Raw genomic sequence first — 120,979 nt, forward strand, 5'->3', positions numbered from 1 at the left:
CAGAGTCTCTTTTAGCATAATCGTTGGTATGTCTCCTACTTGTTGGTAATGTGCAGGTTGCCAGCTCAGATCATGAGTCCATTTACTGCCCCCTGGAACAACCAATCCCATGCAGGCACACCAAGCCAAGACAGTTATGTAAAGCACCATGTGTTTATATTGGCTGGATTTATATTTATTTAATTTTGTTTTGCTATCACATTTTCTCTTTTTACGCAAGCCGTGCTTTTCTGGAGATAACCATGAGAGGAGTAGAAACGTGAGGATAACTGAGCTTCCCCCCACCCCAGTTAAATTACGGTATTAGAAAGGCTTTTGAATCTGTCTTCTAGTTGGGTTATTTCTGTGCTTCCCTTAGTTTCTATTTTTTTAGGCTGAATTCTCACTTTGGTGCAAACCTTTTTCTGGACTATACCACTTTGAATGGCAAGGGAGGGTGGCTCCCTTGAAGATTCTGTAAAAACACCCCAGTCATTCAATCATAAAAATACCATGCCACTGAGGTGTGGCTAGGACAGAAACTTTATTCCTGACATAAGGGCCCTGTCTGCACTATACACTGATAGCAGTATTAAACCAATTTTAACAGTCAAGAATATTGGGAAGCATACTGGTAGTTTGTTATGGAAGTTAGGAGTTGTTTGGAAGTACAGTACATTATCTCTGCTCCCTCCCTGCGCCCTGCTTCAATTCAAAGAGGACCTTGGGAAAAGGGATTAATTGCTAAACCACTTTGGGAAATATAGCTCTCTTTGGGGAATGGGATCATCCTAACAACTCTCAGCACCCTTAGCAAACTACATTTCCAGGATTCTTTTGGGGAAGCCATGGCTCATTGATCACTGCACTGTGACCGTAAAATAATCTCTGTTTGTTCCTTTTAACCCTCTTCTGTACAAAGCTCTGTCTTACAACCAAGAATCACAGGGCCATGAGAGATCCCTCAGATGGCATCTAGAGTATTCCCTTCCATCCCAGTTTATAACAATATCCACACTTACCTGCTCAATTTAATGGTTGCTTCTTACAAACATAATTTCCTAAGCAGAGAGACAAGTGCGAGCCTTGTGCTATTCTGCTCACAGATAATCTATACATTAATAGCAGGTGGATAGGGCTTGATTGACATCAGGGCGACAGCTAATGGGGAGAGAGCATTTGCCATTTTCTTCTCTGCTGCAATCCCAATGAAATCCCCCCTCCCACATTTGCTGCTATTAGCTTCAGAAGGAAAGTTCTCATGGAGGTTTGGCAGGGAGGCAATTGGCATCAGGATTACAGTGGGTGAGGAAAAGAATTAAACTTCCCACCCTGCATGTTGCAGCCTTCAGAGCCACCTTTCCCAGCACCCATAACAAACTACAGTTTCCTTGCAGGAAGTCATGTGCTTTAAATATGCATTGAGTCTTTTAGATGTATAGCATGGATCTGCCCATGTTCTTCATAAAGTTGTTTTCAGCATTATACATTGTTTGCTCCTGAGTCTGTTATGTGTTGGCATATAAATGGAACTCCCCAGCAGAGGGCAGGTATGATATGTTCTATAACCTTGGGAAAGAAAAGTTGCCTTTCAGTTGGATAATAACTTTCTTTTGATTAATTTCTAGAGAAAAATAATGTGATAGAACCACATCTAATGCACTGTGGTAATAGTATCCCTACCCCCCAGAACATACAATCAAAAGACAGTTTCTGTTACAAGTACAGTTTTGATAGTGAATAATTCTTAAAATGTTAAGCACATTTCACTTTTAGAATTTGTAGTTTGTAAATATGTGGGATCAGTAAACTGGCCTATGACAGAATAAAAAGGCAAAGTATTGCCGGTTCAGTTGGACTAATGTACCGTTTATAAATCAGCAGCAGCCACTGAACTAGCAATATACTGTTTTTTTATTCTGGGTATAATCTGTATAATTGGGTTAAACTTTGGAAAATCTATAAAAATAATTGACAGAAAAACACCCCATATTGAATAATAGCCTTACGGCCAAAGTCCCATAAGAACTGGAGTTGCTGGAATGATGTGTATAAACATAGTTGTTAATTATTCTAGAAGCATGGATAATTAAGCCAATGGTGCGAGACATGGCTCTGTACCTTCTGTTATCTATTCACATGAGTGTGTGGTGATGTGGGCTTTCAAAAAGATGAGACAGAGAGGAAAAAAACGATTCCTATTCTACCACCCCCACTCCTGCACTTCTAAATTTGCATCCTCTTTCTCACCCTATATTAATGCTCAAAGGGGACTTATTCTTCTTAGCACTGCTGAAGGTACAGGGTTGAGATGAAAGAAATGAGTATCTTATATCAGCAGTAAGGCAGTCCCTGCTCTCAGGTTCACAATAAAAAAGACACAACATTGGAGGAAAGAAAGCTCTGCACTGGAATTTCAAGTGGTTATTAAATAAAAAGTATTAAGCAGGAGGATGTGCAGGCTAGACAGAAGCCAGAATACTGTTAAGACCAGATGGTACATTGACCATGGCATAGATCGTCTCTGGTCTAAGTAAGCCTAAAACATCCTAGGCTGGGGGAATGATCATGATGAAATTAACAATGTGGTCCACAGGCATCCATAAAATTGGAGGTCTGCACATTTCTGGCTTCCCAAAATTTGTGGTCACCATTCTTCTTTTTTGGTAGTCCTCTGCACATGCCACAGAACATGGAGGATGACAAGGAAGCATGTTCAAGCATCTGCCATTGACCAGGGGACCAAGGACCACTGGGAGGCTGCACACCTTTCCAATAAGTATACATCACATCATGGCAAAGGGGAGAGCAATCTGGCCCCATCCATCAACCAGAGAAGGAACAATTGCAGGAACAATTGCAGGGACCTTGCTTGCCTACCCGACAGAAAGGATACTCTCTGCCAACTTCCAGTTGACCTAGGGCTGGAAAGCCTAAAGGAAAGCACATTTTGGTCTCTGCCATCAGAAAGGAAGCTAATGTGGTAAGAATGTCAGATGAGGTGAGGACCTGGGAGACCAGGCTTCCAATGAAGCTCAGTGCATGACCATGGGTCCATCATGTGAGAATAAAATGGAGAGGGAAGAATAATGTATGCTGTCTTGAGCTCCTTGGAGGAAAATGGAATATAAATGTAGACAATTAATAAAAATGGGCTTCTGAGTTGTGTGGGTTTGTGTGTGTGTGTGTGTGTGTGTGTGTGTGAGATTACAATCTATTGCAAGCTGCCTTGAGGATCATTTCATCAAAAGGAAGGGGAAAATATTTTGAAATAATTAGATGGATGGTTTATCCTAGGAAAGTTCAGGTCTCAATCTCACTTTGGAAATGTGTATATATGTGTGTGTATTACTTATATTGCTTCAGGATGGAGTGATTCTGAATCTCCTGAAGCTCAGCAGCATGCCATAGAGGACCCACCTTCTCTCTTCTCCCAACTAGGAATCAGAAATGAGCAGTTTCTCATTGCTGAGATCTCCAAAGCTCAGAAGGGCAATATGAGAAATCCCTCTTCTCCTTTCCTTGAGAGAGGAAGGAGGTTCTCTCATGTGGACTTGGATTAGGGCCTTTGCCAAATGAATTGGTTGCAGTGATGTACAGTCAGTAGACTGGGGGACCAGGCTAGACCTTTAAATGCTCCTGGTAAATTAGAATACAGTGGTACCTCTAGTTATGAACTTAATTCATTCCGGAGGTCCGTTCTTAACCTGAAAGTGTTCTTAACTAGAGGCGTGCTTTCGCTAATGGGGTCTCTTGCTGCCGCTGTGCCACCGGCACACGATTTCCGTTCTCATCCTGGGGCAAAGTTCTCAACTTGAGGTAACTCTTCCAGGTTAGCGGAGTTTGTAACCTGAAGCATTTGTAACTCGAGGTACCACTGTATTAAAGCCTGGTGCTTCCTTCCCAAAGCCCAGGAAGTTTCTGCTCGGCTTAGGGAAGGAGGCGCAATGCTCACATGTGCAGTGTCAGGCCGTCATGCTATCATGTGTGTAGTGCCCCCCCCATTGGCCTCATAAGCTGATGTCTGGCCCTAACTGTTCCCCTATGAAAAAATTCTCCGCACACCACTAATTGGTTGAGGCCTCTAAAAGCAACATAGATTCTAGATGGTGTAATTTTCCCTCCTAGATACCTCAGATTTTTTTGTTGTTGTTCATCTTCCAAATTGTGCATCGGAGAGCTGATCATTGCTGACATATTTATAATAACCAGATCAATCTAATTACCTATGTTTTCAATTCACCTTACTTGTTCTTCAGGAAATGATAATCACCTCTATCCTGAATACACAGCTTTACTATGTATCGGAAGGCCTATTATTTTCTCTTTTGACTCATCTGATAGCAGGAATAGCTAAAATGGAATTTAAAATGTGAGAGTTAATAAGCATCTGCCCACTCTTTTGGGTGGCAGAATGTTCTCAAACGTGGCTATAAGTCAAACATGTTTGGACTAAGACAAAGAAGACAATCAACCTTTTAGTATTGAAAGTGCTTTGCAGTCATTACTTCTTTTAATTTTATAGCAACTCTAGATCAGGGGTAGCCAACTCCCAAGAGACTGATCTACTCACAGAGTTAAAAACTGGCAGTGATCTACCCCCTTTTGGGGGGTTCAGGTCAAAGTTGTTGAAGGATGTTGAGCTTTTTTTTAAGGGAGCCACAGTTGTTCAGCTTCTTTGTGGGGAGCCAGTGATCTACCAGTGATCTACCACAGACATCCAGTGATCTACCATGTAGATCACGATCTACCTGTTGGACATGCCTGCTCTAGATCATTTATTGAATTATGATAAGTTCTACAAAACAAACTTACCCAAAACCACCTGCAAAAATAATTGACTGAGTGAAAATATGAACCTGACATTCCTGGGTTCAAAGCCAATATTTTAGCCATTTGCTTCAGTTCCTGGTTCTTCAGGAAGCGCTTAAGAAGCATAATATTAAATCTGCCAGACTGAAATCTTGCTATTCAAGTCTAATCATCAAGAAATTGCACAAGAACATCTGGCAACTTCGGGAACATGTGGAAGTGCAAATTCAGTCACAGCTACAGAGGTTACTCCTTTAGATCAAGGATGAAGTATAATTATGTTTCATATTGTGTGGGAAGGTTGCACACTTCACCCATCTCACAACTGGTAAAGAAGATGATTGCAGCAGTCTTCGTGCATTGTTGGTACAGCACCACTCAAAGTACCAATCTGACAGAGGTGCGATACTTAATGCTTTTATTTTATTTGACTATATTATGATGTAGAGTTACTGTGGTTTTTATACTCAAGTTATGTTAAAAATGTTAGCATCACATCATAATAGCAAAGTAAAAAAGAGAATATTTGTGCATGTGAGAAGTGTTTGTCTTACTGTGTGGTGTAAGTACAACCAGTGGTTTTTTCCTAGAAAAATAGGTGCTGGTACTCACCATGAAGTTGTTACAGTAAGTGTCATACTTTTTAACAAAAAAGGGGGGCAGTACTGCGTGCCCTTGAGTACCCACTGGGGAAAAAAGCACTGAGAAAACAACACATTGTCAAAAAAGAGGGAAAGCATCATAAGAAAAAGAGGGCAATTATTTGCTTAAGTTTGCATGTGCTAATTTATATGCATAAATGGAAACTCGGAATTACTGTTATTTAAATAGAAACTCAATACATCTTACTATAGTGAGAAAGTCTGTGCTGAGGTGACCTGTGTGACTACTCAATCTGCTATCCAGGTGCTAACAGATGATGGATAATTTCAAGGTCTCTGCTCTTCCTTATTATGTCTGCTGGAAAAAAGCAGGAAAGAAAAACATGAAGGTACAACAGGAACACCATGGTAAAGAACAAAAGCAAAACTCTTTGTCATGCAGAAATAACACATCTTCAGAGAAAAAGTCCCAAGTCTGCTCTGATCTGCTTGTACAAATCTTTTTATTAGAGAATGTTTCATTTTAAATCAATGTACAGGCAGTGAAGCAGCATATAAAATTCCCTAGAAATCTGAGTGTATGCAGAAGAGGTTTTAGTATGCAACAATATCAAGCAGCATATAATAAGGCATTTAAGTTCTGTTACTAAATCACGAAAAATCCCAAACCAGCAATGTGACTGCTTTTCATCATCACTATTCATTTATTAATCACCTTCTAAACAACCATTTCAAGGTGATTTATACATATTATTAAAAATAGTTGAAAACATAAATACGCAGCAACTACATTTAAAACAAAACTAAAAGCCCAATGAAGTATATACTTCTGGTAAAGAAACATTTATCCAGCTGGCAAAGCCTGTTGGGACAAAAATGTCTTTAATTTATATCCAGAAAGCGAAGATAATGAGTGCCTGTCATATAGGAATGCTGTTCCACAGAACAGGACAGCCACACTAAAGCCCCTGCTCAGCATTAGCAAGGCGTCAGAGATGTTTGGAACTTGCAGGAGGAACTGTCACACAGACTGTAGGGATATAGATGTTGCTGTTATCTTTAAGATGAATACAATATTAAGAGCAAGTCTGTCACTTAGGATTATCAGAGAATGTTAAGGTCAGTTGATTGATGTTGTACATATATGTGGAGCCTGCTTACTAATAAAATATCACTACATTCAATTTGTCTTCATATAAAAGACAACACATGGACAGTTTTAAAGTTACTACTGAGGTAGTACATATAAGAGATCTGGAGAATGGCAGGTGCAGGGCTTGATCAAAGGAGGAGTATTGTTGCTACTTTGTGATGTGGTGTTTGTTGCGTATCGAGGACCTCAATCCACCCCCCATTGACTTGACACAGGAGACAGATTTTTGGTTTGGGTTTTTGGCAAATAATTTAGGGCCACAACTTTATTTAAATACAAATTCGGTGAGTGGTTGCGTAGGCATTGGTTCAGACTACTGTCACACCGGGACAGAGGCTGGCCTAAAACCAGCGATTGGGAGAATGCGACTGAGGAGAGTTAAGGACGGGGGGGCAGCAACGCGTCCCTCTTCCTCAATGGTCCCGGGGACTCGGCTTATGGCCCTAACCCCTACCGGGGGCATCGGACAAAGCATAAGAGTCGCCGGATTCCTTTAACGGAATTCCCAGCATCAACATGATTCTGGATGGGCAGCGCCCAATCCAGCAATCCACACAGGAACCAATGCCTAACCGCCACCAGAGCCAACTGGCTCCCGCCAAAACCACTCACCCTGCAAGCCAAACCCTAATACCACGAGCTATCGCCCCCAGCCATAAGTCATTCCCATCAGGGGACAAGTGAACTCCATCCCTTCGAAACAGGGAGGTGGCAAGGAAGGTGATGCCGGGGTGCGGAATATCAGTACCCCCCAAGGCTCGTACTGTATTCACTGCAACGCCATTAATTCGTCTCCTCACATTATTGACCGCTGCCATGGATCGAGCTCCCCGCCAGGAAGCTCGCTGCAGCAAATGTGACCAGATAAGCATTGTGTTGGGCAGGCTGGCCCCCCAAAATTTTCAATTCTCTACGAATCCAGAAGCGCAAAGCGCGACAACCAGTTCGGGGCAAGTCATTCTCCCCCAATTGAATCACAAGATATCCGGGGGACCCACCCAAAAACCCGGTTTTTTAACCAGAGGGACAAGCTCATCCCACAGCATGCCCCGTTTGCCCAACCAAGGAACTCTCAAATTTGGGAAAAGTCCAAGAGTAGCACCAAGCCCCAATTCCCATGCCTTGGCGCTGGCCCAGTGCACGATGCTGTGCCCGACAATCCAAATGCAGCTGGGCTCGGGACCTGAAAGCAGAAAACAGGCAGTATCAATTCAGGAATCAAGACCGAAGTCTCACAAACCCCTTATGAGCCGCGGGCTTCCACCTTCCCAGTCCCAACATTCCATCTGCCGGCAAACCCCAAAGCGCCACCGTCCTGGCGGGCCAATTGGGAAGTGTGAGGGGGGTAATTACCAGCCGAAGAGCCATAGGCCACTATGGCCTTGCTCATGACCCTGGCAAACTGACACTGGGCAAGGAAGGGCATTTACATGCACTAAAGTGTGCCCTATCCTAGCGTTCTCAAAGCCCAAATCTTAAACAGTGTCCTTCAACGGGCCAGGGCCTGGCTTCCCCGCTGCCTACGGCCGGATATAGGGCCCCCATTCCAAGAGAGCTGTAATAGAAATTGCAGTGGACTGAGTCTGGATGATATTAGGGCCCGTCCGAACCAGAGCAGGCGAGCCAAGGACTGCAACGCCTGCTCAGAGAATGGGGGCAAGTCCCTCCAAATAGGCAAGACTGCCAGCGAAAGGTTAAGAAGTCACTCCGGAGCTGCTCAAAGCCTAAAGTGGCAGAGGGAATGGAAGCTACTCCTCATAATAAATAATTGTCGCTAAATTGCCACAAGAGTTCCAGAAAATTCCGGCTCCAACTAGGCGACCAGAGCCTGGGACCTGGAGGTCCCCGTCTGAAATATGGGAGAGGGCAACATCGAAACCTCAGATGAACCCGTAAGAACATGAGCAGCAAACACCATTTAAACCTTAAGCAGTGCAGCTGACAATGTGTAAAAAAGAGGGCAAAACTCTACAGTAATGTGAGGGCCATTTGCCAGGTCCCCACTGCCTGGTCGCCATACCAAGTACAATTCCAACTGTCGCTGGACTCCTCAATCCAGATGGGCACAGTTACTGCAAAGGGGAAAACTCAAGCAGGTTAAATCACACGATTGCCTTGCTACAGCGGACTCGGGGCCATGGCATTGAACAGCTGCCACCCCTGCATTAAAACCCTAAGCAATTCCAGTAGCATCAGAATGCCCGTAAGACAATGTGCAGGTTCACGACTCCTGCCATGGCGAACACTAATGCAGTCGCTTGGAGGTTGTAACCTCCGCCTAAAATCCGTCTGCGGCTTACTTGGAAGCGGGACAGGGAAATGCCTGTGCAACTGCTTTGCCTGCAAAAGTAATTAGATGACCTGTCAACAGGACACACGGTTCCTCCATGAAGGAATAAAGGTGCCCAATAACTAAGCCATGTTGTCCCATGATCCCGCGATAATAAGAATCATGATAACAGGTTACCCGGGTGCACGAGGTTAACCAGACTCAATCTCCAAGACCAATCAAAGAAGGTGCTAAAGGTCTCAAATGCTGCACAGGCTAACTGCGGCCCAAGGTGACTCCTTATCAATAAGATAGGCTCCTTCCGCATAGCTTTGCAAGCATGCCAGCACCTATACTGCTGCCCCACCAAAAGGTGCTCCCGTCATGGCGAATCGCCCCTTGGGCCGAGGTACCTGGAAGAGGCCGTTGAAGGAGAAGAAGAGACTCCCTAGCTCCTTTTGGCTGGCTTTCTGGAACGTCTTTTGTGGCAGCGCTTCCCGCCTGAAGATGCTTGTAACGGCACTGGCAGGCTGACCTCAGCAGAGGACTCAGGCGCAGGATCCTGCAGCAAAGTACCTGGGAGAGACTGAGGAAAGGAAACGGGTGAGATACCAACCCCAGAAGAAGGCCCAGGAAAGGACTGAGAAGACCTCCCAGCCCGGGAGGGGGCCTTTTGCTGCCCCTTCCTCCTAGCTGCTCGCTGAGCTGATAGATAGATGTTTATTCGGCATTTGCGCCCATCTTACAATACAAAAACAGAACAAACAGAACAAACAAAGGAGAATCAAATAAAACAACGGCACCGTACAAGCCGCAAATAAAAACACAACTCACAAGGACCAATATTAACATTTCCATAAAAGCATATCTCGGAGAAATTTTTAAAAAGTTAAAAATTTAAGCATAAAACTAAAATCAGTGACTAATTTCGTTTTGGAAAACATATTTGTAATTTCATTAATCAGCTAACATCCCATTTCGTCTCTTATACGCAATAACAGCTGTTAGGAATCTAGCAACCTGTAGGGTTATGTAAGGGTCCACATCTTGAAGAACCCAAGCAAGACATAGGTCAACTGGCTTATCCGCAATAGACTGAATTATCGGATTTAATATACTGGCACGGATCGAACTGTACATAGGGCAATTGAACATTACATGCTGTAGAGATTCAATTGATTTATTTTCACAGGCACACATGGGGAAAACTTGGCCCTTAGTAAATCTGTGACTCAGCACGTTTGATGGAAAAGCATTATATGGCCCATAGCACAACTAAGATTGGGTGAAAAAGTGACTGGGACGGCCCCTTAATAGCCCTCTTTGCTGGGATAGGAAGCAAGCTGCATAGAAGCCTACTTTGGAGCCATTCCAGCAACAGGTTAAGGAAGAGTTTATTACCCATGGGCCGTGCGGCTGCTGAATGAAATACAGCAACATCGCAGCTGCCGTTAGGGGTTGGTAGTAATACGACAGCTCGAAATGTGACAAGGACTGTGAAATTGGGGGGAGCAGGCTCATTCAAACTCACTGTAAACATGTGGTATAGTGACAATAAATTATTCTTATTTTATTCTACCTACCCAGCAATAGAGTAATCCCCATAAGGAATGCTAAAGGATAGACATCTAAAATGGTGACTGACCTAACAGGGCAAAATATACTTGAAGAAAATAAACTTGCTCAGGAAACAGCAAAGCTAAAGAGCATACACAGAGTGCCCCAGTATAAGAGGCCCCAGGAGCAAACCGGCTCCACCATGTCTGCCTCAGAGATGCATCAGCAAGAACAGCACAAACATTCAGGCAGTCACACCCACACAGAGCTGCTAAGCCTGCAAGAAGACTGATACAATTGTATAGAGAGAGTCACATGTCACAGAGACTCAGCCATTTTCTGTTAACAGTAGAAGGCTTAGGCTTCAATGGTATGAGCAGGCCATATAGGCCTCAATGATTCTGCTCTTAAAGATCTGTGCCATGATGAGGCCCACACAAAATGAAAAAGAAGCAGCCCAAAGCAGTGCTCACATCAAAAGCTAGGAAAGCACGCTCACAATAGCAACAGCTGCAGTATTAAAAGAACCTCCCAATAGTGCTCCTGCCCATGGCTAGATTAAAAAACGGCCTACAGCACTGCACACCCCCAAATGAAGGCAGCCTGCAGGAATACTAATGAAAGTGATTCCAGCCAATCTAGGAAGAGCCCTGACTAACGCCACTATTATAAAGTGGAAGAAATGGGGGGGGGGAACCTTTTGTGCAAGGAAAGCCCCTAATGGGGGCTCTCACTATTGGGAAAGGCAAACCAGGAGGATTACGCATGGGCCGAGCTCATGGGCACCGGGAGAATCTTCCCAAGGAGCAGAGGGAAGAGCCCAAACAGGCCCCTGGTGTGGCGAAGCCCCCGCCAGGGGAGGGGTTGGGAATCAAACAAGAAAAAGCAACTGCTGTTATTATTATTATCTGTTATTATTATTATCCAACCTTTGTGAAAATACACACCAAAGCCCTGGGGCTACAGAGTGATTTGCCACCCTCTTAGGCTGCCTAGACACAGACCGGCTGGCAATAAAGATGCCCTATGCCAAAAGTAAATGTAGTTTATCCAACAACTGTACAAGAGGACCCCAACAGGCCACCCGAATGGTGGGAGGTGTGTGTGTGGAAAGGCAATCAGGGGGCCTCCTTGTGAGGAAGCGGCATGGGCCTGCAAAAGGGGGATCAGGGACCCCAAGAGGGGAAGGAGGAGGGGGGAAAGGGGGGTAGGGTAGAGGGAAGGGTATTATCACAAGGGAATTCTTAAAATGAGGGTGGTGGGTGTTAAAGTTAGCCGAGGTAATTAAGAATAAAAGGTACAAGGCCAAAGGTTCTACAAGGGATAAGTAAGGAATAAATAAGTTTAATACAACCGTGTTCACAGCCTGGTGATCTGATCAGCAGCCGAAGCCAAGAGAAAGGAACACCCTACGTGCGGAGGCTTAAATAGGACGCTAAGCTGTCCATCACAAGTTGCAACATTAACTTTTGCCCAGCAACTCCTAACTGACCATTAGCTACTAAGGCCGGCTACCGGCCCCACCCCCACAGGAAGGGAACGTGTCTTGCCAGGTCCCGATCGCAACACGTGCTCTTACTCATGGTAGAACCCGATTTAGCATTACAATACTGACATTCATCAATGTGTCATAACTGTTTTTCTGTGCACACCAGTACTTCTCAGGGTAGAGACTTCCTGGAAAAGTAGCGCTATTTGTAGAGCCAACTTTACTGGTGTAGCTGCACAACATAAGCCAGAGATATCACACCCTCTCTCCCAAATCCTTAAGATTTCCAGTTACAGTACAGTACTTCAGTTAGCCAATGATTTTCTCCTTTGCACTGTTTTTTTCTGTTGTATTATAACTAGATCATAGAATCATAGAATCATAGAGTTGGAAGAGACCACAAGGGCCATCCAGTCCAACCCCCAGCCAAGCAGGAAACACCATCAAAGCATTCCTGACAGATGGCTGTGAAGCCTCTGCTTAAAGACCTCCAAAGAAGGAGACTCCACCACACTCCTTGGTATCAAATTCCACTGCCGAACAGCTCTCACTGTCAGGAAGTTCTTCCTAATGTTTAGGTGGAATCTTCTTTCTTGTAGTTTGAATCCATTGCCCCGTGTCCGCTTCTCTGGAGCAGCAGAAAACAACCTTTCACCCTCCTCTATATGACATCCTTTTATATATTTGAACATGGCTATCATATCTCCCCTTAACCTTCTCTTCTCCAGGCGCTTTTGAAGATGTTCAAGGCTCCTCTATTTTTCACTCTTTCTATCAATGATGTAAACTTAAAGCTTAAAACGTGCTATTTTCCTGTTTGGTCCCATCAAATACCCATTCCATTGTATGGGGAACAACACAATCCTGCTTTCATCCATACAAACTGAGATGAAATAGTTACTGAAAGACTATGGGCCAGTATGTTGTAAGAAACACATTTAATGTAAATTTTATACATTTGCAATATACATTATACATTTGCATTACAGATGCAGTAGTTATGTTTGGATATCATCATGACAGATCCAAATAGTTAGAGATGGACAAGTAACTAAACAAGGAGAAAAGTCAAAACTATATTTTTATATTAGTTCACACAGATCACCTGAAACTGCCACTCAGCTTCTTCTTCTTCTGTGTTTCATTATACCAGAAAAGGGCAGGTTTTTCTGAGCCCCGGGGTGGTCTCACAAATCACTCCTGACACGAAGTTTTCAGAGCTGACCTTAGCAAACCAACTGGAAATTCTGTAAAATAAATTCCTTACAGTGTTACCTTCCACCTCAGCAACAAATAACTGGGCGAAGGTCAGCCTAATGCTTGCACAGTTTTCTATACTTGTAATTGTGTGTTTCTATAATTCTTAAAGAAACATTGACAGGGTCCTCTATAAATCAGAACATGATGCACGGACCGTGGTTCACAAAAACTCGTGCCATACTAAATGTGTTAAGTCCCCAGGACTCTTGCTGTTTTTTGCAAACGAGTCAGGGGCATATGTCAACCACAGCGGTTTCCCCCATAGTTCGAAACAGAAATTGGGTAAACTGCAGAGTTGACAACCTTCAGGCACCACCTTAAGAACAGGACGAAACCTGCAGAAGCCCTTTCCCCTGGATCAAACCCACCCCTTATTTTCGAGTACTGTAAACAGAAACAAAAGCGAGAGCCAATGATAAAGTCAGGCATTGGCGAGTGGAACTAAACCAGCCCTTTTCTCTCTCTGAGGAGCCAGTCGGAGCGCGCCAGGCTTCTCTCACGGCATGCTGGGAATTGTAGTCCCGCCTGTTTTTTCCCCCCTGCGTCTGCGTACGTCTCCGCCCTCCTCCTCTTCGCTCCCGGCTCCCGCCTTCTGCCTCGCGCCCGCTCGCTTCTCCTTCTCCTTCCGCCTTTGTTGTGCGCGTGCGTCTTTCGCGCGCCCGACTTTGGACAGAAGCCGCCTCAGGTTGGACTTGGACTGGCTGCCATCTTAGGCGAGGAGCCGTCGCCTTTCTGGCTGGTGAGGAGCGGGCTGTGTGCTCTGTAGAGAAGCTGGGCCCGCGGGGGCGGGGTGGGGGAAAGAAGGCTTTTCTTTCTGGGCCTACGGTGAGGCCGAGGCGGGTGGGGGGGTCCCTCCCTTGACTAGGTAGGCAGGGCGGGGAGCTCAAGGTAGGCCTGGCTTGCGAAGGGTGGGCGGCGAAAAGGGGAAGGATGGCAGCAGGTGCAGCAGCCTCGCTTTGGGGGAGGGAGGGGTCCTGTCCTGTATCCTTCGAACGGGAAGGGGATTCCGTTCTTCCCCCTCTCTCCCTCTCCCCCACCTCCAGCCCAGCCTGTGAGCTCAGTGCCTCTCCGCTTTACCTGTGGACTGAGAGGTATTCACAGCTTCAGTATGCGGATGATGTGCGTGTGAGAGGGAGACACCCCCCCCCCCAATTATGGCCTCTTCTCCCTTCCTCTCCTGCTATGCCGTCGGTAGGCGTTTTCTTTCCCCCTTCACTGAAGTTGTTCGGAGGGATTGTGCACTCAAGATGGCTTAATTTTCTTCTCGGTCCTCTTTCGCGACCTTGTGTTGTCAGGATGACAACGAGGCCCGGTGGGTGGGTGGGATGGATGGAGGTGTGCCGAGGTGGGTGGCCCTTTGGTGTGGGACGCAAAGGGGTGGTGGTGTATGTGTGACCCGAAGGTTCCCAGCCTCAGGGAAACACACCAATGCTGTTTGTGTAAGTCCATGTTGTAGTTATGTGTATCCTTTGCGGCTCTCCACACCTCTTGGCCCTTTTCACCCATTCCAGTTTTGTTAGCATTTTTCGGAATGTTGCTTCCTGGATTGTTCTTATTCTCGTTGGCTTCTGTATGCCTCTGTCATCTAGCGGCCATATCGGGACAGCACCAGTTGTTAAATACAGGGAATCAACTCTCTTCTCTGCCACCTGCTACTTTTTAAGGAACCCAAGCAAATCCTGCTGTTTATGTTATTGGGTTTGGATTGGTGGATGGGGGGGGGGAATGATGTTTTGGAACTCTTAGCTGTGAAAGTCTTGTACATTTCAAAAAGTGTAGTGCAGCCCTGACCAACTGAGACTCTCTTGGCTTGTGACCCCCCTTGACGCTTTAATGATGTTTGCCTTTGCAAATATACATGTTGCATCTATACCTGCGGCATAAAGGGTGGATTGGCTTTTGCTAGATGGCTTTAGGCAGCGGTCCCCAAACTAAGGCTCGGGGGCCGGATGCGGCCCAATCGCCTTCTAAATGTGGCCCGCAGACAGTCCGGGAATCAGCATGTTTTTACATGAGTAAAATGTGTCCTTTTATTTAAAATGCATCTCTGGGTTATTTGTGGGGCCTGCCTGGTGTTTTTACATGAGTAGAATGTGTGCTTTTATTTAAAATGCATCTCTGGGTTATTTGTGGGGCATAGGAATTTGTTCATATATTTTTTTCAAAATATAGTCCGGCTCCCCACAAGGTCTGAGGGACAGTGGACGGGGCCCCCTTGCTGAAAAAGTTTGCTGACCCCTGGCTTTAGGTCACCTTATGGGGTTATTGTGAGGCTAAAGTGCTACTCTTAAGTTTAGAACAGGCAAGAGATAAATATAACAAAATGCTGTACATAATTGATAATGAAAGTCATTAATCTAAAGTTGAGGATTGTTAGCAACTGTTGTGTCTGTTGTTCCATTTAAAAAGGCTGAACTGCTTTTAAATTCAGATGCAGTTTGTGAATATTAAACACTGAACAGCAGAGCCTTCATCTTACAGGATTTGGAATAGGTGGAGATGGTGCTAAACATTTTAAATTATTTCAAACGTTAATGGGAAGGTTTTGAAAGCTTTATACTACCAGTAATAGTCTCATTGCAGCAAATGTGTGGGAAGAGTTCCTTGGAATGCTTATTACAGTACACTGTAAGGAGGGAAATTGCTATATGGACGTAAAGCCTTTCTAATGGTTACTCTAATGTTAGCCCCTCTGATTCCAGTGTTTCATGTAACTGTTCATAAGTTTTCAGCCATTCAGCAAGATTCTGTGCAGAATTCGTTTCACCTAAGTCTCTTGAAATCAGGTGACTTGTTAGGCTCTACAATGACTAATTGAACGGGAAGGTTGCAATCCTGTACATATGGTACTTACTTAGGAATTGGCCTTATTGACCACAACAGATCGATTTACAACCTGTTTTGTTCTTTTCCTATTACTCTTTACTCAGTAATTTTGTAGTTGTGCTTGAAAGATTGCCTCACTCTCTAGGGACCTTGTGCTACATGTTGGACAAGAAATGTTAAAAGATGAATACAACAGAATCTTGAGACACCTTTGCTTGTAGCCACTTGAAATAAAGTTACAAATGTTTGAGAAACAGTACCAAAAGAGGGGAATACTGTATGTCTTAAAACAGAAATTGCTGTAGTCAATAGGACTTACTGTATCACTGGTGCAGTATAAGTCTAAACCAACTGCACTTGCATCCTGATCCTGTACATGCTTACTAAGAAGTTGGTCCCATTAAGGGTGACTTGTTTCTTTTTTTTGTATGCTTATGTTTGGGGCCTTACTTTCAGTGCGCTGTACTGAGTTGTACCGTACTGAGTTAGGTGGCTTTTACTCCTCAGTAAATGGCAAACTTTTATCTTGCAGCACTGCAAAATATTTTAAATACATAGGAAGTCTGACAAAAGCTTGCAAATTAATATTGAATATACATTTAAAAATGAATTTAAATTGTGGACAAGTCATATAAAAAGAAAGTTCTACTCATAAATCTTAGCTCCATGTAAAAGTATTTCATTCTGCAGTTTTAAGTTTAGCACCTTTTGTTATTACAACACATATGAATGATAAATTGATATTCATGTAAAAATAGCACCATAAAGCCTGAATTTGGAAACTGAAAACAGACATGGTTTTGTAGGTCTCACCAAAAATTATTTGTGTTCTGATTCATTTGGCAGCTAAAAGGCAAATATTTATAATGGATGAATGCCAATTACACACAATGATGCTGTTGCCAAAACAAAGTTGTTTTGTAAAAGAGGCCATTGAAATTGTGAACTAAATAATCTTGTTTTGCATATTGGGTGTACACAAATGTCTTGTACACACATTGCATTATACCACATTTTAAAGTGTTTTGATTACAGTGCACACTGCTCAAAGGTTCCTGTGCCTGACAGACAGGGCATGATGGCAATAACTAATAACAATTAGTACCGGTATTGAGGCATACTGCCTCTGAAACTGGAGGTTCTGATAGCTGTCATGGCTAATAGCTTTTGATAGACATAATTATCTTTGGATTTTAGAGACTTATCCTCCATGATTATCTAATTGTGCTGTAATGAATGGTTTTAAAGCCATTGGAACCAATGACTATTGCTTTTCTTCGTGGTTTTCACTTTGTGGAAATAGGCTATATAGAATAGATAAGGTGATGGTCTTTGTTGCATTAATATCTATTGATATAGGAGCAAAACATATTCTTTGGAATTCTGCATAGGGCAGATCTAAGGAATGCTGTTTGTGAAAACTATACTGATACACAACAAGGTGTCCTCAAATACATTTGTTAGGATGCTTGAAAACTTTTTGTTTTAAAAATGGTACATTCAGAAACAAATAAGAGAAGGTGGCTTATCTTTAAAAGGCATAATATCTCCCCCACTTAATAGATAGTAGATTACTTTGTTCAGTGGTATTTGGCACTGATTCTGAAACTGCCAGGCGATGCCACATATAATGATAGGCTTTGTCACTAGGAACTTGTCCAATGCAACCAGATAATTCCCAAGCTTGTTGTCCTTATGCTCATTATGGACCTACATATTGTGAAATTGGTTTGTAATTGTTAGAGATTTGCTGTACAGTACCTGTTTGTGCTTACATCAAATATGAAAAGCATTTATATAAAGGAACAGGAGCAGTTGTTTGAATGTTTCCACTGATCTTTATTGCAATGTCAATGTTTCTTTAAATATAAATGTTAATAAATAAAAAAACTCTTCCAGGCTACAGGCTCATTGTGAGCAGAGGTTTAAACTTGAAGACCTTCTGCATTCAGGTATTGTGATTCAGGGTCTGTTGATTACTATAAAGGATAAAGTATATGCAAACTCAAAGGCCAGATGAAAGAGGTTTATGAAACTATTTCCAGAAAAGTATTTCTGTCTAACTTGTTAATTCTGTCCTATAGTACATTGTTTTTAAAAATTGTCTGACTTCCCTTGTCTTCTGAGGCACAGTTTAAGAAAATAACATTAGAATTGTAACTTTATCCTCGAAAACTTTGTTTTTAGGATGTGTAAATAGTATCTGCCTCAAAGGACTCTACCCTCTAGTTCTGTGTGAACTATATTCTAGATGTACCGGTACATATTGATTAAAAGAGGCTAGCGCCAGAGCAACAACTAATGCAGAGATGCAGCATGGACATTCTCTGAGGGCATATAATTCCCACTGCATTGGGAGTGATTGGATAATCCAATTGCAGATTACAGAGAAGTGGCAGAATTACCTGACCCCAGTGGAAGCTGTTTTGAAGGAGGCAAGGCCAAAGCAAGCAAAGATGCACAGGTTGGTTGCCTTTATGGGTGGGCACTTCAGATTCTTGGTCTTCAGCTGCTTAATTTATATCCCATGATAAAGTAGCAAATTCATATATTTTCAGCTGTATGGCAAGGTTTTTTTCTTTCAGATGTTTGAATAGGGATGACAGCATCACAGTTGGAAGCAAAACTTGAGAACATCAGAGAAAAGTACTCTTGCAAGAGAAAACATTAACAGGATAGATTTCTGATGAATTCAGTTATTAGGAATTCTGGGTGTTTCGACAAGGCTGAGAAAAACATTATAAACTTTAAGCTCATACACCTATTTTTTATTATGAATAGCATCCACCAAGCCATATGTGGAGTAGATCTGTTGAAATTGATGGATTTCAATTAGTCACAACTTAAGTCCATTTAATTCCATGGCTCTATGAGTATGGCTTGACTGGAGATTTGTAGGGAAAAATAGATGAAATAAGTGGGCCAACCCCTTCCCCAACTGTCCAATGAATACTGACCATACATATAATTCTGAATACTGTGGGGAAATAATGGAAAAATAATGGGAGGAGGAATAGAATGGAGTTCATTTTATTGTTTTATTTTATTACATTTATACCACTTTTATCTTCAATGCTTGTATCCATGTAGAATCCTGTTGAAATTCCAGGTACTGCACAGGGTTCCACCTGTAAGCATTAGTTTGTAGAATGGAGTCTTGGTAAAGAATTTGGTCTGCTGTTGTTCACAAATTGCATATTTCTTGTGGGATATACATGCAAGTAAAACTAATCAAAATAAGTTATTCTGTGCTCTTCACTTTGAATTATAATAACCTCAAGTTACTCCGGAGTACAGTAAAAACTTGTTTTCCTATATTTTGGCTGCAATTGAATTTTTAAACCAAGGTTACATAATGCTTATTACGATCATGAGGAAAAATGCAGTTATACTTGCACAGTTGGATTTTCCAGTAGTGTTAAGTGTACAAAAGAAATGTTATCTTTTAAAAAATATCTAAATTTTAGAAAACAAGATAGCAGCAACCAACCCATTATTTGTTACAAAGAGCTCAGAACAGCATATATATTTCCAAGGCTATTTGTCATGGAGGCAATGCTTGGAACTCATCTACTTGATGTAGAGAAGAGCGCTATTGATAGCTACTAACCATTATGACTATGCTCTGTCTCCACAGTTGGAAGTAGTAATGGTTCTGAATGCCAGTTACTGGAAGCCATAGGCTCCTGTGCCCTAATTCTGTTTATGGGTTTCCCACTGGCATCTGGTAGGCCACTGTGATGCTGGACTAGATGGGCCATTGGCCTGATCCAGCAGGCTCTTCCTATGTTCTGATGGCAATGACAGTGGTGGGGGTAGCCAATGTGGTGCCCGTCAGATGTTTTGGTCTAAACTCTTATTATCATTGGCCATACTGTGTGGGATGTACGGCAGCTGGGAGTCCAACAATGTCTAAAGGGGACTATGTTAGCTATTCCAGCTGTATGTTATAGCTTCACTGCATTTATATGGCAATTTTATTCTCTTAATACACCATGAATGGAGATATGCCAATACTAGGTTGGCAAATGGCCACTATGTTCTATGTATGATCAGCTTCAGAGGGACAGGGAAGGTACAACAAGGAGAAAACACAACACCGTGTCAAAACAACATACATACACAGAGAATTGTGCTGACGACAACACACACATACCATCCCACTCAGAGGGATGAACACAAGATGGTGAGGATATGCCTCCAGCGCACACTACATGTAAGATAATACCAGAGTACAGTGGTACCTTGGGTTACAGACACTTCAGATTACAGACTCCGCTAACCCAGAAATAGAACCTTGGGTTAATAACTTTGCTTCAGGATGAGAACAGAAATTGTGCGGTGGTGGCGCGGCAGCAGCAGGAGGCCCCATTAGCTAAAGTGGTACCTCAGGTTAAGAACAGTTTCAGGTTAAGAAAGGACCTCCAGAATGAATTAAGTTCTTAACCCGAGGTACCACTGTATTTCCACTTCATCTGCCCTGGTTGCACAGCCACCAATATCTCTGCTGCTTCTGGCCCCATGCATCCTCATAGGCTGGAGTCTGAGTCCTTGTATGTCACTTACAACCACTTTTTTGGAAGAACAGCACATAGAAAAGAGAGGAAGGGCAGTCCACACAAAACAACATTGATGTAGTTTCCTGGGTCTCCAGAGAACAGCATACAGCCCTCCTTAGGACAAAGTTTCAAGACCAAATGAGGGGAAGTCACTGTTGCCAAGAATTCAAGCGAAGTGGCCAAAACATGCAGTAAGACAGGCACACACCAACTGCAGCAATAATTCTTCAGCAGCTCCCTGCATAAGGTTAGGAAGCACATAATGGGAGTTTGAGCCCCATCAGGAGGAAGGGGCAAATATGTTCCTACTGACCTTTTGCATGCCTGGCAAAATAACATAAAATCATAATCATGGCAAAAGAGGGAGCTCCTGGGATTCCCAACCCACAATGCGAGCTCTACAAAGTGTTTACACTCAACTTCAGCAGCAAGTCAGGCATCAGACACACCCATGGGTCATTGACATCATCCCACTGCAGCCCATGGCTCAAATGTTACGATCACTGGGACTGCAAGATAAACCCTAAACCCAAGCAGCTTGTTTTCTACATTAGCTGTGGAGAACCTATCATGCAGAGGTCTGATTAGCATGTCAATCCTCTGAATTTGGCCAATGTGGTCATTTTGTACAAATCAGGCCTATATGTCAGTCACATGAGGTCAGGTGTGGATATTTTTTATCTCCGATCTAAGCAGTAAGATTGGAGATAAGACATCTTGTTTCTAAATATCACAGCTCTAAGACTGGAGAATTTCGCCACTCCCACACCTTGAACTGTCTCTTATGGCATCCCACATGTCAACCATATGTCAAAATTAACTGAAGAGTGGGCCAGTTCTGGAGCCCATCCTCTGGGTGGATCCAGTTCCCTACTCCCTTTTTACATCCTCGAGGCCCCTTGTTTGAATCCAGGGGACAACTGCACACTCAAAAAGGGTTGGATTGCTATACCAGGCACACGAGCCGGTTAGGAGATGTGCTGCGTGGAGCAATAGCCTGCCTCCTATATGGGCCATTTAGCCCTTTTTGCTCATCCTTCTACCTGGTGACCTATGTGACACCACCTCTTCCTTACATTTTGCCTGATGGGGAAGGATCATAGGTTGGTGTACATCTGCTTTGTATGTTGAAGATCCCAGGTTCAATCTCTGGTATCTCCAGGTAGGATAAGAAATACCTTCTGTCTGAACCCCTAGGAACACTGCCTGTCAGAGTAGACAACACTGAATTAGATAAACCAATGGCTCCTGGACCCAATATAAGGCAGCTTTGTATACTCCTAGCCTTGCCAGGTAGCATCCCAGTAGACATAAATGCCCTTCCCAGCCCTCCAACCATGTAAAAAATCAAAACCCAAAACAGATGGCCTTGTGTCAGCCTGGCAGAGCAGGGCTCCCTCATATTCCTGGGAACCTAGTGAGCAGAGAGTTGGGCCTGCCAACCCTGAGACCATTCCTTATGATCCCATCCTAAGGCCCATTGAAGCCCCGTCCTATTATGCTCTAGAAGAGGAATTCTCTTACCACTCCCTGGCAACAAAGACACATGGCAAAACATGGCAATGCCAAAGCCTTGACTCAAAGGCAGTTTTAATTTCACTGTGGGGCCCACAGGACCTGGATGTTGGGTCTTTGGGTTAGGGCTAAGGCAGCAGTCCCAGGGAGTGACCTTCAATGGTTCAGGCCTTCTGCATGGACGCTATTACAGTTCTTCAAATAAAAAAATTAAATAAAAATTTTTCAGCAAGGGAGTGGCCACGTTGCGTTTATTTTTTCCTGGGGTGGTCTCTGGCGCACGGTTCCCCCCAGGCCCCAGCCTGCTCTTTTTGCACTAGCTGCCAGGGAGGTAAGCTCGGGGTCGGGCCTGGGCTAGTCTGTGCAATTCCTTGCGGCTTCCTTGACCCTCCCGGTACTCTCCTACCTCTCTCCCTTGGTGGTGGCTGCAGCAGTGGTGACAGTAAGCTGGTGCTCGGCTGGGGGGCGCTCCTTTTTGTGTTATTTTCTGTTTGGCTCTGGAGGCCTCTGAGCTCTACTGGGCCACCGTTGGTGTGCTCCCGGTCCTGGTGGGGTCAAGGCCGCAGGGGGGGGGCTGGAGGCTTAGCACAGCCTCCTTGGACATTAAATTGGGCACCCCTGGTTTCCCCCCCCCCCCCCGCTTGTGGCGGTGGTAGTGTTGGCGGCACAGGTACCAGCCATGCAGCACAGTTGGTGGTGGTGGTCTTCAGGAGCTCCATGCAGCCATGATGCTCCAGCAGAGCAGCAGAGTGAGTCTTGTATTTTCTCTGTGTTTATATGCTAATGTTAGAAGAGTCCTAGTCAGTGTGGGTTAACTGAGGTGGAATGGAGAGAGCCAATGAAACACTGTTACCTCTGCTGCAACCTGTAAGTGTTGTTAAGCCAACTGGGAGCAGAGATCATAGTGCTCTTAAATTAAATATACTGGGGTCAGCAACCTTTTTCAGCCGTGGACTGGTCCACCATCCCTCAGACCATGTGGTGGGCCGGACTATATTTTGAGGGGGGGGGGAATGAACGAATTCCTATGCCCCACAAATAACCCAGAGATGCATTTTAAATAAAAGCACACATTCTACTCATTGGAAAAACACCAGGCAGGCCCCACAAATAACCCAGAGATGCATTTTAAATAAAAGGACACATTCTACTCATGTAAAAACACTCTGATTCCCGGACCGCCTGTGGGCCGGATTGAGAAGGCGATTGGGCCCGCGGGCCTTAGGTTGCCTAGCCCTGCTACATATAAAGTTAATCACCACGAAAATCTGACACAATCACATTTGATTTAAAAAAATGAGACTTCCCCAAAATGAGTGGCTTGGTAAAATGGAAGTTGAAAGGCAAAGTCAAGAAGGTCAGATCAGATCAGATCACTCCAGAATGCTTGGGAGCTGTATAAAAATACAGTATTAGAAGCTCAAGTGGACTATATACCACAGAGCAGGAAAGATACCATGAGTGTGAAGAGAATGCCAACGTGGTTAACAAGTGGAGTCAGAGTAGCTATTAGAGGCAAGAAGGCTTCCTTCCAGCCAGACAGTCATGCTTTCTTCTGGTATATTCCATTAGCTCTCTTCTGCCCAATTTCCATTTTACCCCCCCCCCCCAATGTACTCAGTATTATCCGGCCTGTGACAAAGGGTCCTCAATGGACTAGGGTTTGGGATGGGGAGATTTTTTTGCTTGCTTTTCTCTACTTCTGCAAACATTGGGTTTCTCTCAAGCATGCTAATACTTCCTGTTCCAGTTATGGAACTGGATGTCAGTGGCGAAGTTTAAGAATATAGGATAGCAATGGTTAATATTTATTCTTTTATTAATATTTATTAAATTTCTATATTGCCCTTCATCTGAGGAATAGAGGGTGGTTTACAATATAAAAATACAAAAATACATACAATAATAACAAACAAAAACAATGCCCACCAGTTTAAAAGGCTATAGATTGTTTCATTAGCCAGAGTCCTAGGAGGAAAGGAATGTTTTTGCCTAAAGATATGTAACGAAGGTGCCAGGCAAACCTCCTTGAGGATAGCATTCCTTATGCGTGGAGCCATTGCAGAAAAGGCCTGTTCTCGCCTTCCAAAGCTCTGACAGGGAAGGCACATGAAGAAGGGCCTCTGATGATGATTGCATTTCATATTGGGAGAGGCAGTCCTTGAGCTATTGCAGCACTGAGCCATTTAAGGCTTTATAGATCGAAACCAGCACTTTGAATTGGACCAGGAAACTATTTAATAATAAATAAAATTCTAATTATTCTGGTGGAATGATCCTAATTTTTAGAGTTGTTCTGATTCCTGCCAGTAACAAATGTGTATGCTAGAGGCACTGTCAGGAAAAGCATTTTGCTTCCCCCCCCCCCCGCCCTAATCTAGTAATCACAGCCTCGAATATCACTTAGGAAGCAAAGGATATTTCAGAAATTTGCCTTCTTATGGCTCTTCACACATCAGCTGTACAAAGTTTGCTTTGCCCTTGGTCCCTTTGTGCTGATTGTTTACCTCTTACTAGAATGTTACTGAACATTCAGTTACATCACAGCACTTCAAGCAATGGTAGACAATTGAAATTTCTATAATATCAAACCCTTGGTCAGTAGTAAGGGCTTGTAAATTAAATTAGTAAAAGATAAAGATAAATAAATTAGTAGGTATCTTCTAGCCAATCAGTTGTGCTTTGAGAACAAGACACAGCAAGCCATAGGCTCTCATTCCCTCCTCCTCCTCCTGGAGTTGGATTGTTCAGACCATAGTTAAGATTAACCACAGTTTGTCTGGGATCAGACATTATAACATGTAAAGTTCATGCTTTAATGTAACACCTATTGTTATTCAAATATATGTGCTAAATATATTTTATACTGAGTAAAATTGACACACGTCTGCAGTTCATTCCTCACCTTCTGACATTCAATATAAAATGAAACAGGATATTAAGAGTAGAAGACACTTAAGTGCCAAGTAGTCTTTACTTCTGCCTTTAAAGAAGACACTTGCTGCATCTTCTGTTTTATATAGTGCATTTAAAAATAGACAAGTGTGACAGCCTTTAATCTGTTTGCTACTCACCTATTTCTTTGGCTAGAAAACGTTTGTTCAATTTAAACCTAATCTCCCAGTTTAAGCTTGTTAATTACCGGATAGTTTTCCATGACGATTGCATGTAGGGGAGATAAACTCATAAGCCTGCTTATTAAAAGTATTTTGCCTATTTGCAACTTTTTAAAAGAAATACCTTTCAACTAAGAATAATCAGTTCCTTTAATCTTTGACATCTTTTTATATTCCTTACAATTCCTCATGTCGAGTGAGGATGCTGAAATTTGGTGAACAGATGCGGCTGAAGCTTTCAGAATGGCCATATTATAGATGAAGTTAATAAATTCAACAATCAACTCAAAATGATTTATTTGCAACACTATTTGAGGTTATTTACTAACCTTAATCCCTCCCTTCAGTATGGCAGCCAGTTTGGGTACCCCCAGTCCATTTTATTTCCCCCTTTCCCTAGTCTCCATCCCCCAAACAGTAAGCCAGCACTGTCTGGGCACTCAGCCTGCATTGGCCTATTTTGGGTCCCCACCCCCAATGCTAGTGATCCCTTCCTTGTCTGTGTGGTTAGTGCTGTTTTGGCTACTTAAATACTGGCACTTAGAGAATGAGTTTTCCATTACTTGTATAGGTTGATGGTGATGTTTCAGGGCTCACTACTGTCTTGATTGCTAAACCTATCAATTGCAGTTGTGAAAGCTCTTAAAGATTCAAAATCTGCACTTGCATAATAGTGAACATCAGAAACTTCTCCTTACCTAATGTTTTAGGGTTATTGTATGCTTATATGAAGCATTTCCTTTTATAACTGTTTCAGATGACTAATCTCCTACCATGATGATCATGTGATATAAGTCATGGGCAAAGGAGGTCCCGATTAGTCGAATTACTGAGGCCCATGCACTTCAGAGGAGCATTTTTTTAACCAAGTGAAATGTGATGCCCTTGAACTGGTTCAGACAATTTTGCAACCAATGGGTTATGTTAAATGGAAAATCTAAATAGAGATCACTGCACAGAATAAAACTCAGCATCTGAATTTGTTAATAATAACAAATAGTAACTTTCTCTGTCTGTTGTATTCATTTCTGTTAAACATTCAGACAGGTCTCCTCTGTGGTGCTGTCACACAATATAGCTAGAACATTAACCTACAGTTCATTTTGACAAGTTGAAAGAAACTTCTAATTGTCTCTGTCTTTTCAGAGATAATCAAACAGGTTGTGTGTCTCTACTAAATAGGAATTACTTCATGTGACTAAAATAAGCCCAGAGGCTTTCCTCTTAACCATAGGGACAAATAAAGCTAGGTTGTAAAAATGCTTTTTTAGCCATCACAGAGTTTTCTTAAAGTAGGCAAATTAAAGCTGTGCATCCCAAGATAGGCTGGTTGTATTCCTGGCCCCCAGAAGTTTGATTCTTCTCCAGTCATGGAGTCCTGTGCTCCATAAAACAAATCCCCCACCTTTCTCATATGTGCATACAGCAAGCTAACTATTTGCAATAGTAATTATAGTAGGAAGAAATTTATATTAATTATGCTTAGCATTTATATAGTGCTTAAAGCAATTACCCTACGTTTTATTGTTGCAATTCACATAGCAATCCTATAAGGATGCACAGTATTATTTTTTACTCATCATTTATTTTTGCTTTGTATCTCACCTTTTATACAAGGAACACAAGGTGGCCTACATAGCTCTCCCCATCTCCATATTATCCTCCTGTAAGGTATGTTAGACTGAAAGATGGTGACTGGCCCAAGGTCACCCATGTTGCCCACAGGGAACTAAAGGTGAGAATGCCTAAGTCCACCTAGTATGTTCCTGGTAGAGGCAAGACCAGGAACCTGCTGAATATGTAAGCTGAATCTGATAATCATATTCAGCAGCACCACATAGAGTCCTGGTTCCTCTTAATCATGTATATAATTGTACCTCCCTGGGCTATAACTGGGGAGCTGCATGCATAGTCTGGGAAAGGAGACTGGGTCCTAAAGCATGATGCTTCCAGCAGCAGAGTCTTTCCCCTGTGCCACCAAAAGGATAGCAAAGGGAAGTAGGGATTTGGAATTGACTGAAGAGAGAAAGGAGGGGACACACACAAAGGAATCATAAGCTCTTTGTCTCCTTTCCCTTCCCTGCAATTCAGCTCACGCCATGTGAATTATTCATAGATTCCTATTTGTGTATAATGCCGTACATGTCAATGGGGCATTATGCTAGAGTGCTCAGCCTCTAAAATGAAAAGTCATATTAGTGAGAGAGACCCCCTAGTTCACTAAGCGAGGGAAAAAATAACCAAGATACTAACAGGCACTTCACACAAAAAGTACATATTCAATGCAAACACGAAGAGGTGGGTGTTAAAGAGTAACAGTGGCAGGATCCTCCCTGACCACCATGCATTCTGCTGCTGCTGTTGATGGCCCTGCAGCAGTTGAAGCACAAGGAAATGTTTTTGTTCATGAGGTGAGAGCAGCACATCATTAATACAGAAAATTCTAAAAGGTTCTTGATCATAAAGCATGCTTCCTATAGCTAAGGATTTCCAGGAAGAAAAAACCACCGCTAACATCAGCTAGGCAAATGTTATTAATTTTATTACCAGCCTGAAAGTGTTGGTTCCTTATTGATTAAAAGGTGATAACTGTAAAACACTAAGGTCTGCTTATCAAATTGCAAGGCATTTATTAAAGTAAACTTGAAAATAGGAATAATTGATTTCTTGAACTTTGAAACTAAAAAAACTGTTTTACATGAGACCTTATGGTCCCACATCTAAGATTCTGATATTCAATCCTACCAGATGGATGGGGTATTATTATTAATATTAAACAACTTCAGTCAAGTCTGGCAGGTACTCTCCAAATCTTAGTGGAAGTGTCCAGAACTATATGCTGAAATATATTGACACATGGGGTTTGCGGAAGCTGTTTATAATTATGTGCCATTTTGGAAACTCTTTGTGGGGTTATTAGATATCAGTATGTACATGAAGAAATATTTCAGTTATGTGGGGTTTTAACCTAGTGTGAGTAATTTGTTTCACAGTTTCATTTATGTATGTATATGTAGCTGTTTTCCAACTTCAATTTGCACTAGTTTATTAGCTGTGTTTTTATTGTGTCTAATCACAGAGTTTTCCTGAATATACAGATATTATACTAAATATTTTTATAGTTAGATCTAATCCAAGAAAACTTGAGTACAAACCATTTTGTTTTAATGAAAAAGAATATAAATACGAGAAAGGGATGGTGGGAGCAGGTGAGGCAGGGCAAATTGGGCAGCTCACCCTGGAAGTTGGTACTAGAATCAGCTGAGACCATGTCAATACTTTTCCTGTCTCTGTGTGGAGAATCAGTTAACAAGTTCCATTTGAAAGGGGTGAGGGATGTATCAGTGGTGATCGTGTTTGTTGAACGTTTATTTATCTTTGTAACCCTATAAATGAATGTTTGATTTAGCTCTGTCAGTGAAAGTAAATGGATGTGCTCCTGTGCAAGATGAAGACACAACCTTATTCCCAAGCCACTGGCTGCTTGCATCTGCTAATGAGTTGGGGTGGAGGAGAAGAGAAATACATATTTTGGCTCCTTCATTACAAATGATCACAACAGGCATTTCACCAGTATTTGTTTTGTTGTAGTTTGTTTTAAGAAACGTTGGTCTGTCCATCAAATATAAAATAATAGAATTGTAGAGTTGGAAGGGACCCTGAGGAATAGCTAGCTCAACACCCTGCAATGCAGGAATCTCAGCTAGATCATATATAATGGCCATCCGACCTCTGTTTAAAATCTTCCAAAGAAGGAGAGTCCACAACCACTTGTGGGAGTCTACCTAGATGTCCTATAGTGTAGGTGTCTACTATATTAATGTATATGGCAACTGAGCTTAATGTTATATTTATATTTTTTCAGTTGAACTCAATTTTTGTCTCGTTATCTCAAGAGTAAATTTATTTTTTCTTTGTTTCTTCATTCAGGTTCATGTACCTTCCTGTGGTATGGCTGGCAATGGGTCAAATTCAGAGCCTGTCAGTGGACTAACTATGAAATCACAGCTTCAGATCACTGGTAAGTGTCTCAAACAGGCCTGCTTTCTGGCTGTAGATCCTTTGCTTTTAAGGATAACTGAAGGAATTGCAGACTCCTATGTTTCCTTTCCCCACATTTTTATGGGAAAATCTAAAACAAATCTTATTGGAAGGCATATGAAGATCTCTCATCTCAAGTCATGCCATTTGCCCATCTAACTGTAAGTGCCCCACAGTCCTTAACATTGTCAGAACATCTTTCCCAGCCTTATCCACAATTTCTTTTGACTGGAGATGCTGAAGATTGAACATGTTCTCTGTCACTGTGACCACTGGAACAGAATTTTTCCGCTACTATGTTCACATTGCTCCTTCTCTTTGTGGATTCAGAGGTGTTTTAATGAAATTTTGTGCCAGAAGCCTTCAAATAATTTTTCTATTCTAGCTAGTGTTGTTGGTTTATCACTCTGCTTTGTTATTTCAGTGTCTTTTAAGCAGGTTTCTACAGACCTTTTACAAATTGGTTTTAACCCATTACAACTAGTGCATAGTGAGGAGCTTGTAGCCAGGGCTGCTGCAACAAACAGCTCCCCAAGCCTTTGTGACGCAGAGATGCAAGAGGGCAGCAGAGGAGAGAGGGAAGGAAAGAGGGATAGAGTCCAGTGTTGCCTGCAGTGCTCCTGACAATCATTCAAGGCACCCCAGGGTGCCAGGGCACACTGGTTGAAAACCACTGCCTAGGAAATAACCTTTTAGGAAAAGAATGCACATTGTCTCCTTTTTTTGATTCATTAATATTTCTTTGAAGGTAATAGGTATCAAGTAGCAGATAAGCAATACATTTGTATATACCAGTGGTCTTTGAATGAAACTTTATTTTGGCTCATCTGCACTATAACAGTTAAGGCCAAAAATATGTTATATGAATGAGTGATCAGTATAGACTCCTAGCTTGAAGAACCAGGTGATAGGTGATTTTTTATTTTTATGGCACTGGGGGCAGTGTCGCAACTTACTTTTAAAGTCCGTTTTGTTTTGAAAAATCTGTTTCATCTAGCATAACTGTGTTGTAAGTAGTTAACATAGAATATACTTCCTGCAAATTATTTATTATGTTAGACTTTAGCGTCTTCACCTTGTATATAACATCCATGAGTATTACTTTAGAAAAAATGTCCTAGTGTGGCCTCACTTGAGTCAAGAAAAATTGAGTGTTACCAAGGAAAGCTTGGCTTAGCTAGTCAATACTTGCAATGACCTAGGCACTTGTGCATCTACTGTAAAGACAGGAAGAGGACTGTGTAGGTCTGCAGCATTGTCAGTCAAGATAATGACATCATAAGAGACTGCCAACATTGTGGAGGCTGGATATGGAGACATCTTGGCCAGGAAATGGGGAGGTTGGGGGGGGAGGGGTTTAAGCAACCTCTGCTATCTATCAAGAGGCAGGCAGACTGGCCCAGGAGGCAACAGATAAGCTTGCCTTCATGATCATAAGCAATATGTAGAGAATTCAACTTATCTCCAAGCAACAGATTACATGTTCCATGATTGACCACTCACACAAGTGATAAGCCATATAGCCAAGTAGTTGCCACTTCTTAGCACTTCCACATACGCATTGTGTATTTGTTTACATGGAATTATCTGTTTACATGGCACTTAACAAAGAACAGGTTTGCCTTGCACCTACCTCAAGAGGTTTATAGGAAGGGAAGGGAACTGATGGCAGGGATGAACAAGGGAAGAATGTGCAATTATTTTAGTTACATGCACTTTAGTTGCAGGATATTGAGAACAGAGGGTTGTTTCAAAGGCTTCATGGAAAATGTGTGGAAGGGCTTGAAGCAAGTGGCTATAGGTAGTCACATGGAGAGATATTCTGGAAGGCCATTCCAATCATAAGGGAAAGCAAGGGAGAAAGAGTGGGTTTGTTTCAAGTAGCAGGAGATCTCCTCAAATAATTGAGTAGAGTGGGCCTGCGTAAATGAAAATCACAGGAAGCGGTGTGTTGGGATAGAACAACAGAAAAAAATAAATGGGGGGGGGAGAAACATCATGGAGGGTTTTGAAGATAAGGGCAAGAAGCTTATGTAACATTGTGGTGCAGGCAAAAAACCAATTCAGGGATTTAAAGAAGGGCTTGAAGTGGTCAGACTGACAAGATACGTGAGTAATTTTGGCAGTAAAAGTGTTAGGTAGATGTGAACTGTTGATGGTGAGGCAAGACCATAGAGAAATAAGCCACTTGCAATGGTGCGAGCAGAAATAAAATATATCTTGTCTGTGTGGTAAAACTGCCCCAGCTAAGTGGTACAATTTCTAAAGAGAAAGATTTTTGTTTGCTTGATGTTAATTTTGTCGAGTCAGGCTCACTTTCTCATTACTTAACTCACACACTGAAGAACACACTTCTGCTTTCTAAATAAAGCACAGTTGTTTAAAACTTACTACTTATTTCACTTTCGTAACTGCAGTGAGAGACTCAACACTTCTGGTGCTAAATCTGACTAGTGTAGCTATATAAATACCACCAAGACAACAAGAAGACATGCAAAATTAATTGGTCCACTTTTTGAAATGCTACATGCTGCAGCCAATAATGGTAACATAAAAGATTGGTTGTGGTTGGTATGGTACAGCATAAGAATAAGTGTGAGTGCAAATGGAGCACACAGAACTAAGATTGTTGCATGCATCTTTACGTCCAACTTAAAATGTGTGTATATGTTTGCTTTAAAAAGTGTCATGTAATTACTTTGCAAAAGGTGGGCATACTAGAAACAAGAGCTAAATGGATCAGAATTGGGGTGGTGAATGTAGTTTTGGAAAGGTTTAAGAAAATTAAATGGCTTGATATAGTGATGACTTGACAAATGTTTCATCTTAGGTTTTAAATTGACTAAATGGAAGGGGACATCTTTGGTCCAATGTAAATATTACATCCAAATGAAAGGACTTTGTGTCATGATGTCTTTTCTGTCAATGTGAAAGAGTTGTAATTTGGCTGTGGTTCCATAATCTACTTTGCTAGGTAATAGTAGAAACTTTAGAAGTTGCTGAAGCAAATAAAGCACTCATTCATTCTCTTTCAATAGTTATTTCTGCGAAGTTGAAAGAAAACAAAAACAAATGGTTTGGACCCAGCCCTTACGTGGAAGTCTCAGTTGACGGACAGTCAAAGAAAACAGAAAAGTGCAACAATACTAATAGTCCAAAATGGAAACAACATCTTACAGTGTAGGTTTGGAAATGTTCCTTATTTTGTTATTTTGTTATAAGAAACAGAAATGCAGTCACCGTATACTGTGGGATGGATATTGACAAGAGGAAAATGCAGGTCTTATCAGGGTGTGTGTTCATGGGAAACAGTATTCTGTTCTGAGCCATTCTAAGATCTGTAATTGGAGAATTCCAAATCTTTTTCCCTCAATCAGTTTTAATTCATTCACCTGATTTGTATAATATCTAAGTGGACATGATCACAGTGTGACCTTATAACCCTCGACAGCTTCACCCATGTCCTTTTAATTATCCCAGGGCCTTGCAATGTTTTATACTGTGATGCCAATAAAGGTATTTGATTTGATTTGATTTAACTGATTTAAATGTTTTAGAATTTTTTTGTTTTGTTTTCAATTAGGCACAGAGGCAGACCAGTAGCTCTGCAAACTAGGTTATATGGGCTTCAGCCCCTTACACTTTATAAGGTGTGGCAATAGGTGGGTTCCCTGTGCCTCATGAATGGCTATAGGGGGAGTACAGGGAGTTGTTCCATAGAAGGGAAGCCCAGAAAGTCCCAGTGTACATAGGTGTATCTGAACCAAGGTGTACAAGGAATGAAGAGGGAACTAAAGAAGCATACAGTTGCTAGAAGAAAGGATATTTCCCACTGAAACTTAGTGAAAGGTGTATATACTGTTCTTGCTTCTAAGACTTCAAAACCTGATTGTAAAAATCTGCCTGTAAGATTTACTGTGAAATAAATACACTTAGAGTACTGTATATATTTTTTATTGTGCACAAGGTTCCCCCTTTATGTGCTACTGAAATAAAACATATATTTGCAGGATTAATTTCTGTCGTAAAAAGCCACATTTTTCTATAAATGTTACTACTGTTTGGAATATGATAGCTCTTGGAAGATCAATTGATTTGTTTGTTTGTTTATTTATTGGGGGGGGGGGTCAATTTTGTAACTGTAAGTGACAGGTAAGAGCTGTTTGATAGTGGAACAGACTCCCATGAAAGGTGGTGGACTCTTCCGCCTTGGAGATTTTAAGCAGAGGTTAGGCAGCAATCTGTCATGTATAATCTAGTTGAGATTCTGTTAGAAGGGACCATGAAGGGTCATCTAGTCCCAGCAGGGGTCAGCTAACATTTTTAGCAGGGGGCCGGTCCAATGTCCCTCAGACCTTGTGGGTGGCCGGACTATATTTTTTTGGCGGGGGGGGGGGGAATGAACGAATTCCTGTGCCCCACAAATAACCCAGAGCTGCATTTTAAATAAAAGCACACATTCTACTCATGTAAAAACACCAGGCAGGCCCCACACATAACCCAGAGATGCATTTTAAATAAAAGGGCACATTCTACTCATGTAAAAACATGCTGATTCCCGGACTGTCTGCAGGCCGGATTTAGAAGGTGATTGGGCCGGATCCGGCCCGCGGTCCTTAGTTTGCCTACCCATGCCCTACAATGTAGGAATCTTTGCCCAACATGGGGCTCAAATTCATGACCCTGAAGTCATTGCAGGGTTTTAGACTAGATGACCCTTGGTGTCCGCTGCAACTCTACAGTTCTATAAATCTATGATTCTAAGCTACTCAGAAGTATTTTTAAATGGAACTTGCAAGTATGCATTACAGTATTTCTTGCTTCTTCTTTTTAGAATTGTCTCACCTGTCAGCAACCTGTGCTTCCGTGTATGGAGTCACCAAACATTGAAATCTGATGTCTTATTGGGAAGCGCCACTCTAGAAATTAAAGAGACTCTCAAAGCAAACAATATGAAACGTAAGTATACAAAAGCACATACCTTGAAATGATATAAACTTTGGGGGGGGGTGTAGGCAAATGTTAATATGAAAGATCTTAAGAAGTGTGATGCCCACCCCTGCAGTCTTCCATAGGATCCTAGGAACCAGAAATCATTCCACAAAGTCCCCACTAAAATTTGGTTCATTTAGAACATGTTTAGGTTCTGACTTATATGGTCCACTTTATGAACGGGTTCTACAACAGTAGGCCTGGCACAGAGAATATGCAACTATGCTTAACTCTTATTATTAATTGTACGGTTATGAGGGCTCTTTTGTTTGATGTTAAAGATATTCATGGATGAGTTTTGCTTCTGATGATTATTGAGAGAAGTGTGGTACAACCTGGGGATGACATAAAAAATAAATGAGAATTATACATTGTTCTGCTAGGGACATTTAGGGAAATCAGAACAATATACCATATAACATTAATTTATTGCTAAGAATCTGATGATACCTGTTCTGTGTTTATTGTGGGCTTTACCCACAAGAACAAATGCTCTAGATGAATTCTGCTCAGTGCAGCTGTTGAATATGGACTATAATCTTTGATTGCATGGGCTGAGCATGGATGTCAAATTTAAAACGAGTTAAAGCTTTAGAATCCTATTTTTCAGTAAGGGAATTACCCCCCATTTAGTAAAGTTTTCTGAGGATCACCATGTGCAGTGATCACTGAATGTGTAAAGTGAAATGGAACTGTGGTCATTTCTTAAAAGCTTTCCTCAGCTTTTTCATGAAATTGTATAAACCTTCATCAGTTCACTGCAATAAAAATACAAGGCAGTTAAGACAAAATAAAATAAAAATTTCCTTCCAGTAGCACCTTAGAGACCAACTAAGTTTGTTCTTGGTATGAGCTTTCTGTTTCAGTGAATCTGAAGAAGTGTGCATGCACACGAAAGCTCATACCAAGAACAAACTTAGTTGGTCTCTAAGGTGCTACTGGAAGGAAATTTTTATTTTGTTTTGTTTTGACTACGGCAGACCAACACGGCTACCTACCTGTAAAATGCAGTTAAGAACGTTGATTTTTCTGTATATTTTCAATAGTTGAACAAGTGGTGGTGAATATGATGCTTATTGGTGACAAAGAATCAACTGACGGGATTGGAGAGTTGTCTGTCTGTTTAGATGGCATGCAGGTAGATCCTGAGCTGCTGAGTAATGGTGATGCTCCAAGTAGAAGAAGTGAGTAATATTTACCTTCTATGTGTGCACACTGCTGTTGCATCATATAACTAGTTGTTAATATTAAATAACATTTGTTATTGCTGGTAGCATTTGGCTTTTGTTGAAGAATGCTTGGAACCCTGATAAGGACTGTAAGCCAAAGTGCTTTAGGTTACAAACCTATACATGCATGTTTGAGAGTAAATTATACTGAAGACAGTGACTTGGCTTACCCATAACACTAAGCCAAATCATGGCTAAGCATGAATGAGCATGCATACTGGTAGCCACAGTAGAAATTGCATCTGCTTTGCTGCTCCCCTGGTGCTTCTCCTGCCACACTACCTGGAGCTAAGCCACAATTTAGCTTTGTGTTATATCTGAAGCTGGGGTCATGGTTTGCCTCAATCCAGACAAGGTTTATTCTTGGTTAACGGTCTGTGGTCTGTCTGTGGGAGGCAAATTACCGAGATAGCCAGTAATTCCCAATCTACCTTCTGCTTACTCCAGCTCTAAAGTACCAAAAACTTTATCCATAATCTGTATTGGGGCTGTTGTGGGAACTCTGATCTCTTGCAATAATTAAAAGGCAAATGTCATATATTTTGACCAATAGTGAAAATCATGCTTATTGCTTATGTCACTTTATAAGACAACACAGATGTTAAAATAAGTTTCCATTTCCTTATTTTTAATATTAAAGGTCCCGTGCAGAATGATAGCTCCAGAGCACAAAATGAAACAAGGTAAGGTGGTTTTCCACATCTGCAGTGGAGTTGTGGAATGCTGATAGTTGTGATGTTTAAAGTGCTGAGATTTAGCAGTTTTGTAGATATTTCAGAGTATTGGAAATTGGTTGGAAGTGGTCATGGGGATACAAGTGTCCTTAGTAGTTTTAGTAGTTTAAAATATACATTTTGTTTGTTCAGGATATATCAAGAAACAAACTCATAACATATACACAAAACAATGTACATTTCAGTTGAAAAGTTACATATGGGTGTTTTTGTTAGCTATTACAAAAGTTCTTTGTGGTTATAATTGGCCACAATGTAATGATTATGACTAAAGTTTAATGATGATTTGTTTTTTGTTCAGAGTCCAAGCTACTCAGAGCATTAACACTTGGCTCAGTTGCCTGAGACAGCCTCAGTTCATTTTAAACATTTTTTTGTTCATTATGCCTGAAATTCTTAGGTCTCCTTTCACCATGTCAATCTTCCACAATAATAAAAATTTATTTTACAATTGGTAAGCTAATCTAATCAGAAGTTTTTATCAGGGTGGCTTTTCAAAAAATTGCAGATTTTCAAAGATTTCAGTAAGATGTCCTGCATTTCTCTGAATCTTATAAAAGGTTTGATACCGGGTATATAAGGGGCACATTTCTTGCAGTTTATGTTATGTAGCCCACTTGAAGTTTTTATAATTGAAATAAAATGATTGTCATTAGTTGGCTTGAGTATATGATGCAGCCCTAACCCTACATATTTTTTTTTGTTTATTTGAAACCTACCTACCTACCTATTTATTTATTTATTTATTTATTTGAGAGCTGTCAACACCTTATGGTCGCTATCAAGTTTTCAGTATTAGTTACGAATTCCAGTGTAGTTAGGAAGCTGTTGTAAAATTTGTGGCCTAAATCTAAGCTGGAGAAAAAAATAATTAGGCTACAGTGTTTGTTTTATCTTTAAGGTGAGCACTATTAGCCTCTGTGACTCATATTTCTTGTCTAGGAGCATATCCTTTGATGACATCACTATATATGATTATATATATGTTTCTGAACTTTTACAAGAACAGGGTTTCTAATTTGTTTATATGAATTGTGACAAGACTTCAATTAGGAAACTTCTTTTTCAAAATTGTTTTAACATTCAGTGAGATCTCTTGTGTTGTGCTTTCTCATAAAGGAACAATACAAATGGTCCTGAAAGCTGTGAGTCTCCTGGGTCTAGTGACAGCAGAGCATCTAATGGCAATGATTCTCCATTAATTGCAAATGGAGGTTGTAAGCCTGCTAGACTGCCTAGACCATCTCGGCCACCTCCACCTACTCCACGTAGACCCTCTGCTCCACCTGGTATGTCTGCAAGAGAAAAGTATCACTTTAAAAGCTCTTGAATTCAGTGTTTGTTTGAATTACGTTTGTTCAGTGTATTCTGCCCACTGCACTAGTGTATTGAAGCTGTGTCTAATATAATAAAAGATAATGCCACATGGTTCAGTTTTTAGAGTTCCTTTTTAGAACATCCCCCCCCCCCCCAAAAAAATTGTGGCTTAATTCACAATAAGCATGTTTTAGCATTTGTGAAGCCAGATATATTTCTGTCTGACCTTCAGCAAAGCATTCTTAAACTGCTGAAAGGAAAAGCTATACAGCTCAGAAGTGCATCATACGGTAATTCTGAGAACACACATTGTCCCATAGTTAAATTATGGAAGTTTTCTTCATACAAAATACTGAAGTAGCTTTATGTGACGCCTACTGAAGTTGCAGTCTGGAATTTTCTTTTCAAGGACTTCAGGCTTTCTGTGGTCAAGAGAAAGAGGCCAACTGCTGCAAAAAGAATCTCTTTCATAGTGTTCTCTTAATCAGAGTACAGATTTCCTGTAAATGAAATTGAAAAATGAGCCAAACTAAAATTCAAGTAGGCCTTTCCATTTAGAGTTGAATTGAGTTCTGATAGGTTAGTGGAAATGTTGTTGAAAGGATTTCTGCCATTGACTACTTTTACTTAGAAGTCTGGGAACTTAATAACTGCCGTGTACCAAGTAGTTAGGGGACGCGGGTGGCGCTGTGGGTTAAACCACAGAGCCTAGGGCTTGCCGATCAGAAGGTCGGCGGTTCGAATCCCCGCGACGGGGTGAGCTCCCATTGTTCAGTCCCAGCTCCTGCCCACCTAGCAGTCCGAAAGCACATCAAAGTGCAAGTAGATAAATAGGTACTGCTCCGACGGGAAGGTAAACGGTGTTTCCGTGCGCTGCTCTGGTTCGCCAGAAGTGGCTTAGTCATGCTGGCCACATGACCTGGAAGCTGTACGCCGGCTCCCTTGGCCAATAAAGTGAGATGAGCACTGCAACCCCAGAGTCGTCCGCGACTGGACCTAATGGTCAGGGGTCCCTTTACCTTTACCAAGTACTGTATATTCTGGCGTATAAGACTACTTTTTAATCCAGCAAAATCTTCTCAAAAGTTGGGGGTCGTCTTATACGCCGGGTGGAGAATCTGCAGTCAAGTATATCTCAAACTCTATATTTTAACTGGAAAATATACGCCCAGTCGTCTTATATGCCGGAAAATACGGTAGTTGCTTGAGGGCTTATCTGTTCTTGCTTTGCTGTACTGCTGTCTTGAGTCCATTTCAGGGGGAAAGGTGGAGTATAAATAAAATATACAATACTGGAATTAAAATAAACATAAATATTTGTCTTTTTCTTGCCTGTGTTCTTTGCAGCATGTGTCAATGGTACTTCCTCCACAGAATCAGAAGGGGCTAGTGCAGGATTGGTGCCAACTACAAGTTCAGCATCGGAACAAAACTCAGAAGGAGCAACAGCAGGAACGGGTGCTCCTGCAGTAACTGCTTTGGCCACACCACCTATATCCAGACAAGTTCAGCCAGTAACTCCAGCTTCACAGCCACATCACACAGTTAGCCAAGGTCCTCTTCCACCTGGGTAAGAGCTTGATGCTCTCAGGTTTTATGTTACGCACACGTCTCTAACACAAAATTTCCTGCAAGATACAAGTTTCCTCCGTCTCATCCATTTGATTTCTAAAAACACCAAAGATATACTATGCTTTATGCAGTACATTGCATTTGCAGGGTGGAACTAAAAAAAAGCCACAAAAGAGTTAAAGTAAAGCCTATGTAATAATTATAAAAAAATTGAACACCAACACAGAAATGCTTGAGACAAGATATGAGTTTTTAATTATTTAAAACTGATAGGTCAGCTAAATATTAAAGTGAAAGATACCATGAATTAACTGAGTTGAGAGAAATCACAGAGATGAGAAACAGCACAATGAGTGGAACTTTTTGTTCTAATTTTCATGAATTCACTCACTGTAGCTCCTTGTGCCATACACCTTTGCATTCTGTAGAGTCTGCAGACCACCAGGAATATCTTTTCAGGAAGGAAGATGCAGGGAAGCCCTATTCCTGCAAGTAGAACTTCACAGTTCTTGAAATCCAAGCTAATACAGAGAGACAATCAACAGACTTTATCTAGAGCAGTAATATGAGCCGAGAAAGGCAAGTATCAAAGATAATGATCATACTTTTCAGTCTTCTCAGCAAGTTTTGTTGCTTGAAGAAGTGAGCAAAGGCAAAAATGAACATGAGAGCATAAGATCTTTTTGTCTGTCTCGCTATCTAAGAACTACTAAGTTCAGCACTTGGTTTATGAAAAAAGATACATTTGTTTATATTGTGGTGGACTACCCCACAATACAATGGTAAAAGGTAATTGGCATGAGCACATAATTCCATAAGATCTGATAAATGACACACCCCAATAATAAGTTTTAGAAGCCTTTTCCCCCACCATGTCCATTCTCTGCAAAACACTTAAAAAACTATTGTATGTGCCCAAATACGATGATCAGAATTTCAAAACTTCCATAGTTTAATACCAATACAAGAAAGCCAGTATGTTTATAAATACAGTTGAATGGCTATAGTTTGAATATGCATAGTGAGAAATGGGTACAATTCTATGTGTGCAATATACGTGGTAGCATGTAGCCACAGTGGGCCAGTGTGGCTGTTGCTGCTTAGTGGGTTTGGAATCTTAATGTCCTGAATTTTTTGATTGTAAGTCAGTGTGATACGGTACAGGGTGGAGCTGAATATGTTTTCATGGAGTACGTTTTAAAGAAGCTCTGTGGTTCACTAAATTTCTACAGCAAGAGTACATCTTCAAAATCTCCAATAATGTTAGTCATGCCATAGCAGTTTAAAAGTATGCACTCTTCCTGAAAAATAGAAGTTTTGCTTTTCTGGATTAGATCAAGATTCATTCATTCAGTGTGCTTTCTTCCACAATGGCTAGCTAGATATCCATAGGAAGTCTGTAAGTAAATAGGCACTAAGAAAATAACTACTGATCCACTGGTGGATTGTGGTCTACCCTTCATCCACACCTTGTGAGATGGGTAGTGTCAGACCTCAACCACAGGGATGGGGGTTCAGATCCTAACTTGTTGACTTTGGAGCAGACTTCTGTCAGCCTAACATAGTTTACAAGATTCATATAAGATCACAACAGATAATTCCCATGTCTGCTACTCTCTGCAACTGTGAGAAAGTAGGGGAACACTACAAAGATGACAAATAAATCCTATTCCAATAAAATGTGTCCAAGGGAAGGAATCATAGAATGTCCCTCAGGAGTTTTATGGTACTAGTGTCATAAATACAAATGTAAAATTAAACCTGGGTCTTTGTCTTGTATAGAAACAAATGTGTTTGAAAATGTCATTTGATTAATTGTCACAATGAAGATTTAGTCCTATACAGTAAGCCCACAACTTACATGCATGGCAAAATAACAATTAAAAGGAACGGGAAGGGGGTGGGGTTCAAGGAAAAATGACTTTGGCATTTTGACTATATGTGATTTTAGACGCAATCTCTGGAACATAACCCCCGCATAAGTGGCAGGCTTACTGTATACAAAACAGATCAGGGGACCATTTGGAAATAAGAACTATGAGAAAGCAACAAGGTGAATAGGTTGTCACAATAGTACATATGAATTATTTGTGTATTTCCAGCTGGGAACAACGAGTGGATCAACATGGCCGAGTATATTATGTAGATCATGTTGAAAAAAGAACTACATGGGATAGGCCAGAACCTCTTCCCCCAGGGTGAGTCATTTGGTGATCTGTCAAACTGTACTTCATAACATTCTTGAAGATGTCATTCCAAGCTTGCCATCTTCATGTCCAGCTTAGGTCCAGTTAAAATATTGCACTTCTGGATAGCTAAGTCAAGGTTTTGTGAAAAGAAAATGGGTCTAATTTGCACTTTATTCTATGTATGTTGAATCTTAAGACTGGCTGTAGAAATGTCAGTTATATTAGGCCATGTGAAGCCAACAGTGGCACAGACCGCCAAAATCTGTGGCTTTCCTTGACAGGAACTGAAGTGCCTCTAGGCATGGGTATGGTATATTTAAGCCTGGTATGCTGCTCACTGTTTCAGTAGAGGAGAATCAAAACCAGCCAAAGAAATCAGATGTGTGTGGGGTCTGCATCATAATGTTGTTGCAAATGAAAGTGGTATTTTCTCATCCTTTGGACTTGTAGCACACTTCTAAAGGTTTCAAAAAAAAGTATGGACTGATAAATAGATATTGTTACCTCAAATTAGGAAGTTCAGAGCAAAGTGCAGAACCTTTAATCAAATGATAAACCCCTTGGAATTGAGTAATAAGGTGACATAAAGCAAAACTGAGGAATTATTGTGCTGACCCCCTTTGTCCTATTATGTTCAACAAGTGCTCCTGTATTCCATTTTGTTAGACTGTAGCCTACTGTGAAGTCAGTGCATTCATTTGATTGTCTCATCTGTGTTCTTTAGCTGGGAACGTCGAGTTGACAACATGGGGCGGATTTACTATGTTGATCATTTCACCAGAACAACAACCTGGCAGCGGCCAACTTTGGAATCTGTCCGGAATTATGAACAGTGGCAACTTCAGCGCAGCCAGCTTCAAGGAGCTATGCAACAATTTAACCAGAGGTTTATATATGGGGTGAGAACGCTGAGGATTGGGCTAGAATTCATATTGGCATAACATCAGCTAATGCAGATTAACTCAACAGCACTTGCTGTGTCCTCAGCCTAAAATTCCTAATAAGTAATCACTAATGTTTCACGAATGGCAAAAAATAGAGTAAAATCTAAATACAACAGGGTGATTGATTGCTAGACATAGAAGTTATTCATTTTCCTCCAAACATTTCAATGGAAATTTCTTTAGTATACAGAGTATAACCTGTTTATCGGATTTAGCTGTAGTTTAAATTGATCCCAGAGGGTTACGAATCAAATATATTTTGCCTATGGCTTCTTACTTTGCCATTTGCAAGCAGACTTTGTCATGTTAATTCAAGCAGCTGTAGGGAAGTGCAGAGTTACTGGCAAGTTTTGTTCAAGGCATAGTGAGAACATATTTTGATTGAACTTCACAGGATGCTATCAGGTCTCTGGCTTAACATTTTTATTTTCTGCAAAATTGGATGAAAGTAGGTTGCCTCTACTGAGGAGCGGAAGTCTGTCAGATTCCAGAAAGGTGGATGCAGTGGTTCTCCCACAAGGACAGACATATTACCATTTTGGGATGGTAAAATCCTATTCCTTTCCTAGTTTTTGTGGGCATTTGTTTGGAAAAGAGAGAGAGGTGCTGATGGGTAAGAAACTTGCCAAAGTTAAAACAAATAAGTCCAGGGACTGTCTTGTTAGGTGATTTTACCTTCATTACAAAAAGGTGGAAAGGTCTTTTAAAAAATAAACAGTTGTAAGTATAATGTATATGATTTATCCAAGCTTAGATTTTTCAGTCATTAGTTTACAGTATGCTTTCTTATGATTGCAGAATCAAGACTTCACACAGAACAAAGAATTTGATCCTCTTGGTCCCCTGCCACATGGATGGGGTAAGGTCTTTAAAAGTTCTGGTTCTCAACATCAGTGATATAATGGTCCAAGCCAACACTGAGTCTAGCTATTCCTCTGCCATCATGAGGTTTGTTTTTTTTATTGCACTCTGGTGACTCCAGAAACCTGATAAAAGTAGTAGAGTTTACTCGGGGATCACAAAAATGTCGCTTCAAATTCAGAGCTCTCTGGCCAGCCAGACTGCAAATCTCAGTAGGTGTTGGGCAGTCTTTGTAGATAAATTATGTTCATATCCCAAGAGAAATAGTGTAATATGTAGCACAGCTCATCTGAGAAGCATAAAGACCCATTGGTTGGCATCCATCTGTTTCAGGAGATAGTAGAAGTGTGTGCCTTCATGAGTGAAGACCTTTCATACATATTATAGTCTCTTGTCATTGAGTTGGTATACAAGTCTAGGGACCTGTATTAGTTTAGTAGCAGAATCATAAGTAACGGTGTTTTATCTAGGACAGGAATCTGAGCCCTACTCTCACAATCAATCATCTGTACTGCTATCTCACATACTATTGACCTGTGCAAGGTTCTCCCTGAAGTAGATGTTCTTGACTTGGATATAAAGTGCTGTGCCACTGAGGTTTCATGAACTAGGAAGTTAAGATGATGAAACACAATGTATTCATTAGTTGAGTGATATGTTCAAACAGCTGGTATGAAATGCTAAGTTTCCAGACTCGGCACAATTCAAGTCAAAGGGGGGAGCAGAACTGCCAAACACATGGGGTTCTATCTAAAGAAGTGCTTGCACAAGGTGAACTTCCTTTCCCTCCTGCCCTCTGCTTCCCCTTGTGTCCCTACAGAAAAATCACGCTTAGGCAAACTGCCCCTGCCAGATTTCCTGTTCCCACTGTTCTACATTCCAAGTCTTTCATGAGGGTCCCCAACCCTTAAGAAGTTTTTTGTTGGCAGGGAGTCCTGCAGAGGGGAGAAAGAAGTGAGATATTCCCCATAGGTCCTGGCTTATATAATTCACTGTCATTATCTTAACATTAAAACCATATGTCCATGATAACTAAGATGGTACTAATTTATATTCCCTCAGAAAAGAGAACAGACGCCAATGGCAGAGTATATTTTGTCAATCACAATACACGCATCACACAGTGGGAAGATCCCAGAAGCCAAGGGTAAGATTTTTCTCTTCTCTTACTAGTCTTCAAAACATAATCCAAAATCAAGCAAACATAGGTAACATTTTGGTTTACTACTATTTCTAATTACAGGTGGGTAGCCGTGTTGGTCTGCCATAGTCAAAACAAAATCGAAAATTCTTTCTAGTAGCACCTTAGAGACCAACTGAGTTTGTTCCTGGTATGAGCTTTCGTGTGCATGCACACTTCCCACCACCCTTCTGAGCAATACCCCTCCCCACTCCCTCACTATATTTAAGGATCCGGTGACTTCTGTTTCAGTGTATCTGAAGAAGTGTGCATGCACACGAAAGCTCATACCAGGAACAAACTCAGTTGGTCTCTAAGGTGCTACTAGAAAGAATTTACTATTTCTAAACTTTTCTTCAACCCAGAGAGATTCCCCAGCAAATAATAAATACATAGCTCAAGATATATTAAAACCAAAACCCATATATATTCTGATTAACAATCATGATGAACAAAATCATTCTTTGCTCATCTCCCCCAAAGAGCCTGATAGACAAAACTGTTTTTACCTGACTACAACAAGCTGGTACTGAGGGGAACAACTGTATTACTAATGGGAGAGTGTTCCAAAATGAAGGTGCCATAGCAGAGAAGGCCATATCCCGGGTCCCTGCATAATGTACCACAGGCATAGGTGGGATCATGAATAGGACCGGCTCTGCAGATTTTAAGTCTAAGAGTGAGATATATTGGCAGAAGTTCTTCTTCAAGTACTGGTACTTGGGGCCCAGGCAATATAGGGTTTGATAAACCAGAATCAAAACCTTGAGATATGGACCCACCTTGCAGTGCCACTCAGCTGATGGCTGCATTGTCACTAGCTCCAGCTTCTAGACCATCTTCAAGGACAGCCTCATTTAGAACTCATTGCAGTAGTGCTAAATGGGGAGGTTAACCTAGCCATAGTGGTCCATACTGTGGTATCTTGGTTCAGGAAGTACTATAGCTGGTGAACCAGCCCTAGCTGGAAATAGGCACTTCTTGCCCCAGAGCCACCTGAGCTTCCAGTTGAAAGTATTGGTTCCAGGAGCACCCCCAGACTACATACCTTGTCCTTCAGAAGGAGTGTGGTCCCAACTAACACAAGTCGCCTCAATTCCTGAATATAAGAACTATCAGCACCTGCATCATGTCCAGATTCAATCTAAGTTTAGAAGTCCTCACCCAGCCCATTATCACCTCCAGACACTAGTAAAGTGGTATGGAGAGAGCGAGAGCTGGATATTATCTGCATACTAGGTATGCAGGTCTCCAGATGACACTTCCTAGCAGCTTTACATAGATGTTAAAAAGTGTGGGGTACAGAATGGAACCCCATAGGACCCCACAGCACAAATGCCAAAAGACAAAGCAGCAGTCTGCTCTTGCTGGTACTCTGGTGGTCCTGCAGATAGGAGCAGTGCCTCCAACTCACAAAACCACTCCAGAACCATGCACTCCCCATGTTTCTTTCTCCATGCAGGTTATCAGTCAGAGCTGCTGGGGCTGTTTCAGTGCCCAAACCAGTCCCGAAGCTAGGTTGAAATGGATCTAAACGGAAATAAAAGCTAGATTTTAGACTACTAAAGCATGTTGCTTATCAAAAGTGTATTCCATGAAATTACGTCACTGTAGGTCCTAAGAGCCATTTTCCTAATTCACAATGTCTGGACAGTTTTATCCTAAAGTATTTCCTACTGTGTTCCATTATCTGTGTTGTGTTCTGATCCATGTATACGATGCACTTTTTCTATGCCAATAAAGGAGATTGATTGATTTTTTTAAAAGTGTATTGAGAACATAAGGGGAAAGTAGCAGATATGAGGAAGCGGTTTCTTAAGAGGAATATTTCTTGTTGAAACAAAACACAAGAAAATTATTACTAGAAGAACCAAAAGGGAAATCCTCATATTTACATCCAACACACAATAAAAACATTTCTTGTACTCAATATTATTAATTTTATTTCATATCCTGTTGTTTATGTCATATTTCATGGAGAGCCAGTGTGGTGTAGTGCTTAAGAGTTGTAGATTTGTAATCTGGTGAACCGGGTTCACGTCTCCGCTCCTCCACATGCAGCTGCTGGGTGACCTTGGGCTAGTCTCACTTCTTTGAAGTCTCTCAGCCCCATTCACCTCACAGAGTGTTCGTTGTGGGGGGGGGGGAGGAGAATGTTAGCCACTTTGAGACTCTTTTGGGTAGTGATAAAGCGGGATATCAAATCCAAACTCCTCCTCCTCTTCTTCTTCTTCTTCTTCTTCTTCTTCTTCTTCTTCTTCTTCATCATCATCATCATATCCAGTCAGTGAGTTTGTGAGTAAAAGAACATATTGCATCTAGTGCAGTGTTACAAATTACTTGCTGGCAACTCAGCATATTATACAACTTTTGACTCATTTTGCCATTCTTTTTATTAGCTAACCTAATAACATGATCAAAGGCGGAGATCTCAAAGGTCATGTGTCGTTATCTGCCTGGATGCAGGTGTTCTTAGCATCCCCTTTCTGCTGCACAAAGAATCCTCTGAAGCTGCATTCCCAAAGGCACAGGTGCTCGTTGCTGTAATAGAAAGTCAGAAATCTGCTTTGCACACATGGAAGAACTTTGCCTCCTTGGATCTCAGCCAGAGTCTTGCAGAGACTTGTTTTCAATAAGCATTCTACTCCTGTTCCTTATTTCATATCTTGCTAGAATTCTTCAAAAAAGGAGGAATGGAAAAATAGCTTAATATTTTAAAGGCATAGTAGATACTTTCTAGAATATCTCCGAGAAGGATTAGAAAGTAATACATATTAGAGGCCTTAAAAACAGGCATTGTGCTAAATAATCTTCAGGTGTATCCCAGACCTGCACTTCTGTAATCATGTGAGGATTTCTCCCCAAACACTTAAACACTCTGAATACACTGGAAAATGACCTGTTTATACACCTCTTACATGTAATAATCCCTGTTCTACATTTAGATAACATTAGCAGAGAGAGGAAATGAAGGATACACTCCCATGAATCTCTCCAAGTTCTTTTGTGACCAACAGATAACTAAGGCACGATCTAGACACACACACAAAAAAAGTTACAGGAAAACATGTTATAAAGCTCATAATGGAAAATCACATTGGTGAAAGATCAAACTCTACTGTGCCATCCGGTGTTTATAAAGTAGTTATAACAATATACAGTAATTGACTTGAGTATAGCTGAGGCCTAGGTAACAAGCAAACAGGGTGTAACCCACACATCAACCTACATTCTGTGAGCAGGATATAAAGTATTTCTGAGTAGACATTTAACTTGTTGACAAACTGTTTTCCATTTTGGATTTGTGGTGTTAGTTGTGCATTCCTTAGAGCTCAGTGTAACTAAGAGTTCGATTTACTATATTGGGTCTAATAAAGCTAAATGAAATACCTGGAATAAAAATTGAACAGTACCTTTTACTGTGTGTGAAAAATATGTATAATGAGATTTATGTGTTGTGTATATCTGTTTCTGCAGCCAGTTAAATGAGAAACCTTTGCCAGAGGGCTGGGAGATGAGATTCACTGTAGATGGAATTCCATATTTTGTGGATCACAATAGAAGAACAACTACCTATATCGATCCTCGTACTGGGAAATCAGCTCTGTAAGCTTTCTTACTACAATTTTGTATTACTGCTACTTCCTTTCTACTATTGGCATCTGTTATACGCACTGCTGGATAGCCGTACGATTAAACTTGGTTACCTTTGGTGGTGAAAACGAATGATGCTGTTCTTAAAATGTTAGCAGAGTATGTTCAACAACTCACCTAAGGTTTTTTTTATGTGCTATTAAATTGTTAAATACTTCCATTATTTATAAAATAATATACACCAATTTTTCCTTTAGTACTTATTTAACCTGCGCTTCAGCATTTTATCAGTTTTGCTTCAAAGACCACAAAGATTATATTTCAAATCAGAGAATTCCCAGTTTCCTCTTCACTCACCTAGCTCCCTCTATCCCTCTCCACCCTTCCCTTTTAATCACACCTACTTAGTGGAATGGTGAAAGTAGGAGAGGCAGTAGCAGTCAAGTTGAGGTAAGAGAAGGGGGGTGGGAATAGGATCAGTCTCTTGCATCCTTTCCTAATTGGCTGCTACCATGCTAGGAGGAAAGGCTACAGGGGCCCATGGAAAATTACAACTCCTCGGTGTACTAGTAGCATGCCACTGAGTAAAGGGAAGAAGGGAGATGATTTTGTTCCTAAGGAATAATTTACCTAGCTATATTGTAGCTATATGTGCTTCCACAAAACGAACCTTCCTTTTGTGAATCAGTTAACTAGGCAAGGAACTGAAATGAATGACAATTGCACAACTGTATTCCAGTGATTTTTTTACTTCTGTTTCCAGAGATAATGGACCCCAGATAGCATATGTTCGTGATTTCAAAGCAAAGGTCCAATATTTCAGGTTTTGGTGTCAGGTAAGTTATGTTTTATTTTGGGGAAGGAGTTTTACTGCAAGTTCATAGTGAGTCCGTTGTCATAATCAGTGTTACATGCCCTGTGGGATTTCATGAGGCTTGGTGAATTTGTGGTAGCAGTAACTCTGTTGGACACCCCAAAGAAGCGTGGAGAGAGAAGATACTCAGAATCTTCCGCTGCACTGTCTTCTACATTAATAATTGAATATTAATGAGAATAACTGTGATAATTTGCCATCAGATAAAAGCATTACCTTAGAATTTGTCTTATGTACAAAATCAAAAACATCCTTGGAAGTTTTTGGCCAAAGGGCAGTCATTAAATAATTAAACTTTGTCAGGTGAAAGCATTAGTAAACTAGTAGAATGCACGAAGGAGTAAACCTTTCTCAGCATAAGTTCGAATTGGAGTTGTTTTACAAAATAAAGTTTATAGAGCTTCTATTTTCACCGTGTATGTTTGGAATTATTCATGAACATCAATGGGAATACCATCCACATTATACAACAACTTTATTTTACTGGCAATATCTAGTGATGGTGTCAATGGCCCCTTTTCAAGGATACATGTATGCAACAATACATTGTAAGCAGCTAGTACCGCACATGGGAAAATAATTAACAGTTGCACCTATCTTGGTAAAACAGGGGTGGTGAACCTTTGGTCCTCTGGATATTGTAGGTCTACCACTCCCATCAGCCCCAGCCAGCATGGCCAATGGTCAAGGATGATGGGGATTGTAGTCAAGCAGCATCTAGAGGGCCACAGGTTCCCCACACCTGGTACAGATGGAAACACATCAATCTATTGCATTCTTTCATGGTAGATCTTCCCCATGTGTTAGATAATGACCTTCCTGTATTCAAATTCATAGTGACGTCCACATGTGGAAGGGATATCTTAGGATTCTATTTTTAACCATACACAGCTGCATCTGGCACACTTCCATATGTGTAAATACTATAATATACATGCAAACCAGTTCACATATGTGCAACCAGGGTTTCTTGAATTCAGTATTTTCATATATTTTTATCATATATTGTCCTATTATGTAGTTGGATTGTTTTTCAAATCTGTTTCTTACATTTTAGCAATTGGCCCTGCCTCAGCACATTAAAATCACAGTGAGCAGAAAAACATTGTTTGAAGATTCATTTCAGCAGGTAATTGAGCTGTGTTTCAGTACTTAAAGCATTGTAAAATGTGTGGAGTATGTGTATTTGATCTGAACTATGTTTCAGCCCTTTCTTAATCTGTTGAATGTCAACCTTCCTCTCTAAATGGCTTATTAAAAGTTTCAGGGATCTGCTGATCCAGAATAAATGAGTAAAACAGCAAAACCACCATATACCAGTGTTCATTTTAATGTGCATGACTGTGAACAATTATTAGAATGTTAATCTTCTAATACTTCTTCCACTAAGATAATGAGCCTCAGCCCTGCGGACCTACGAAGACGTTTGTGGGTCATTTTCCCTGGAGAAGAAGGATTAGATTATGGAGGTGTTGCACGGTAGGGATGTATTACTATGTAAAACAAATAGAACCATAGGCACTTGAAATTGTTTGGTAGGAAAGCTTTTTAGACAACTCTGAGAGGGTTACATTTTAAAAAAACAAAACTGTGACCCTTTTCTTTGGAGCTTTCTTTAAAAAAAAAAAGTTCTGTCTAATTTGGGGTTTAACTTGTCAGTATCCGGAAAAGGGAAACTTGCTGATTTAAAGCTTACGTGTGTGTTATAGACACAACTTTTCAATAAACAAATTTGGTCTCTAGTATCATGGATAACTTTTACATCATTGGTGAGAAAGCTTTAGCCTGTGTACCTAATTAGCCTTCCTAATTTGACTGCAAACCATTCCTATTCACCCTATGCATGACATCACATGGCTGCAAGGGAACAATAAGGAGCTTGAAGTGTGCTCTCAATTGTGTCTTGGCAAAACATGCCTGCAAATGGGCATTTTCCTTCAGTAGACTTCATTGGTTTGCAGGGGTAAATTGTCTCTTTACAGGCACAGTTTCAGTCCAATCAGTGCCTATAGGTGGACAAAGCAACGTTTGCTGTTGGCACCAATTAGCTGGTCACTGCCAACTAGGCCCCTTTGAAGTTGTCACCGATTTTGCCAAGTGGGTGGCACCACCCAGCTGTCAAAGTGGCCTTTGCAGGGAGGTCAGGTTCTGGCCTTTGGGCTGAATCCAGTTCCCTACCCCTGACTTACATATTCACGTGTCCTGGTAAGATTTGTATCAACTGAGTTGGGATAGATTCACAATACTTGGTTCTTTAGCTGATGTAGCAAAAAAAGTTTGATAACCACTAAAATTGATTCCTAGTTTTGTGTTTTTGCGACACTCAAAATAACCATACCTTTAGTGCTGGGTCAGTCCTTCATTATACATATAACTATCTTTAAAATGATTTTATCTACTCTGGCTATACTGATTGTAAGTGTCTATTCTAAAGCCAAATATCCCAGCATATCAGTCAATACACTCTTCAGCTTAAAAAAATGTAAAGTCAGCATCGCTGTTTATAAACTGAACATCTGATTCCACATCAGAAGTCACAGGGCTGCATCTTGGACATAATTAATTTCACTCAATATTGTGACATTGTTTAAGAGATGTACATGGGCATTGCAAGAATAGTGTTGGCCAGTTTATAAAGAGAACCCTGAGTTTCCACATGCAAAAGAAAAATGATAAGCCTCAAACAGTACCGCATGTAGGAGCAGAAGCCAGCATAAGTAAATTGCTAATTATCTGCATCTGAACCTTGAGTAATCCTAGTCTTTTTAGAAGCACCTGAATTTCTATAACTGAGAACTACTTTTGGTGTCCTATCCAAGCAATTGATATGCTCATTCCAACTAGCTGTGGGCAGGCTGAACATAATAGATTGCCCCAATAGTTATATGTTAGCTTTGGAGGTTAAATTAGCACTATGGAATCTGTACACAATGTCTAAACCTAATACTTGGTGCTTGTGGTGTTGACTGTGAGTTCTTTATGTGGTTTCAGGGAATGGTTCTTTCTGTTGTCGCATGAAGTGCTGAACCCAATGTATTGCCTGTTTGAATATGCAGGAAAGGATAACTACTGCCTACAGATAAATCCAGCTTCTTACATCAATCCAGACCACCTGAAATACTTCCACTTTATTGGCAGATTTATTGCCATGGTGAGTTCAGAGCACAAAATAGTAAATAGGGGAGTTTGTGGGAACATAGTAAGGACAAGCTGAAAGTTTCCTGGTAGAATGAGGATTTTTTTAAAAAATAATAATTATTAATGTGTAGCAGAAATTCTTAAGTCCACATGTGTGGCCAGGGGAACCTAGACTGAAAAAACCCACTCTTGACAAGAGGGATTACAATGTTGTTTGCATTGCATTGCATTGCACTCTTACACTCTAGTGTATTTTAAAACATACCAGGTGCTTAATTCTGTTTCTTTTCCTTAATGCTTGCGACAATGAAAACATGCTTTGTCATGCTTGTGCTGTGCTGTAAATTTGGTTCATTATTATTTGATTTTTTCAAATTGTTTTATTATGAATTATGTATTTTTAAGTTGCACCCTACTCTAGGGCTGGTTTTAATGAAGTACAGGTTATAAGCCAACTGAGTATAATAAATAATGACTTGAAACCATTGATTTCAATTGCTATACTGTGGAGTGTGGCTTTGCTAGATATCATCCGTATTAACCTACACCTCCAAAATGTATAGTATCTTATAGCAATTTTCAGGTAAAAGCACCACCTGAAAATTCTGCCTGAGTGGAGGGGGGGAAAGCCCTCTTGTGCAAGGGGTAATCCTTGCACAAGGGTTCCACAGATGGGATTCATTAGGTGAATCCCACCCATAATCTGTATCGTGGGGAATTATAGCCTATTCCACCCAGGGAGGGATTATACTTCACATTTTTTCTGTGCTTCCCTTTTCTCTTGTCACCAGTAACTATCAATGCAGCACCTAAGAAAATAGCTACTGGTTTTTGAGTGACTTTAAGATGGCCTTTAATTCATTGTTTCTTCCAAACTCTAGGCTGCAGGCACCTGTTTGCTGGTTATGAGATTGACTAGACAAGGATTCCTATAAAACAAATAATTAATAGTTTCCATCTTTTGCAGGCTTTATTCCATGTGAAATTTATAGACACGGGTTTTTCTCTACCATTCTACAAACGTATCCTCAACAAGCCAGTAGGACTAAAGGATTTAGAATCTGTAGATCCTGAGTTTTACAACTCACTCATCTGGGTAAAGTGAGTTTCTGAAGCCAGCTTCTCAATTCTTGAAATATTGTAGATGTTAAAATGTGTGAGTGTGTGTGTGTGTGTGTATGCATGTTTGAAAGTCAGTGCTGTGATTTGATATGTATGGATTAGCGTTAAAAACATATTTGCAATTTGTTTTAAAGTCAGTTTTACTGTTCAAGTGTGATTTTTTAAAATAAGAACATTTGCCTCAAAACCGAAGTGAATATTGATTCCTTATTTTGCCAGGCATTAAATCTTTTTGTAATACTTTGTTTGGATTGTAAACTGCTTTGATCATTTGTTTTGTTTGTTTTTTAAACGGGATGTAGGGATTATAAAATACTTGATATGAAATGTAAAATATGTACCTCTTAAATATTATTGCGTGCCAATTCTGAGGTACTGTAAATTATTACAGGATAGCTAGTATAGATACCAAACTTTTTATATATGAACATTCAACATCAAAATTTCAGAAAAGCTTTTCCCCTTACAATTTTTTTAAAAAAATCTCATTGTAGAATATGCTTCCCTCTCCATTTGTTGATGAACAAAAGGAACTTGAAGGAAAACTTTTTTGGCTTGTGACATCAACTTGTTTAATGATACTGCTGATTGCACTTCATGAAAATAGGTTTCTGTAGTTAATATATATGGTATTTGTTTTGTAGGGAAAACAATATTGAGGAATGTGGCCTGGAGATGTATTTCTCAGTTGATAAGGAAATTCTAGGTGAAATAAAGAGCCATGATTTGAAACCCAATGGTAGCGACATCCTGGTTACTGAGGAAAACAAAGAGGAATACATTAAGTAAGTTCAAAGTTGGTTTGCAAGTTTATTTTATCTTTAACCATTTGTTTTTTTAAATTATATAAACTTTCCCTTTTTAATGTTTTGGAAGTATTATCAAACCTCTTCATGAAGGCCCACATGTAAAATAGATGTGGGCTTATCAGTAAAATAATCAAAATGCTATATCAAAGCTAGTCTTGCCCGAAATACAGCATGAGCATATTCATGCATAGGAAACTATCATGATTGGTGTGCTATAGTTTTAAGCAGTAACCTCTGTCTGTGTCGCATGGCACAATGTAATTCTGCCATGGAACCTTCCACTGCAAATTCAATGTCTGTCTACTATTTGGTTGGGCCTGTCTGGAGTAACTGTGTGCTTTCATACTCCAGGCTAGTGGCAGAGTGGAGACTATCCCGGGGTGTTGAAGAGCAGACACAAGCTTTCTTTGAAGGTTTCAATGAGATCTTACCACAGCAGTACTTGCAGTACTTCGATGCAAAAGAGCTTGAGGTATGTCTAATCCTTTGGTCATAAGGGTTAGTTGAGAAATGGTTAGCATATTTGCAGGGGCTTATAAATGCGGTGGCACTTTTATGACATGAGTCTGTTGAAGCAGAGTTATAATAAAGACGTTGCAGTTTAGTTAACCTGGAGTAGCCAGACGTTGTGGACTACAACTTTCATTGGCTCCAGCCAGCATTGACTCTGATCAGGATTGTTTCATAGCACCTGGAGGGCATCACACAACCTAATACAAGGGTAGACAATCACCTTAACATGGCAAAGTATATTTTAACATGTTTTAACACAGAGGCACATCACCCTGTACATATGAAACTCTTCTAAACAAGGATGCTACAATTGTGTTTAAATACTTGGACAACTGAGCTAGAAAATGAAGGATTCCTAAATACACCATGTCTAGAAAGATACTAACACTTCATTAACCCTTTGAGTATCTAAGAGATTCTTCCATCATCTCTTACACCAACGTATCATGGCATCAGAGTTTCACTAACCTAGTTGGTGTTCAACTATTTCTCTTCAAAAAGGTGCTTTTGTGTGGAATGCAAGAGATTGACTTGACTGACTGGCAAAGGCATACCATCTACCGACATTATACCAGAACAAGCAAGCAAATAATGTGGTTTTGGCAGGTTTGTATTGCAGCGGAAATTGTGCCAAATGTACCACTAATGGAACTTCTGGGAATCTAGGATCTCTTTTGTTCTTGTTCCAATAGTTACCTAAGTATTAGCCCTATAAACTTAAGATTACGGGATGCCAACAGATTTCAGAGGGGGAGCCATGCTAAGACTATTGCTGCATAAATAACAGGAGTCTTGTGGTTTATACCCAGCTATAGATGTTGCTTGACCCTGTGCATGTCACAATTGCTCATCTAAAAATGAGAAAAGTAGCAGCTTTCCTACTGGAATTATGTGAGGGATAGTAAAAATACTTTAAGCATAGGAAGTTGCCTTACACTTAATCAGAACAGGGTCCATCTAGCTCAGTATTACCTTAATTGTAGAGTACATTGATGGGCAGTGGCTTTTCAAGTTTTTAGACAGCAGTCTTTTTCCAGTCCTATCTGGAGATGCTAGGGATTGAAGCTGGAACATTTTGCACGTATGCTACAAGTTCTATGTATGAAAAATATGGCAATAGTGAAGCCAGACTTAGGTGATGAAGTTAAAAATGATAGTATATAATGACTGACAAAAACTCACTAAGGTACAGTGTCCTTTGGCAGTATTTTAAAAGTGATCTTACGTGGCTGCTACTTTGTGGTTGCTTACAAACTATTCTATGGATCTACATGTTCAGAACTGTGCAAAAATGTTTCTTATTTAAAATCGTTTCTTTACCTGGGAATGAGATAACAAACACTGAAGAATGTGGGCATCTCCAGGCTTGGAAAAAGAAATCATGGATGAGGAGGAAAGGTTTTCTTTCTTTTTTTAGTTACCTCTTAGGACATTTTAGTCTTTAAACCATACAAAATCTTCAGTGGAATACAGCTAACACCAGTGATGTCTCACATTAACCAGAAGCTTATCCAGGCACTCTAGTTAAATAAGCTTCCTCGAAAGGCTTTTCCACTACTATTCCCCATGGAATCTGTCATTGTTTTCCCTATGTCTCTACCCTTGTTCCTTCTACTGCCCTTTTAGCAAAAAATAGAACCTCAAATCACAAGGATATGAGAATGGATTATATAAATTTTATTTGTTTTTAAGACTTAGAATAGGGATGGGGTCTGTACAGCTATTTTAAATGTGTTATTTTTCAGTTTGTGAAGGACATAGATAATGAGAAGAGGATGAGACTACTGCAGTTTGTTACTGGAACATGCCGATTACCAGTTGGAGGATTTTCTGACCTCATGGGTATGCAAAATTATTCCAAAATGTGCGAGAGCCAGGATGACTCTGTGTGTTAGAATGTTGGCTTGAATTGCCAGTTCAAAATTTTGGGGAAAGGTGTTCCTTGAAGTATGGTGGTCCCGAGGCATATAGGGTTAAAATCAGCACTTCCAATTTGGCTTGGGAGCAAATTAACTTTCTACTCAGGCCAGAATTGGTGGCCTGAGTGGTCAAAGCATATATCTGGCTGCCAAATTCTGCCCTACTTATGGTTTCCAAATTGTCTTCAAAAGCAGCACAATGTATAAAGCATTGCAATAATTTAATCTAGAGGCCATATAGAGCACTTTATGACTTCCTGGTCATATCTTAGCCATGCAAGAGCTTTGCATGACAATATTTTACCATGCTGTAGTGGCAATGCCACTTACTGGGAAGAGTTTGCTGACAGGAATTCGATAGTATGACCAGTGTCTTCTGTTGCCATAAAATACACCTGAGTTCTTAAAACTTTGAGAACTCGTCTTAGGGTTACTTCTTATCAAATGCAAATGTCTGGGCCTAAACTGATTTTATTTTCAATGTGTATTTAGTTATGATTTTTTTTGCAATTTTTATTTTCCCATATCCTGTATTATTATTATTATTATTATTATTATTATTATTATTATTATTATTATTATTATTATTTTAGGGAGTAATGGACCCCAGAAGTTTTGTATTGAGAAAGTTGGCAAAGAAAACTGGTTACCTAGAAGCCATACCTGGTGAGTAAAATATATTAGATGAGAATTGTGATTCTGATACTTCTTTCTACTGTTGATGATCCTATTTGGCATTTAAATAAGAGATTTAGCACCACATTACGTTTTAAGTTATACATGTAAGATGTATAAAATTGTACCTCAATACATTGCACACATGAATGTGACATACTAAGTTGTCAATATGCATCATAAAGTTATAATCAACTGGAGCTTCTTATTAACTGTACACTTGATAGCAAACTCATGTTTGACTCCACAAAATGTGTGCAGTAGCCCAGAGAGCCAAAGTTTCTGGTTTAAAAATGAGCACTTAAAATTGTATCTTTACTTTTGCTCAACCTATGTTGGTTTCATCTAGAATGACAGATGTACTGTATTTTTTTAGATCAAATTCACAAGAAATGTGAGTAATTTGGTTTGTGTAATTGGTTGCTTAAATCCGTTTTACAAGGAATTATTAGGGTCATGTAGCCTCAACACTAGACGCACAAAAGCATTTGTTGCCTTTAGCAAATGGTGTGCCTTCATACAAAACGTAATTTGGTGTTTAAGATGTTATTCGCTGCTTCTTAATTTACTATTTTGTCAGATGCCAAAATAAACATTTCACGCATGTTGAGAGCATTGCTATACCATTCTACATGACAGCCCTTGATTAGGCTCTCCTTCACTCTATTTTAGATATATTCTTGCCTGCCCAGGAATGAAAAGTTGTGAAAATGTGTTTTTAAAAATAACAACAACCAGTATCGAAAAACAGATTCATTCACAGTCCTATTAAAATCAGTATTCCCTAAGGTCTTGGGAAATAAACATAGACTTACTATGAAGTTGAACCCTTCACTTCAGCTGATATAAGTGGGGGAAGAGACATTGCTCACTTCCCTTTGCAGTGGGAAATGACACTGCCAGCTGCAGGGGGGAGGAGAAATTGGAAGAAGCACCCATCTTCTGCCAGTAGGATTCCTTGATTAAAAGTCTTGTATGTTCAGAAGGAGCCCTTCTGTTCTTTGAGGGCAGAGTCTGGATTAAACCCTGTGGACAGTATGTTCCTAATAGAATGAAGCAGATTAGCACACAAGATAGAAACCTGGAAGTTCACAGTATTGTACCTTGGTTGCTGCTGTGAACCAAAGATGAGGAATAATGTCAGATAAATATGCCTCTCACATTTTAAACTGTCAATGGTGTAAATAGTGGGGAACTTTTGTTCCTATTTTTGTGGGTTAATTATTCAAATGAAAGTGAAGTTTGCTGCTTATTTTCAGTTTCAACCGCTTGGACTTGCCGCCATACAAGAGTTATGAACAACTGAAGGAAAAGCTGTTGTTTGCAATAGAAGAAACAGAAGGATTTGGGCAAGAATAACAATTGGGGAGAATTTGCACCTGAAGAACATTAAGTCATATATGGTGTGAGTTCTTCACTGCCTCTGCTAGTTGCACTTCTTAATGTAAACAGGACTTGACCTTGATTTATTTAAACAATTGCTAGTGTGTAAGTAAATGGATGTTATCCTGCCATTTTATTCCCACTAATTATTGATTTCTCCTGAGTCCCTTTGCGAAATCCAAGAATGATACAGCTATAAATGAAATCTTCCCTAACCACAGGCTTCCTGTACTTCTGGGGTTCTGTCTTGGGTCATGTTCATTAACTGGAATGTGTTCTTGACTTTTTTTTTTTTTTAAATGTTACTCTGTTATAGTAGCGTCTTTTTGCTGCTGGTGCACTGGGAAGTCCATTGGTAGCTGCCATGGTGCACCACCCATCCTATTGCTAACAGTGCTTCCTTGCAATCCGACTCTGGAGGTGCTGCAAACAGATCCATCGCTTATGGTAACTGTTTCTTACCCAAGTGAGATCTAACTGTGTCTGCCTTCCAAACTTTATTCCCGCATCATCTCAGTTCAAGCTGCAGAGTAGGACCTGAAAGGCTAATGCACGCTTACAGAGCATAGCACTTTTATTTATTTAACCATGATGATCACATTCCTCAGGTTTATCCCTACATTTGAATGTGCTTCTTCAAACCTATAGGAATTTTAACTTATTCTTGACTAATTCTCAACTTTAGTAGCGAATTTAAAAGAGAATACAAGGTCTCTTGAAAAGGCAGCAGCTGGAATTCATTTCCAGTCCTGTTTGTAGGTGAATGCCTGAAATGAACAACTCTTGTTTTCCTCAGAATGAGGGAATACCACTTCCAAGTGGTGGTTGAAGCATTGCCGTGAAACTGCCACTTTAATTTCTCTGGGGCTGCAATCCTGTGCACATTTGCTTGGAAGTGAACCTCATTGAGCACAGTGAAACTTACTTCTGAGTCAACATGCATTGAATTGTATTGTAGGAAATGGATGTGCAATAGTGGAATTATTGAAAAAAATCCAACTTTTACATTGGAAAACCCACCCAGTAACCCTTTAGAGGATGGAGACTGTGCATCTTCTAGGCTAGCACTTCTTACGGGCAGCTTGTGCAGCCCTTGATTTTAAATCTGATTTGCGCTTCAGTTATTTATATTATCACAATTTCAAAACTTCCATTGTAGCTTACAACAGTACTTAAACTACACTCCCAGTTTTGGAACGAAAGCACTTTGTTCTTTGCCCCAGCTTGGCTGCCTTGTATCCTTTCCTCCAGGTTGTTATAATTCTGTGGTGTGCATGCAGCTCTGAAATGGGAGAAGTGATGATATTTGAACCGGCAGTAGTGCATGTTGATAACTATATACTTGCATTGTTCTGCTGTGCACAGGCAGCAAAGTTTGAAAGCTTGCCGCAACAGTTGAAGATCAAACATTTTTGTCTTGGTAACAAATATCATCTTCCCCATCCAGACTTGGAGGGGTGGGGGCAAGGAGGTAGGGAGACTTAATTCAGGGCTATTGTAAGCTAGTGGGCTCAACCATTTTTACAACTGTCTGACTTTAGGACTCTTCTGTGAAGTAAAACAAACAGCCCATTTCCCCTCAGCTGGAGCTTGCAAGAAGAGGGTAATAGAACATGCTCCCTTTTCCTCCCTTTCAGTGTGTCTTCTAATATATAAGTTTTCCCCTTACACAAATGGACTACTGCTTCTGTGGGTAGAGGGCGCATGTGTGAATGCTGGAGATATGTCTACCTATGCCACCTATCAGAACACCTGATGGGTGGTATTAGAAATATAGCTTATGGAGGAGAAAAAGCCTTAGAAATATTTTGTTTATTGATTTTAATACATCTTAGATAATTAACAATTACAATACAGAAATGAAATGAAGTAACCAAGAGTAAGCTATGGAAAATAGTCTGTTCTCCATAATGGCTCATGATTTGTTTAGGGACCTAGGAATATTGTTAATGTATAAATATCATTCAAAAGGCTTTCTGCCCTATATTTTTAAAATAAAGAGTAGTTCTAATTGAAATAGCTGAAGCCCTAGTTCTATAGGGCGCGAGGCTGTTTAATATTTTTATGGCTCAGATGTTTAGTTCAGGAAAAAGTAAAAGCTTGTATATATTTTTGCAGTCTGGGGGTCTAGCTTCTTCAATTTATTTTAATTTAAATGGCATGTTTATTTGTCTTTACTGCTGTATTACATGGGTAATGGGGGCTGGATATCCCAAGCACAAGAAAGTATTTTGAACACTCAAAACTGAGGATATTTAAGAAATGGAATCTTGACCATGAAGTATTGTTAAGAGATTTGTTGTTAAGCATTATGCTAGCAATATTTCTAAGATCAGAATGAAAACTTACTTTTAAAGTCCCTTTGCATTGTAAATTCTAAATTCTGTTATTTTTATGCCATGTAATGTTGCAATAATAAAAAGTAATTTGAGCAGTTGGCGCACTCTTCTCATTGTGGGAACCTGGGAGACTTGTGGAAGCACAGTTTGGTTTGATGGGCGACGGACAGAAATGAATTGGATTGCAACAAGTCTTTTCTGCAAATATTAAGACTTGTCTGCTTCAAACAGCTTCAACAGCATGTGGACAGCAATAACAACCACATTCTGCTGCATTGTGTGATAACACCACAATCTGACTGGAAACATTAATCAGTTATTTGAATTTTTGCCTTATGAAAGTATGTATTTCAGCCTACAGATCTTAATTTTTTCTAAGCCTTATCTTTCTGGAAAGCTCAGGATAGGTTGTATGGAATTTACATTTCCATTTTTTAGTGTGTGAGGTTTCATGATAAGCCATTTTCATTGTGTAGAGTTCTTGATATTCATCATACATACACACTGCAGCGGGGTTTGAATTGAAGCTCCATTCAGTGCATTGGTATCTCCAGCTCCTTTTGTGATGGTCTGTCACACCCCCCCCCCCAAATCATTGTTATGTATATGTGCCCTAGCTAACTAGTTTATGAACTGGGATCAGAGGCACTGGATTGTAAAATACTGTACTGGAATCCCATTGTTAAATTTTCCTTGAACTGTAATTTCAAATACTCAGGTAACTGTAAAAGTCTCTCACCAAGTCAAACTTTTATAAAAGTACTGAAAAGCTGGTGGTTGTTGTCATTCCTTGTATGGTGTGAAATGTTTCTCTTAAAAACCTTGAAACAATGCAACAACAGTCACTGAGCAACATACATTCACTCTAATCGTCACATAAATGGAATTGTGTATGTTATACCAAATGTTGGGTTTTTTTTTATTTGTTTTTACCAAAGTGGAGCCAATTCCACATCATTTACGCTTCCTCTAGGTTAAAGTTTTCTTTTTATTTCACACTGACATGTGTGCTTCATGGACTTTGAACACACACTTTGTAGCTGTCTGCACAATTGTAATTCTCTCCTATCCTGTTGACTCCTTAGTGAACTAGTCTTAGCCTAGGTTGCCATTGTGAGGTGGAGATACTGTGATGTCACTGTCAGTGACAAACCAGTACCAGGAAATATTGTTGCACATCAATCATAGGCTTCCTGTTTTGATGACAAAAGCTTTTGTGTATGTTATGCTCTCACTGTCGTTGATCACAAATGGATCAAAGTGTTGCATCCAGTTATAACTGAGGAAACCCATTTACATTGATGTACTTCCCATATCCAAAACTTCTACATTACTGCAAGTCCTTGTCCGCAGGTAACTGCATTTTAGTGACATTTGTTTGGAATTTTTCTGTTACTGGTATAGACGTAACAAAATAAAATAAAAAATTCCTTCCAGTAGCACCTTAGAGACCAACCAAGTTTTGTTCTTGGTATGAGCTTTCGTGTGCATGCACACTTCTTCAGGCACACGAAAGCTCATACCAAGAACAAACTTGGTTGGTCTCTAAGGTGCTACTGGAAGGAATTTTTTATTTTGTTTTGTTTTGACTATGGCAGACCAACATGGCTACCTACCTGTAACTGGGTATAGACGTGTATTTCCTGGCCACGTCACTAGATGGCAGAATAGCACTTGAATACTGCAGTCCCCTTCTCCTTGTGCCCTCCATCTTTCCCAACATCAGGCTCCCTAGAAAAGACCCTGATGTTGGGAAAGATGGAGGGCACAAGGAGAAGGGGACGACAGAGGATGAGATGGTTGGACAGTGTTCTCGAAGCTACTAACATGAGTTTGGCCAAACTGCGAGAAGCAGTGAAGGATAGGCGTGCCTGGCGTGCTCTGGTCCATGGGGTCACGAAGAGTCGGACACGACTGAACGACTGAACAACAACAACAACTGCAGTGCCAAACAGCCGGCAACAGTTGTGTGCCCTCTGCTAAATCAGGGGTGACTATCCTGGGGCCTTTTAGGTTTTGTTGGGCTCAGACTCCCAGCAGCCCCATTCAGCACAGCCAGGGATGATGGGAACTGGAGCACAGCCATTTCTAGAAGTCCACAGGTTAGCCGATCCATGCACTAAAATAACGTGCTTTTAAAACAGGAGTTAATGAGGAAGCAAGGCCTCATGAGGAACAACACATTTACAGAATGAGGATAAGCATGGTTATTTATTAAATGTTATAGTTGCTTGTTTTTTTAAAAGGCTTTCAAGTGACCTACATGGAAAGATACACACATTCTATCATGGGGGGAAATGATAGAAAACATGGAACATCTCATACGGTGTGTTAAAAACCACACAAACCCCCTATCATTGTGATAGAAAACTTTGGCAATGCACTAAAAGTGAAACAAAAATCACCAGCAGATGAAACCAAACCTCAAATACCAACACACCCTAACCCAGAAGTCAGCTATGTCAACCCTGTGATTTGTTTGGTTTTATATTTGATCTCCCCACCACAGCTAGAAGCCTGGTTTCCAGGCCAGCTATTGCAAATCAGTGGGGTGTGAGCCTGTCCAATGATCCAGTGGCTGCCCACTTCCTTGCAGGGAGAGCAGCAGCAAACGCAGATCAGGGAGAGATGGCAAAAGTTTACCTGCTCTGCAGTTGTCCCAGCTGCTGCAGCTCCCCTGCTGCTGCTGGTGATACCAATAAGCTTTGTGGGGATTTCTAGGTACAGATGGGGATGTTACCATTTCCTGCCACCCAACCTTGCCCTTAACTCCGTGGCTTGTAGCTGTGCAAGAATTTGAGAGAGAATGAGGGTGGGTGGTTTGCAGAACTTTTCTCTCAATTAAGAAAATCACTGGTACCAGTGTGTTTCCTGGATCAATTTAAGGGGTTGGTATTGATCTTTCTCAAACCCTAATCCAGGGTTAGGTAACCTGCACCCCTCCCTAAGTCTTGTGTCCCTTCAATCCCAGCAGCCCAATGACAGCTGAAAAGTCACAGATCACTTAAACGATTTGGGGCCTGGTTTTCCCAAGGACTGTGTGAACCTATAAAATACGAACCTATATTTTAAGACAATCTTCCTGCTGGGTCATTCAATTTAAACTTGGGTGGTTTTGAATACCAGAAGCAGCCCCCCCACCCTTTGGCAGTGGCATGAAGACTATCTCCCAGGCGAAATTTGTCAAGCACCCTCTCCACACCACCGCACCCCATCTGTTTTTAAGCGTGCTTTGAAAGTGTTCCATAATGCTTGTTCTCTTTTAAGCCAATCTTATGTTCAAACACTAAATTACTTACTGCTTTCTTTCTTTCTACATACTTCTACATCCCCCAGACAGACCTAGGTAGCAAACAAACTCTTTCCCAAATCCAAAATAATCTTCTTCTTCCCCATCCAATTCCTATTTTAGCCACCGCGAGAAGGAGAGCAAGTGTCCCCAAGCACCATCCCGTGGGCTTCAAACGAGGGATTTGACCTGGGTTTACTCTCAGCTCTGAAATCACGCTCAGTTTTCTTCCCCTTGAGGTGCTACCGACGCCTCTGTTTGAGCTGCTGGATCGTCCAGTATTACGCATTTTCCTCCTTCACACGCCAAGTTGCAAACACCCATTCTGTGTTTATGGAGAGCCTTCCAAAGCAACGATTCATAGCCGCCACCCCTACTTTCCCCCACCCCCACAGAATGTTTTCCTACAAGAGGGCGGTGTAGGAAATGACACCCGGTCCCTAAACTTGGGAACCCGCCCTCCCTCTCTAACGATTGGCTAAGGACGCGGCTCGCCCTACGGGGTGAGATTGGGGCGCAGGCGCGCGCGCTCACTGTGACTGGGCTCTGGTGCCAGCTTGAGGGTACCTCCCAGGGAAGGTTTTGATCTCCCCCCCTCTCTGCAAGATGGTGAGTGAAGCGGGGTGGGCGGTCTGCTTCTGCTGAATTCCCCCCCCCCCCCCGTCGCAGAAAAGAAGAGACTTCCTGGGTGGGTTTCGGGTGACCAGTGGAGACTTCCTGGGCAGCTCTTTGGAAAAGTCCAGAGCAGACTCCGCTGCCGCCTTGTGATGTGCCACACCCGGCCAGCTCCTGCGCGCCACGGGGTCCGGGATCAATGGATGTGGCTGAGGGGCCCACTGCATTTACCAGCTCTTTTCTTTTGCTGTTCAGCTTCTCTCTGATCGCGTGCATTTCCATGGCCATCCTCTTGGCATGCGGGTTCCGGGGCCTCTTACATTGTTTTCAGCAGCATCCCCATATGACCATCTTTCTGGTCCCGTATAAGAACAGGCTCATGATGCGCAACGCTCTCACCAGCACGCATTCCTGTTTAGATACATTTTGTACTCCCAGGAAGTCATGATGCGCAACGCTCTCACCTGCATGCATTCCTGTTTAGATACATTTTGTACTCCCAGGAACTCTCTCTCTCTCTCTCTTTTTGCAACATCACAATGGGGCAGGGTCTGCTGAGAGTGGCTTTCTGTTGCATTGTATTTGTTGGCAGAGCAGGGTCTGTGTTTGTGGCTGCTAGTGTCCAAACCCACGACTTTTGCCCCTGCACAACATTTGGTCCTTCAGTGTACTTTGTATAGAATTCTGCAAAATGTATAGATTCGGGATAGCTGAATGTGTATATTATTACATTAAAATCACTTTAGCTCTCCTTTCTGTCAAAAGGTCTCTCCAATTGATTATTATATTTCTATGCTGCCTTTCATTCAGATGAATCCCAAAGCGGCTTACAAACGACAATAATGTGACAACATAATAGAGCATCGTAAATACAGCATAAATCATACAGAATAAGCACACCGAATACAGAAATACACAGTATTGCATTACTATTGCCTGTTGGCCATGTGTATAGAAGGCAATGCATGGGTGTTCCATGGTGCATATATATTTGCATTTATAATCTACCTTTTCTCCATCATGGAACCTAAGACTGTCAACATGTCCTTCCTAAGCAGTCAGCCATCTAGGCAGCCACTGGTCAAACCTTCACAGTTCCAGCATGGTGGTGGCCTCATGTACCATATTTGTTGTTGTTGTTCAGTCGTTCAGTCGTGTCCGACTCTTTGTGACCCCATGGACCAGAGCACGCCAGGCACGCCTATCCTTCACTGCCTCTTGCAGTTTGGCCAAACTCATGTTAGTAGCTTCGAGAACACTGTCCAACCATCTCATCCTCTGTCGTCCCCTTCTCCTTGTGCCCTCCATCTTTCCCAACATCAGGGTCTTTTCTAGGGATTCTTCTCTTCTCATTAGGTGGCCAAAGTACTGGAGCCTCAACTTCAGGATCTGTACCATATTTACTTGCGTCTAATGCACCATCAAATCTAATGCACACCTCAATGTTCAGAACTTGGAAAAAAATTGCATGGCAAATGTAAATGTGCCATCAAATCTAATGCACACCTTAATTTCCGCAACATAATTTGGCCAAAAAAGGTGAGCAGTGTTTCAAGTGTGGGCACACCATACATTTGAAGTATGATATTGAACCTTGTGTTCCCCTATCACTTCTAGTATAATAGCAAACTCATGAGCTGAATGCTGCTAGCATTGTAGCCAAGACTGACAAAGAAGAGGGGAAGCATCAGCCTCTGCAGGGAACCCTCTCCCCCTTCCCTGCCAGGTTTGCAGAAGTTTGAAAAATATATAACCTCATTTTATGTTTGAGAATGGGGCAAAGGGCCTGTTACCACATATTCAGATTGCATATAGAACTAAACATTTTTTTACTTGATCATGGTCAGGACATGTCTAGTTTGGATTTTGTGCTCTGGATTTTGATTGCTCCAGGCCACTTTACTTGTTTCCTTAACCACTGGCGCCTCTCCATGTGGTTGTGGTCATGGCCCTCCTGGCTGCAGAGATGAAGTAGTCTCCCTAATAACAGGTTTGTCCTTGTCTAGGCAAAATTATCTGCAGGCAGATACCTCTGATGGGTACCTTTGACACAGTTTTGTCAAAATAAGTGTATCGTGGCACCTGAAAGACCTAACTAATTTATTATAGTATAAGTCCGCATTATCAGATGCATTGCATTATCCTGAGTTGCAGGTGTGTGTGTGTGCGTGCATACACACATATATATATATATATAGAGAGAGAGAGAGAGAGAAAGAGAGAGAGAGAGAGAGAGATGGTGTATGTGTGTGTTTAACATGATTAATATAACTAAGTAATTTAGACAAAACAATAAAGCATGCATATTAAAAAAAGCAAAGTCAAACTTTAAAATCAAAAAGACAGAAAACTTATTAAAATATGGGCAAATTCAGCACTTTTATGTGCAATTAAAAATCCTTATCTAGGTAGACATGCCTAAACAAAACAAAAAGAGCATTTCAATATATATGTGGGGATGTGTGTTTGTATGACCAGGGCCTGGGAAACCAGAGTTCAATTCCCCACTTAGTTACAAAGTTCACTGGGTGACCTTGAGCCAGTCCATTTCTGACCCTAACCTACCTCTTAGAATCATCTACATGCCATTGCTGCTGAACCATGAAACCTTGTAAATGACATGTCTTGGCTTGCCATAGCACCATTTAAATATCTGCACTGTGCTTCCCAGGTTGCATTCCGCAAGATACTTTCCAGCCTAAAGATGATTTCCATATAGGAAGTGATGTGTGAAGAAGCCTTTGTCGTAACATGAGAGGGGGAGACTTCTGTGCAAGATGCGCCAGGATTTCACCCCTATCATCGCACTGCCTTGTGTAACGTCTCAGCCTGATAAGCAAAGCCACTGAAACGGATAAGCGGAACCAGTTTCTGGCTTCCCGGGACTTATTGCCAGATGATGGGAGGAAAATTGTGGCCTTAAGAAAAGCTTAAGCAGACTTTGATGATATGGTGGTGCTGGAGAGAGCTGTGCTTTTGTGCTTGGAGCACGAGAAGTACCTCTCCGAACCCTCTTACCCCTCCACTCTTTCCAGATGTCTTATTACACAGCATTATTGGAAAACAAATTGCATCTTTCAAGATACGCTTGCATATTTTCTTTTTCTTCCAGGCTGAGGTAGAAGAAACCCTTAAGCGAATTCAGAGTCAGAAGGGCGTCCAAGGAATCATTATTGTTAATTCAGAAGGTATTGTGCAATTACGGTTGTTGTTGGCGAAAGCCACTCTTTTAGGCCCTGATGCTCTATTGACATACTAAATTTATCCTGTTTGTGCAATAAATTTAATAATAAATGTTCTTGTGTGGGAGGGGGGGGTTTATTAGTTTGTTTATGTTTTATTAGGTATATGTGAACCGCCACATGCTGTGATGAATGGGGCCAGAGGGAAAAGTGGGTGGAGCAATGAATGTAGATTTTACCTTTGCACAGTATACTGGTTTCTTTAGCCTTCATCCAGGCAAGGAAGATGCATTACCAGAACTCAGGGATACATTCTTACAAGGCAGAAATATTCAATGGAGCCAGTGAGGGGTGTGGTTTGGAAAAAGGGTTGTACAGTCTGGGGAGAATTCCAGGAGCCAGACAGAGTTTTCCATGGGCTACATAACACACTTGGGTTAGAGAAACCCACTTGCATGTTAGAAATGTCTGCTGTGATGCTAAGGCTACAACCCTATGCATGTTTATATGGGGGTAAGTCCCAGTGAAATCAAAAGGCATAGTACATATCTTTAAGAATGTGCTGTACCTTTGATAATGAATTTAGCAGTGCTTATGGCCAATTAATTTTGCATCTTCCTCTACAAATTGGGGTGGTGTAATGCTGCTGAATGTCTGCCTGTGTGCCTGTTCCTAAAATGTTACTTGTCTGCAAGACCCTATTAACAGTGGTGGAGAAATTTGCCATAATTACCTGCCCTTTACTGTAAGATCCCAGAGCAGGTTACAACAATGAAAACACAACATTAAAAACTAACAATCTCAAAAAAAATAAGGTGGGTCCTGAAAATATCCATCTCGGGTGTCGAAAGCCAGGGTAAATAGGTGTGCCATCAGATTTCTGAAGCACAGTGCCCCCAACCCTTACTTCCCACGAGAAACTCCAGAAGGATACTGTGATCAACAGTATTGAAAGTGGCCGAGAATGAGCAGGGTCACACTGCCCTCTTCTTTCTCCCACCAAACATCAGCAACTGGGGCGACCAAGGCAGTTTCTGTGCCATGACCAGGCCAGGCCTGAAGCCTGTCTGGAATGGTTCCAAGAAATCAGCTTCCTCCAAGCATGCCTGAAGCTGGACCACTGCCACCTTCTCGAGTGCTTTGTCCCCAAAGGGGATATCTGCCACTGGGTGATAGTTGTTTAACACTTCTTGGCCAAGGGGAGGACTTCTTAAGGAGGTGACACACCCACACCACCACCTTCTTCAAGGCAGATGGTACTTACCCTTTCTCTAGTGAAGCATTAATCGCATCCTGTACCCACCAAGTCAACTCCCTGTGGCTAGCTCCAAGAAACCAGTATGGGCAAGCATCAAGCGGGCAGGTGATCAGCTGCACTTCTTCAAGCAACTTGACCACATCCTCAGGCTGCAATAATCTAAACTGATTCAGTATAGATGGAAGGTGCCGTGTTCTAGCCACTTCCATTGGACTTGGGGTAACTGCGGCATCCAGTTTTGTTTGAATACAAGTGATTCCCCCCCCCCCTTCAGGTGAATTGCAAAGGAGGGTGTCAGAGCAATACTGTCTTGGCCAGATGACAAAAGCCCATTCGCCACTCAGAAAAGCTTTGCCATATGGCTCTTGCGGATGCAGTGGTGGCAGAGAAGTAAGCTTTCTTCACTGCTGTCACATGGTAGGCACAAGCGGAAGTCCTTGTACAGGCCTTCCGCAGACAGGGCTGGTTAGGCGTACCCCACTCTTAAGTTTCTCATATCAAACCATGTCTTAGCCTAACGTAACCACAGAATCATTTTGCACCCTGCAGGCATTCCCATCAAAAGCACCATGGATAACCCCACCACAGTGCAGTATGCAGGCTTAATGCACAACTTAATAATGAAGGCAAGGGGGACCGTGCGAGATATTGACCCCCAGAATGACCTCACGTTCTTGCGGATTCGCTCCAAGAAAAACGAAATCATGGTTGCGCCAGGTAAAATGAACAGGGAAAGCTCTTCTTTAAACATTCAGATGCCAAAGTGGAATTTCATTATCTCTAAATCTTATATGGGATACACCCTTTATCTTGTACTCCCGTATAGGAAATACAGAAGTGTGGGTTCTAAATAGTGGTGAAAGGGTTTTAGATGGGTTTCCTATCCAGATTCAAATAATATTGAAGAACTTTATCACTGATGGGGGTTTTAGATATCCTTCACAATCTTGCAACTTGGTCCTATTTATATTTTACTCCAAAGTCTTCTGAACAACTCTTGAACTTCTTCTACTTCTACTTCTACTTCTTCTTGTGCTTTGTATATAAGATGGTCTAGGTGCTACTGTCCAGTTGTGAAGGACTTGGTCTAGAAGTGAGACTTCTACAGTGTTCTATCTGTAACTGAGCCTAGAAAGCATGTTATTAAATTAGCACTAACAATAAAATACTTTTTTTAAAAAAATCTTTTTTTATTTCCTTGCAGATAAGGACTATTTCCTGATTGTTGTTCAGAATCCAACGGAGTGAAATCCTCTCAAAATGACCTTCAGTTCCTTATATTTAAATACATATTTTTATTTAACATCCAGAAATGCTGTTAGTAATTAATTGCTTGTGCCACATTAATAATGTCTGAGAGAGATTCTGTTTTTAACTGTTAAATGTAGATTCAAGGAGTATCTTCATATAACTAAAATGTAACTAGGTGAAGAGGAAAAGCAATGAAACAAGTGTCAAATATCTTTTTCAGAAAATATAATTGTACAGGACTGTTGTCTGAAATATTTATAATCATAAATTAGTTTTTCTTTTGCATCCTTTTTATTTTGGCACTTATTTAAATTTGGAATATGCTGTTTCTTCTGAAACGGATTAAAAGAATGGAAGAATCCTGCACTGTGACCTTTCATTTTTCAGTAGCCTTGAGTTTTTAATACAGAAATTAGAAGTCTTACTTATCATGAAATCACCTACACTGTCACAGTATTCCTGAACATTTGAGTGACTGAATTTGGAAACTTGTGTACGGTTCTGGTTGCCTCACCTCAAAAAGGATATTGGGAGATTTGGAAAAGGTTCAGAAAAGGGCAACCAAAATGATAAGTGGATGGAGCGACTCTCAGAAAGGTTGCAGCATTTGGGGCTTTTTAGTTTAGAGAAAAGGTGAAGAAGAGGTGACATGATAGACGTTTGTAAAATTACGCATGACCTGGAGAAAGCGGATAGAAAGAAGTTTCCTCCCTTTCTCATAATACTAAATACATAATACTTGAACTTGTGAAGCTTAATGTTGGAAGATTCAGGACAGATAAAAGAAAGTACTACTTCACACAGCACATAAACCATGGAACTCACTTCCACAGGAGGCAGTGATGGCCACTGGGTGCAATACATGTAAATTTAGCAATTGTACAGTAGCCTGGTTTCTTCGTGCACTCAGCTCTTGTCTATATCCAGGCATTATCAGAGTTCAAGGATGCATTTCAAGCAGGTACAACCACTCAAAGAGGGTGTGAAGCAGGTTGTGGCCTGGGGAGACTCCTGAGGTTCAAATAGATTTGGTGCTAGGGACTTAAGGTCCCAACCCCTGCTGCAGTAGAACTGGCCCTTATAATTAAGAGAGGGAGAGAGAGAGAGAGAGAAGCAGGAGACTAGTTGCCTTTAGAGAGGTGGAGAGGCCTATTGGTTTTTGAGATCCTGCAATGGGAGCTGGTGCTGCTGGAAATTCCACAAGGAGCCATGCTGCATTTCTTAGCCATGAAGCTCATTGACCTTGGCCAAGTAGTCATGATCTCTCCGGACTGTCTAAACTACATCACAGAGTTGTAGGGAAGATAAAATGGGGGCGGAGTGAGGGTAGTACACCACCTTTGGGTACCTGCTCATAAAAATATAAATAAGCATATGAGACCACCCCGCTCAACCTCAAAGCTCCTTCTGGCCCAGAATTCCTGTTCACATAATTAGGTTATTCTGCTTGGACTATTCAGTAGGAAGAGGGCACTCTGTACATGTTCAGCCGCATTTTACTGGGTTTATGGCATCACTATCATTAATAGGAGGGGAAAGGCCCCTTGGATTGCTCTTAAGTCGATTTGAGGCTTTCTTGCTTTGATTTCTTCCTCCTGTGGTTTATCAGAGCTGAAAGGAAGGATGGGGGGGGGAGGGGAATCCGAGGTTAAGTCCTAGAATGATGAACGGGCCTCTCCTTAGTTTAAAAGAGAGACCCGAGGCTCCCTCCGTAGCGAGGCTAAAAACCTGAGCCCGGGAAAGGAGCACTCTGTGCATGCTCCTCGCCCTTCCCCGCGCCTGCATTGTTCCCTTCCCCGCGAAGCCCAGCCTCCTCGCCAGGGCGTCTGGAGCGGAAAGAGCGCCGAGGGCTGCCGGCTCCGTCCGCGGTGCGCCGCTGGCAAGGAGGCCGCACTGCAGAAGGGGCGGGGCCGCGCACCTCCCCTTTAAGGAGGCTGCTGGTGAAGTCACCGCTGCCTTGCCAGCTCCGGGAAGCGCGGAGGATCGCCCAGCCGGCGGCAGCGACGACGAAGCAGAAGCAGCAGCGACGGTCGGCTGGCTGGCTCGAGCTGCCCGCGAGGCACCTGCTGCCCGACGTCCCCCACTTCGAGGACTCAAATAGGCGGCGTCCTCCGGCAGCCAGAGGCGGCTGTGGGGAGCTCGGTCGCGTCCCTCTCCAGCCGGGGTCTTTGGAGGCGCCCAGGGAAGATCCCACTGTCCCTGCTGAGTCGCGGCGCTCTTTGCTCACACCCCTTCCATCCCCGGCCGAGATGCCTTCGGACCGGCCTTTCAAGCAGCGGCGGAGCTTCTGTAAGTTCCTGCGTCGGTAAAACGCTCGGCTCCGAGGCCCAGGAGCAGCAGGCTGGGACAACGGGGGGGGGGGGATTGGAAGCGGGGTGGGGAGAGAGGAAGCTTATCGACGCCGTCCCGCCTACCTGACGTTTTGGGGAGCACAGGTGGGGGGGGGCGGAGGTTTGGAGGGCGCAAATGTTCGGCGCCCCCCTCGCCGCCCAAGGAGCTCTGCATTAACGCTGCCGCGGAATTACGCGGAGGAGCTTAATGTCCTTGTTTTCTTCGCTCTTGTTTTTTTCCATCCAGGGTGCTTCCCTTTTCTCCGCCTCCAAGGTTCCGCATGCTATTGGAGAGGGCGCAGTGGGCTAAGAGCTGGAGCGGGAGCCGTGCTCACACACCCCCTTGAGGTGCCTCCTCCCCAAGATTATTTAGATTTCGGCTCCCTCCAGCTCACCTGTGTCTCTCAATCCTAGGGCAAGACTTTTAACTCGTACCTGTTTGGGGTGTGCGAATTAGATGTGCCTAAAAACCCAAGGGCAGGAACCTCTACTGTTCGTCCTCTCCAAAATGTGCCCTTCGGTCATCCATACCTAAGGCATTTTCATAAAGATTCCCCCCCTCCCCCGTTAAGGAAACTTTGGTGGGGTGTGCTGGGTGACTCAACAGACCCTTTACTGGGACAGGCTGCTTTGCCCCTGGCATGTTCCCACTTTTCTCACCCGTTTTGTGGGGCTATTTTTCATGGTTTGGGGTGCGTGAGTGAAAGAACTGAGCAGTCCTCCTGACGGGCTGCTCCTCTTGCCCCCCCCCCCAACCCCACCTTCTAAAAGCAACTTGAAACTCGGTGCCCAAATTGCTGCAGGTTCCGCCCCTTGGAAAAAAAATCCCTCCCTGTCTTGGTGTATGTTCAACCCAGACCTGGAGATAAATGCGCTTTGGGCGACTCTGGGAGCTGTAGGCAGCCAGGTGACTCCCTTTGTTTTGCTTGATCGTTCAAGTTTCCTGCTGCTGAACCAGGCAGGGCAAGGAGGCAGGAAGGAAGCCCGAGGTAATTAGCAGCTGCAGCAGCCCAGCCGAACCCTAGCGGTGATGTAATGCCTACAAATGGAAAGGGGGGGTTGGAGGAAACGTTCATGTGGTCCAGCCTCTGCAATGATGGGGGCTTGGAACGCGGAGCTGGAAAGCCAAGTCCCTGTGCCAGAGAAACCCCCAGCCCTCGTAAGAGCCAAATGTGCGGTTGAAAGAGGAGCTCCGCTGGAAGAGAGCCATTTCACTCCCACTCGGGTGGAAATATTTGCTGCCTCCAATGGGATCCAAGGCACCCAGCGTGGTCCCGCCCCCGAGATGTGAAGCGAGCCCACAGTATTCCCACTTGTCATTCTTCTGTTTTGATTAATGGAGCGGGGAGTGTGGTTTTGGGTAATCTGCTGTGTCTGTAGATTTCTAGGGTCTCCAGATTATTTCCCCCTTTTGCTGTAAATATCGTAACAATACACACACAAACATAAAAAACCCACTGTAGAAGCTGAAAGGAGGGACAAAAATCTATGACTTTCTTCCCCTGTGGTTAGAACTGGGCTGTGGTGTGTGGCAGCTAAAGGGCTCCTGAGGGTGAAGAAATATTAAGATCTCTTGTTTTTCACACATGTCCACTGCCCAAAAAGTACTTTCAGAAAATGTAAAATACATGCCAGAATGTGTGTTCAAATAACTCCTGCCACACTTGTCAAATTGTCTTCAGACTGACAGTCATTAATCCTTAATCGAGGATTAGATTTAGATCTCTGTATTGTTGATATTTATACTTCTCTAACAGTTGGGCTTTGTTGTTGGCTGTTGCATTCTACCACTGTCTTTCACAGAGGATAAATAAGTACAGCGCTGGACACTTATTCCTCTCTTGGGCATAATAGTTCGTTTAAATAATAAAAAAAGGAAAGTGTCTAGTCCTTATAATCAATTGTGTAAGATAAAGCTTAACATATGGATAAAATCTGGTAGCAATTCAGAAGCCTGGGAGGACGAGCAGGATCTATAGTAATCAGGGGATGAGTGTGATGCACAGGATCTCATTTCTCCCCAAAATTCCCATCCCTAATCTCTGATTCATCTATTTTCATTCTGTTTCTCTGCCTCTTCCAGTACATTCCAATTTGGCCACTGGGTGGTGGGAAAACAAAATATTTTATGTGAAACAAGAACACATGCATAACTTACAAAATTAGTTGAGAGCACTGACGTGAGTCCACAGGGAAGTTCTCCAGCACATCCCTATTGTGATGAATTGCAGTTGTGCAAGAGCACTGCTCTTCACCTATGCCAGCCTGGGCGTTAAAATGACAACTGGCTGAGTGAAGATCAGTTGAATGCTTTTGGAGTTTTTCACCATAAGCAGGTCCTGCTGCTTCAGAATGATACTCTTTAAGAATGTTTACCAGGCAGGTTTGTGTTTCCTCCAAGAAAATGCCAGTGACTCATCAGTAGTTTTCTCCTATCATAAAGATCGATCCTGTTCATTTTCCATTACATGTATTCATTTTTTACTCAAAGCAGCTGTCAAGGCCCTTGTGTCCCCTTAATGGCTATGTCTGCAAGTGAATAGATGCTTATCAGATTATCAAGTATTTTCTAGTCATCCACCCCCTCCCTATTTTGGCATTCAATTAGACTTATATGTATCTAGGATTGCTGTGTTAAGTTTGCTGAAATGATATTGCATTATTTTCTTCTATTTTAAAGGATTACACCTTAGTTAAAAACACTTTTGTCATACAAACAATATTTCTTATTTCAGATGCCAGCTTGGAGAGTGTTGTTAGCTAGAAAGAATGACTGTTTTCAAATGCAGATTTATTCTGCTTAGAAGAAGCATTGTTATATTGTTATGTATCCATTCAACTCCTAAAATAGTGCGTTCCCTTAAACTGTTTTGTAATTTCTTTATATATAGCTGGGAAAGACTATTGACGGCAACCAACCATGGTTAATAATTATTCTCTTGGCTATCCAAAATGCTTTTTTAGTGCACACCCACAAAATAACATGGGAAGAGTCCAGCTGGATCAGAGCAAAGTTATATCTAGTCCAGGATCTTATTTTCTGCAGTGGCTAGCTTGAAGAAAACAGTCTTGCACTTTGTCTCAAGCATCCAGAGAGAGATACAGCCTTTTTTGTATATGGAGGTTTCAATTAGCTATCATGATTAGCAGCCACTGAGGATCCTCCATGAATTTATCTAATCCTTAAAAGACATTAAAAACGGCAGGGAATTCCATAAGTTAAATTTGCATTGTGTGAAGAAGTACTCCCTTTTATCTGTCCTGAATCTCTACCACTTTTCAGTGTTGTTGGGTGAATTCTAATGACGTTAAGGGGGGTATTTGTAACAACAATAACAATAACAACAACTAGGTTGTCCAGGCCACTCTGTGCACAATCTTATAAACTACTGCTCTGACCTTTGGTCCATCTCTGGACCCAGCATGAAGTGCTGGTTTTATATTTCAAGACCGTTAATGGCTTGCAACCAGGATATCTGAAATATCAAACCCATATATACCTGAACTTTGATCCTATTTGTAAGCCCTGCCCTGAGTCCCTGTGCCCAGTGCAGTGAGGAAAGTGGCTACAAGCAAGATGGCCTGCTCATTGGTGGCACCCCAATGCCCTTCTCAGAGAGACTCGCCTGGTGCCTTCTTTAAGGTTGTGCAGGCACTAGGTGAAGACCTCTTATTTTCAGAAGAACATAAGAAGAGCCCGCTGGATCAGGCCAATAGTCCATCTAGTCTAGTTTCCTCTTCTCACAGTGGCCAACCAGAGGAATGTGGGTAGCCCAAACATAGAACCAGGGTGCAACATCTCTCTACCCACTTGTGATTCCCCGAAACTAGACCATGTTTCCTAGACTTTTCAGGGGAGGGGTGATGTCCTCTGGTTTTATTCCTCTCTGTGCTGGTAATGTTTAGACTCTGTGTTTAATGACCCTTGTATCATACTTGTCTTTAACTTTCATTCATGTTTGAGCCACCTAGAGAACAATATTATTAGAGAATTCTATTTAAAAACAGTTGATGACAATGATGATGATGATCAGTAATAAAGCTCTATTGTGCACCTCATTTTTTATTTCTCCACCTCAGTACTTCGCTACATTAACCATTTCCCTAAATTTAGAAAAACTTCCCTGTCGGATTCCCTTGGGGGTAGTTCTTATCAGAAAGAGCCAGGCAATTGGCCTTGTACAAGGCTACTTTACCATTTTTTCAGCTCCACATCCATTATGTGTGTGAATTCTGTCACCCCTATTTTATTGGTGGAGAATTTGAGGATGAGAGGAATGACTTGACTCAGGGCATCCAGGGAGCTGGTGACTGGGGTTGGATAGTTTTCCTAATCATCTCATGCAATGTAACCAGAAACTGAGTACTAAAGAAAAAGCACCCAGGAATGCAAGCACCTTAGTATTCTGTTATCTGAGTACTGTTTATCCAAAGACTGAAACAGATGTGATATTGCAGATCCCCTGAATATTTAGTTTTGGGTTTTTGTTTTTTGTTTAAAACAGCTGGGGTGGTGTTTCAGTTTTGTGCAGAGCAGCAACTCTGGTGGAGACTGTAAACACAATAAACCTGTCCTTGGCCATACTGTCCCTCCCCAAAGCTGCTATTTAACCCTGGGCTTTTTTGGAAGGTGGAGGGAAGCCACAGCATGGGTATCTGTACTTTCCCCTAGTGAGCCAAACAGGAATTTTGTATTGCTAAAGGCAAGCCCCCAGATGAAATATTTGCAGGGGAGAATGGGGTGCTGGAATGAATATTACATTGGGCATGCCATTGTAAAGATGTGGCTTCTTCTACCATTTCTTTTTAATTTAATTGGGAAATCTGATCACAGATTCTTCTACATGGCACTCTGCATTGCAGATCCTGTTCTGAGCAAGGGGTTGGACTGGATGACCTCTAGAGGTACCTTCTAACTCTTATGGTTATGTGATCTTCCGTGCCACATCTGTTTTGGTCCGATAGATGTGTCTTGTGTAGGCTCCCTTCTTCTGTCATTGAAGCCTTGAATGCTGAACTGGCATTCCTGAATGTTTTGTATGCCCTTCTAGAAGGAAGCACGTGTTTTCTCCAAAATGTTCTCTTTTGTTGTGTGTTTGTATTATTTTGCACCAAATTCAGATTCCACCCAACAGGCCGCACCACAGATCAGACTTCGATATCCTGTTTATCTCCAGATGTATTGGAGTGCAACTCCCATCTGCCTTAGCCATCACACATTTGTTGTACTGATGGGAGTTGTAGTCTGAAACATCTGGAAGGCGAAACAGGTTAGCAAAGGAAGCCACAGAGAGTGTCCCTCGCTTGATGCTTGAAATCTACCCCATTCTGGGGTTATTATGTGGTATGTTGGTGATAGCTGTGGAAAGTTTGAATTATCCTTGGAACCCTTGTCCAGCAATTTCTAAGAAAGGTCATGGAATGGTTTTCAAGTGTTGTCATGCTGTGATAACACTGCCTTGTTTAAGTATTGTGCAATCACATTTGAGGCCACACTCCTGCTTTGAACCTGTGCAGCAGCTTGGCCTGGGCTAAAATATTAGCTTAGCTACAAATTGAAGAGCACTTAAGCAAGTAGGGACTGTGGAGACACTACTTGTCCTGGGATGCAATCTTTTCCCCTGAACAGGTTCTTTTGTTTTTAACAGATTATAATGGGCAGGCAGGCACCACACTGTTCCTGTTGAGGAAAGCTTTATCCTGTTGAATTTCTGCTTGCTGCAGCTCTTAAAGGTATAGGAGCCCTGTCAGGAAAAGGTGGAGGGTTTAACCCTGGACCAAAGTTGCAAAGGCACATAATTATAATGAAGAGAAAATGAGAGAAATTACAAAGAGCGCTTGACGCCTTAAAAGCCACTATGGAAATGACAGCATCACGTGCTGCATTGCTGTGTTTTTCATAACACTGTAGCTGACTCTCCCACATGCCTGAGACTTGAATGCCTCTTGAGCTGCTTGTTGTCCTCACAAACCGATTACTCACCCGCCCTTTGCCCAACCGCCTGCCCCAGTCGAGAAGGGAGTAACAAAAACAAAAATATCACGAGGCTTTTCTGACTACCAGGTATTTGACTGCTGCAGTGTATATATGCCATCACCTATCTAGAGCTGCTGACGTCCTGCCTGGCGAAGGGCAGTGGCTGAAGTTTGGTTTCTCCCTCCCAGCCCCCTGCTGTGAGTTTGTGGGGGGGGAACAGCTGCTTTAGATGCCAGGGGGTGGGCCAAGTAGGAGGAGAGCAGAGAGCTTGGCTTCTTTGCAGCTGCCTTCTTCTCTCCTTCCTTCCTTCCCACCCCCCTCTCCCAATCCCAACCATCCCATTTGAAAGCAAACAGGATTAAAATAGCCTGGGAGGCACAGGGGGCTGGAATGGCGAGGTCAGGCAAGGCAGCTGCGACTGACTGTTACGTGTTCCTTTCAGCTTATTTTCCACATGCCCTTTTGGCTCTCTCAGCTGACTGGTTTGCTAAATACTTTCTGGGAAGAAAGGGTAGAGGAGGGACGTTGTCAGCCAGCCAGCCATCTGCATTGGGCCAAAGATGTTACTTCTATGGAGAAAGTAAAGAATAAAATAAAAAAATAGTCATGTTTTCCTTCTCTACCTCCTCCAGGATGGGATTAAGAAGCACAGCAGAGAGTGTGTTAAGGAAAATGCCTCAGGGTCAAGTGCTCTTCTGGCTTCTCTGCCCTTTCAGGGCTTGCAAAGTTTACAGTCTGTGGGCTGGGCCTGGAAAGCAAACAGTCATAAGAACATCTGTTTACAAAGTGTTTGAAGCTGCTGCCCTTTTCCTGTCCCATGGAGGAGTTCCTAGGGAGAATCTCCTGCAATTTTACAAGACCTCCTTGTATCCTGTAGGCTACACTGTTTTCATAGGCCCCACCTGTACTATTTAAAGCAGCCATGGCTTCCCTCTAAGAATCCTGGGAAATGTAGTTTGTTAAGGGTGCTTAACACCCAGTCCCCTCTCTGAGCTAAAACTTCCAGAGTAGTTTAACTCAGTGTTTTTCAACCACTGTTCCGCGGCACACTAGTGTGCCGTGAGATGTTGCCTGGTGTTCCGTGGGAAAAATTGAAAAATTCGAAAGATTTGTGTTTATTTGATTCCTATTCAAGAGAATTACTTTATATATAGTCAATATAGGCACAGAGTTAATTTTTTTAACATTTTCTAATGGTGGTGTGCCTCATGATTTTTTTCATGAAACAAGTGTGCCTTTGCCCAAAAAAGGTTGAAAAACACTGGTTTAACTGACTCTCTCTTCCCTGGGAATTATGGAAGTTGTAGCTTTGTGAGGGGCCAGAGTCTTTCCCTTTTGAAAAACTTCAGGTGCTCCTGCTGTTTAGATGTCCCCCCCTACACACACTTTTTTCCTTTTCTTTTATGGCTGATTTTTGGATGTAGTTCTAGGTTTTCTTTGTTTTCACACTTTGAAAAGCCATGGTCGTGTTTATTACTCTTTGTCTTCCGGGATAAGAGTCCCCAAGGTTGTTGGCTGAGTTGTTCCCTTGTAGTGACCTACAGCAGCTCAGTGTTGCTGCGTTTTGTTTGTGATCATCCATGGAGGTAGGAAAGAAGGAAGAAAGCTGAACCAAACTTGATGGGGGAAAGCTGAAGCAAACTTGATGGAAACTTGAAAGGATGAGCAGTTACGTGTAGATGAGGCAGAAGCAAGCAGTAAAACATAGCATCCTCATCAGTTAATTTATTCATCTCCTTGCAAAGCACTGACTCAATTCAAAGGTTAATTAAAAACAGTTAAAAATGTAAAAACAGTACCAAAACCCTGGGTGCATCAGGTCCAAAATGAAAACAAATTGCTGTGTTCGCCCCACAACTATTTTAAGAAAGGGATCTGTTTTCAATCCAAATGCTTTTGTAGCTAGAAGTAGGAAGCCATTGCTTAGCCCCCCTCCCCCAATTAAAATATCCATCTCTCATTGCACTATAATGACAGGCTGCAAACCTATATAGGCTACACTGGGAGTGTCATTGAATTTGATGGGAACTTACTTATGAGTAGACACATACAAGATTGTTCTGTAAGTATGTAAAATGGGTTTACTCACATTCAGGCCATGCTACTCCTTTCAACTGTCCCCTGTTTGTTCACTGGAAACCTGCTCTTTGATCCCAGGAGCATTCCTGCAAATTTTAGTTAAGCCGTTTTAAAGAGATCCAAATGCATAGTAGACGAACAAAGAACTTTCCCAAATATATATTAGAAGCATGTTGTCATATAATGTATAAATAACAATTCTAGTTTAAGGCATGAGCCAACACTTAAAATGCAATCCACATGTTGCAAGCTGAAATTGGGCTATTGCTACAGGAATATGGGGCCTAAATTGGAATGTTGATCATGCCAGTCCTAGCTTTGCCTCCTTTAATTGTCCACTCCTGCCTTGCTGCATTCTAACTTTATCGCTTAGGTGTGGCCATGGCAAAATGACGTCATTCATATAGCTATATATATATTTCTGACAACAATTCCTCCCCAGGATACACAATTCCATGATGCTGTATGTGCAGAACTGATCAAAGTAATAATAAACAAGGTTTATTATTTATGTAGTGCATTTCCCAAGCAAAATACTTTTATTTTACATGTTGTAAGCCACCTTTTTTATATTTAATAAAGGGCAGATTATAATTTTGCAGATAAATAAATGGGACACTGGGCATTGCAGTCTTACACATTTCTCCTCATAATCAAGTTCCATTGAGTCAAATGGGGCTTACTCCCTGATAAATGGGTATAGAATTACAAACCGAGGCGGCTAGATCATGACTTGCTTAAGACCCTCCAGTGAATTCATAGCTAGGTTAAAGTTCTGAACTGGGAACTTTCTCACTCTGAACCACCACGCTGCATGACCTCTAGTTACAGGTAGGTAGCCGTGTTGGTCTGCCATAGTCAAAACAAAATAAAATAAAAAATTCCTTCCAGTAGTTGGAGACCAACTAAGTTTGTTCTTGGTATGAGCTTTCGTGTGCATATCTGAAGAAGTGTGCATGCACACGAAAGCTCATACCAAGAACAAACTTAGTTGGTCTCTAAGGTGCTACTGGAAGGATTTTTTTATTTTATTTTGTTTTGCATGACCTCTAAATACCGGTAGTAATGTTTGTAACCTGTTGTTGAATAAGAGTTTCAATGGGTTTAACAATCATTTTTAACGACCAAAATAAATTATCCTCATAATCCTTGTAGAAGCTTGACTGTATGTTTTTCTTTCTCTTGAGTTCCTTTCTTCCAGTATAAGATTGTGATCTGGCACATGACCGCTGGCATGCAATCTGGTTGCAATAGGACTTCTGCACACACAGCTGTGCCGAGCATTGTAGGTTAAGTAAATATTTTTTCTAAAAGAAAGCATTTAGTGAAATTTGTGGCGCTCTGAAACACTTTCAAAACTTAAGTTCTAGCAGAGTTGCTTGATAATGGAGGGTGGTGGTTGTTTTATACCAAAGTGGCACCCGTCTGCAAAATATTTGGCCAGAAGTTGTCCCTCTCTCTTTTTAAAAACAATTTCTTCTGCAACTCATTTGATCCTAACATACAGTAAAAGTTATTGGCTAGGGTGGACAACCCTTTTTTCTGTCTAGGCCTGCATTTCCTTAGAGGTGATTGATCTATCTATCTATCTATCAGGAATTGCACATCCACAATGGTAGCGATGAAACCAAAGGTGCATGGGATCTCACTCATTCCTGTTCCATTACTTTCTTTTCCCTCGCTCTTCCACCCCATTTTCTCAATTTCACCTTCCTTGCTACCCACCTGATATTAGCTTTAAGAGCCGCCTGAAAGGGGTCCGAAGGCCACTGTTTGCTCACCTGTCTTCTAGAATCTCTGGTTACCTGAAGAGGAACTTGACTGGATCAGACCCAGGGGCCGTCTAGTCCAGCGCCTTATTTCTCACAATGGCCAACCAGAGGACTTTGGGGGAAACAAAAGCAGGGTGCGGCAGCAATATCCCTTCTGAGTTGTTTATCTTCTACTCTTTGCTATTCAGAGCTATAGCTATTCTAAATGTATTTAGTGTACTTTGTTAATACCGTGAGATGCTTTGAGTTGAAAATAGGCATGAGAATCCAATAATTAAGTCCAAGTATTATATAATACACCACAACACTCTTTTTGTCCAACCTGCCTGGGCCCATACTTTACCAGCTATCCCTAAGATTCCAAAGAAGCAAGTATGGACAGGGCTTTCTGCTTCCTGAGCCTCAGGCTGCCAACTTACTCAGTATGTTGTTTTAAACTGTTTTTAACATTGAGTTTTAATGTTGTGACATTAAATTACGAACCAGAATATTGACAAAAGTTAATTGATCCTAACTCTATCCACCCCATCTTAGAGGCTGTAACAGATGACAGAAAACAGGAGGCAGAGGAAAATGCAGAGGTGTAAAAACTCAGGGGGAGAACCCCATGACGAGCCAACCTGAAGGCTTAAAAGCTAGAATCTTCTAGCACTTTGGTGTACGTGTTTTCTCATAGCTGAAACTAGTTCCCAGTTAGCACGCCCTCTGGCCTTAAAGCACAGTATGTCCAGATAACACAGGTGTCTCAACTTGCTGAGATCATTCCAGTTGTTAGGAAGTAGCTTCTCTTCCAGAGACCAGTTTTTACCCCAAGGCGCAAGTGATGGCACCATTTTCTTGACAGGGTTCATCAGCCCAGTGCATAGAATTAACCTACCAAAGCCTTCCCAGCCACCCCCCCCACCGTGAGGACCCTTCATCCTGCCCCTTCCTTTGCTAAAATTAGGGTTGAAAAAAGCCATCTGTTGTAGCCAATAGAAGGCTAGTTGCCCTGTGTTGGAAATTTTGCAGTCACCACTGGGGAAGGTTAATGCTTTCTTTCTAGCAGCAATCCAACCCATCCCACCAAAAAGAGTCTCACCCCCCTATGGCAATTGCAGTTAGGCTCAAAAGAAGTCTTTTGGCTCCAAGATAAGGCTTTTTTCTAAACCTGTTGCTCTTCTGGAGACTTCAGTAAGCAAGGGTGGGTTGCCAGGAATATCACTCCCTCCCCTCTTTGGGTTTGGGAAAAGCTAAAACACTTCCTTGCTTTGGGGGGTGGGGTGGTTGGTGAGGGCCCACAATTGTTTCTTGGGTTTCTGACTGGGCCCATGGGCCCTGTTCCAACTGTATACTTAATAATGCTTCAAATAATTCTAATAGGGTGAGTCATGCCAAACTTCCCTTTGCAAAAGCCAAGCTTATTCTTCCTTTGCAGGACCTATTCTTCCATACGTTTAAGAGCTTTAACAATGCTACGACCCCGATCTGAACGTCCTCATTCAACAAAACCGTTGTTCTCCCATAAACAGATTGCATGCAAGTATGAAAGCGGATTGAGGCACCTCCCCCCTCTTAATGCCGCATTCAAAAGTGTGTGTTAAACTTTAGGACTGGGACAAGAGAGGTTATATTTGAAAAATGGCAACCTAAAAGCTCTGATCTGGCACAAGTATCCCCTTCATTCTTCACTAACATTGGAACACTTTATCTTCAAGAAGAGAGCTTTTTAAAAACAGCAGTCACAACTGATAATAATTTTAGGCTGCAGAGAGATTTTGTTTGAAGACTTTTGGGAGTGGGCAGGTGATAAACCCTTCTTTAAAACTATCTACCTGGCCAAACTGCGGGAGGCGGTGAAAGATAGGCGTGCCTGGCGTGCTCTGGTCCACGGGGTCGCGAAGAATCGGACACGACTGAACGACTTAACAACAACAACACCTGTAAATTTCCACTATGAAAATTAGGAGGGGAATAAACATGTAGCGGTAAGAGAGGATTCAGCTGGCTACTAGATAGTTTTAGAGTTACAGTCATTGAAACATTGCTTGCTTATTCTCTCGCCAAGCTTTGTATTGCCATGGCTATAAGCTCCTGGTACCCTTCTCCCCATTTCTTGAGTTGCATCCATGCCATATATTTAAAGCACATAGCTTCTCCCAAAGAACCCTGGGAAGTGTAGTCATGTGCTCTAAACATGGTATGGAAGTGAGCCCAAGTCACAAGCTGCAAGGGAAGTAAGTCATTGGTGACGTTGCCAGAAATACTTGGTCTTCTCTTTCCTGTAGCAGTAAGGTACTCAAAGTGCAAGTGCCTTTCATTAACATCCAAGAAAACGGCTAGTGTACTTTATTTGTTTCTTTGGCAAAAAAATTATACCCTACTTATTGTTCTCAAAATGTGTTGCGTATCGAGGACCTCAATCCACCCCCCATTGACTTGACACAGGAGACAGATTTTTGGTTTGGGTTTTTGGCAAATAATTTAGGGCCACAACTTTATTTAAATACAAATTCGGTGAGTGGTTGCGTAGGCATTGGTTCAGACTACTGTCACACCGGGACAGAGGCTGGCCTAGAACCAGCGATTGGGAGAATGCGACTGAGGAGAGTTAAGGACTGGGGGGAAGCAACGCGTCCCTCTTCCTCAATGGTCCCGGGGACTCGGCTTATGGCCCTAACCCCTACCGGGGCATCGGACAAAGCATAAGAGTCGCCGGATTCCTTTAACGGAATTCCCAGCATCAACCTGATTCTGGATGGGCAGCGCCCAATCCAGCAATCCACACAGGAACCAATGCCTAACCGCCAACCTTACAAGTTGTGACAAGTTGCTACTGCAGTAGGCAAAACCAAAAGGCACAGCCAATCGGCCAGATGGACAAATTCCTACTGGGCCCCTGCTACAAAGCAGACGACCCCATGACAGGCAGAGCAAAGTCAACGCAGAGGCCTACGAAAAAAGGGAGGGCGGGACGGGTGATCAGCAGCCGAAGCCAAGAGAAGGAACGCCCTACGTGCTGAGGCTTAAATAGGACGCTAAGCTGTCCATCACAAGTTGCAACATTAACTTTTGCCCAGCAACTCCTAACTGACCATTAGCTACTAAGGCCGGCTACCGGCCCCACCCTCACAGGAAGGGAATGTGTCTTGCCAGGTCCCGATCGCAACACGTGCTCTTACTCATGGTAGAACCCGATTTGCGTATCGAGGACCTCAATCCACCCCCCATTGACTTGACACAGGAGACAGATTTTTGGTTTGGGTTTTTGGCAAATAATTTAGGGCCACAACTTTATTTAAATACAAATTCGGTGAGTGGTTGCGTAGGCATTGGTTCAGACTACTGTCACACCGGGACAGAGGCTGGCCTAGAACCAGCGATTGGGAGAATGCGACTGAGGAGAGTTAAGGACTGGGGGGAAGCAACGCGTCCCTCTTCCTCAATGGTCCCGGGGACTCGGCTTATGGCCCTAACCCCTACCGGGGCATCGGACAAAGCATAAGAGTCGCCGGATTCCTTTAACGGAATTCCCAGCATCAACCTGATTCTGGATGGGCAGCGCCCAATCCAGCAATCCACACAGGAACCAATGCCTAACCGCCACCAGAGCCAACTGGCTCCCGCCAAAACCACTCACCCTGCAAGCCAAACCCTAATACCACGAGCTATCGCCCCCAGCCATAAGTCATTCCCCTCAGGGGATAAGTGAACTCCATCCCTTCGATACAGGGAGGTGGCAAGGAAGGTGATGCCGGGGTGCGGAATATCAGTACCCCCCAAAGCTCGCACTGTATGCACTGCAACGCCATTAAGTCGTCTCCTTGCATTATCGACCGCTGCTAAGGAGCGAGCTCCCCGCCAGGCAGCTCGCTGCAACAAATGCGACCAGATCAGCACCGTGTCGGGCAGGCTGGCCCCCAAAATTTTTAAATCTCTGCGAATCAGGAAGCGCATAGCACGGCAACCTGTTCGGGGTAAGTCATTCTCCCCCAATTGAATCACCAAGATATCCGGGGGACCCACCCAAAAAACACGGTTTCTAACCAGTGGGACAAGCTCTTCCCAGAGCATGCCCCGCTTACCCAACCACGTAACACGTAAATTTGGGGAAAGTCCAAGATGACCAGCAAGCCCCGTTTCCCAAGCCCTGGCGCCGGCCCAGTGCACAATGCTGTGCCCGACGATCCACACTCGGATGGGTACGGGACCTGCAAACAGAAAACAGGCAGCATCAAGGAACGTCATGGCTGAGGTCTCACATATCCCTTGTAAGCAGTGGACCTCCATCTCCCTATTTCCTTAATCCTATCTGCTGACAAACCCCAGTGTGCGGCTGTCGTGGCGGCGCCTATGCGGAAGGAATGAGGGGCGTAAGCATCTGCCTGGTGCCCACAGGCCGCAATGGTCTTGCGCATCACCCTGGTGAATTGTTGCCTGGTCAACGGAAGGGCCCCCTCATGCACCAAGAATGGGCCCTCCCCGGATGGCCGGGTTGCCAAATACTTACGTGTATCTCGCACAGGGCAAGGGCCATGATGCCCTGTGGCTGGCAAACGAATGAGGGTCCCCCTACCCAACTGGTCAGTCTTAGAATACCTGATTTTGAGGGTGACTTCTGATGGCGACAGTGTCACATCAGACATCAACAAGCCCCTGGGGCCAGACTGAGTGGACTCAAAGACCACCTCCCCCACCCTTAAGGCGCCAAAATAGGACAGGGAAAAAGCTACCGTGAACAACCGGGCTTCCTGCTTTGACCAACAAATGCGTCTCAATTGCGAGCGCATTCTGGTCAGCAGGTCAAAAGAAATGGGGAGCCTCGTCGGGACCCGAGGCGGGCCCAACCGGCCCCAACCTTTCATCGCCTGACGAACCAAAAAGGACGCACAGGGGTCAGTATTAAAGAGGGTTTTTCCAAAAAAGGAAATGGCAGCAGCCTGAATCCTGAGAGTTCTTGGAGCACGGCCCTGCTGGAAGAGCATAGCCAGGTACTCCAAAACTTGGGCCGCCGTGGGAGGTGACTCCTGCAAAGGCGACCCTGCTTGGCCTAAAAAAGCAACAAAATCAGCCCAGGCCTTCTTGTACGACCTGAGAGTGGAGGGGGCAACCGACGCCGCTACGCCCTGCAGGACTACGTGCTGCCAAGGCTCCACAGACGGTCTGGAAAACAGTCCGGAAGCTCCCGCGCCTCCGGAGCCAAGGATCTGAACCGTTCCACCTGAAAACGGGACAGAGCGTCGGCAATGTCATTTGAAATGCCCGGAACAAATCGGGCTGAAAAAACTATATTGTTCCGCAGGCAATGCAATACAAAAACCCTAAGGAGGGCGGAAACCCTGGGGGAACGCGACGACTGCTTTGCCAGCACGCTCACCACCGCCTGGTTATCGGTCCAGAAACAGACTCGCCGATCTCTGAACTCCTGAACCCATATGTGTACAGCCACGGCTATGGGAAAAAACTCGAGAAACGTCAAGTCCCGCGTGATGCTCTCCCCCAACCAGCCCTCTGGCCAGCGCTGCGCGCACCAACGGCCATTCCAGTATACACCAAAGCCCAGTGAACCCGCAGCATCTGAATGGACCTGGAAATCGTTGCGTAGGTTCAAGACTTCCTGCCACAAGGATATCCCGTTGTATTCCTGAAGGAATATCAACCAATTCCTAAGGTCCTCCTTCACCTCCTGGGGGAGACGAATGAAATGATGTGGGGCCTTTGCCCTTGCCGTAAGTCTCGCCAACCGGGAACAAAAGGGGCGTCCAGGGGACACCACACGGCAGGCAAAGTTCAGGTGACCTAAAAGGGACTGCAGCTGTCTCAAAGTCAATTTGTGAAGAGGAAGGACTCCTTCTATCACCTCTTTGAGGGAGGCGAGTTTGTTGGCTGGCAGGCTAGACGTCTGGGCGACTGTGTCTAGCAGGATACCCAAATAGACCAGCCGGGTAGTCGGGCCCCCAGTCTTTGCCGCTGCCAACGGGACGCCCAGTTCCTCAGTGAGCGACGCAAAGGCTCGTAAGAGAGCCGCGCAGTCGCCCGTATCTGGCCCTGATGACAGAAGAAAGTCATCCAGGTAATGGGTCACACCCGGGAGACCTGTCTTGGAGCGCAGCGCCCAGTCCAAAAAGGTGCTGAACGCCTCAAATGCCGCACAGGCTACAGAGCAGCCCATGGGCATTGCCTTATCTACGTAAAAGGCACCTTCGAATTGAAACCCTAGGAGCCAAAAGTCCTGAGGGTGAATGGGCAAAAGGCGAAATGCAGACTCAATGTCGCATTTCGCCAACAGGGCCCCTGGGCCAAATTTCCTAATCAACTTGATAGCGTGGTCAAGTGACGCGTATTTTACCGTGCATAGTTCCGAAGGAATCATGCTGTTAACAGATGTGCCCCTAGGATGCGAAAGATCATGAATCAGGCGAAATTCGCCTGGGGCCTTTTTAGGAATTATTCCCAATGGGGAAAGGTGCAGCTTAGGAAATGGGGGAACCACAAAAGGGCCGGCCATGCGGCCCAGCGCAATCTCTTTCCCAATTTTCCTCCTTGCTACATCAGACAATTCCTTCACCGACTTCTGGGTCGCAGAATTGCGAGCCACTGGGTCGGCGGATACAGGAATCCGAAACCCATGGGAAAAACCTTCCCGCAGGTAAGCTGCTGCCTCTTTATTAGGATAAAGGGATAACCATTTCAACAGGGGCTGGAGGCGAACCGGGGTAGGGGCCAATTCACCAAGCGCATCACTTGGCGGAACTGGTTGAAGGTTGGGGGGTGGATTTTGTGGACTGCTGGGCGCCACCCTTTCCCCCTTTAAAGGGCCGCCCCGGTCGAAAGCAAGATGGTGCCGTGTGTGGCCCCCCGCACTTCTCACATATGTGAGGATACTGGCAGGGGGAACGTTGGCAGGTCCCTTTGTTGAAATTCCAACAGCAGAACCTGCGGGCCACTTTCTGGGTGGATTGCTTATACCTTTGTTGCTCCGTGGCCTTCCTCTGGATATGCGGTGCCACGTAAGTGGACCACACATTGATGTCCATACGGTCCCATCGGGCCGAAGTGATCCTATGAGCCCTGGTCCTGAATTTTTTATCGTACGCAATGGCTGCTGCCTCACCAGCCATTGCGTATGCCATCCGAACGATGGACTGGTAAACCCAAAGATGAAGGGCTCTCCGGGGATAAGCAGCAGAAATCACGCTAGCAAACACCTGAAAACAATCGAGCCAACGCTCGAAAGTCTGCTCGGATTTCCCTGCGCCCGCCCGCTTCTTTGAAGAAGCGGCTGATCCTTCGAGATCCGGGCGACCATCGTCTGGGGGGGCCAGCTTGAATATGTCGACAAAGCGACCTTCAAGAATCCTATTCCTCATTCTGGAGGAAAGGTGGCACCCTGGGATGATGTCTTTTGCCTTGTTAGTCGAGCCGACAGGATCTGGGACTGGGAAGCCCCCCAGATATTCTAGCGGGGCCCCGTACCTGGCCCTGTGGGAGTTAGCCCTCCGCTGCAGTGCCCAGCTGGGGAGGCCCGAGGCCGTCTCACCGAAACCCCAATAGAGCCTCATCTCGCTCCCCCCATCCTCATCAGAACTGGAAGAGGAAGTACCTGACGTAGAGGAGGAATCTGCATGGCGCCCTTTCTTGGCGTGGTGCCCGCAGCACCGCTTGCGACGACGCTTCCTTCCTGAAGGCGGCTTGGAACGGATGGGTAGGCTGTCATCGGGTGAAGAGTCCGAAACCGGCTCTTGCTGCACAGCCACTGGAGCCGGTGGTACAGGGACGAAGGCTGCAGCGGCGGCGACACTCGCACTCGGGCCTGGCTGGGCGCCCTTCCTCTGACCTCTACGTCTGCCCGTGACTGACTTCCGTTGGCACTTTTTGGGAGCTGCGACGCCGGGCTGGGAAGAACTCAAGGCTGCTGCATGGGCGGCGGCTGCTTGGTCTTGGAGAGCCGGACCTACAGCAACTGGAATAAGAGGGAGTTGTGAGGAAGCAGCCGCTCCACCACGCTTTTTGGACTTGCGTGGCTGTTTTGTGCCCTTGGCCACGGAGCGGCTGGGTACTGTGGTCCCTTGCTCCGCAGCCTCCTGTTCTGGGATAGGCGTCGAGGCCACAGCCGTGGCCGTAAGTTGCGGGGCCAGCACGGCAGATGACAGAACCCCCGAAGGGGGGACAAAATCATCGTCACCCTCACCCGATGAGGAGGCAGAAAGGGATAATTCCCTATCAGGCTGGGTTATTTCAGCCTGGGAAGTGCTCTGCGGGGTTGAGCTGCGCATGAGCCCCTCCATGCCTGTCTCGAAACGGGCCAAGGCCGCGGGATCACTGGCCAAGGAAGCCATAAAAGCTTCCACGCGGCCCAGCGTCCCGCTGTCCGTGCGTGTGCGCAAAGCTTGCGACGTGCCACGAATTATTCTCTTTGCTTCCACGTCCTTAGCCGCCATCTTGAAAGCCAGTGAGGTGCAAAAGAATCTTAATCTAGTTGGAAATAAATAAATTAAACAAAATTGAAGCTGCAATGAATTGAATTAAATGCAAAAGCCTGCAGTACCACTTACCACCACCAGGTGGCAGCGCACAGCAGACTCACTGGGCTCAATTGAACAAACTTTAATCGGGTGCAATACCTGCAACAGCCCCTAGAGGCCGCTGCGCAGCACAAAGAAGGCACTGGGGAAGGAGCAGGCACAAAATGGCGTTCCTGCAACAGGGGCAGTTAATCGGGCCGTACCCCGCGCCTCGCGAGGCGGCAGGAGCCCTCACCGGGGCCAAAAGGAGCTAATGCGGCGGCTGCGGCAGCGGCCGCCAACCTGGGAGGCCGCCGACGAACGCAGAAAGGGGCAACCCTACGGGGAAGTCCCCCAGGCCACACGCTGCCAGGGAAGCCGGCTCCCAGCGCGGGAAATCGCGCGGAGCTGCCGCGGTCGGGCTATGAGCCGGCCGCGGGTAGCCCGATCAAGGAGAGAGGGGGCCGACTTGCCGCGAAGATGCGGCTCGCCGCAGCTGTCCCCGAAGCCACCGGACTTCCCCTCGTCCCGGTAAGGCCCTTTTCCTTTCTCTCCTCTCTTTGGAACAAACAAACAAAACAAACAAACAAACAAAAAAAGAAACTGGAGGCCGGGCGAACGCGGCGAGCTTGCCAGCCGCCGTGAGCCTCGAGCCGGGAGAGGGCTGCCGCGCCAAAAGACTCAGCAAAGGCGGCCACTAAAGGCTGCAGCCCCAACAAGGGCCGCGGCGCCGGCGGAAGGCACAGCACCGGGGAGGCCGGTGCGCCGCGGCGGAACAGGGGAGTCCCCTGCCTGGGCGGCCTGGGGCTCAAACCGAGGGGGGGAAGCCCCGTCAGCCCAGTGCTCGAGTGGGGGGGGACAGAAAGGCCAGGCGAAGGCCCCACGCCGATAGGTCTCCTCGTGAGGAGGCCGCAGGGGCGGCCCGCCACCGGCGGAGGATCGAAGCCTCCCCGACCACCGGCCCTCTATCGCCACCCAGAGCAAACCTACGGCCAAAGGCGGCAAACACCAATAGCCTGCAGGGACTTCTACAGGGATGGGGGAGGGGGTGGGGGGTAGAAAGCAGGGGGGGAAGGAACGGGAAATAAGGAAGGTATTAAGTAATGAGAATAATTAAGGGATGACCGGTAGGAATGAGGGCTGAACGGGATAAGTAGGCCAGAAACAATACAACCGTGAAGCAGTCTCAGCGAAGCAATCTGATGCGATCAGCAGCCGAAGCCAAGAGAAGGAACGCCCTACGTGCTGAGGCTTAAATAGGACGCTAAGCTGTCCATCACAAGTTGCAACATTAACTTTTGCCCAGCAACTCCTAACTGACCATTAGCTACTAAGGCCGGCTACCGGCCCCACCCTCACAGGAAGGGAATGTGTCTTGCCAGGTCCCGATCGCAACACGTGCTCTTACTCATGGTAGAACCCGATTTAACAAGCAAAGAGGAATACTGTATAGTTGTGTGCTTAGCCCAGTCCTCCAAGCTATGAGGGTTTCAGGGGTGCAGCACTAGGAATGAGGTCTTGGGTGTTTTGTAGTATTTGTGTTTATTTAACAAGTTGAGTACAGGTAGATCACAGCTTAGCACTCCCAACAGATCCCCGCCCCCCAAAAATCTCCGACCTCTGGTTTTGCTTTCTGATTCTCTGTTCCAAAGTACAAGCTGCGAGCCTTGTCCTTTTCATTCGCAGACAACTGCATGAACACATTCCATAGTTTTGAGGAGGGAAAGGGAATCCTGATGTGTCATCTTTCCAGATCCCTCCAGACCAATAACCGTTTTGTTAAACCTGGAGCATGACCAGGCAAAGGGCCAAATGTGGCCCAACTGGTTTCCTATATACCGCTACTCTCTGCACCTTTTAATCCCGAATCTTTTCCAAAATCTTCTCACTTGGGACCCCTGTGGTGTCATTTAGCCCAAAGCCCCATCCCATAAAATGTCTTCATAAAAATTAGCAGCCATCACAACAAAACATTGTTAACATTAACAAATTAAATCAGAGGGATGGCATTAAAACACCTTCTTTTTAAGAGCCTTGCCCAAAGACAGTGGTCTTGGCGGCTCATGTGAAAGGACTGGTTTTCCCAGATCTGCCACTGAATTTGGTAACTGGTTCTAGCCAGCTACCACTGAAAGAAAGTTATGGAGTGGCCACCAGCCTGTTGGATGGTGGGAAAGCCAAGATGTTTCTCCCCACTAGATGTCATAGAGTGTGAGGAAAACACTCGTTACAGTTACCCTGGGCCTTTATATCCTCCCTCAAAATCAACCCCCACCACCGCCAGTTTTGTTTATCATTTTTCCAGGATGATGAGGAACCGTTAATGACCATTGTGGTGGGGATGGGGAGAGAGGACAGCAGGTGTCTCCCAAGGCACTCTTCACAAGTTCAGCTGTTTACACTATCGAATGTCTGCACAGGACTCCTTGTACATTGCCACTCTCTCTCTTCATCACCTCTTGGCTTTAGGACTTAAGCAATCAGGTTTTGGAGATTATCGATGGGAACTTGTGCTTCCAAGATGTCCTAGACACATCCCCTTATTATCTTGGGGTTATTCACAGGTCACCGTGTTCTCACTGGAACTGTGAACGTTAGATACAAACAGCCTCCTGCTATTTCCATTATTATTTATCTTGGAATGAAAGAGAGCCCCTGAGTTTGACTGTGGCTGTTGACACTCCAGCTTCTCTTCTCCCCTTGAACATGTGACCAGGGGTTGGTTGTCCCTCCCTCCATCAGTGACCATGAAATCAATGTCTTTAAACTGTCCTTGATCAGGGCTACTTCCCAGAAAGCGCATAGGACAGAACTGCAAGTACTTAATCAGCTAGGCCTGATTGGCTTTTGTTTGTAGCTTCTGGTACGATTATAATACACGACTCTCCAGGATTGTGACATAAATCTCTTTGCAGCATGTGTAACTAACAGCCTCTGTGCAGAAATATCCATTTGTCAGGCTTGTGTTTTAATATTTATCCGTTTCCCCTTTTGGAAACCTTATTGGGAGCAAACCTCTCTCTGTCATCTACCATTACTGGGGCTACAATGAAGCTGAAGCTGCCTAACTTATGGCTGACCTGTTTTGAGAAAATGCCAGCCACTTATGAAATGTCCTGACTTGCTTGATTGCAATGTGACGTGTAATGTATTAACAGAAGTGGGGAGGTGCTGGCTGGTGATGGAACTGGCAGGCTTGGTGTCCTCGAACCCAGAGGTAATTTGGCTTGGTGCATTGGCACCCGTTTAAAAGATTAACATGTAGTGGGTGTACCTATCCAACAATGACAACTCAGACTTGCGCAAATGCGGCCCCTCTATCAAGACTAACAAATTTATTATGGCACAAGCTTTCATGGGCTAAGCCCTGTCTACTTAATCAGGTGTGTATGCCATCTGCTACCACAACAAACGTGTTAACCCTGCCTGTGCCAAAAGAGTCGTCTTTGTCTTTTGTCTTTTGTTGCAGCAGACTTATATGGCTACCCCACTGGAAATAATCCAAGGATAAAGCACAGGGCAAACGAAATGATAGCCCCAAGGAGCAGATTTCTAGCAAGCGTTTTCAGTCAGTGATTCACAAATCCCTTTCCAAGCTTTACAAACTTAGCAAGTGGACCAACTTACAGTTGAAAGTTTGGGTTACAGGTTTAGAGCCACAAAAGACTCTTAGGTTGGGTGCTGGCGGGTGGGAGGGTGGCTAGATGTTGCTGGGCCTGGTGTTTTCCATTTGTGTTATGTCTCCAAATATTTTGTCCCAGTTCTGCCTCTTGGGCCGACAAGATGCTTCAGTTTAGAAGTACCTTTCTGTCCCCCTTTTTTGTGCATATGTGCCTGCATATGAAAACCAAAACTGGATGCACAGGGACAAATTCTGGTGGTTATCCAAGCAGTGCTTGGTGCTCTTGTCTGCTGCAAAGCAGTGCTCCTTAGGTTTCACTTAGTGGAAGGGTCTGTTTTGTTTTACACTCAAAGTCTTGCTTACTATTTTCTCTTGGTGTTCGGATAGCATTTTTCTTCCAGGATGCATCAACCACTCCAGAAGGGTGTTTTGACCTTGCGTGACTTGGTTTTCTTGTAGCCCACTAGGTTCATCATTGTTCTCTGATTGCGGCATGCTGGACCTCAATTCCTTACCATAAGGAGACTGGGATGTAGAATTTTACTCTGTGGCAGCAGCATAGAGCTAATAACCCTATGCAGTTTACCAGCCCTCTCGTTTCTGTGACGCTGCCTTGCTGTGATAATTGAGCAGTGAGCCATTGCTAAAAGTGAGAGTTGGGTGGGGAAAGACCAGCAGCTATTTCCCTGCTATCCAAAATGGGGTTGGAAAGGGAGAGGCTCAGGCATGCCACTGGATTGCACTCACAAGAATACAGCAAGGGATGCCAACAAAGAATACTTGCTGTTTCTGGCATACTGAGGAAGGGAGCCAAGTGGGAAAGGGGAAATTGTGTGTGCTAGTTAGGGGAGAATCCACCTTATATAGGTTTCTGGGAAGTTGGTGACTAGAGAGTAACCCTTAAGGTAACCTTGCAGACCAGAGTTTGTGGCCCTCCAGATGTTGCTGGATTATAACTCTCATTAGACCATTGGTTACATAAGGAATTGAAGTTCAACAACATCTGGATGGTTGTAAGCCATCTTGTAAACCCACAAAAGTGACAAGCCTGCAGAAACATAAATAAACCTAGCCTACTAAAAGGCTAGGATCTGCTTTGTGTGCCCCCTTATTAGGTTACCCATTTGCGGACATGGTCGATTAATTCGATTCTTTGGGAGTTTAGAAAACAGTTGCAAGACCCCCTCAATAACATTGACTTGGTTTGTTGATTGCAGTAAGGCAACCTTCTGCCTTGTTTCCCCAAGAACTTGCTGTTCCTGCTTGACAGCAAGTGGAATGATAACAGATATTGCACAGAGTTAGTGTACTTATCTACATTGCTGCTAATAATGAAATCCCCTTGCAAACAAAGCTCCGACCTCTCTGCTTACTGTCAGCTTTGCTGGGGCTGGAGGTTACCTGAGATAGTTTGCCTGTGATAATTTGATTTTAGTCTTGTTCTTTCTTTTGGATTTATCTTTCTGCAACCATCAAGTCCAGCATCCCATTTCCAACAGTGACTGATGGGATATTATACTAGTTGCAGGCTTCGTTTACTCCTGGTGGATTCCTGTTTACCAATACAAAATCACCTCCAGCTGCTAAGTGGAAGTATTTTATTTTATTTTATTTTTCTGTTTTGTCAGGTGTAACAACCCTCACTTCCCAGTTGAGACAGAAGTTACTGCGAGGCAGTGCAGCTTATAAACATAATGTTGCTGGTGTAGCATTTTTCATTCTAGGGAGGTCACCTTCTTCCACCAAGTGCACAGCTTCTGTAGGGATGTGCATGGATCAAAGAGGGAGGAGGAGACTCTGCTTATCCAGCCATATCAGCCCTGCTGATCATGCACTGGAGCCAGGATTGCCACCCACATTCACTTATTCCTCTTGATTTTCTTTCCACTGAAATTAATTGCAAGCATTTAACATAACTGAAACTAGGACCATACTTGCCTCACGCACATCTTCTCATTTGACCTAAACTCCCTTCTGCTGCTACCAATAAATAGAGTAGCTGTCTTTTGATAGAGCATCTGTTGGTACCACTTGCATCCCAGTCTTCCTCCAAGGACCTGAAAGGAGTATTTTAGCCTTGGAATGTTCCTTAAGAGAGAGGTTATATTAGTTATCCATGTTGACTCCTGGTCCATTCTAAGCAGAGGTGTAGAATGCTGGTCTCAAATGTTCAAGAAAGGACTCCTACACTTTTTCTCCCAGTCCTTCTGTCCTGGCTATCACTTTCTTTCTTATTTAATGAAGATGCTCTGGATGTTTGAAGACTATGGCTTCTAACACTTTGGTAAAGAGGGAGTATCCATATTGCTGTGCAAGCATGAAAACTTGCACTGATGGGATGCTTACTTAGTGCCGCATTGGATACAAGCCATACTCAACTTCCCATAGTGCCCTTGATGGCCACCTGCAGCTCCCACAGCCAGGAAAACCCACCAATATAGGAAATGGACCAATCTACCAAGGATCCCCTCAAATCTGGAGCCAGCCCTGGGTGCAGCTCCCTTGGGTGGAAGAATGAGGCTATTCATGTATTGTGTTTTCTCCTTATCTGTTTTCCATAGTCCTTTGCCTTTCAGTTTCTTCCTACATTTAAAAAAAAAAGTGTTCTGAAGATGGCAATAGATTTAATGCCTGTCTGTACTAAATTCCTCCCTTTTATTCCTCATTCCAGTTTAAACTTGCTTGATCTGTAGGATAATGGCTTGCAGATTGCTTCCCTCCCCCTCCTCCCAGTGATCTGGGTGCTTGTTGGCAATTTTAGCTTGGCTGACTTTTCCACAGCGGATCTGACACAGAACAGTCAACTCTCATCTTCACTTGTATCAGATGCTGGGTAGCCATTAGCTGTGATGGAACCATGTGGGTGAATGCAGAGAAATGGCCTGCTTATTTTTGTTGTGGGGGGAGGAGGATATGGCGAAACTAGAAATATTTGCACATTTCTACAATCCCTGTAATCTCAGTGGATCCAAAAGTGCTTTTGGGCTTTACTAGCTCTATTATTTCTATCCTCACTTCAATGCTTTTATGTGAAAAATATTCATGCATATAAATTACTGGGGTGTGTGTGTCTGGTTCACTTGTGACATACTGTGAGCAGCTGACAGCATATGCATTTGTAGTGCACAAGTGGGTGATATATAGATTATACTAAAATTGAATGGCCTTTGATGGTGCAGTAGTGCTGAGCTGTACACTTGGGCTGGCTCATTACTCACAAATACCGTACATTGGACGGACCCTTCCAGTTCTATCTCATTTAAATTCTTGTGTCACCGCAGAATAACATGTCATGCTGAGTTTGCATGAAAAAGGCTAGCTTAACTATATCCTGAGTCCCAAGCCTGAAGGAGACAACTTCTCTTAGATATTGGAAATGCACCATGAGCAAGAGGGTTGCAGCTAATGCGCAGAACTATAGTTGTATGTGAGCTACTCTGGTGGTTAAGGGTACCAGTGGGTGCTGGAACTCCCTAGTTTGGGTTATGTTGGGTCATCATAAAATCACCTGATGGTCTTGGACTTGTCTCTGTTCTCAGCCTCCCATTTGTTATACAGGGATGATGATGATGATGATGATGATGATAATACTGGCCTATAATATCTACTAACATGAGTTTGGCCAAACTGCGAGAGGCAGTGAAGGATAGGCGTGCCTGGCGTGCTCTGGTCCATGGGGTCACGAAGAGTTGGACACGACTGAACGACTGAACAACAACAACAACAACAACAATAATATCTATAGCTCAGTGTGAAAAATAATAATTATTTCAACCTTCTGAAATACACATTGTGCCCTTTCAGGCTAGGTTTAAACTAGTGTACTCCTTTCTTTTTGTACTCAACTCTCTACCCTTTCTCTAATCTGCAGACCACCGAGATTCTGTGGCAAGGATGGGGAACCTGTGCCCCCCCCCCCAAGTTATGTTGGAGTACACCTCCCATCATTTCTTGGACATTATGACTGATGGTCATTGTCATCCAACAACATCTGTAGGGCCACAGGTTTTCCACCCCTATTCTGTTGGGGTGAAGCAGCAGTTGGGCTTGAGGCAGGATGGGAGTGGAATTTATTTCTTCTTGTGTCTCCCCCTCTGTCTCCAATACCACCTCCTCAGTTTATCAAAAATATATCTGGCATCCGGAGACACAAGCAGTGAATTCTCTGTAACAATGTGGAAACCATGCCTAAATGGAACTAAGACTTTTCTTTCCCTCCTAATGAATGTGCATAGAGCAGGCACCCCCAAACTCAGCCCTCCAGCTGTTTTGGGACTACAACTCCCATCATCCCTCGCTAACAGGGCCAGTGGTCGGGGATGATGGGAATTGTAGTCCCAAAACAGCTGGAGGGCCAAGTTTGGGGATGCCTGGCATAGAGTATTTCATTCTGCATTTTTTTTAGCCTACTACCAGTATTTATGTGGGCTGTTTCATGTGTTCTATAGGGACAAACCTGGATTTGCTGCAGTGTGTACTCAGCAGAGAGCTACAACTATTCGTGATGCCCTGGTGAGGGCAGGTGTATGATCTGCTTGTTTTCAAATGCATGTCCCATCCACATGTTTTTAGATGTATATCTGAGACTTCATGGATATGCCTTAAAAAAACGAATGTATAAAATAGTCTTCCTGATTGTCCTAGTTACAAGGAGATGGAGCGTGTGTGTTTTGTAAGCTGCTTTGAGGGCAGTGAGTGACGGAGAAGTAGCATAGACACCCCGTAAATAATAATCTGCATAGGCTAAGGCATCCTTTTACATCAGAAGTTTGGCTTCCCTCCTGAATGCTTTCCTGATGAGCTGGCATAAGCCTTTCACAATGTGGATAATGTCCAGCTTAGTTACATGTAGGTCAATGTAAATTACCATCTCATTGCTGTAGCAGCTCTGTACTTTGGTGTTTCCAGACAAGGACTTAATGTTGCAAGCCAGTCATTGGCAGCAGGTTTTCTGATTTTCCATGGAAAGGGGGAAATTGGGATTAAATGGGGCAGGGATGGAGGATTCAGGGTGGCATTTTGATGCCAATGGCCTCATGTGGATGTGGCAAATAAACAACAACATTGTGTGCAAGAGCAGCGCCGATTCCATAATAAGCCCTTGTCTGGAAGCATCCTTTGTGTTATCTAGCTAGCTAATCTGCATGGTACCTGTCAGGTGATATACAAGACTTCCCGTAGATGGGGAGGATTGCTATATAAATAGCAAATATTCTTATTTATTGCTGTAACTGCTACATTCTGACCACTGTCCCGGTTTGGTATGAGTTGTATAATCCTGATTGCAAACATCTGCAAGGTTTTCTCCCCCCTCCCCAATTTTTAAATAGTTAGGAAAAGTATTCCAAATTCCTAAATCTGCTATTTTCCCCCTTTCACAGCGGATCGTTGTAAAGAAGTACAGCAGATCCGAGAACAGCATCCAAACAAAATTCCAGTGAGTATAGAACGGATGGTTGTGTGGTGTGTGTGCTTTTGTTTGAACTTCTGTTTTCCTGTGTTCCATGCTTCGGTTGGGGCTCTCAGTGCCAGCCTGCTAAGGTTGCTCATTTTCCTCTTACATGGGCTGAGATGGAATCGCTGTATTGTTAAGATTCAACACCTTGAAAGCAGATAATAATAAAATGGGGCTTGGCCCCTTACAAATTTTTTAGCCAATATTTGAGGTCAAGGAAATGCAGTTTGAAGGTGGAGATGGAGGTTGAGGGAGAAAGCAGTTTACAAGGCATGCCAATATGTTCAAAGAAGACAAAAACCAACAATTTAGCAAACACGCAATAAATTCAGTGTTGCAAAAGAAGAAATCTTAACTGAAATACGTAAGTAGAAAGCGAAAAGAAATCTGACAATAAACTTCAAATTGCTGGCAGTGGCGCCGCAACGGGGGTGGGGCGCCCCGGGTTCCATGTCTGCAGCCGCAAGTAGAGGATCCCGGCGCCGCTGGCAAACTGCTAAGTACAGCGCATGTGTGGTGTCGCAGGCATGCACTGTACGTAGCAGCAGCGCACATGCGCTGTATAGCGATTTGCCGGCGGTGCAGCTCCAGTGCTGTACAGACGGTGCCAGGATCCCTCCATCGCTGCTACAGCCGCGAGCAGAGGATCCTGGCACTGTCTGTACGGCACGGGAGCGGTGCCACCGGCAAACCACTATGTACAGCGTATGTGCGGCGTCGCTACGTATGGCGCATGCGCCACACGTAGCGACGCCCACCCCGGATGTCACGACGCCTTCCTTCACCCATGACTGCTGGTACAGGTCTTATTTACTCCAGGGAGCCTCAGTGCCTGGTTTAGGCCTTATCTGCACTATACATTTAAAGCAGTATTATACCACATCAATCTGTCATGGCTTTCCTCCAAAGAGTCATGCAGACTGCAGTTTAAGGGTGCTGAGAGTTCTTAGAGAAATCTTCTTCCCCTCACAGAGCTACAATTCCCAGAGTGGTTTAATAGTCAGTCCATCTTCTCTCTTCCCGCACACTCCATTTACTTCCTACATGGTTTGTGGCTCTCTTTTGCTCACCACCCCATCCTATTTCAAACTTTCCTTCCCAAACACTTCTTTGGGCTCGGGTTTCTAATTACAACATTATCAAACATTTATCTTCTCAATTGATTATTATCCATGATTCTATCCTCCTGGCTTTAACCTTGAAGTAATCAAGTGACTGCCAAAGAGAAATTGAAGTTTCTCTGGGGAGGTAGTTGCCTCAAGGCACAAACATTACTGCAATCTCTTTCACTTGTGCCAAAGCAAAAACATACCTGGTACTCCAGCCTTATCAAAGGACAAATTGGAGAGTCTAAACTATAAAGCAGTAATTTTTGCATGGGAGAGACTTTCCAGGAAATTATCCTCCGAACATTTTTTTGGTTGTCATCATATACTTATTCCTCCTCTTTTTTTGTCCCCAAATGAAAGAATAATGTAAATTTAATAATAATAATAATAAAACAACAACAACAACAACAACAATAATAATTTATTATTTATACCCCACCCATCTGGCTGGGTTTCCCCAGCCACTCTGGGCGGCTTCCAACAAAATACCGTATTAAAAATACAATAAGACAACAGACATTTAAAACTTCCCTAAACAGGGCTGCCTTCAGATGTCTTCTAAAAGTCAGATAGTTGTTTATTTCCTTGACATCTGATGGGAGGGCGTTCCACAGGGTGGGTGCCACTACTGAGAAGGTCCTCTGCCTGGTTCCCTATAACCTCACTTCTCGCAGTGAGGGAGCCGCCAGAAGGCCCTCGGAGCTGGACCTCAGTGTTCGGGCTAAACTGTCATCTGGATATCTACGGGTGCTTCTGGATGGGTGTGCGAGCTTCCTTTTCTTTTTTTGCATCTGCACAAAAATGTTGTCATCAAGATGTTAGCCTATATTTCCTCTACCTCCCCACCCCACATTTATTCCCCACCCCCACATTAATCTGAAGTTAATTTTTTAATCTCAGAAATCCAAGAAACCTGTTGCAATTAACTCATTTGCAGTGTTGGCCCGTGGAAGAGCAGGGTCTCTGGGAAGGGGCACTTGACCTCCTTAGAAGCTCCCTATTCCCCGGATTGCAGCCCTTTCTTCCTTGTTCCATTCACTTGCATGGAGCAAGGGGGGGGGCTGCAGCTGAGCATCCGCTTGAAGGTTGAATGCAGCAGTTCTCTTGCTCTTGGATGAACATGAGGAGAGAAGGAGAGTGCCCAAATCGTAATTTTTGCCTGAAGTGGCAGAAGAGCTGTCTCCTTGTCCGTCTTTCTTTCTTCTCCACCTGTCCCTCAATAGCCTCATTGTTAAATCAGATTTCCGTGAATGTTTCTAATAATCGTGGGCTAGCTACTAATGTCTTGTGCCACTGCTTATAGATTTCTGTCATTGGTTTTGGACATGAGTTTGTTTGAGGCAACAACTTGAGGAAGAATTTGTCAAGAGCAACAGAACAAATTCTGATAGAAGATCTAAAATTTAGTCAACAGGGATACCCAAATTGTCTACTGAAACTTGCCAAACCTTGGGATGGAACAGGGCAACAGTTCAGATGGGCAATACAGAGGGAGTCTGCCTGGCTGGTTGGTGAATTACTAGATTGTGAGTTATATATTGGCATGAGAGTCACTGCTCTCAAAAGAACTGTATTTCCTTTTTATGAGCATTCAGGGCCTCTGCTTTGCTGCTTTGTTCTGTTGACAGCTCCAGCAATGTCAGATTCCTTCTTCCGTGGCTCACAGAAATGTATACCAGCTCTTTTGTTATGATCATATTGTTCCATTGAAATATGAGTTCTTGAAAAATAACACTCTTGGCTCTAGACTTGTGCTGTTCTCTCATCCAGTCTCCAAATACTGCGAAACTTAACTTCCTTCATAAATACGTAGCCATTGTCACTGGGTAGCAATTGCACAAAGGTCAGTGGAACCGTTGCTGCCTGTCTATGAAAATGGCGCAAGAGCAGGCAAAACTAATCTATACATTATGGGGAGAGAGGGGACAGCCGATCACAATTCTTCCATTTGTAGCAGCTGCCCCAGCACAATTTTGTATGTCTAAGTTACATTCTCTTAAGTACTACGTGTCATGCTTGAGGAAATGTGGCCAAAATCAGAAGCTGAATCCAATAAACGTGTCACTTACATCTGGGCAAGATGTGAATGGTGGGTGACAAGACAAAAGAAAAGGGTGGAAAATATTTTCTGCTTATAGTTTAGGGATCATGCAGACAAACTGTGCTGTGAGTGAAAATAAAAATGAAACAATAGCATTCTAGAATCCAAAGGGGTTGTGATACATCAGGAGGGTTTTACTAGCATACCCCATTTTTTATATGTCTCTGCTCCCCACCCAGAAAATTAGGCTACCACCAGACAGATTGAAACTCTTGCCATTCCCTAGTCTTGTCTAGCTGCTTGTGGAGTTTCTGAGCCCCAATCCCTTCAGTCCACCTCTGGGGAGGAAATGAACAAGAGGAACTTTACTTTGCCAGAGTCCACAGGACACAGAACTTAACGAAACGTCGTGAAATATCATTTTAATACAATGGATAGTGTTATAACACAAGGAGCAGTCATGGGGAAAATATTAGTGAGAATTTCGTGTTTAAGCCGAAGAAGCCAAATGCCCAGCTATAAAAGGAAATTTATTTGGAGAGCGGTGGGTGGGAAAAGGGAAATCTTAACGCTTCTCCAGACTTCACCAGACATACTTCCAGGATCATTCCTGCAGTAAATTATGGGGACTAGAAATTCAGTGAGGAGAACAGTGTTGCACTCAGGTGTATTTTTCAGGCTTCCCATAGGCCGGCTACTGTGAGAACAGGATGCTGGGCTACTAGACTGACCTTTCACCTTTGACCTGACCCTATGTCCTTATGGTTTCCATGATGGAAGAAAAGTGAGATATATATGTAAGAATTTAAAAAATAAATACAGTAGTGCCCTGCTAGATGAAAATAATTCGTTCTGCGAATATTTTCGTCTAGCGGTTTTCGCTAGATTAAAAAAAAAAAGACGAAAAAAAATTGTCTTGCGAGGCAGCCCCATAGAGTTTTTCGTCTTGCGGGGCAGCCTTCCAATAGACGAATGCCTTCGTCTAGCGAGTTTTTCGTCTAGCGAGGCATTCGTCTAGCGGGGCACCACTGTAAAAACAAAGGGTGATTTTTGTCTCAAGCACCTAGTTTCAGATGGATGCTCTGCCCCAGTGCAAAGCTGGAAAATGTTTATTCAGGAGCAACCCTTTAAATCCCTAGCTATGGAAGAAACACTGTTCCTGGACGCTGTCATTGTTACTTCTGGGCACTAGGCCAAGTCTGTCTTGTTTGCCTGAGGTTTTTAAATGGTGTTTCAGATCTTTGTTGTAATACCTTTATTTTCTTTTTTTTGATATTGTAAGATAGCCTTGAAGTCTTCTTCCTTCTTTCCTTTTTAAATGGAGAGATGGGATATGGCAATCCTGTCTTGTTTAGCTCCTGCAATGACTGGGCAGAATCGTTCTGTTCCCCCCAGCTGTCTCCTTGTCCGTCTTTCTTTCTTCTCCACCTGTCCCTCACTAGCCTCTCCTGCTTGAGAGTCCATGCTGGGTCAGTGCTAATCTTGTGATCACACAGTGTTTGCCTGTTTATAATCTCTGCTGTCAGCTGCTTGATTTGAGAAGGAACGGGGACAGGTTCTCCTGGCCAAAGGGAGCCAAGCTCTTTTTAAAGCAAGAAGAACCCTGCTGGATCAAGTCAAAGGCAAACCAAGTGCAGCATCCTGTTCTTACTGTGGCCAGCCAGACGCCTGTGGGAAGTCTGCAAGCAGGACAGGAGCAAAAGCAGCACTCTTCCCTCCTGCAGTTTCTGGCAACTGGTGTTCAGAGGCCAACTGCTATTGACAGTGGAGGTAGAATATAGGCATCATGCTGAGTAGCTGCCAATAGACTTGTCCTTCATGAACTTGTCTAAATCTCCTTTAAAGCCAACCAACTTGGTGGCTATCGCTGCGTCCTGCAGGAGTGAGTTCCATGGCTTAACTATTTGCCGCTACCAAGCTGCATTCTGCTATCTATGCAAATTAACCCAGTCTGCATTGTATTTTCTTACAAGTGAGACCAGCAGCAAAACGAAACGTTGCAGCGTGTGGATTGCTCCTGTTGGGGTTCAAGGCAGCTAACCATGCACTCTCTCAGGATACTCCATTCCCTTCCTCTCTAGTTTTGTAAAAAAATAGATGTTCTGCATCTTCTCAACTATCAGTATGTTCAGTCCTCATTGGGGTATTTTGGACTCCTTTAGATTTGCTCCCCTTAACATTTTATTTGTAGCTCTATAAATCTTGATTATCCAGGCATCCTGGTAATTCTTCCCTGTGCGTGTGTGATGCTGTTTAGGCTACATAAGGGTCGCCACTTGGAAAATGAGTTGGTTCGTGCTATTTTGCATAATTCCACTGCTGCTGGTCGGTGAGGAAACTGAAGGGAGGCTATGCAGGATTTTGAAATCCAATCAGCAGTGCTGACAAGTAGGCATCTTATTCAGCATCCCCTCTAGCTCCTTGGATTTCACTGGGCATTGACCACATATTTGCAAAATGGAAAGGCATTCCTACAACGCTAAGATTCTGCTGAACTTTGTGGTCGGTACCAAATCCTTTAACTTGCATAGTGTTCATGCAGTATTGCAAAGTACACAGCACCCTAGCCAAGAGCTCTTTAGCTATTGGACTCTAAAATGCCACAAGCATGATATCTGGTGTGCTTGTATGTACACCCATCTGTTCTCAGCTACTGATACTTGAATAACTGTTTGGTTTGGTTTACATGGGAAGCTGTTTCGTTTAGTCCGTTGGTACATCTAGCTGAGTATTGTCAATGCCTGACTGGCAGTGGCTCTCTAGAGATTCAGAACCGGATGCTTCCCAGCCCTGCCTGGAGATGCTGGGAATTGAAACTGGATCCTTCCACATAAGAAATGAGCCAGTGGCTCATTTAGTCCAGCATCCTGTTGTCACAGTGGCCAGCCGCTTGTGTGAACCCACAAGCAGGACTTGAGCACAAGTACACTCTTCCAACAATTGGTATTCAGAAGCATTGCTGCCTCCAATCATGGAGGGAGAGCAATAGCCATCAGGGCTAGTAGCCTTTGATAAGCTCATCCTCCATTAAATTGTCTACTCCTCTTTGAAAGCCATCCAAGTTGGTGGCCATTAAAAGCCTGTTGAGGAAGCAAGTTCCATAGTTTAACTATGCGCTTCATGAGGATTCTCTGCCACTGAGCTATGGCTCTTTCCCAGCAGCACCACACAAGGGCAGGTCGTGATGTTACTAGCTATGGATAGAGTGATGGTTCTCTCTCCAGTGCCAGCAGTGCTATCGTCTCTGCATTCCTCCCCACAGTCCTGGATGCCATCAATGTCATGGCTGCTACCTGCCACATTCTCTCCAAATGCCCTATGGGAAGTTACAACACGAGGCAGCCTTTGACAACAGATTGCAATGATCACAGCAGCACCAGCCAACAAATAACTGTGGCTCAAAGTCATTGTGGACAGTATTTTTGGAGCTTTATAGGTGTACAGCCTTCACTCCTTCCCACATTCAAATTAGATGGAATATGGGTGAGGGAAAATAATTTAGAAAATAATGTTGCAAGATGTGAAGAATGCCTATTACTGCAGAATGTCTTGTTTTAATATGGATTATTATTTTTTTTTTAAAGGAAAAGAGCGCCCTTTGCAAATCAGTGTTTTAGCTGAGCAGTTCTGCAGACTTTCGTTCTTGAGAGATCTGTTTTTATAGTATTCCAAGTATCTCATGCACACGGCAAAGGATTTGGGTATGTGTTCTAGGGCGCACACTCACCTGATGCATGGTGCTAGCAAGGCATGTTGGGTCTTGCCATCGCCCTTGCCAGAACTACAAATGCAGCTGAGAACATGTACAGCATTCTTCTGTAGCTGCACATTGCAGAGGAAAAATCAGTGGTGGGCAAGCTGCCTTTCAAGAAGATGTATCTGCCATTACTGATATTTTCCTTGAGGAACCCCCTGTTACTTTCCAGGGAACCCCAGGGATCCAAGCAACATAGTTTGAAGAAAAAAACAACAACACCGTTCTGGTCATTTTCAAGATCTTCATCTACTTTGCAAACACGGGGAAACACACAAAGAAAGAGATTTAAGTGCTGCTGGGGGGGGGGGGAGCAGATAATTTCCTTCAAACACAAACTTTTATGCAGATGACTCCCAGACTTACCTTTCTGCTCCTGACATTTCCCCCACCTCCTCTGCTCAATACAGTATCTCTAGCTGGCTCTGAAATTTCATCCTAGCCATCTCAGTCATGCCATACTCTTAACCTGAATGTGTTTGAAAGCAGAACGCATAATCCTTATCTATTGCCCATCGCCTGCCACTCCACACTTCTGTGTCATTGTTCAGTTCTGCTTCTCCCTCCCTCCCTCCCTCTCTCTCTCACACACCTTCAGCTTCTTTTTTTCTGCACTTATTCCTAAGGTTGCTTTCAACTGACAACTTTCCACAGGTCCACACTCATTCTGTGTGTGCATGTCGTCAGTGTTGCTCTGTTGCTGCACTGTGATGTTAGCACATTTCAAGTGTTCATGCTTGAAGACCCAGAGCCCCTAAACTATATTTTTTTCTGGAGCTTTTGCATAAGGTTCACATTCTTTCTTTTCCGACTCTGTACCTCATCTATTGTCTCCCTTTCCCCCACTCCCCATTCATGCTCTTCCTTAAGAATGCAGACAACCGCCTTCTCTATATATATATAAAGAATTCCCTTTCCTACCTTAATATCATGCCGCCCTCAGCCTAATAGTGTGTCTTGATTCTCCCTCTACTCAGTTTCATTGGATGACCCTGGGCTCTAGAATTTTGAGAGAGAAAGCAACATCTCCTTATCCTCTGTTCCCCCACCAAAGTCCTCTCCGTCCTTCATTTTTTGTCCTGCCTGCACTGCTTAGATTGTAGATAAATAAGCCTGGAGTTGTGTCACCTCTGTATCCCTTAGGGCACCCAGGATGCTGTTAGAGCTAAGCGAGTAGCAAATTTGCTGTAGTAAGCAGTCTCCCATTCACTTCTCCTGGGTGCCTCTCAGTCCACGGGTGCAGAAACAGAGTCTTTGCCATAAATCTCTGAAAGTCATCAGCTGTCATTGTAATCTCCAAGCTGTAGACAGCAGCAGCAGAAACAGAAAGGCCTCCTCCTCGGCCTACTCTCATTGCAGTAGGAATGATTTGTTCCTGTGAGGGTGGTGGGTGGGATTGATAATTAAAAGGATGCCTCTTATCTCCTGCTGTTGCCATTAGACACCGGTAAGGGGTTTAGCAGAGAGGAAGATGAATGGTGAGGATCCACAGAGGAAGCTATTGAAGCCAGCAACGCTTATGCTGTGCTCTTGTCATCTTCCATTTCTGTAATAGTAGAACATAAGAATTTCCTAAACTCAGAAGGTTCGCTCGCTGCAGCCTTAAAACGCGGTGCGGCTCCGGTGCCGGTGGGGAGGGGGGCCGTCGGATTGGCCCCCCTCCCCACCGGCACCGGAGCGGCGCGGCGCCACGTTTTAAGGCTGCAGCGAGCGAACAGCAGCGCTGCTGTTCGCCCACTGCAGCTTTAAAAAGGCTTACCTTTTGGCTCCGCTGCGTCGATCCAAGATGGCGGACGCGATGCGGAAAACACCCCTCCCCACCGGAGCCAAAAGGTAAGCCTTTTTTAAAGCTGCAGTGGGCGAACAGCGGCGCTGCTGTTCGCTCGCTGCAGCCTTAAAACGCGGCGCCGCGTGGCTCCAGTGCCGGCTTACAGTGGTACCTCGCCAGACGAATTCGTCTGGCGAAGCACGGCCATAGACGAATTCGTCTCACGAGTCAACTAAAAACTCGCAAAACCCTTTCGTTTTGCAAGTTTTTCGTTGTGCGAGGCATTCATCTTGCGGGGTACCACTGTTGGCGCTGTGGGTTAAACCACAGAGTCTAGGGCTTGCCAATCAGAAGGTCAGTGGTTCGAATCCCTGCGATGGGGTGAGCTCCCGTTGCTCAGTCCCTGCTCCTGCCAACCTAGCAGTTCGAAAGCATGTCAAAGTGCAAATAGATAAATAGGTACCGCTCCGGTGGGAAGGTAAACGGCGTTTCCGTGTGCTACTCTGGTTCACCAGAAGTGGCTTAGTCATTCTGGCCACATGACCCGGAAGCTGGCTCCCTCGGCCAATAAAGCAAGATGAGCACTGCAACCCCCGAGTCATCTGCAACTGGACCTAATGGTCAGGGGTACCTTTCTCTCTCTATATATATAAAGGGAGAGAGAGAGAGAGAGAGAGAGAGAGAGAGAGAAGGAAACAATGAGCTTCCACATTGCAGATGTATAATGGGTAGCTTTTACTTAATAGATTTTCTGCAGTGAAGGAAAATCTGGATTAAATATTTCAAAAGTATGGGTTGGCATTTTGACAGTGGCATCATTATGTGGATGCTGGAAAAAATTTTTTACAGGCATGAGCTGCACCAAATGTACAGATGTACAGACGTGATTCAGTGCCCTGGACATGTATTTGAATGCCTTGCTTCTTGGCTCTTCCCAAAGGCAGCTGGTTGGCAGTGGTTCAGATGGACGTCTGGGCCAGATGGACCTTGGCCTCATCCTTTAAGGCCAATTCTTACACTAGGACACCCCCCTTTTTTGCAAACAATCATGCATTTGCACAATAACTGCATTTATTATCTGTAAAAAAGGCTTCAGGCATTTTCTGTTGAAGTAGCAGTTCTGTTCCTAGAAGGCGAGATAAAAATAAAATAAATCTGGGCTGAAAGTGGGGGGTGAATGAGGGTAGACCAGCATTCAGCTGGAACTCAGCCCCATAACCTATTTTAAGTTTTAGGGCCCAGCCCTTGAGCATATATAGAATCACAGAATTGCAGAGTTGGAAGGGACCCTGAGGGTCATCTAGTGAAGCAGCAGAACTACTGAGGATGTGCAGAGTTCCTTTTCCTAACTAGCGAGCAAACCAAACCATTCCCACACATCAGTAATTTGGGATCAGGGCCTTCCCCATTACACATACAGCTTCTCCGGTCTGTAAATGAAATGATGTTAAGAAGCTGGAGCAGACCAGAGGCCCATCCAATCTAGCATTCTTCTCTAATATTAACCAGCCAGATTTTTATTCACTTATACAAGTATTTGTAAGCTGCCAACTCCTGAGAAAAATACTGTGGAAGTGTACTATACAAGCATCATAAAATACAGAACATATGGCCAACACTGAATCAAATTAATTCCCCAAAAGGGGTTGATGAAACAAAAACCAGATGCCTCTGGGAAGCCCACATGAATGCAGCAGCACCCACCCTGTTACTTATGTCCCCCAATAATAGGTATTCAGATGCATACTGGGTTGTATTTAGCATGAGGACTGCTGCCTGTACAGTGGTACTTTCTCTCCACGTGAACCCCTTCCAAATCTGCTCCAGAGGATTGTCAGAAACCCCAGAAGACATTTCTTTTGTGGTGGTGGGGGGGCCTACTCATGGTTAAACAGCAGGGTCTGCTCAGCTCAGTTTGTAAATAGATAAATGCAGGGCTGGCACATTAGATTTCAGTGATCACAAGAATATGCAAGTAAGGACTGTGAGAATAACAAGATTAGTGAGCAGTTTATTTGGTTATGAGAGGCAGGAGGATGCACACATACATACAAATGCACAAATGTATGATGGATGCATAATCTGCTTCTTTGGTGATCACTCGTTCTGTCCTCACTACACTGCCTGGTGACATATGTAGCTTGACATGCAGATAAATCCCCCTGTCTTTCATTAAAGAGACTGTCTCAGAAATCTAGCTTTATTAAAGAGACAAGGATCGGATAAAACAACGATGCGATCGCCGCAGGTGAAAACACAACATGTAACAGAAAATAGATCCTCCTCCCCCCTCAGGCTCTTCCGTTAGTAACTGCCATCCCTCCCATCATGCACTTCTGTTAGTAACTGCCATTTTTTGTAATATCTTTCTTGGCTAGTAGGTGGGGCTGTATCAATCTACATACAATAACAATAATCTATATACAACTTTATAGCCGAGTAAGATTGTCTTCCATGAACACGGTCTTAACAATGAGTCCGTAAGTGACTGTGGAGGCCAATTCTGGATCCACACGTCCTTCCACAGTGGGGACGTTGGTTTCCGGGCGGGAGTTGATCATGGTGAGAGTTTGCCAAGCGTGCCTTCCTCTTAGCACGTTTCTCCCTTTCGTCCTGAGTCCGAGCATCTTCAAAGTCCGTGACACCTTTGGTAAAGGCTGTTCTGCGATTGGAGTGCTAACAGGCCAGTCGGTGTTTATATTACATTTTTAAAGATTTGCCTTGAGAGAGTCTCTAAACTTCTTTTGTTGACTACCAGCATTATGCTTTCCATTTTTAAGTTTGGAATAGAGTACTTGCTTTGGAAGACGATAATCAGGGATCTGCACAACATGACCAGTCAATTGAAGTTGATGTTGAAGAATCATCGCTTCGACACTTGTGATCTTTACTTCTTCCAGCACACCGTTAAATAAATTGGAGTTCTCGTTATTATATACACCAATAAGAAACAGACCAAGAACTCAGGCCAATATAGCATTCAATAGTGAGAATAATCCCTATTAGCAAGCCAAATATAAATAGCAAAAACAGAAATACATGTAACCTTACAATTGTTGTAATAAACATAAAGTTTCAAAAACATTCACAAAATAAGTCTTTTAACGCAATGTATCAATGCAGCGTTTGATGTAAAAGTCTTTAAAGACTTATTTTGTGAATGTTTTTGAAACTTTGTTTATTACAACAATTGTAAGGTTACATGTATTTCTGGTTTTGCTATTTATATTTGATTTGCAAATAGGGATTATTCTCACTATTGAATGCTATATTGGTCTGTTTCTTCCAGTACACTGGCATTTACATGTAGGTGAAAAACAAAATCCACTTAGTGCTTAGAGTTGATCTATTCCTTCAGTTTGGGTATATAATGATTGGGTACAGCTAGTATATCCAAGGAACAGTTAGGCTTAACCCCTTTTCTCTGATTCTCTAGCTGTCAATTGGGCAGCTTTTCTGTTTTTCTTAACAGAAGATAAATAGAACATGTTGACTCCACAACCCCACCGTCATTCTGACGTAATTATCATCCTTTGCTTCACATTCTACTCCTCTTCATGTGTTATTCACAGAGGACTCTCACACATACACGGGAGTGGGAGCAGGGTGACGCCACAGGGCCTGCCCTGACACCACTCTTGTCCTGATGTTCACGGGTTGAGTGCAGATGCCACCCTTTTCTGCTTCTGAGGCAAGTCTGCGGCCATGTGCCTTCCTAGATAAGCAGACTGAAACTGGTACCTTCAGTGAGTAGATCCCTCTGGGTAGGAAGCTGCTTCATACAGAGTCAGACCACTGGCCCATTTAGCATTGTCACTGTTGCCCACTCTGACTGCCAGTGGGTTTCGCATTGGGGTCTTTCCCTGTCTTGCCTGGAAATTGCCATGGAACCTGGCACGTTCTGCATGCAGTGCATGTGCTCTACAACTGAGTCAGTGGGAAGCCAGCATTACAACCTCCACTACTGCATGCCTGCTAAAGCCTCTGTTTGTGACTACCACTCTGTGCTGAGTACAGTGCACATTGCCTGCTTCCATTTACTCTTTCACCTATTCTCTGGCTGCTTCCTTTCTAATAAGAGAACACTTTATGTACGGGCACAGTGGTTGAATAATTCATATCCCGAGATACGCAGAGCAGATGTGATTCCCACGTTGCCTGGCAGTTGTTCTCTTTCTCTGGCCCACAATTGCTTTTGTCTAGAGCTGACTAGACGAAAATGTCACTCTGGACACTAAAACCGGTCTCATGGTGTAGAATTATCCAGCAAAACTGATTGGCAGCAAGTTCAGGGCAGACAAAAGAAAACTTTTCTTTTCAAAATTGCATGAAATTAACATGGTTGCACAGCTCCAGGGTGTTGTGGTGTCTGTTGTTACAGATGGCTTTACCCTGCAAAGGAGCAAATTAGATCGATTCACAGAGAGAAGTCTTTCAGTGGCTATTAACTAACAGGCCTACAAAGGCAGTCTACCTCTATTGCCAATAGCTAGAAATGCCCTTGAAAGGTGGGCACTCTGCCCCACCTTTGTTATGAGCATGCCAAGGGCACCTAAGTGTCCACTGTTAACTTCATCTTGCCCAGCTATCTGGTTTTCCCCTCCAAGGGCAATCCAAACCCCTTTGCGCTGGGGTGGTGATGGATTGGGCGGCATCTGTCCCTCACCTGCAGTGAGCAGAAGGGCAGCTGGTGGGATCCATGCCAGCAGCAGCCAGCAAAACCCTCCAAATCAGGGCTTTCCAGAGAAAGGGCAGGATCTGTTAGTTCTGAAGCCAGCCCCACTGCTGCTGCTTAATGGTATTGAGCGCAATCTGTGCCAAATTGCTGTGCCAGCTCCAGGCCGGCATTGTGGTCTGCTTGCCCCTCCACCTTTTGCTTTGGCTTTCATGCATGGCAGGTCTGTGGATGAAGCAGCCCTGCCCCTCTCTAAAGCCCCATCAGGGATACCTTTTATTTCCTAGTATTTAAACAAAAATGGCAGCTGTGTGGCTTAAAAGGGTTGCTTTTGTCCAGAGGTTGAACCAGTGGGCGCATTTCAAAATTTGAGATAGTGGGAGGAGAAAAGATGCGAGACTCAGCAGATCTGAGGTCGCTGCTTACTGCCAGCGCCTTCAAATTTGCCTTTTATATATCAACTTGGTGGTCTTTCCGTGTCATCATCAAAAGCTTTAGGGAAGCTTTTAATATCTGAAGGACTTGGTTGGAAGCTGCCCAGAGTGGCTGAGGAAACCGAGCCAGATGGGCGGGGGTATAAATAAATAAATAAAATAAAAATCATCATCATCATGCCACAGAGCTGTGCCATCTCTGTGTTTCACTGCCGAGGGGCTGTTGCACCATCTTGTTGCCTTTATTGATTCAGAAGATTCTTTTTGTGAGCAGTAGCGTACATTTTGTGTTGTACACAGCACCAAAGGGGACACGGGCCTACTGAATTCTCACTGGTGCTAAGGCTGTGGAAGGCATATATAATTTGAGCAGTGAACGAGCCAATAAAACACTTTTAAAAATAAATGCTGGCTTTTGTCCAAGATCATGGAAATCATTTTCTTTTAAACTTTTCATTTGTCTGCTTTTACAAATAAGATATGGAACAAACATGCAAATGACTGAATGTTCAGGCTATCGTTTTAAAAAAGTTTTAAGAGGGTGGGGGCAAGCAATCTGAAGGATAGAGGAGCAAGACCGAATGTGGAGTCAGCATTCAATTTGTTGATTATAGTACAGCTTTCAAAAGGGGTTCTTGTAAAACCAGACGGAAGCCACTCCTGACTTCAAGGTGCCATTTGGGGAAAGCTTTGATGTGGTTGGGTTCTTGATTTTTAATTATCTTCGCATCCTTGGGTTTGTTTGCCGTTTGAAATGCTGGCTCCTTAAGGGCTGCCGTGATAGATTTGGATAAGAAGAAATCTGACTGCGCCCATTTCTCTCTCGTCAGGTCATTATTGAAAGATACAAGGGGGAGAAGCAGCTGCCTGTGCTGGATAAGACCAAATTCCTAGTCCCTGACCATGTCAACATGAGTGAATTGGTAAAAATAATCCGGTAAGTGAAAGGCCTCAAAGCAGCCAGCTATGATGTACTCCTGACAGTGCAAACCAAGGGTTATTTTTTGGCATGGGAACAGCTTGCCCTTCCTTACCCTTCTAACTAGCTTCCTAAAAGTAGTACATGGGGATAGAGCAGCCCTCTTCTATGAATTGGAAGGGTGATGGGGCAGCTGCAAAGGGTGAGGCATGGCTTCTCATCATGCACTGACTTAATGAGCTGAAGGCACAGCAGGTAGTGCTGCTGCTGCTTGGGGGAGGCAGAAAGGGTATTTCCCTGAATCTATACCATTCCAGATGCCGACCAGGTTTGCCACCAAAAGATGCCATCTCTCTCTCTCTTGAGCTATTTGTGGCATCTTTGGGTCTGAACAAATAAGCGAATCGGATTCCACTGTGCAGGCCTGCCTGCTAGCTCTGCTGAAGTGACTGCTTCTAGGTTAGATTACTGCAGCATATTATAAATGGGGCTGCCGCTGAAGACGGTTCAGAAAGTTTAGCCAGTACAGAATTCAGAAGCTGAGTTGCTCACCGAGAGAAGAGAGTTTGAGCGTTTAATACCAATCCTGGCCCAATTGCACTGGCAGCCAATTTAGTTTCCGGGCCCAATTCAAATTGCTAGTTTTGACCAATAAAGCTTAAACGGCTCAGTACTGCAATACCTCAAGGACCACCGCTCCTCATATGAACTGACCTGGACCCTGCAATCATCATCTGAGGCCCTTCTTCATGTGCCCTCTTTACGAGGGGCACAGAGGGCGGCAACAATAAAGCAGGCCTTTTCTGCATTGACCCTGCACTTGTGGAATGCTCTCCCCAGGGAGGCCCGCCAGATGCCTTCATTACATATCCTTGGGTACCAGGCCTAAACATTCCTCTTCTCCCAAGCCTTTGGCTAATTAAACAACCTATGGCCCTTTAAGCTGTGTGTTTGATGTGCTCGGGCATGTGATTATTTTGGTTTGTTTTTTTGTGTTGTTCTACTGTAAACCGCCCTGTGACCCTCGGACGAAGGGCGGCACAGAAATTCAATAAATTGATTAATCCTGAACTTCCTTCTGCCCCTCTCCACCAGTCGCCGGCTGCAGCTGAATCCTACCCAGGCCTTCTTCCTGTTGGTGAACCAGCACAGCATGGTGAGCGTTTCCACCCCTATCTCTGAGATCTATGAGCAAGAGAAGGACGAAGACGGCTTCCTCTACATGGTCTATGCCTCGCAGGAGACCTTTGGCTACTGAACGCCTGTCTGCACCAGAGGACTGACTCCACAAACTGTTGCGTTGACATCCCTGCCTCCCCAACACTCCCCACCCCTGGCACACCAGTGCAGACAGAGGCCTGTGGCTCGGGAGCAGCACAAAAAGCAACTGGTGTGCCTCCACCTTTGCAGTGCAACAGACCAAGCTAGTTCTGTGTGTGTATGATTGCGTGACCCACAAGTCTCTACTTCCTTGCCCTTGAACCCCCGTGTGGAACACTTGTTGCGTCCCCCTTCTTTCCCCGCTGCGTGCGCTTTCTCTGTCTCCTTTTCTGTCTCTGTTGTCATCATGTCCTTTTTTTCTTAGTCCAATGCCAAATTGATGGAGCTTGTGGCAGGCGGAGGAAGAAAAAGGCCACCGCTACAGCAAGGGGAGGGGCTTATCCGCTGAACTTTTATTAAAGGGCCAGAAATCTGAAGGCAAACAAACAAAAACAAATAACTACCACTGCTCTTGCGGTTTTAATTACTTGCATATCAATTCTTGGTGCTACAGAGTAGATGTAGGCGTATTCTACAGGACTGTGTATAATGTATATCTCTTAGATTTATTTTATTTTGTAAGCACGACGGGGGAATATAATTTGCTTGCATTATGTAGATTTTAAAAAAACAAACAAACCAAGCCCAAGCTTCTTTGCACTTTAAAACGTAGTAGAGGCGAGCGTGGAATTAGCTTAATTTTCACAAATCTGCCAGACCATTCACTCAAGGAATGTACTGGTTTATATTGCTTTCCCCCCTCTTTTTTTAAATTTATGATACCAAAAAAGTGTGTGTATGACAGGAAAAACTCCCCACCCAGTTGAATCTATACAAATAACTATATAAATAAAGATAAGTTAAAATTGTGTCTTGTTGTCAGAGCAGTAGATTTCACCTGCCCCAATCTCAGACGTCCCATACAGTCAGACTGAAAGGAGCTGGTGACGAGGAGTCGAGACAGCATGCCTATTCTCTACTTGTGTTCTTGTGCCACATACCGGTACTTCAACAGAAATGCTGAACCTAGTTGTGCAGTGTAAATGGAGCTGTAAATGGAACATGTGCACAAACCTCTGTGCATTGGTGTAGCCCTAGACTAGAGCTTTCCAAACTTTTCATGTCAGTGACACCGTGTTTAGATGTGCATCATATCATGACACAGTAATTTAGTTTTACTAGCAAGTGGGAGATTAAACTAACCCTTTCCAGCCCTGGGAAGAGAATTACACACCTACACACTGCAGCCCTAGGGAATATATTTGGCTAACAGAATCACTGGTGGTTTGTTGTTGTTTTTTTTAGTAAACCAGAAGATGGCTTCTGGGCCTATTAGTCCTGTTCCCTTGTTACTATCAAGGGATTGGGAACCTCTGTGACCATAACTCCCAACGTCCCTTGCCCTTAGCCCTGCTGGTTGAGACTCATAGGAGCCTGGAGGACTTTCTCACTACCCCAAGGAACCAAGCTGTAATGTAGTTCTTGTTCTTGTTCGTGAACTCTACTGCAGTGATGGGGAGGCATGATGTTCACTGGCTACTGTAAACCTCTTCGACTGTGAGCCCTTTCAGGTGCTCAGAAAGGGCCGCACACAAAAAATGAAATCGAGCCATTTGGTGCCACTAGTAATTTCATTCCCTTTGCCACATGAGCAAAGCTATTCTGCACAGGTACCAGTAAGACCACACAGAAGAGGCGAAGGGGAAAAGCTGAACTTTAGGTCTCTTAAAGGAAGAGAAATGCAGCTTCTTGGTAGTGCTAAGTTAGGCATTGCTCCTGTAAATATATGAAGCTCCCAAAGGAGATCTTCTCATGAGAGCAGTGTGACACATGAGACCTATGAGGAGGTCTCGTGTCACATATGCTTCCTTTATCTTTGAAACTTGCCTTCAAGTTCACAGTTGCTGCTATTGGGAGATCTATGAGAAGCCAGGCTACATGCTCTAACTTATGTTGACAACGTAACTCTACATTCTGCATAGGCTCAAAGGTCTCAACACCATGAGGGCCTTCTCAGTAGTGGTGCCCACCTTGTGGAACACCCTCCCATCAGATGTCAAGGAAATGAACAACTACCTGAATTTTAGAAAACATCTGACGGCAGCCCTGTTTAGGGAAGTTTTTAATGTTTGATGTTTTATTGTATTTTTAATATTTTGTTGGAAGACGCCCAGAGTGGCTGGGGAAACCCAGCCAGATTTTTTGGGGGGGGTTATAAATAATAAATTATTAGTATAAGTGATGCAAATTGACAATTTGCACCCTTCTACTTTTGCTTCTCATAGGACCAGTGAGTAATGCAGAGAGCCCCCCCCCCCGGGAACTCCTCCTGGCTTTTTAGAATCCACCCGCAATTGCAAATACCCTTTAAAGCCTACGTTTGCAGCCATAAGGGTTAGAAATATGCTTACAAACGTTAAGACTGAATTCGCTGCCAAATGCCAACTTCTTTCCTTGAGCAGATTCACAAAATACATCATGCCCACACACACAAAACTGCTGAGAGCAGCATGTCGACCAGCAACAGGTTTACAATTAAAATCTTGGAACAGAATTGGATAGTACCAGTCGTAAAGGGAAGCAATGTAGTTCCTATCTGGATGGGGGCCTCTGAACACACCAGCTCCTTCCCCCCCCCCACTTTGTGCAAGCTTGCCTTCCGTTCTGTGAGAAAATAGCTCAGCAACACTTTGATCCTCCTTGGTGCAGGCAGAAGCCACTTCCCCATGGCTGCTGGCACCAATTTATTCACGCCGTATAGCTTTTATAGCCTGCCAGCTTGACAGCCTGCTGTACAGATCCTTCCATGTGTAGGAAAGCAATCTCATTATTAGAACAAACCCTTCCCTGTTAAAAGTCACCCCAAGTCAGTACATTGCTACTCCTCATAGCCCTTGCCCTTGGGAAGCCTGAGTTTGACCTGTCCTGAGCTTATGGACCCAAATTAATTTGGGATGGCGTGTTAGTTACAGTCGTTAGGAATCCAGGTCCAGAGTCAACTCCTGCCATTAACAAACTGCGCTGTGAGAATCCCTAGGGTTTTTGGAAGCTCATCAAAGATCCCTCCATGAGATCAGCAATAGTAAGATGTTCTAAAAGGAAGATCCATCTTTCATTGCATGTGAGCGATGGCTACGATCCAGGCTGGTAAGCAACAGGTTCAACGACTTAAGTTGGGTCTAAAACGTGCCCTATAATTCTGTACCAAATCCATACCAAACGTTCTCCTGCTTCTTGACTTGCCTCTTCCCCTCGTTCTAACACACTCGTTTCTCCTCTTTTCCTCTCCCCCTAAACAACCTCCTTTTTCACTTCTTGGGGGTTACGTGTGCAGTCTTTGCCTTTTTATTTCCCTGTCACAGCCTAGCAAGTTATTGACCCTCTGCAAAAATGGCCACCTGCATTGGAGAAGGACAAGCGCAAGCCTCCCATTATTCTACGCAGTTCACATGGGAAACAAAATGGCTGATGCCATGGCAACCGCTCAGTGCCAAGATGCTGCAGCTCCAGGGCTTCTGCATGCCAGCCCAGATTAGGATTTAAGAGGATGAAAACGAGGGGGATGGGGAGAGAAACTCTAGAATCAGGACACCGGCGAGCTAAAGCAGGGGGAAATATTATGTTACATTAATTACATTTAGCTAAAAGGTTTTAATAGCCCTTGGGTAAGGACAGACTAGAGACACTCTCGACTAACCATTACACATGCACATGTCCAATGTCAGTTTCCAATTATCTCTTATGTCCTGCAAATAATATGAATACCATTAGACCCAACACTCATTCCACTCTCATTCCTAAACAGAATAATGCACCTGAGGCAGTGGTCACTGGGAAGCAGAGAGCAGCTCTTGTGCTGCCAGCAGCATGCAAAAGTATTAAAAAAAATAAAAATCAACGATCTCCAGTTTACAAAGACAGCATGAATCCTTGAAACACCCATAAGTGAAAGGGGCAGACCTGCTGAGAGGGAAATGAACTGTATTGCAGACCACGGCAATCTTTCTGTCAATTGATTGGTTTTCCCATTTGCAACTAAGGGCTCAAGTCTTCAGACAAGGCAGCCATTTTGAAAGCCAAAAGCTATCAGGTAATGCTGACAACATGGCTCAGACTGCTCTGTCAGCTTATGCTTTCCCCTAAATAAGTGATACATTTGGACCGCGCTGTCTCAAATGAAGGACATCCATTTTGTTTGGTTGACTGCGACATCCTGAGGCATCAGTGACAATCGGGGATGTTCAACAGCTGGGCAGAACCAGATGTTTTAACAAACGACAGTACAGGTATTTAACCACAGCTCTATAACAGTATTTATGCTTCACTTTTATGTTGGATAAAGCATGTCACATATCCCAGCAACCTTTATGCCAAACCCTGTAAGGTGGGCCATCTTTATCACTATCCCTATATTTTATCATTTTTTACCTTTGGTACAAAAAGTAGACTAGGCACACAGTGTCATTAGTTCTTGCGATTCCCATATTGCTCCCCAAGGGTGATGTTAACGCTGAGGCAGAATGGCTTACACAGGCATGGCCAAACGTGGCCCTCCCGATGTTTTGGGACTACAACTCCCATCATCCCTAGCTAACAGGACCAGTAGTTAGGGATGCTTGGAATTGTAGTCCCAAAACAGCAGGAGGGCCAAGTTTGGTCATGCCTGGCTTACGACAACCCTGTAATGTAGTCCACTGTTCTTGCAGGCTATGGGACAGGTGATCATGCCTTGAGAAGAGCACTACAGTGAGCCAAACCAGAGACTACAAAACCAGAGACTATGATAATTGTATGGTTTGAATGTGGCCTCTCAGCCTCTATTTCACACACACACACACACAGTAGCGCATCAAACAGATGCAGCAGTACATCATAAACATATGCAACACTCACAGAGGCTCCCTCCCCCGTCTATTGTCTTCCACTGCTGTTAAGCGCTGAAAATTGATATACAGTATTTCTTTTGGGAAACAGGCTCAACCAGGGAGGCATAAATCCACCAAAGAGCCTTGTGTTGCAAAACATACCCTCAGTTAATGGTTGATTAAAATAGGAACCTGAAATCCACCCCCCCCCCAATTTTATCCAAACCAGAAAAAGCTACATCCTTGCAATATCCTTGAGTTATTTCACACAAGTGGCCA

General features: G+C 43.3%; 3 protein-coding genes across 4 annotated transcripts; all 3 read left to right on the forward strand.

Annotated features, from left to right (window-relative positions):
• The first annotated feature begins 13,709 nt into the window (after window positions 1-13,709).
• Window positions 13,710-61,334, forward strand: ITCH (itchy E3 ubiquitin protein ligase). 2 transcript variants are annotated; one of them, XM_033153303.1, is made up of 24 exons: window positions 13,710-13,860; window positions 29,068-29,158; window positions 32,217-32,358; window positions 34,013-34,137; window positions 35,217-35,354; window positions 36,040-36,082; window positions 37,253-37,422; window positions 38,798-39,020; window positions 41,125-41,220; window positions 41,936-42,110; window positions 42,954-43,014; window positions 44,079-44,163; window positions 47,674-47,802; window positions 48,554-48,626; window positions 49,722-49,793; window positions 50,055-50,143; window positions 51,656-51,815; window positions 52,770-52,903; window positions 53,569-53,709; window positions 54,085-54,205; window positions 54,748-54,852; window positions 55,992-56,088; window positions 56,759-56,831; window positions 58,100-61,334. In XM_033153303.1, exons 2-24 carry the CDS (start codon window positions 29,089-29,091, stop codon window positions 58,197-58,199), a joined length of 2,622 nt encoding a protein of 873 aa, XP_033009194.1. In that variant the 5' UTR covers window positions 13,710-13,860; window positions 29,068-29,088; the 3' UTR covers window positions 58,200-61,334. The 2 variants fall into 2 exon arrangements, with proteins under 2 accessions (XP_033009194.1, XP_033009195.1); XM_033153304.1 differs by lacking the exons at window positions 13,710-13,860; window positions 32,217-32,358 and having other exon boundaries at window positions 29,067-29,158.
• A 3,032-nt stretch (window positions 61,335-64,366) lies between these two features.
• DYNLRB1 (dynein light chain roadblock-type 1) lies at window positions 64,367-70,517 on the forward strand. The gene is made up of 4 exons (XM_033153305.1): window positions 64,367-64,460; window positions 67,579-67,654; window positions 69,456-69,623; window positions 70,111-70,517. The coding sequence occupies exons 1-4, from the start codon at window positions 64,458-64,460 to the stop codon at window positions 70,152-70,154; spliced, it is 291 nt and encodes a 96-aa protein (XP_033009196.1). The 5' UTR covers window positions 64,367-64,457; the 3' UTR covers window positions 70,155-70,517.
• A 1,567-nt stretch (window positions 70,518-72,084) lies between these two features.
• MAP1LC3A (microtubule associated protein 1 light chain 3 alpha) lies at window positions 72,085-116,458 on the forward strand. Its single transcript, XM_033153306.1, has 4 exons — window positions 72,085-72,446; window positions 99,802-99,857; window positions 114,487-114,593; window positions 115,671-116,458. Exons 1-4 carry the CDS (start codon window positions 72,407-72,409, stop codon window positions 115,831-115,833), a joined length of 366 nt encoding a protein of 121 aa, XP_033009197.1. The 5' UTR covers window positions 72,085-72,406; the 3' UTR covers window positions 115,834-116,458.
• Window positions 116,459-120,979: the final 4,521 nt, after the last annotated feature.

This window comes from Lacerta agilis, chromosome 6 (genome assembly GCF_009819535.1).
Source record: "Lacerta agilis isolate rLacAgi1 chromosome 6, rLacAgi1.pri, whole genome shotgun sequence".
Taxonomy (NCBI): domain Eukaryota; kingdom Metazoa; phylum Chordata; class Lepidosauria; order Squamata; family Lacertidae; genus Lacerta; species Lacerta agilis.

Excerpts from the sequence above, each read along its gene's own strand:
- ITCH (XM_033153303.1), top strand. The coding sequence starts at position 29,089 with ATGGCTGGCAATGGGTCAAATTCAGAGCCTGTCAGTGGACTAACTATG. Across the intron at positions 39,021-41,124 it reads CAAGGTCCTCTTCCACCTGG|CTGGGAACAACGAGTGGATC; the intron begins GTAAGAGCTTGA and ends GTGTATTTCCAG. Across the intron at positions 51,816-52,769 it reads TTGGCAGATTTATTGCCATG|GCTTTATTCCATGTGAAATT; the intron begins GTGAGTTCAGAG and ends CATCTTTTGCAG.
- DYNLRB1 (XM_033153305.1), top strand. Across the intron at positions 67,655-69,455 it reads CATTATTGTTAATTCAGAAG|GCATTCCCATCAAAAGCACC; the intron begins GTATTGTGCAAT and ends TGCACCCTGCAG. Across the intron at positions 69,624-70,110 it reads CGAAATCATGGTTGCGCCAG|ATAAGGACTATTTCCTGATT; the intron begins GTAAAATGAACA and ends ATTTCCTTGCAG.
- MAP1LC3A (XM_033153306.1), top strand. The coding sequence starts at position 72,407 with ATGCCTTCGGACCGGCCTTTCAAGCAGCGGCGGAGCTTCT. Across the intron at positions 72,447-99,801 it reads CAAGCAGCGGCGGAGCTTCT|CGGATCGTTGTAAAGAAGTA; the intron begins GTAAGTTCCTGC and ends CCCCTTTCACAG. Across the intron at positions 99,858-114,486 it reads AGCATCCAAACAAAATTCCA|GTCATTATTGAAAGATACAA; the intron begins GTGAGTATAGAA and ends CTCTCTCGTCAG.